The 121,896-nt window shown below is 45.7% G+C and overlaps 11 protein-coding genes across 24 annotated transcripts; 2 read left to right on the top strand and 9 right to left on the bottom strand.

Moving 5' to 3' along the window:
* Positions 1 to 276: 276 nt before the first annotated feature.
* Positions 277 to 2,694, bottom strand: RPP25L (ribonuclease P/MRP subunit p25 like). 4 transcript variants are annotated; one of them, XM_016130515.2, is made up of 2 exons: positions 2,555 to 2,694; positions 277 to 1,087 (listed from the first exon to the last, which is right to left on the bottom strand). In XM_016130515.2, the coding sequence occupies exon 2, from the start codon at positions 1,058 to 1,060 to the stop codon at positions 569 to 571; it is 492 nt and encodes a 163-aa protein (XP_015986001.1). In that variant the 5' UTR covers positions 1,061 to 1,087; positions 2,555 to 2,694; the 3' UTR covers positions 277 to 568. The 4 variants fall into 4 exon arrangements, with proteins under 4 accessions (XP_015986001.1, XP_036073629.1, XP_015985999.1 ...); XM_036217736.1 differs by lacking the exon at positions 2,555 to 2,694 and adding an exon at positions 2,419 to 2,540; XM_016130513.2 differs by lacking the exon at positions 2,555 to 2,694 and adding an exon at positions 2,431 to 2,539.
* Positions 2,695 to 4,108: 1,414 nt separating this feature from the next.
* Positions 4,109 to 9,978, bottom strand: DCTN3 (dynactin subunit 3). Its single transcript, XM_016130512.2, has 7 exons — positions 9,836 to 9,978; positions 8,605 to 8,689; positions 7,817 to 7,903; positions 6,200 to 6,283; positions 5,228 to 5,286; positions 4,626 to 4,685; positions 4,109 to 4,437 (listed from the first exon to the last, which is right to left on the bottom strand). The coding sequence occupies exons 1-7, from the start codon at positions 9,929 to 9,931 to the stop codon at positions 4,348 to 4,350; spliced, it is 561 nt and encodes a 186-aa protein (XP_015985998.2). The 5' UTR covers positions 9,932 to 9,978; the 3' UTR covers positions 4,109 to 4,347.
* A 77-nt stretch (positions 9,979 to 10,055) lies between these two features.
* On the bottom strand, positions 10,056 to 16,986 carry ARID3C (AT-rich interaction domain 3C). Of its 2 annotated transcripts, XM_016130204.2 has the most exons (7): positions 16,678 to 16,986; positions 14,804 to 14,876; positions 12,856 to 13,039; positions 12,417 to 12,706; positions 11,869 to 12,051; positions 11,552 to 11,641; positions 10,056 to 11,094 (listed from the first exon to the last, which is right to left on the bottom strand). In XM_016130204.2, exons 1-7 carry the CDS (start codon positions 16,984 to 16,986, stop codon positions 10,994 to 10,996), a joined length of 1,230 nt encoding a protein of 409 aa, XP_015985690.2. In that variant the 3' UTR covers positions 10,056 to 10,993. The 2 variants fall into 2 exon arrangements, with proteins under 2 accessions (XP_015985690.2, XP_036073628.1); XM_036217735.1 differs by lacking the exon at positions 11,869 to 12,051.
* A 5,679-nt stretch (positions 16,987 to 22,665) lies between these two features.
* Positions 22,666 to 26,036, bottom strand: SIGMAR1 (sigma non-opioid intracellular receptor 1). Of its 3 annotated transcripts, none has more exons than XM_036239213.1 (4): positions 25,752 to 26,036; positions 25,418 to 25,618; positions 25,206 to 25,298; positions 22,666 to 22,769 (listed from the first exon to the last, which is right to left on the bottom strand). In XM_036239213.1, the coding sequence occupies exons 1-4, from the start codon at positions 25,900 to 25,902 to the stop codon at positions 22,690 to 22,692; spliced, it is 525 nt and encodes a 174-aa protein (XP_036095106.1). In that variant the 5' UTR covers positions 25,903 to 26,036; the 3' UTR covers positions 22,666 to 22,689. The 3 variants fall into 3 exon arrangements, with proteins under 3 accessions (XP_036095106.1, XP_015986027.1, XP_015986028.1); XM_016130541.2 differs by lacking the exon at positions 22,666 to 22,769 and adding an exon at positions 23,289 to 24,383 and having other exon boundaries at positions 25,752 to 26,028; XM_016130542.2 differs by lacking the exon at positions 22,666 to 22,769 and adding an exon at positions 24,390 to 24,712 and having other exon boundaries at positions 25,752 to 26,033.
* Positions 26,037 to 30,269: 4,233 nt separating this feature from the next.
* GALT (galactose-1-phosphate uridylyltransferase) lies at positions 30,270 to 33,543 on the top strand. Of its 2 annotated transcripts, XM_016130460.2 has the most exons (11): positions 30,270 to 30,405; positions 30,705 to 30,874; positions 31,094 to 31,169; positions 31,260 to 31,308; positions 31,436 to 31,565; positions 31,713 to 31,769; positions 31,935 to 32,057; positions 32,338 to 32,470; positions 32,573 to 32,656; positions 32,969 to 33,123; positions 33,365 to 33,543. In XM_016130460.2, exons 1-11 carry the CDS (start codon positions 30,324 to 30,326, stop codon positions 33,443 to 33,445), a joined length of 1,140 nt encoding a protein of 379 aa, XP_015985946.1. In that variant the 5' UTR covers positions 30,270 to 30,323; the 3' UTR covers positions 33,446 to 33,543. The 2 variants fall into 2 exon arrangements, with proteins under 2 accessions (XP_015985946.1, XP_015985947.1); XM_016130461.2 differs by lacking the exon at positions 32,573 to 32,656.
* Positions 33,544 to 35,127: 1,584 nt separating this feature from the next.
* Positions 35,128 to 51,092, top strand: IL11RA (interleukin 11 receptor subunit alpha). 5 transcript variants are annotated; one of them, XM_016130456.2, is made up of 15 exons: positions 35,128 to 35,207; positions 38,154 to 38,253; positions 38,535 to 38,595; positions 39,340 to 39,509; positions 39,642 to 39,756; positions 39,905 to 39,937; positions 40,023 to 40,189; positions 40,816 to 40,979; positions 41,810 to 41,951; positions 42,261 to 42,380; positions 42,494 to 42,590; positions 42,831 to 42,913; positions 43,397 to 44,049; positions 44,482 to 44,562; positions 50,747 to 51,092. In XM_016130456.2, exons 2-13 carry the CDS (start codon positions 38,154 to 38,156, stop codon positions 43,411 to 43,413), a joined length of 1,269 nt encoding a protein of 422 aa, XP_015985942.2. In that variant the 5' UTR covers positions 35,128 to 35,207; the 3' UTR covers positions 43,414 to 44,049; positions 44,482 to 44,562; positions 50,747 to 51,092. The 5 variants fall into 5 exon arrangements, with proteins under 5 accessions (XP_015985942.2, XP_015985945.2, XP_036095103.1 ...); XM_016130459.2 differs by lacking the exons at positions 35,128 to 35,207; positions 44,482 to 44,562; positions 50,747 to 51,092 and adding an exon at positions 36,865 to 36,945 and having other exon boundaries at positions 43,397 to 43,809; XM_036239209.1 differs by lacking the exons at positions 35,128 to 35,207; positions 44,482 to 44,562; positions 50,747 to 51,092 and adding an exon at positions 37,600 to 37,617 and having other exon boundaries at positions 43,397 to 43,809.
* On the bottom strand, positions 43,882 to 46,769 carry CCL27 (C-C motif chemokine ligand 27). The gene is made up of 2 exons (XM_016130463.2): positions 44,254 to 46,769; positions 43,882 to 44,056 (listed from the first exon to the last, which is right to left on the bottom strand). The coding sequence occupies exons 1-2, from the start codon at positions 44,580 to 44,582 to the stop codon at positions 43,942 to 43,944; spliced, it is 444 nt and encodes a 147-aa protein (XP_015985949.2). The 5' UTR covers positions 44,583 to 46,769; the 3' UTR covers positions 43,882 to 43,941.
* Positions 46,885 to 48,459, bottom strand: LOC107502845. 2 transcript variants are annotated; one of them, XM_036239211.1, is made up of 4 exons: positions 48,405 to 48,459; positions 48,041 to 48,108; positions 47,756 to 47,815; positions 46,885 to 47,632 (listed from the first exon to the last, which is right to left on the bottom strand). In XM_036239211.1, exons 2-4 carry the CDS (start codon positions 48,085 to 48,087, stop codon positions 47,476 to 47,478), a joined length of 264 nt encoding a protein of 87 aa, XP_036095104.1. In that variant the 5' UTR covers positions 48,088 to 48,108; positions 48,405 to 48,459; the 3' UTR covers positions 46,885 to 47,475. The 2 variants fall into 2 exon arrangements, with proteins under 2 accessions (XP_036095104.1, XP_036095105.1); XM_036239212.1 differs by lacking the exon at positions 48,405 to 48,459 and adding an exon at positions 48,238 to 48,391.
* Positions 51,093 to 60,723: 9,631 nt separating the features above from the next.
* On the bottom strand, positions 60,724 to 62,501 carry CCL19 (C-C motif chemokine ligand 19). The gene is made up of 4 exons (XM_016130199.2): positions 62,267 to 62,501; positions 61,413 to 61,539; positions 61,114 to 61,207; positions 60,724 to 61,014 (listed from the first exon to the last, which is right to left on the bottom strand). Exons 1-4 carry the CDS (start codon positions 62,325 to 62,327, stop codon positions 60,994 to 60,996), a joined length of 303 nt encoding a protein of 100 aa, XP_015985685.2. The 5' UTR covers positions 62,328 to 62,501; the 3' UTR covers positions 60,724 to 60,993.
* A 14,662-nt stretch (positions 62,502 to 77,163) lies between these two features.
* Positions 77,164 to 78,326, bottom strand: CCL21 (C-C motif chemokine ligand 21). Of its 2 annotated transcripts, none has more exons than XM_036218110.1 (4): positions 78,169 to 78,326; positions 77,947 to 78,067; positions 77,671 to 77,835; positions 77,164 to 77,619 (listed from the first exon to the last, which is right to left on the bottom strand). In XM_036218110.1, exons 1-4 carry the CDS (start codon positions 78,233 to 78,235, stop codon positions 77,358 to 77,360), a joined length of 615 nt encoding a protein of 204 aa, XP_036074003.1. In that variant the 5' UTR covers positions 78,236 to 78,326; the 3' UTR covers positions 77,164 to 77,357. The 2 variants fall into 2 exon arrangements, with proteins under 2 accessions (XP_036074003.1, XP_015986032.2); XM_016130546.2 differs by having other exon boundaries at positions 77,440 to 77,590; positions 78,169 to 78,325.
* Positions 78,327 to 86,974: 8,648 nt separating this feature from the next.
* LOC107502873 (protein FAM205A-like) lies at positions 86,975 to 93,142 on the bottom strand. Its single transcript, XM_016130545.2, has 4 exons — positions 92,951 to 93,142; positions 92,303 to 92,348; positions 91,735 to 91,795; positions 86,975 to 90,737 (listed from the first exon to the last, which is right to left on the bottom strand). The coding sequence occupies exons 1-4, from the start codon at positions 93,092 to 93,094 to the stop codon at positions 87,032 to 87,034; spliced, it is 3,957 nt and encodes a 1,318-aa protein (XP_015986031.2). The 5' UTR covers positions 93,095 to 93,142; the 3' UTR covers positions 86,975 to 87,031.
* Between the last annotated feature and the right edge of the window lie 28,754 nt (positions 93,143 to 121,896).

The following is a 121,896-nucleotide window of genomic DNA, read 5'->3' as shown; positions in this document are numbered from 1 at the left end:
GAACCAGGATTCAAACCCAGGCAGTCTAATGCTTGAGACCATGATCTTAATCACTACAATATATACCGCAGATGGAAAAAAAATGTCTGACCTGGTACCTGGCAGAGTCCCTAAACCAGCCCTAAGCATGTGGTAGACTTCTTAGCAACTCTAGATCGTCTTCGCGCTAGCCTGAGCCTACTTTTCCTGTCTCCAGCCTGTGAGCACCTGGGGGACAAGGGCAGAGGCTCCCACTCCCTTGATCCCACTTCCACACAATAGGCAGAGCAGAGGGAGGCTCATCAGACAAACCTTTATTTCCAAACCTACTCCCTGCACCTCTGTCATAAAGCAGATCAGAGGCATGGTAGATGGAAGGCAAAGTAAGCCCTTCTTAAGCAATCCAGAGCCTGACAGAGACCACACACCTGTCACTCTTCATAGCAGAAAGAAGGGGAAGCAAAACAAAAAGGCCCACTTCTGTGGATTCAAGTCTTGTTGAGGACGTTGAACAGTTATCGAGGCTTCTCAGAGAAGGCACAGCCATCCTAGACATTCGAGCTTGGAGAATAGCTTGCTCAGCAGGTCTTCAGGAACGGGTGTCTCGAGCTCTTCTTCGGGGTCGGGGGCCACAGCTGGAGCTAGGTGTGGGGCCCAGGCCAGGGGGTGCCCCTGGAGGCTGGTAGCCACATTCATTGGGGTCCAATGGATCGCGGCTGAGCAGTACCCACACTGCAGGCACGTGTCGGCGCACTGTGAGGGGATCAAGGCCTGTATCGGGTGAGGTTGGTACCCAGCTGTCCTCAGTCTGCAGGAAGCGCAGCTTGGTAAGCTGGTGTAGGCCTGGTACCCGCCGCTTGACAATCTCAGCACAGCTGACAGCCTTCCCCGCAGCCCGGCCAGAACCTGAGAATACCACATGCCTTGCGCTGCCGCCCTCCAACCTACCCAGTGCCAGCCCCAGCAAGTTTCGGATTTTGCTGCCATCTCGGACGCGCATCTCCAGAGTATCAGGAGGTAGCTGGGGCATCGGGGAAGGTGCTGGGAGTTCCACAGAGCCAGCTTTCCGGTAGTGCTCCATCTGCTTGCTGTCGGATCTTGCTGCCCTCTGCAGAGAAGTGTCAGATAAATGCTAGGCAATGTGCGCCAGGCTATCCCTTCAGCTTGGCTCTCCAGGACATGGCCCTGCTCCTCATTCTAGACTTTCCAGGGAAAAAAATGATATCCCCTCACTCCCAGCTTCTCAGGATGGTGGCAAGGGTTGTACCTCATAAACCTCTTTCCCTGGACAAGGCCATAAACCTCCCTCCACCCTGTAGTTCCTGAGAGAGAACCAAATTCCCCAAATGTTGGGTTCACTGGGATAGGGCCAAGACCCCTCAGAGGGGCCATCCTAACGGCTGGGAGCATCTTGGGCGCCTTGGGACAGAGTCCAGGCCCTCACCCCAGACTCTCTGAGAACAAAACTGAGAGCTCCTCACCCCAGGCTCTCCCAGGACAGGGACAAGGTCCCCTCACCTAATGCTTCTAATATAGGGCGGAGGCAAGGGAACTAAAGTGTTAAACCAAGCTACATTTCAGAGACTGCAATATGTTGATCAGCTTTGCAGCCAGGCTGCAGAACAAAGGAAGATTTCTGCTTGGATTGCTAACAACCCATTTCCCACATCTATGAAGGGAAAACAGGAAAAAAAAAAACCTGACTCTTTACGTGGCTGCCCTACACAAATAAAATCGTTCATTCTCTATGGCTAAAACCATAGAGACCTATGGATCAAAGGCTGAGAAATGACAGCAGGCCTTTCAAGCTACATACTCTTCTCCTTCCTCACTGTATATCCATATCAAAGTCTTTAAACTGTAAGTCACTGGAACTAAAGTATGATATATAAACTGAATTCCCCAAACACACAGTGTCCCTTACTGTCCTTACTCTGTCCCTCAGTGTCTGTCAATCCCTCTTTCTCTCTGTGCTCTTTACTCTATCTCTCTCACTGTCCTCGGCTTTCTCAGGCTCTCTCACTCTCTGCCTCTTACAGGCGACCACGCTGTCTGTGGAGTGTTCGCCCTTTTCTAATAAACTTTTCTTTTGACTCTTACTTCGGCGTGTTTTGCGTTCTCTCTACACTCTCCCCCAAAGGACCCTCTACGTCTCTCAGTGCAGGGCTTGGTCTCCCCCAACTCGAGAGAACCCGCCCTGTCCTGCATCACTTCCAGAGGACAGGGCCAAGCCCCTACACTCCAAGCTCCCCAAGCAGAGACAAGTGTCCCCACCAAAATGCTCATCAAAGACATAACTGACTCCCTCCCCCGCTCCAAAACTCCTAAGGCAGAGCGGAGGACCCCTCACCTAGAGAGTCCCAGGGTCATCCCCTCAACACAGGTCACTCAGAAACTCGGGCGCAGAGGCTTGACGCGGAGGGTTGCTCTGGCTACTACCCGCCCCCAGACCTGCGCCGCCTCCATCTCCACGGGCCACCCTCAGCGTCCCGCCAGCCGCAGCAACCAAAAAGCCAGCCTCTCCTGTCCCCCGCCTCCAGGACCGCTACGCCACCCCGCTGGGTTCAGGTCTCACCGCCACAGTAACGCTCGCCTCAAGCTCGAGCCAGAGCCAAGATGGCGCGTGGGCCGGGAGCGCGCCGGGGCCGCGGGGCCGCGCACGCCGGGCGCGGCAGGACCCGACTCCGCCGCAAAACAGTGTGACTAGGAAGTCTAGGCGACGGCTCAGTCGCGAAGTCGGGGGAACTGGAACACAAGCGTAGACCACCCTATGCCGCTCCGCGGAAGGGGCACTCCTACTGGGGAGAGGAGACCCCTGCGGAGGAGAGGAGCTGCCGTCAGAGGAGTCCCGCCTCCGAAGAATGAGGAGGCTTTGGCCCTTGGACGGTGGCACGGCTGGTGTTACTGGTTGAGCACGCCACAGCAAAGGCGAGGCTGCGAGTTTTACTTAGCACAGGAGCAAGGGGTTCCGTTTGGAATGGCCGTTGCTGCTCGGGCGACAGCCTGGGTCACCGAGTTCTGAGCTTCGATCGTATTCTGTGGGCACTGGCAAGCCATGGGGAGATATTCATCGGGGACCAAACCAGTTCGTATGCACAGCTCACTCTGGCTGCTGCACAGGATAGGGATGGGGATGGGGAAATCGGGCCCCAACCGCTGGTGACTCCAGGCCGCAAGGTCCCAGGGGCGTGTCCACGGAGACTTGTCCAGTGTGTAATAGGTACTCAAATACTTGTTAAAGAATTTGTTGAAAGAATGAAGTAGAGAAATGGCAGTGGAAATGGAAAAAAGTAGATTAAATTGGGAAATATTAGGAGGTAGGTATGGTGAGGAGCTGGAGACCGTTTGGACAGAGAAGAGTCTGGGATGTCTCCCAGTTTCAGACTTAGGTTCGGACATGCTCAATTTGAAATGCTAGTTGAGAGGGAGCCCAGGTAGGGTGTCTCGCCGGCTTTTGGAAAGAGGCCTGGAACCACAGCACTCTCGGAGACCACAAGGGGGCAGCAAACACTTGGTGGAGTGAGGTGTCAATCTGTTTCAGCATTTTATCATGCTCTGTCGCTTTCCCTAGTGGCTCCTTCCCTCATCCCCATCTCCCCACCAGCCCAAACTCCTGCATCAGAACATCTTATGGGCTCCCCTTTCTCGGCTAATAGCATCAAGAAGGCTACCAAGAGAGCACCTTCAAGGCTCCTCTCTGCCTTTGCACATGCTGCTCCTCTGGCTCACAAAGAGCCTGCTTATCACCCTCCAGAGTTCCTCCCTCCATCCCTTTTCCTTTTGTGCCCCTAAAGACCTTGTTCCTACCTGATAGGACTGCCCTTTTCCTTGATTCAAGAAGCTAGCCTGTGTAGGGCGGGGATCAGGTGGACCCTACCTATGTCTTCCCCACCTGGCATGGAATCTGACATTTAAAGGGGTTCTCTGTAAATGTGGGGTAAATGGATACATAAACGAATGTTCCATTGACATCAAGTGGATTTGTCCTGAGGGCCACACACTCCCAGAAAGCAAGACCAGGATGAGTATAGGTCCTGGTTTAACCACAGGAACATTGACAACTCTGTCCTCCACCACCCCCTTCCTCCCTCTCTCAATCCCATCCTGAACCAAGAAGCCAACACACTCCTCCAATGGTCTCTACAGTTTATTGTCACTGGAATAGGGCACTGATGAGGGGAGGGTGTGCAGCAAACAAATCTCAAGTAGCCAGACATCTGATCTCCACCTGAGTGCAGGCAGGTAGGCTGTGAATCCAATAAATACAGAGCTGCCTTGCTCAGCTACAAGGGCAGGTTGGTACAGGGAGGGCCCTGGAGCTTGGCTGCCCTGGCCTGCTCTGGCCCATCTTGGGATCGGGAGCAGCCATCACTCCTCTGCTGGCTTCACTTGCTTGGCGGCTTCTAGCTGGCAAAGCAGCTCATCCCACTGCACAAACTGCTTGGAAAGAAGCATTGTCTAGTAGTCCCAGGTCAAGGTGAGAACAAGAGTCTGAGTGAGGTAGTACAGAGATTTTGCATCTGCCAAGAAGGTAGGGGGGGTGGGAATAGGCTGGTTGGGACAGGATGAGACAGAGCTAGAGATGGAACAAAAGGACATGGCTTTGGACATCACTCTTCAGGGGCCTGGCTGAGCAGAAAGGATACGGTCTTATTGTATTCCTCCAAGAGAGCCTTGGACTCCTCAGTGATCTCCACACACTGGTCCTGTGGGGCCAAGGTGTGCAGAGAAAGGAGTTGGACGAAGCCTCCACTTCCTACTAACCTTCCTGTCTTATCAGGGACCCCACTCCCCATAGAGCCTAGAAAAACTGATCTTTAACCCCAGAGCCAAAAGAAGCAAATTTCTAAAGGAGTACTTTGAGGTTCTAAGATGGATGCCCTAATTGCAGTCCTAAGGCTGATGGAAGGGGGAGTGGACTGCACATTTAAGGAAACATTTCTGTTAGTATATGTCTCCTTCTCCCATCCCCTATTTCTGAACCCTTTTCGAACTTTACACTGGAGCCTGGAAATAGTGAAAAAATAGTTCCTCCACCTATATTCAAGGAAACACCATCCCCAGGAATTCTCAGGTACCTCCCAACATCAACCTTCTGATGTCTCTGAATAGTCCTACTCTGGGAGGCAGGAGACCTGGCAGTTCCTTCCTCTCTCTAAGGCAGATGGAAGGTAAAGGATAAAACCCCAAGTTTTCCCAGGAGCTGGGGAGCCTGAGGCTATTTCCCCAGTCTTCTCCCTTTCCATACCTGCTGCTGGATGTGGATCTGGGCCAAGTGCTGCAGGCGGGCTGCATGCTCAGGAACGGCTATAAAACACAATGCACACTGCCCGATGATGCTTGTGCCTTCCCTTGGGAATGCTCAATAGTCTATTAGGTCTTCGGCAGGATTAGAGTATTGAGTGGAGAAGCTAAACAAACGCCAGGCTTCATCGACCACTGCAGCTGGAGGTAGTGGTGGGGCTCCCTTCCCACCCTGGTCTTACTCAAGGACTCAAAAAGGAGGGGAAGATACAGGTCCCTAGGAGAAGACAAACCTTGAGGTCCCCAGAGTTGCCTCATACCCCCACCCCAGTGCCGTAAGCAGGGCCAGGTAAAGAGCTTTGCCTATCGTGAAACCTGTCCCTTTGCTGTCAGCCCAGTGAAATCAGGTCTGCCCGGCCTAGGGAACAGGGAGCCTGCAGGTGAGCTAAAGATGAATGCCAGGCCCCAACACCCAAAGCCTTGGCCACCATGCTGGCCTCAAGCTTAAGGCTGTCAGATGCTCAGCAGGAAGCTATCAGGTGTAAGGAGGGAAGCTGGGAAAAATACCTTCAGAGACAGACAAGATGGATATCTGGATTCAATTAAAGTCGCTGTCTGCTTGTCAAAACCCAAGCCCAGGGACTGCTCTCAGCAGGAAGAATTTACACACATGCACATACTCGGCAGGGACTCTTGTAGTAAAATCTGGACTCTGTAGCACCCTGAAGGACAGATGCTGAGGGGTGGGGTAAAAGGCAGAAGGAATCAAGTTGGGAGCTGCTGGGCTTATACTAGTGTCCTCAGGCCCAAATTGCCTGGTGTTCTCAAACTTAGCTCTCTTCCCTGGCAATTTTAATCCCATAGCAGGAGGCAGGTACCCCCAGGGTAAAGGTAAAGACAAGGAGCAGACCTGGTCTGAGCCCAAAGAAGTCCTGCCCATCCACACACCTCCCCAAGCAGAGAAGTGGAGAGGTACCTTTGATGTGAGCGCTGTCCAGCATGGGTGCCAAAGTCTCCACCTGCTCCAGGAGTGCAACCTGGGAGAGGGTAAACTGCTCCTCTGAGGCATGAACAGATAAAATAAGTCAGTGAGGCAAGCCTGGGCACTGCTACTCTGATGCAGAGGGCTGAGGACCTGGCAAGGAAGATAGTTGGGTCCTGGAATTTGGGGCAACTACTCTGCCCCCTGCCCCCTTTTCTAGGTGCACATTCCCCCATTCTGCCCCCACCTCTCCTGTATGCCTCTGCTCCGACCCATCTTGAGCCCAAGAAGCCTTTAAGTTTTTCCAAATCCCACATTTCTCCAAGTTTTAACTCTAAGGCCTCTTCTTCTAGCCTCCTATTAACAAATTCAGTGAGCCCCTCCTAAGCCACCGGAGACAAAGTACTTCAGACTTGGATCCCCTGGGAAGGTCTGAAAGAGGAGACATGTGGCAGACTGCCAGGCAGATTCTGCTCAGTGGTTCTGAGATACACAGACAAATTATAAGCTCCTGGAGAGCTGGGACAGTAAGAGAAGAGTCCAGTGAGGAAAGCATGGCTCTGCACAGGGGATTTCAATGGTTGCAGAGTGGGAAGGGCATTCAAAAAGGGAGGACTGTTATGTCAAACATTTAGAGGCAAGAATTAGTAGAGGAAAGACAATTTGCTGAACTAGAGCAAGGAGAACACAGGAAAATGAATTGTGGGTGGGGGTAAGTCTGGCAGACTATAGAAGGTTTTGAATGGCATGCTAAGGTTTTAGAACTTTATCTTAGCAAGGAGAGAGACACTGAAGTGCCAAAGTAGCCAAAGTAGCATGCTGGAAATGTGTTTTGGGAAGATGATACTGGACCACATGTAAGATGGGATAGAGTAGGGTCAAAAGAAGACATAGGAGACTGCAACTGTTCATGTGCAAAGGGTTGAACACTGAGGCAGTAGTCACAGGAAATGATGAAGAGGCTGTACTCAAAAGTCAGTGCAAGAAAAGATCTCCTTAACTCAATGTCTGAACCATGGAGATGACTCAGGGACATTCTGGTTCAGCATTGTATACCTCACACCTAAGATAGCCTCAATCACAGCAGATGGTCATTAAACATCTTTTGAATGAATGACAAACCCAGGTGCTCGGCAAACCCTACCTCATGAAGTGGCTGACTAACTTATTAGCAGACATTGTTAAGACAATATTTCCTGTCTAGACCTCTGAAATCCCAGAGCTTTCTCACATGAAAGATGTTGAAACTCATACCAATATTCTTCTCTCCCAAGTGCAATGCTCTCTGCCCTCACCCTTACCTAGAAGCAATTCTGTCTAGTGAGCAAAAGCAAGGAAAGTTCTAAAGAACAATCCTAGAGGCAGACCACTGATAGAACACTGGAGTAGCTCCCACTGTGGCCTGCACCTGGCTCAGAAATATACCAGACCCAATGTCTACTAGAAGACCACAGGACCACCTCGGGCCTCAGCCTAGAGCTAGGCCAGAATTCCAAAGAGCAGTTTCCAGAGCTGTATTCATGAGAGGGCAGGTAGGGAGGCCATCTCTCTGACCAACTTCCCCCACAATTCACATCCCCAGATGCATGTATACACATTGTCCAGGACTACCTGCTAAGATGAACTGCAGCTTAGCGGCATCAGGTATGGCAATGCGGTCAATGTACTCCGGATCCAGGTATTTGATCAGGTCTTCAACTAGAAAAGCAGCAAGATGGAAAATGGAATAGGGTTGGGGAGTGGGAATCTGTTTTAGGACTGATATTAGGGGAGTGGTCTACATTGTGGAGAGCTTTGAATGATGAGCTGATACCCACAGTGTCCAAAAGCAGGCCTCCACCAAATCCTTTATCCCCACTTTCCTGTCTCTACCCTCTGATCACCTGCTGGCTGACCTCAAACTTTAGAGCTGGGAACACAGCTGCACCCCCACCCTGGAGCCCTCAATATTCCCACTATCTATGTTCACCAGGGGTGGAAGGCCCCTAGCCTCTCAGTGCCACCAAGATGAGCCAGAGTTTTATCTGATTTCTAGTTACTGAGCAGGTTGCTAGAGCTGATACTATCAAGAAGGCATGGCTGAACCAAGGCTGGGGCTCTCGGTGACTAAATTCCCACCTCTGAACCTTGCCTGTGGAAATCTCATACTCTTTCACCCTCTTTCACCAAGAGGACCTTTCAAGCAGAGCTCTTATTCTAACTTAGGACACTGTCATGGGCGTGGAGTTTAACCACAAAATAGAAAGCACACTCCAATTCACCATTTCAGCAGGGAAATGATTCACAGTCTATCCCTAAAGGGTGACTCCAGAGAACTACTGTGTTGAAGGACCAGGGCCAGATCCTAAGAAGCATAGGCATGGAAAGGAGGGTAAGCAGACACCCATGGCAACACTTACTCTTTTTGTACAGAATCTTCACCCTCTCCCTCTTGCTGGCGATGTTCCCCAAAGCTACCTGCACCTTAACCAGGCCATCAGCCACCTATAAGGGGAGTGGAAGTTAATTCCAAGATTCACCACCTGTATCAAGGCTTTGTCCTAGAAATCTAGGTTGCTCCCCTTCTCTTGTATTAAAGGAGATGCAACTCTACCTTCCAAGAATCCTCAGTGTGAAGGGGGAAATAATCGTGTACTCCTTGGGGCATCTCAAGTCTGATTGAGAAGGTAATGAACTATTTTAGAGTTTATGGGGCAGTAGAATATACTATTTAAATTCCCCGGTTCCTACCTCTCTGACTGAACCTACCTAAGTTTTCAGGTTAGAGGGTGAGGAATGCCAATATTCAAGGGTCAAATACACGGGAAGGCAAATAAGACTGAGCAGCTGCAGCTGCTCCAAGATTCCAAGAGGTAGGAAGAAAACCAGGACAGTTAGCATCATTGATGTCAAAGGGAGAGAATGTCTTGAGAAGTCAGTTCTCAAATGGGGAACAATCGGTTGTGACAATTAGTTCCACAAGAGGTGTACAGACATCATTACCACTGATGCACTTAACTTCAGAATATTCCTGACACTCCACCTTCAATAGGTCTTTCCATAGTAAAAAGGGGACGAGAGAGCAACTGAGCTTCACAGTTGTCAAAATTCAGTCACTGGTGTGAAGGAGTGCCGGTCCACATAGGAACACCCAGTATTCAACTCCTTTTCCTACTAATCCTGGTCCTCTCAGACCTAACTTCTGAGCCCCCTCCCCCAGCCTTCCTTATGCACCTGCGCTCTGCCTCCTCTGGAGTTCTATGGACCGCTCTCTGCACAATTCATTTAGCAATTAATTACACAGGGCTCCATGACGGCCCTTCCATTGTGGACTTGAGCTCTTATTGAAACTCTCATTAGTCAGCTTCTCGAGTGTGTCAAGTCTCTCCAACTGGCCTGTGAGGGCAGGGGCGGAGTCTTAGTCACAGTTCATACTGAGCCCATTTCAAGTGAGCCTAATAACCTGCAGTGCCCTGCATAGGAATGAACCCCGAGGGTTCAATATGCTCCGGTGGTATTGGACCTTTGTTATTTCAAAGGCTGGGCAGCAAGGCGACAGTACTGGAGCGGTGGCATCCACCCCGAGGACTGGGTCAGTATACCGCTCTTGCTCTGCCTTAGAAAAGGACCACTGAACCCCAGGTCGCTCACCTTCCGGGAATCGCGCGACCCGTCTGGTCCGTATACCCAGCACTCCAGCTCCTCCACACGCGCCTGCAGCCGCTGAACATCGGTTACAGCCGCCATAGCTATCACTGCCCCGCCTCGGCTGCAGAACAGTCAAAGGGCGGGACATCCGACCAAATAGAGAAGGCTGACCAATCCAAGTGCGCAGTCACCTCCCCACCCCGAGACAGGAAGTGACGCCACAACTCAATTCTTAAGTGCCGGAAGTAACTGGCTGAGCCAGCCAAAGGTAGCAAAAGTTGTCTGGTTACCCAGGCAACGGCCACCTGTTAGGCCCTACTCTAGATTCCTGTTCCTGTTTGTCAAGACAACCTTTGACTTTCTTCTTGTAATTTCAGAGTACCAAAGAGGTTTTCCCACCAAACTCCCCAAATTTGCACATATAAATATACCCTTTATTCCAGGATTGGTCCATTCCCATAGGTCAGGTGGCCCCGTGAGCTACCATAATCTTTTTGGAGTTTTCTAAGGTTCAAGCCATTAAGTGCCTTGCTCAGGGCGACTCATCACTATACTGGCAGAACTGAGATTTGAACCCGAGCACTATGATTCATTCGACCCTGCTCTTCAATCCTCATGGACCTTTGCTATTCAGTCTTCCCTTCTGAGAACCCCTGGCCAAATGCAGCCTGTGTATACCACATAATTCCTCCCCAAACCCCAAACCCAAATAAGAAGAAGAAGCATGGAGAAGGAAGGACTGCAGCTTTATTGTCCAGATGTGACCTGAGGGACATCTCCTTCACAAAACTCCAACCCCAACCCTTCACCTGGCTCCTGTGGAAGCAGGTCTGACTCGAAGAGGTAGGGTCCTAGAGATGTCATTGACACTGAAGCACATGAGGGGATGAGGGAGGTTACTAGGAGCAGAACTCTTTGGTAGATGCTGCTGAAGCTGGCCAGGGAGGAAGTGCCCTCCCTTTATCATGAGGTAGATGTAACATCAAAAACAAACAAAGAAACAAACAAACAAACAATTTGGCTTCAAGTTCACATGGCATAGTGGGGGAGTGGTCACCTCCCAGGGCTGGGTCCTAGAGTCAGCACTCTGGAATAATCAAGATGAGGGTGTGTCTCCCCCCCAGCAATGGGGCTGGGACTCTTAATTCCAAGTGGAAGCTCTCAGGGTAAGGTGCTGGAAGAGGGCCCTGTAGGAGGTGGGGGTGCATGGTTCGTTGGGCCCTGGGAAGCTGGCATAGGCTGGCGGCGGGCAAAGAGGATGCCTGACAAAGGGATGAGGAGATGGTAGAGGGCAAGCAGGAGGGGGTAGGGTACAGAAACAGAAGAAGGAAACAAAAGTCAGTGTCCTGATTACTAGAACACTACACACATACCCCTGCCACAAATCCATGAGGAAAATTCTCCCTTGGGTCAGTTAGATACTCCAATGCCAATACAGATACCCTCAAAAAGGTAAACAATAAATATTTACACTGATACCTAGGCCCATGACAAGGCATACATCCCATGGTACCCATGCCAGAGAGGTCACACCTTGGACCCCATGCCATATAGATACCCCCTTTAACCCATGCCAGTGTAGCAATCCTCTGAACCTCATGTTACCCATGCAAGTTTGGATATCCCTGAACTCATGCCAGTAGAAAAAGACTAAAATACCCATGCCAGTGTAAATACCCCTAACCTCATGCCAGTATAGACAGCCTGCAGTACCCATACCAGTGTAGACCACCCCGTTGATCTCTAGGGCCATGTTGATACTGCTGATACCACTGGCTGCCAGATTGAGAGGCCCATCCAGACGCTCGTCTGTCCAGGAGGTAGGAGAGTCACATATAGGAAAATCAGACTTCAGACTTACAAGTTCCCCCTCCATCCCTATAGACAGTCCCCATTCCACTTTGGCTTACACCTGTAATAACACTGTTATCTATTGTGCAGTATATCTGCCCCACCTCTAGCACCTATCAGGTGATGGGTCTGTCCTCCCACAGTGCACAGGCCCAAAGCCCTATCAGCAACAAGTCTCTCCTCACCCCTTAGGGGAACCTTGTCAGGGGGCAGGAAACCAGGGGGTGCCACAGGTCGAGGTGGGTCCATGGGCCCCATCAGCACAGCCCTCTTCTCAGGAGGCTCCTCTGGTGCCAGCTTCTCCCGTGCAGATGCCAAGGCCAGGCCCACAGGCAGTGACAGTTGAGGGGTTGGAATTCCACTCTCCTCTGAAAGAATAGGTCATTCAGCTCCCCTGGCCCAACAAACTCACTTTCTGCATTTGGTTCTCCCCCCAGGCCTGGAACCAAGGGAGGTCACCAAAGCTCAAGCACCAAGTTCAATCTCCACTCCTATCCAGAGCCCTAGCCTAAAGGCTCTGAAGCTTGAGAGCCCAAAGGGCCAATATATATGTCTAGGGTGGTCCAAGACAATTCGAGGTATTTTTTTGCTCTCTTGTTAAATAATTCAGGTCACAAGAGGCACAAACCACATGCCTCCAACACTTCGGAATCCCTGAATTTTAATGTTCTCTTTAATTCAGCGACCCTCTAGGTCTCAGAGACCCCAAAATTCAGCCTCTCACCCTTCATACCTTTCTTAATGGGGCTCGGGCTCAGCTGAGCGCAGGCGTGCGCCGGCAGGCCGGAGGCGGAGCCCTGGGCGGGACGAGCACCCGGAGAGGGCGCGGGCGGGGCGGGGCCAGGACCCGAGACCCGACCTGGAGTGCCCGGAGGGGGCGGCCCCGCCATGCTAAAGAGCGGGGCGGTTGTGTAAGCTTGTCGACGGCCCTCGCGCCGGTTGCTGTCGATGGCGGCCTGGAGCTCCCCCGGGGAGCTGAGCGCCCGCGTCTCGCACTCGTACGGGTATAGGTACTTCATGTATCTAGCGGGGGAATAGGGTGTGTGTTTGTGGGAAACTGGATCCCGCTGATCCGGCGCCACACCCGCACGCCCGCTTTGGGACCAGCCACGCGCCAAGGCCCCGCCCCCTGCGCACTCCTCCAGCCCTCCCGCTCACACGCCTGGCCTCACTGGGTGCGTAGAGTGAAAGCGGCCGACGTGATGGTGGTGGGCAGGCTGAGGCCGCGTGTGACCTCCCGCCACACCTTCCGGTTGATGACTTCCACCAGGCCGCCCTTGGCCGTCACCAGGCGAAACAGCGCGTACAGGTCCAGCACCTGCTTCGCCATGATGGGCACGCGGTTCACTGGTGTTCCTGGTTAGGGGGTGGGGAGAGAGGACACTAAGACTAAGGCGCGATCTGCGGGATCTTGGGCTGCCTGGACAAGGCCCTGCCTGGACGAGGCCCAGGTACATGGCAGGGCCTCGAAAAAGGAGGGGAAAAGGGAGAGGTGGGAGGTGGTATTTCAGGCAGAGCCCACAGAGCCCCCAAGGCCTCCATTATAGCAGGAAGGACTGGAGGCTAGAGCACCGGTAGACAAATGTCTGTAAAGGGCCACACGGTAAATGTTTTAGGCCTTGTGGGCCAAACGGTCTCTTCAGAACTACTCCACTCTGCCACTTAGCTTGAAAGCAGCTCTAGGGAATATTTAAGGGGTGCAGCTGTGTTCCAGTAAAATTTTATTTACACTCTGAAATTCGAATTTCACACGTTTGGATGTTATTCGTCTTACAGTTTTTTACATTATTTAAAAATATAATAACCATTCTTATCTCGCAGGTAACTAGATTTGGTTCACACGCTTTAGTTTGCTGGCCCCTGGGATAGACCGTAGGAAGGACTTCCTGACAGTGCTGAGGAGCCGGACGCCCCTAAGCAGGGGCCCTGGGTGGCTGCCTGAGGCTGAGGGATGGTGGATGGGAGAAGCAGCAGCTCCTGCCTCGGCTCGCCAGCTCCGCAGCCGCGCCGCCCCCACTGGCGAGTCCTGACAAAGGGGCCTGTCTGCACTGAGCGATGGGCCCCAGTTAATTCCTTACCGATTCCGTCCCCTTCCGCTGGCGCCTTTGGACCCGAACAATTAGCTGCGGCCTGATTAATGGGGGGAAATTATCGGCCCCGCGGGACTCCTCCCCCTTCAGTGGGAGCAAAGGGAGGCAGAGCTGAGGGGTGCAGGGGGAGTTCTGAGGCCTGCTCAGACCACCCTACCCCAACCCCCAGTAGAGGGGAGACCTGGAGGAAGGAGCAGAGCGGGTACACTGGAACCAGAATGACTAGGTCCCCCTGGGAGCAAAAGGATCTGGGCCCCACTAAAGGTCCCTGATTAGGAATGGACCTGAAAGGGGTGCTGGGCCTGAGGTGGATGCTTGAGGGACTTTGGCCAGCAGCCGCACTAAGGAAGGGGGGGTGGGGTGCAGCCAGTTAATTAGCAGCTTATCAGGCCAAGCTCCGAGTGAGTTAATTAGCTTTGTAGAGAGAGATAATGAGTCAGTCTTCGGACCTATGAATCTGGGGAGAAGCCTAAGTGATGAACTGCCGCCCATCCCGATCCCCTCCTGGACCCTTCTTGTATTCTCTTTCAGCTCTGAGGTTCTTGGAAAGGAATTCCTCCTCATGCAAAGCCTCGACTCACATGGTCCCCAGCCTACCCCTTGAAAAGTCCTTCCTTCAGTCTAATCCCTGTCCTTCCTGCTGTAGAGCACATTGGGTGTTTGCTGCCTGAAACAAGGGGAAACTGAGGAGAAACAAAGCTGGAGGAAGGGTCAGCAAAAGAGCAAGGCATTCCCAGCCCCCTAGTCCTGGGAACCACCCCCACTCCAGGCCAGCCCCCCACCAGTTCCCCTTCCCACCCTCCCAATTGATCCCACACTCATTAACCTGCCAGTGGGCTGGCCACTAATTAATTGCTGGGTGGAGGAAGAGGGCCAGGTCAGAGGTTAAAGACGCTATTGAGGGCCCAAAAGATAGGTGCTGCCAAGCTTAGGCCTCTGTGGAGAGGACCCGACCTGGGGACTAAACCCTGAGGTCTCCCATCCTCAAACCTGGTAAGTGGGAGTCTTTCCCTTACATCACCCCACTCACCCCTCTTCTGCATGAAGCTAAACAGGTCATCCAGAAATTCCTTCCTCTTGGGGTCTGCATCGAGCTCGTACAGCTAAGGAAGGACTAAGGTCATTTTCCAGCTCTGCTAACCTCCCCCCCCACCACCACCACCGGAACCCCAACTCAAGTTGTCCCCTGAATAAGGGTCCCTAGCTGAAGGGGTAAGTGGGGTCTAAAATGTGGACTCAGACATTAGGCTCTCTCCCCCTGGAGGCAGGTAAGGACAATTTTTCTAATACATACAGAGAACCCTTACTAGTTAGTTGTGCCCTGGGCAGGTCAAACCACCTACCTGAGGAGTAGGGGAAAAGAGAAAGCGGCAGAGGCTCAGCCTGTCCTCCAGGGCATGCACAGAGCCCCAGAGAGGAAGTCAGGCTGGGACTATGTTCCACACCGGGGAAACTGACAAATATATCTGAGCACTTTTGTTCATTCCTGCAAGGGCATCTTGCTGTTCACATCTCTTGTGTGCCAGGGCTGAGGATGAGGGGCAGAGATGCCTCTAACTCATTCCTTGGGCAAGATGAATGCTGAGAAGCTCCTGCATGGAAACCTGGGCCTCCTCAGCTCACCTTCTGCTCTGATCTCCTTCCAGGGACAATGACTTGCCCACTACAGAAGCTATCACAGAGGCAATGGCCCTGTACCACCCAGGACATGTGGAGTCAGAACTTGAAGGGCCCAGGGCGTCATCCCACACATTCCTAGTCACCTGGAACCCCAACTCCAATATCACTTCTGAAATATCACCCAGGAAGAACAGTCCCTAGAGTAACATTCATTTGCGCAGAATACCAGTCTCTAAGTAAACACCCATAGGTAATACTCCATTCCCCAATAAGAACTCTCAGTGAACAACATCCATAAATAACAAATCCCAGAGATTCACCTTTAGAGCTATGCTCCTACAAGAACTGAGCCCTAGGTCTTAGATGGATGCCCATAAGTAACACACATTCTGCAAGTGATTTCTAGAATTATACCTAGGAGAAAAGGCCACATCTCCAGAGTAACAGAGCCCTGAGTAACACTCCTTTTTACGCCAATGCCATAGAGTACTAGCCATATATAAACATTTCTACCCAAGACCAATACCCTACAGAATAGCATACCTACAGTCACAGCCCTGCAGAACACCTTCATAGTGACAGCCTGGAATTGTAACTTAAAATATCCTCTGCAGGGAGGAAGAACCTCAGATAAGGCCCTATGAGTAAGATCTTGTCATTCCCAGGTGCACAGGGGCCTATTAGTTACACTACAGCTGTAGTGGCCATCATGGGCTGGGAACTGTCACCCACAGAACTCAAGCCAAGGGAGAGGATTTGATTGGGGGAATGTGACAGGGAAGAGATAAAGGCGATATCATTTTGCCAAAGGAGTGGTAACTTCCATCCTGCTTCCAAAGCCAGAAGCAGGCAGCCCAGGATACTCACACTGGTCACTGGAATATAACCTTGTGACTTGATATGTGAAAGTTAGGGTAGGATGGTACTGGCACTGGAAACCCCAGTCCCCAGATCCCACCTCAAAAGAATTCTTGAAGGCTCCTATAACCCTCCCATTTTCCCTTCCAGCCTCACCAAGAACCTCCAATCTGTCAGCCCCCGTGTTTCTGGGTGTCTCCTGCACCTCTTAGTGTGTGCCTATGCATTTCTTTCCATGTCTCTGGGTGCTTGTCTTTCCCTTCCTGTCGCTATCCTTCAGTCTTTCCACTGTTTCTCTCCAGGTCTCTTTGTATCTGTCTTCCAAACCTGCAGAAGGCAGTGGGGATGGGTGGGCTACTAATCACCTGGCTCTGCTTTTGCCCAGAGAAAAGGAAGGGGGAAGGAGCTGACTTGAGGGACTCCTACCTGCTTGAACTGTTCCTCGTAGGTCCACTCATGGGGGTGAGGTCCAGGGGGCTGGCTGGAAGGTGAGCTGGGGCCCCGGGTCCCTGGATGGCTCTGCTCGGCTGTCTCCTCCTCTGCCCGGGCTTCCTCCTCCTCCTCATCCTGGGCATCCTCCTCTTCCTCAGCCCCAACCTCCCTCAAGGCCCCCTCAGGGGCATGCAGAATTCGGGTGCCAGGCAAGGGAGGCCGTGGTAGCGGTGGGTGTGGAGGGGCCAATGGCCCCACTCCCTGGGCCAGTCGGGCAGCCTGCTGCCTCTGCAGGGCCTCCATTACAGCTTCCAGGCGCAGTCCCCCCGCTTGTGGAGGGCCTGGCATTAGGCGGGGCCCCGAGGAAAGGGCCGCCTGTAGGGGAGGGAATTATAGGTTCTGGGCCTTGCTGCCCCACAACCCCCAATACAAGGGGAGGTGGTCATGGATTCAGGGAAGTGCAGGGGGGCCATAAGGAAAAAGGCAGAAAGATTGCTTTCCTGGGGATTGACAGAGATGTAGCAAGAGCAGGAGAGACAGCCAAAGAGACAGAAATGGGCATTGACTGAGGACAGGTAGAGACTGAACAAATCAAAGAGGGTAACAAGGACCAAAAAACAGAGAGAGATGGAGGAGAGTGAGAGAGAGGGATCCGACAGACAATGACAAGGAGGTATGAAGATAGAAATGGAGACAGGATGGGATGGAGGGACAGAAGAGAGAGAGGTGGGGAGAGACAGATATCAGGCAGATACAAGAATGGAGAGACAGAGGTGGGCAGAGATGAGATTGATGGAGATACTGGGCAGAGAGACAGGGACGGTGAAAGAGAAGAGCGAGAGATAAATATCAAAGAATTGAGTGACAGACAATCCAAAGAGAGAGACAGAGACAGAGACAATTAGACAGGGGTTGAGAAAGAACGGGAAAGACCGATGCAGCAGGGGACAGAGACAGAAGAGAGAGCGATTAGAAAGAGACAGGGCTAGACAGTAATAGAGGGGGACAGACGGAGAGAGAGGGGAAAACAGACCGAGAGAAGCGGCGGAAACAGAGGACTAGAACCCAGGAGGCGCGGGAACAGAAGACGGTGCAGGCAGAGCCCGGGACAAGGGTGAGACCGAGAGGGCAGGGGACAGTGGGGTCTCGACGCCCGCTCTATGGCTCCCAGCGCCCCTCTGCCTCACTCACCAGCCTGGAGCGGCCCGCTGCCCCCTGAGTCTCCACGGCTCTCCCTCTGCTCCGCCCGCCTCTCTGGTGACCTCTGCCTTGGCTCGGTTCCCTGCGCGGGGTCCCCAGCTGTGCGCTCCTGCAGCGGTGCGCACCTCTGGTTGCGGTGCGCTCACGCTGCTCTGCTGGCCGTGGCCACGGGGGCGGGACCCAAGCGGGACAGGGCGGGCGGGGACGGAGTAGGAGAGGCCCCGGTAGGCACTGCCGCTCCCAGCCCTCCCAACAGGTGTCTCCCGCCCTCCAGAAAGCTAGATTCGGGGAGGGGCCCTGGAGCGGCGCCTGGAATCATGCAAAGGAGAATGAGGAGTCCACTGCCTTGGGGCTCGTCACCAAGACCCTGCCTAGCCTCACAAGTTGCATCCCTCCACATCTACACTCAGTGTCCAGCATTCACACACACATAGCTGTGTTCACACACCCTGTCACAAGTTCAGGCACACAGCTGCCCTGTGTCACATACTTGGTTACACGGACACTATATCACCAATGGCCTGTGGTCATGAGGGGAATCACTCTGCAGAATGCTGGGGTAAGTGAAGAGGTGATGGACAGAACTGAAGCTTCTTCCCCTACCCTGATCAGGTGCTGTCCCCAAATGCAATGCGTGCTGCAGTTTGCATATTACTACTACGTGCACATGGTGGTGGACTCACATCTCTGCACATATACTTGGAGGTCTCTGAGCTGATTCCACACCTGCAGCAGGGTACACATCCCATGTGGAGATACACAGCCACTGTTTACAGCTCTTTTCAAGTTCTATTATGGTCATCTTCAAACATATACACAAGAAGAGTGAATGGTACAATGAATCTCTGGTACTCATCACACATTTCGGCAGTGAGCAGCATTTTGCCCATCTTCACACACATCCTCCACCCATGTGTGCATGACTTCCCAGTCTGTATCTCCAGACCCCTTCAGCCAACTGATTCAGGCCTACCCTACCCAGTTATCCCCCAGAACAGCTGAGATCCTGTTCTTTATTTGGGGGTCCTGATGACAGGTCACAATTTCTCCTCTTAGGCACCCTCATACATCCCCCAGTTTCTTCCTGTAACCAAGGGAGTCAACCCACCAAAAGTAGGAGGTTTTACCTAGAGGTGACACTAAGTGTGTGAAAGAACCTGTGTGTGTAGGGTAATACCTGGCATGTGTGTGAAACTGCTATGTCAAACTCAAACTTAGCACCGGGGACAATCCTGACCTCATACTCAGTGAGGCAAGATTCCTCCCAGTGCCAAGATTCCTCCAGGAGGCAGAATCAAGTGTGACTTTTGCTTCCTCTCTCCTCTCTCCCAATCAGTCCCCTCCTCTCAGACCGAGCTTGCCCTGGCCTAGGCACCAGCCCATCTCACTGTCAGTACTGATGCCCCTTCCAACAGGACTTTGTGTGTTAATTCTCCTGGGGCAGAGGCAAGCCCCTTCCTCTGCTCACCCCTCTCTGAAGGCAGGCCCGCAGAGTGGAGAATCAGTGTATGTACAGAAGCAGACAAACAAGCCCTGGGGGCATCCTGGAGGACTAGAGGAGAGAGGGTAGAGATTTGTGGAACTCCTGTGCCCAGCTTGCTCTTCCCCCAAAGCTTTCCCTGGCTACTCAAAGAGAAAGAATCTGGAGACAGAGAGATGGTAAGATTGCTCTTTGAAAAAGAGGAACTAGCCTGGGTAAATTCCAGTCTTAGGGTTTGGAGATTGCTTTTCAGGGGTTGGAGGGGAGCAGAAGGGCCAGGGACTAGGTAGATACTCCCAAAAGAAAAAGAACCAATCAAGCATAGTAAACCCTCCTTTGAGGTCTGAGCTGGGAGGTATAGAACTGGAAAGGGCTGAGGGGAAGGAATAGATTGATTGGAACCTAGTTTATCTCTCTTCATCTGTGAAAGGGAAGGGCTGTCTCTCATAGCCACATATAGCCCTCATCTGAACCCACACTTCACACAGACAGACAGACAGGCTTAGACTTCCATTCATCCACATATTTACTGAGCACCTACTTTATGCTAGGGATTGTTTATGCTAGGGATACAGCAGTAAGTAAAGTCACTATCATAATGGTATAATTCCAGTAGGGGAAATAGATAGTATGCCAAATGACCATAAGTAAAATGAAGAAAAATAAATATAGGTTGGGGGAATAGAAAGAGAAGGGCGTATTAATTACCTATTAATATGTAACAAATTACACTCACACTTATCAGGTTAAAACAACAAACATTTATTTTCTCACAATTCTGTGGATCAGGAATTTGAGTGGCTTAGCCAGGTAGTTCTGGCTCACTGTCTCTCATGAGGCTGTAGTAAAAATGTTGGCTAGGGCTGCAGTCCTTTGAAGGCTTGACTGGGTTGGGAGGATCCACTTCCAGGATGCTTCACTCACATGGCTGTTGGCAAGAGGCTGTTCTCCCCAGGTGGACCTCTTCATGGGAGGACCTCATATCTGAGTGTCCTCCCAACACGGCAGTGACCCAAGAGACTAAAGGGGCCCCAATATTTTTATGACCTAGTCTTGAATGTCACATATTGTCCCTTCTGCCATATATTATTTGTTAGAAGTACATAACTTAAAAAAAAAAAAAAAGCACATAAGTCCAGCCTACATTCAAGGGTAAGGGAATTAGGGTTCACCTCTTAAAAGAGGAATATCAGAAATTTTATGGAGGTTTTAAAAACCACCACAGAAAGGCTGTTATTACACAAATGTTAAGGAAAGGATTCACTGAGCAAGAATAGGAGGGAAGAGAGCCAAAGGGCTACCTAGGGAAGAGAACTGCAGGCAGAATAGCTGGTACAAATATCCTAAGGTGGAAGTTTGCTCGATGTGTCAGAAGAAAAACAAGGAAGCCACTGGGCTAGAACAGGGTGGCTGAGGTGAATGCTCAGATATTTGGTCAGAGGTAACATGGGCCTTGAGGTAACAGGGACTGAATAAGATGGGAAGCAATGGAAATGTCTGAGCAGAAAGTGAAAGACTGAGTCTAGCTGCTGTGTGGCAAACACTCCACACAGGATGCAAGCACGAGGATCAATTAGGAGACCATTGCAGTAATACAGGCAAAAGATGATGATGGTTTGGACCAGAGTAGTAGCAGTAGAAGTAAAAAGAAGTGGTTGTATTCTGGCTATGTTTCAAAGATAAATGTGACAGGATCTGTTGATGCCTTGAATATGGAATGTGAGAATAAGAGGTATCCAAGATGAAGCCAAGGTTTTTGGCCTGGGCAGGTGGGTAAATGGAAGTATCCTTGACTGAGATAGTAAAGACTTCAGGAGGTGCAGGATTGGGAGAAATAAGTTTGTGTTGGACATTTCAAGTTTGAGATGCTAATTGGACAACTAGGTGGAGATGTCAAGTAGAGATGGAGGTAGTCAGGTATTAGAAGCTGATATCTGGAGCTCAGAGGTTTAGGCTGAGACAAAAATTAGGAGCCACCATATATAGATGGTCCTTAAGGTCCATCCATGTTGTTGCAAATGGCAGTATTTCCTACTTTTTATGGCTGAATAATATCCCATTTTACACACACACACTTTCTTTATCCATTCATCCCTGAGGGCATTATGCTAAATGAAATAAGTCAGAGAAAGACAAAAATTCTATGTTCTCACTATATGTGGAATCTAAAAAGATATACAGAAACAAAGAACAGATTGGTGGATGCCAGAGGCCTGGGGTGGGGGATTTGGGTGAAGGTAGTCAAAAGGTACAAGCTTCCAGTTATAAGAGAAATTAAGTCCTGGGGATGAAATGTACAGCATAATGACTATATTTAACAATTTTATATCATATTCTCTATTTGAAAATTGCTATGAGTGTAGATCTTGAAAGTTCTTGTCACAAGAAAAAAAGAATTTGTAACTATGTGAGGTGATGTTAACTAAACTTACTGTGGTAATCATTTTACAATATATACATATATCATTATGTTGTATACTGTAAACAAATTATGTCAACTTTATCTCAATAAAACTGGGGAGAAAAGAACATATAAATGGTATTTAGAGTCTTGGAACCATTGAGATCATGTGGGAGGGGTGTAGACAGAAGTTTGGGGATTAAGTTCTGGGAAGTCGGTGGTTGAACAGGTAAGAAAGATCTAGCAAAGGAGACAAGGCAGTAGTGTATGGAAAGCAAGTGTTTTAAGAGTGATTGTTCAGTGAGAATTGAGAAGAAATAACTACTGGTTTAGCGATGGAGATGGGGAAGAGCCTTGGAGCCTAGTCCTAAGTGAAAGGAAGAGATGACAGGGCAGCAGGGCATCCTTGATAGATGTGGGCTGAGCCTAGAGAGAGAGCTAGGTAGAAGAAATCCTTGGAGGCTTGATTTTGCAACTTATGATCTATGGAGAGGCCTCAGCCAGGACCTGTCACGGGCAACATGGTAGTGATGGTAGGGTGTGAGGAAGGCCATCTTACCTGGGCCTCACATTCATTCAGAGGCACACATTTACTTTTGTTTCTAAATGGTTATATGTGTAGTCTTCTCTATTTTTGTTCATTAGAATGTTAAGTTTTTAGAATACACAATTTTTATAAACATGTTCCTTCCATTTTTAGCATACTAAAAATCCTAAGAAGTGAGAGTGGCCTGAGTCTTGCTCATCCTCAGAGCAGGGCCAAGAAGAGGGTGAGGCAAATGAGGCATCCAGGGCACAAAATTTAAGAGGGCGTGTGCAGCATCCCTGGGAGTGCACCTGAGGCACCTCTCTTGCCTCATGCTAGTTCCAGCCCCATCTACCTCAGATACCACTGGATAGTGCTCGCCCCCACCCCCAGGATGCTTCACAGAAGAGACAGGTCCTGGAGAAGGCAAACTGGAGAGGAGAAACTCCTGGGTGGGTGGGGAGAATGGAGATGGTACCCTGGAAACCCAGAAAAAAAAGCAGCTGTAGAATGACTAGAACTTTCAACTCAAAAGTGGATGTACACTGCCACCTTGTGGCTATCCAGGACAAGATTCCCAGGACTGTTCCAGACTGGAACTAGTGTAGGGAAGACCAAAATAACACACTTCATCCAACCCTGAATTTTTATTGTTCGTTAATTGTGTTCTTTAGATTCCACATGAAAGTGAGGTCATACGGTATGTCTTTCTCTGTCCATCTGCGTTGTCACAAATGGTACAGCCCCGAATTTCTTAAACTGTTGCATTCAAAACTTGTGGAGAGGATCTTATTAAACATATTGATCTTAAGGTCTCAACCCAGAATTGACCTCTAGGGAATGGGTACAGTAATCTGTAGTCAATGAGCACCCTATGTGATTCTCGGGCACACTAAAGTATACAGCTACTGTCTTACAAACTCTCACACAGAAAGGGAGAGGCCCTCCTGAGGCCCCCTAGGAGTTAGGTTTTCCTGCTGCTCAGACACACAAAGAAATGGAACTGTTCAATAGGTCTTTATTAACAGAGAGACAGATGGACAGAGAATGCAGCAAGGGCAGTGTCTGGAAGCTGTGATGGGTATGTGTGCAGAAAAGGCCTTCACTAGGCCAGAGATGGCCCCTTGGGCATAGGCCCACCTCTCCAGGTCCTCTCCCCAGGCTTGGGGCCTGTGCTGAGGCCAGCCACCTCCCCATCATACCCCTGAGGGGGTCTTTCAGGATAGGAGGGATCTTGACCTCAGCATTCTCCGCATTCTGGTTCCCTAGCTGACTTGGTTGTTGAGAGGGTTGGGGACAGGCCATGAGGGTGCTTGCATAGCAGGGAACAAAACAAGGGTAAGGCATATGGTGAGGACAGGGAGATCAAAGGTAGGCATCATAGCTGCAGGTGAATGGAGCCTCCAAAGGCAGCTCCTCTTCTCCCTCACCTCCCTCCTCCATTGCTGCTGGGTTGAGGGGTAAGACACAGGCAGAGAGCTAATAACCACTCCCACTCCTAACTCCAGAGCCCTGACCAGGTGCAGGGAAGTTCTGGAAAGGCCTGAGTTAGTGAGTCAAGCTTGTGTTCTGTGTGTTTGAATATGTCTGGAACAGTTGGTATACATGAGAACCCCTCTCTGGATGGGTGTGAATGTATGATGCTGCCAAACACATGGAATTCGGTATCTGAATGTGTGTCCCATATGTTCCCACAGGTCTCTATGTTTGGTTGTATAAGCATGTATGGCTGTGGTCATATACCAGGAATTCAGTATTTGCATGTTTTGAGTATGTCCCTGTCTATTTGCATGGGCTCCAGCAAGTGGATGTAGGTGAGCCTGTCCACTCCTGCTCATCCACAGGTCCTCCTTCAGACCTGGATGGTCAGGGGTCCTGGCCGAAGAGGTAGGTAGTGAGCTCAAGTCGAAGGCCCCGGGCATAGGCGCGAAGAGTGTAGAAGAGGGTGAGGAAGTCCTGGGTGCTGAAGATTGTGTCAGCCAGCGCGAAGGTCAGGGTAGATGGGATAACACCCCGGCCATACTCCACCATCCATGTGTTTGGCCCCCACTCCACAGCCGTTGCCTCACCAGGCCCATGCATCACTGTCTCCCCTGGGGGATGAGGAGCACCCACATGAGGAGCCTAGCCCTGTCCTTTAATTGCTGCCACCTCCCTGGCCCATGGTAGGGAATGGAAAGGGAGCTTAAGGAAAGAAAAAAGCCTGACCTCGCTGGTCAGGTCACCCATATGGAGGGATAAGAGGCCAAGATGGCCACTCCTAAATTTTCTTCTGTGGCATCACCTGGCTCATGTCCTCTCTTGAGGGAAGTCAAAGATGGGCACCTCACCTGGCCATGGGCTACTGTACAGGAGTCACAGAATTCTGCAATCCCAAACCTCACTCATGCCAAGTAGAAATTTAGCTAAACTTGGGCTGAACCTGTTAGATACAGAAGGGTGGTTATAAGACTTGTGAGGCTTTTTGCGAAATGTAACTTCAATTACAATGCTTGCTATGTTTGTAACATTCAACCTCAAAGTTACTTGAAAGTCCAAACCTCTACTTTTTATGTAAAATATTTCACTATATAAAAAAAGAAGGCAACTGTTTGTTTTGCCTTTGGGGGCATGAGAGCATTTCTGATTACTCAACGGTTTGCCCAACAACTCCTGGAATACTGGATGAGTAAAATAGTGTCTTGGCAGATAAAAATCAGACATGGTTAACAGGAAGCTGTTATGTTTTGTCTCCTTTTGACAGAGGAAAGTCTTCGGCCCTGCCTCAACCAACAACCTGTGGCTTATCTAGGGAGTAAGGGAACCAGGGGAAGGGCCCCTCAAAGCACTCCTTTTCCATACTGTGGCTCTCTCCCCCAACTATGGGCATCCCAGAATGAAAGAACCCATTTATCTGACCGAACCTCTCTACCCACCTGGGTAGAAGACCTCACTTTTGGTAGTGCCTTCTCTCCACTGGTAGAAGGTGCCAGAGATGATGGTGTCCGAGATCTCAGCCCAATAGCGCCCTGCGGGACAATCAAATGGACACGGACTATCACGGTATCCACGCCCTCACAGGGCCTGGCCAAACGGAAGGGAGGGGATGCGCCCCAGACTCCCAGTCCCGCCTGCCGCCCAAACTGACCAGAGTGGCCGCCAGAGCTCAGGGCGGTGCCGAAGAGCAGAACGTACTCGGACAGCGAGGCATGCAGAAGGCACATGGCGCCCATCCAGCCACCCGCGTTCACGAACACCCACTGCAGCTCCTCGTCCGGCAGCACGTGGCCTGGGTGCAGCCGCCGCAGCTCCACGATCAGCCGAGAGAAGGCCAGCTCGTGGTCCAGCCCTAGCAGGGGCAGAGGAGCACTACAATCAGGGCCAGCACCGGTCCCGAACTCGGGAACGACGTCCCCAGAACTCCCGGCTCGGCCCGGGCCTCCCCATCCCCCTGCCCTCCACCCATTCATTAACCCGCTTACCAGCATACTGCCGCGCCAGCTGCGCGATCTCTTCGTGCTGGAAGACGAAGCTCTTCGTACCCAGCCAGAGACAGATCACCTGGGCCAGCACAGCCGCTGCAGCCAGGAGCAGCGCAGCCCACGCCCACCGCCGGCCCACGACCCACTGCATCCCTTCGGGAGGCCTGACACAACGTAGCGCAGGAAGGAGCTGGGGTCTTAAGATACGCTGCCCTCCGCTTCCTAGCTCACCGCGCGCGGTCCACAGCCCGTTCCCCCGCTACCGCCGCGGTACGGCTCTCCTTGACCAATCAGAACTGCTCGAGCATTCAGGGATCCGCCCCCTCGGGTTGTACCATTTCTTCTCAGGGAGCAGGGAGCGCGGAGGGTTGTAGCGTTACAGCGCGCAGGAGGTAAAGGGGCGGGGCCAAGCCCTCCTTGCTGCCTTACCTTTGAACCTCCAGGCGGGATGTCTCGCGCGCCATCTTACGTGGGGCTGGAGGTTGGTTACCGTGAGACCCAGAAAGGACTTTCCCCCTAGGCTGACTGATTGGTAAAAACATGCCAGCACGGAAGCAGAGCCCGGGCTCGTTTATTGTTAAGGCCTGCTTTTGCTAGCGCAGCAGCGCGGGGCGGGGCGGAGGGCGGAGCACTTCAACTTGGGAAAGTTGAGGTTTTCTGGAGGTGGTAACACCTGAAGAGTTTCTTTAAGAGAAATGGGATGGGCATTCCAGACAATGAGACTTACTTGAAGAGCAGAGGCACTGAGAGACAGCTTAGGGTCTTCAGGGGCCTGCGATTCATCGTTCCGAAGCACAAAAAATGAGAAGAGGCTTTTGTAAACCAACTGAGGGTTAGTTATGGCAAGGGAGTGATAAAGAGAAGCAAAAGAGAAAAAAGGCAGTATAGTGCAATGGTTCAAAAGAAACTCAAGCTGGACTGACTGAATTAAAAATTGGCTCCTGCCACCTACTGGTTGTGTGATCTTGGGCAAGTTACTCCTGTGACTCAGTTTTCTTATCTGTAAAATGGGGCAAATAAAAGTACCTGCCTCATAACACACATTCATTGTGATAAAGATTAAATGAGTTAATAATTATAAAGTAATTAGTAACTGTTATGTGTTGTAATATTTGTTAGTTACATAAATAAACAAAAGAGATGAGAACTGAAACAGCAAAGCCTCACGCATAAGGGTGATGAAATGGTTAACACAATCAAAGATAATTGGGAGGTCCAATAAAATGATGGGAAATGGTTATTAGGTTTCTCAGTAGGGACATGTAGCAGAGATGATGCTATACATTCACAAATCCATTTCCTTTTGCTCTTGGGCAGCCAGATTACATTCCACAGTCTATTCTGTAGTTAGATGAGGCTATATGATTGTGTTCTAGCTAATGAGGTATAGGCAGACATAATGATGTACACCGTTTCCAGGTCTAGTTCCTAAAACCTGTGAAGTTCTTTACATCCTCTTTCTTCTCTCATCTATTATCATTGTCACGTAGAATTAAGTAGTTACTGGAGAATTTAGAATGCTGCATTGGACAGAGCTCCCCTTCTCCATAATGGACTGTTGTGCTAAGCCATTGCGTTTGGGGGGGTTTATTTGTTACAGCAACTAAGATTACACACCCTGACTAATAAGGACAAAATATATGTTGCAAGGTACTGTGCAAGTAATTGTAGAGGCTGGGAAGATGGACCATTTTTTTTGAGAAACTATGCCAAGAAGGGAAAGATAAAGAAGGGACTATCTAGAGGAGAATGCAGAATTGAGGGAACTTTTTTTTATTGGCCCTGGCTTCTGAAAGCAATTGAGACCCTGTAGACTCATGAGAAACTTCTGCCTCTCTTTTAAAGAATTTAAATTTGGGACCTTGCCCATAATAAGAGTTATTACCAGAAATAACTTTTCATCACCTATCTATCTATAAGGCAGGGTAAACTTCTAATTACTGAACATGTGCTCTTATCATCCTGCAATGACCTTTCTCCCATCTGAAGCTCCAAGGTGCCTTACCTTATCCTTAGCTCAGAATGTCATATATTCTTCATTTTAACTTTCTGTCTTGAGCCTCTTATGTATGTGAGGTCTCTGACTCTTTCATGTATGTGGGGTTCCATATGTATATATTTAATTAAATTAGTTTTTCTCTCGTTAATCTGTCTCACGCCAATTTATTAGACAAGCCCCGAAGAACCTAGAAGAGTAGAAGAAAGTTTTTTCCTCCTCCACAGCCTTGAGAGGGTTTAAAGAAGGGGAATAAAGGACTAGGGGTCACAGCTACCTTCCCTAGACATAGAAGAAATCACATCTTTGCGATCTTGGAGGGAAAGAGCTAGGTAAGTCCTATGTCAGCCATTCTCCTTTTCTCCCTAAAAGTGACCTTGTAGAGACATAGAGAAAGGAGAGGTTTGGCAATAGTTCTGAAGAGATGTTTCTGAAAAGGGTCAGGAGTTAGTTGGCATGATCCAGGAAGTGACACTGAAACACTGGTGTTCTTGGGGGAAATGAGGCTGTCACTTAAACAACAAGGACAGCTGAGAGAGTAGAAAAGCAGATCTATTCACCACCACCCCCATACCATAGGCAGCCAGTGGATAGGTACCCCGCCCCTTAGCTTCCTGCTCCCTGTCCCATACCTAATGACCCTTACAGATTTCGGTCAAAGGACCCTGGGGCAGAGATTAGGTAAATGACCAATGACCCAGTTTTTGCATTTGAGCTGCAAAACACCTTGCTTGGCCTGGCCTGGCTTGGAGGAAGGAGCCTCCCTGCTACTGCCCAGCTTCTAGTTCACTAGACTTCTGTACTAAGTCTCACTGAAGTCTCAGAAGCATGTTAGAGAATTTGGAAGAGACTGAAAATTTGGGTTCAAATTGTAACATGGCCACTTATCCTCTGGATGACCTCGAGGCCTCTGTTCCCCACTGTGAAGTGGGGAGGAAGTTCAGATGATGTTTAGATGTCTTTTTAAAAGTGCCAGGAGAGAAATTAATTTGATTTTTATTCTAATGTTAGCCAATTGGTTCGATCTAAGGAAAAGTTGGAAAAGGAAAGGAGGTATTTAAACACCTCTGACCCCTCCCAGATGGTGGCTAGAGCTACTGATAGTCCTGTCCTCACACTTTCAGATTTCTTATAACCCTTTTACCCTGTCCACTTCTTGTGCTTTTGGTGTGTGCGGGTGTATAAGAGATAATGTGTATGTGAGAGAGAAACAGAGAAAGAGAGAGGAAGAGTGAGAAAATGGTTATGTTGACAAAAAAAAAACCCAAATTAAACCTTTAGAAAAGTTTGAGTTTATTTGAGCCAAATTTTGAGGACATGTCTGGAAACAAAATCTCAATGGATTGAGAAAATTCTCCAGAGAATGACAGTTTTGCAGTTTCTTTTACACAGTTAGAGTCAAAGGAGAAAACATATGGAAGGTAAATGAAATTCATTGGTTGTAGATTAAGGAGGCAGGAGATAGCAAAGTAGGGAAATCTCTAGGGTTGGATTAAAAACAAAATGGATAAACATACTTCTTTTACATTGGTGGGTACAGGATAGTTAATAATTAACATTCACAGTACATTAAGATGGTATGTAGGGAAAAAGATAAACATGAAGGGTTCTGTGGTCTTGTGCACTGGTGCCTGTGGTTGTGCCTTTGAGAGGCCTGGAAAAGAAAATTATTCTGGTATTTCAAAAGTATGTTATCTTAGATGCATAAGAACAATGGACAGAGCTCACTTATGGTAAAGACTGACCTTTGCTAAGGAAGCTATAGGCTTGGGTTGTGACTACCCGTTATGACCTATCCAGTTATGAATTTGTGATCAGACCATCCTGTGTAGTTACTTTTGGTCACTGAGCTTGTTGGACCTAACATGTGGCCCCCACCCCTGGTGCTTGCTAGGTTTATTACATAGACCCTTTTTTGTTCACAGTTCCTTAGCCCTTTCTTACCAAACCTGTTTCTGCTGCCTGGTGAGAATGGGTTATGGTTATGGTGAAGTATCCAAACTTCTAGGTAATACTTGAGGCCAGAGTTCATCTGAAGTAGATCAATGCCCCCCACCCCCCATCCCCAGTTTGCCTCTTCTCCACTGTAGCCACTGAACAGGTAATTGAGGTCATTGTGGATCCAGGGTTATACCCTTGCTTGGCCCTAGATTGTAAGCTTCAGGAAGGCAGAGGCCTTGCCTGACTTGTGCACACAGGAGCATCCCTTTGCTTTAAGTGGAGCCTAGGTGTCTGGCACAGAGTAAATACTCAGTAAATATTTGCTGAATGAATGACCAAATGAATGACGGAATACAGTAAAGAAATCTTGTAAGCGTCTTGGGGTTCAAAGATTAGCAGTAAGCAGCTTTCACATAAGTTTTTCCGGATACTGGCTTTGGCTCTGGGGTGGAGCGCCAAAGCCACCCTCAACATAGCTAGGCTGCCCTGAGCCCCGCCCCCAGACAGCCGGTTGGCTTCTCCAACAGTCATGTGCTAGAGGTCGACCAATCATGGGAGTGGGCGGAGCTGGCAGACTTAAAGATGGGTAAGAGGAGGCTGGGCAGACGTTCCAGACGGTCTCCCACGGGGTCCTCATGTCGTGCAGTGGAGCAAGTCCTGAGCCGCGCCAGCAGGTGTCAGAGGCGGACGCCACAGCCACAACCTTCCTGGCGAGCGGTAACTGCGGGGCGCTTGGGACTTACTGGGACGCAGAACCGAGCCTTTCCTTTCCTTAGGAAGTTGTCGTCCCTACCCCGAGGTCGGCGCGCCCACCCCAACAGGCCTTCTTGGCGAAGACACTACCGTGTTGGGGTGCGGGCTAATTGGCGTTGTAAAGCCCAAGTCCAGCCCTTTAGCTCCTGAGCAGGATGGGGTGGAAAGGGTGCCTCCGAGCTTGGGCCTGCTGCTGTTGAGTGAGACTGAGAGGAGAGGGGACCAAAGAGCTTTGCTGAGTGATCTTTACTCTTTGCCTCCAGAGCATCAACATATCCGCTACAACCCGCTACAGGATGAGTGGGTGCTGGTGTCGGCTCACCGTATGAAGCGGCCCTGGCAGGGTCAAGTAGAGCCCTCCCCTCTGACAACAGTGCCCCGCCATGATCCTCACAACCCTCTGTGTCCCGGGGCCACACGGGCCAATGGAGAGGTAAGCCGTTAGAGCTTACGTTTGCAGGCTGAGCCTGGGGGAGTAGTTCCCCCTTAGAGCTGCTCCTCACCCACAGGATAGTGGACATCCTTCTGGGTCATATCTTATCAAGTCGTTTAGGGTCCAGAGTGGGCCTCTTGCAGATGTCTAGTCCTTGAAGCCCACCATGTGACTGGTGGTATGGGGCAGCGAATGCTTTTAGTCCATTCTTGGCTGTAGGTGAATCCCTACTACGATGGCACCTTCTTGTTTGACAACGACTTCCCAGCTCTGCAGCCTGATGCTCCCAATCCAGGTAACCTGGCTCTGGCTGCTATTGCAGGGAAGAGAGGCTGGACCTCTTGAGAAGATTTCTGTTACAGAGAGTGCTACCCCTTTATTTCAGGACCTAGTGATCACCCCCTTTTCCAAGCAGAGGCTGCTCGAGGAGTTTGGTAATGATGAATTTTCTCTCTTAAAATCTCCAGCCCAGGGCCTGGACTAAGCAGTAGGGTTGGGCCCTGCCCCTACCATAGCCTAACCCTACATTTCTGTCATCCCTTTCTCTCTCCCTCTATTTAGTAAGGTCATATGCTTCCACCCCTGGTCGGATGTGACACTGCCGCTCATGTCAGTCCCTGAGATCCGTGCTGTTGTGGATGTGTGGGCCTCAGTCACAGAGGAGCTGGGTGCCCAGTACCCTTGGGTGCAGGTTTGTGAGGTTGCCCCCTCCCCTGGATGGCAGGGGTGGGGGTGGTACAGATTTAGTTCTGGGAAGTGGCACCCCTGTTTCCACAGGGTGTGGTTTGGAGGGGTCAATGTCTTTTTGGCTACTAAACTCCCTGCCCCTACCTGATAGATCTTTGAAAACAAAGGAGCCATGATGGGCTGTTCCAACCCCCACCCCCACTGCCAGGTAAGTGTGTCAGGGACTCCAGTGGATTTCTAGGCTGAGTCCAAGCTAGCACTGTGGGGACAGTTATTGAAGTCAGAGACGGGACAGAGGGAGTATGCTAGTCATATGGAGGTTTGGGGGTAAAGGACTTGCCATTTTTTTTTCTCTGCTTTTACTCATCGACAGGTGTGGGCCAGCAGTTTCCTGCCAGATATTGCCCAGCGTGAGGAGCGATCTCAGCGGGCCTATCAGAGTCAGCATAGAGAGCCCCTGCTGATGGAGTATGGCCGCCAGGAACTGATCAGGAAGGTGGGGGAAAGTCAGGGCCTGCCCTCAAGGAGCCTTTTTAACCTTACCCCAAAAGAGAGAAAAAAATGCGTGAAGGAGAAGGTAGAAGTAAAGTAGCAGAGAGACTTGCTGGGAGGCCATACCAGTAAAGGAAAGGTGATAGTGCTTTAGGCTGGGGTGGTAGTGCTAGAGGTGGTAAGAAGCCATCGAATTCTGGGTACATTTTTCTTTTGCTTCCCTTGTCTATTTTCTGATCCCCAATATCTGCCTTGATGACTTCACCTCCATTTGGTTTGCCTAGGAACGTCTGGTTCTAACCAGTGAGCACTGGTTAGTGCTGGTCCCTTTCTGGGCAGTGTGGCCCTTCCAGACACTGCTCTTGCCCCGTCGGCATGTGCGGCGGCTACCTGAGCTGACCCCGGCTGAGCGCGATGGTGAGTCTCCCCACTGAGACCTTGGGGCCAAGCTCTGGATGAGGGTAACTTTGACAGGGCCAGCATCTAGGCCTCAGGCTGAGAGTCAGGCTCTGATTCCAGATCTGGCCTCCATCATGAAGAAGCTCTTGACCAAGTATGACAACCTATTTGAGACATCCTTTCCCTACACCATGGGCTGGCACGGTGAGGCTTTTTGAGTACCCATATTTAGCCCCAGCATCTTTTCTAGGCTCCTGTGGCCCAGCTCAGTGGACTGCAACCCCCAGCAGGCCTTGAAACTCATGCTGAGGGAAGTGTCCAGAGCAGGGCTGCTGGTACTGAGGGTGGAGCAGCAAACTTGGTGAAAATATGTCTCCCAGTGTGCTTTCCAATGCCTGGTCTCCTCTCTGGCACAGAATGCTGGGAAATGTAGTTCTGAGATACCTAGCTTGGTTTTGGGGTAGGGGCAAACTAAGGAAGGGCTCTTGCCAGCCATCTCTGCCTTCTTTCTGTCAGGGGCTCCCACAGGATCAGAGGCTGGAGCCAACTGGGACCACTGGCAGCTGCATGCTCATTACTACCCTCCGCTCCTGCGCTCTGCCACTGTCCGGAAATTCATGGTTGGCTACGAAATGCTTGCCCAGGCTCAGAGGGACCTTACTCCTGAGCAGGTCAGGACTTGGAGCACCCTGGGTCCCCTTTTCTCTCCTATTTCCTCAAGGGATCCCCACAATCATGACCCCGAGAACCCCCATCACCTGAGCATTCCTAGAGACTTAGGAGCTGCTCACTTCCTTCATCCTTTGGTTATTCCTGCAGTCTTTATCACCAGCCTTCTGGTCCCACAAGCCCTCACTCAGAACTCCATACTACCATTCTGGACCACTTTTACCCTCCCTCTTCCCCTGCTAGGCTGCGGAGAAACTAAGGGCACTTCCTGAGGTTCATTACTACCTGAGGCAGAAGGACAGGGAGACAGCAGCCATCGCCTGACCATGCTGACCCCAGGGCCTTCTGCCTGAGAGAACCAGGGCGTAGGGTTTGGGCAGATGTGGGATCAATAAAATTGTACTTCTCAAACTTTAATCATATATTCTAACGTCAGAGAAATGTGAACTCTAACTCTTTCTTGGGGGTCTGGGGTTAAAAGCTAACGGCATAGCTCCAGCCACAATTTTTCTTTGCCTATAGATATGCAAAAACTTAAGGATACAAAAATTTCTCCCTAAATCTCAGAACAAAACTAATAGTCAGTGTTATGTTTGGCCTATAGATTCTCTTACTCTTGGAGTAACAAATGAATCCCAGTTTAAGAAACTGATTAAAAATCCTGTGACTAAGGCTTTGGGAAGACCAGAACCCCCTTTGCCCTAGGATGTCAGCTCACCAAGCTTGGGCCTGAAGGTTTGGTGGGGAGCTGGTAAGCAGAATCCTGGCCCTAGTGGTCAGTGGCCAGACCCTGGGCTGCTGGCCAGAACCCTGGCTTTGTGAATGACTGCAGCTTGGCTCTGCTCCAGCCCACAGGGGCTGAAGGGGCGGGTAGGGAACATGTGCCTGGCTTTATGTCCTTGCCTTCTCCAGACTTTCATGAGCAGCATGTATGTGCAGGCTCTGCACACATCTTTTGCCCTTGTGCCCCAATCATTGTACAGGGCCAAAAAAAGCTCTGGCAGGGAAGGGGCTACCAGAGTTAGGAGTCCCAGGGTCTTGAAGAAGGGGATGGTTCTTGGAGTGACCCTGGGTTTGCCCCCTCCCCTCTGGACCTATTTCCCTGGGAAGACTGTGTAACTATGTGGGAACAACAGGCTATGCAACCCAGGGGACCTGATGCCACATAGCGTCTTCCAAATTTTTAGGTGAGGACAGGGCTTGTGAACAATGCAAGGATGGCCAGAATGCTTTTTGTCTCCATTCTTCTCTCAAGGGAACTGAGTCTCTGGGAGGGGAAATCACACCAAGGCCAGACAATGATGACAGGAGAACCTCAGTTGTCTGCCTTCTAGTCCAGGGTTCTTTTTACTCTGAGACCCTGGAGAGGAAGGGTCTGAAACTTGGAGTGTTGCCATGGTCTGGAAGGAGCTCAGATGAACATGGTACACATCTCCTTTAAGCCCCCAGTGACTGGGGAGTGGATGAAAACCTTGGATGGGTAGCTGGTTTCTTAAGGCACACACATGCTGACCCTATACTTTTGGGATGCATTTTGGAATCATCTAGGGAGTTTTAAAGAATACTGATGCCTAGGTCAAGCCTCCACAGATCCTGATTTAATTGGTTTGAAGTGTGGCTTGGCGGTTTTAAAACCACAATGTCCAGCAAAGTTTGAGAACCATTGCCCCACACCAGCCCTTCTTCTGTATCTTATCTGGAAACAGGCACCTTCAGCTTTTCCAGTCACCTGCTCAGTGACTCCTGAGCCACTGAACTTGAGGCTTTGTTTGTGGACAGTCGGTACTGAAAGGGGCCTGAAAGATCCTGTCCTTCACGCAAAGACTCGGGAATCCAGCCCTAGCGCCTATCCCCCCCGCCGCCTCCTCAGTCTCAGACGGGACAGGAAGTGTCCGGCAGAGGTGGGGGTGGAGGTGATTGGCAGTTGGAGGCTCCAATGGGCCCAGACCCTCCCAATTTCACCCCTCTCCTTCCATTGGTGCCTGGGTGGAGCCGCCCCCACTGCAGGGCCCCAGGGCGGGAGGGAGTAGAGGCCGGGGCAGAGGGCGCCGGCGGCGGAGGCCGCTGGCGGCGGAGGCCGCGGAAGGTGAGGCCTGGTGGGGCCCTTGGGTGTGCACAAGGAAACAGCGCCAGGAGAGGGTGTGGCAGGATGGTTTACAATCTGAAGGCCTCAGAGTGACTGACGGATTGTCAATGTGTGTGTAGCAGTGAGGCCGTGTGTGGTGATGTGTGTGTCTTTGCAACTGAGTGTAACTTCGTGCAACTGTCAGTTAATGTGACTGAGTGTGTCAGTGTATATGTGGCTGTGCAGTGTGGAATTATGTGTGTATCTCTCAATGTGCATTTTTTGGTGAGAGACTAGGTCGTTTGGCCGTGAGAAGGCCTGTGACCACATCGAGGAATGTGTTTTGGGAAGGTCGCAGACTGTTTCTGGCCAGTGTGAGAGTGGGTAGCTGGGTTTGTATGTGCTAATGTGTGATATCAGGAGTAGTAGAGCAAGAGTGAGACTTGTACTATCTGTGTGTCCTATATCCTAACTGTTAGACTTATAGGTGTGGAGCTGTATTCATATCTGAGGGATCCACTTCAATAGCCAATGGTACTGTACCCAAGAATCTCTGTCACTGGTCTACTGCTCCTTATTTTCTATTTCCCTGTATGACTCAGTTTCCTTATATTTCTTTTCTCTCCCTACTACTGTCTTCCTAGAATTATGACTTTCTATGTCTCTTCATGGTTTAGTCTCCCCAAGGTGTCTCTTCATATCTGCTTTTTCATTTCTGCCTCTCAGGTTCTCTGCATCTCTGTCTCTCTCTGTACCCCTGTCCCTGACTTCACTGTTCACCTTTGTCTGTGGCTACAAAGGCCTGTAACAGTGATGAGATCTGAGACCTGCCATGCTAAGAGCTCCCTGGAAAAGGAGGCCTAAACTAAAATGAGGAGTTGCTTTTAGGGAATGCTACAACCCCATCCCAGGGACGGAATGCTGAGTATGTAGGTGTGAGTGTGAGAGGAAGAATGTGATGTGTGTGTCTGTGTAAGTATGGGTATGTGTACAAGTGTCTGAGTCTGAGGATATCTGAGTGTATCTGTGTGACAGTGAGTGGCTATATCTGAGAGTGTGTATCTAAGGATGAGTGTGGGTCTTGTGTATCTGGCACCAAGGGACCAAAGGCATTTCCTGGTGCTGGGGCCCAAAGAGTGGAAGGGGAGGTAAGAAATGGCTGGAACATTCAGGGGAGGGGAAACTGTACTTTTCAGCTTTACTTAATCTCCCCGATCTGGGGCCTCCCTTCCCCCCAAAACACAGCCAGCTGTACCCTAAGGAAATATTTGCTGGGGAGTGAAAAGTGAAAAGAGTAGGTGCACGAGTATGTGTCTGATTTTCATTTGATTGTATCCACGTTTGTTCAAGGGGAGTGTCTTTTCATTGACTGTGCCTAGTGAGTCCATGCCTGAATGTGGCTATGTTTGGTTGTGTGAAAACACAGGGAATCTGTCACTGTTAGGGACATAAGCAGCCCTCCTTTCCCTCTTGCTGGCCCTGGCTGTGCCTGTGGCTTCCTTTCCAGACTAGGGGGAGGCCTCTTTCCTTCCCAGGGCCTCTGCATGAGGAGGGTGGGAGGGAAGGAGGGAGGAGGAAGGAGCGGGGAGGGGGCCTGGCTAGGGGCAGCTAAGCTTCAGGGCCCAGAGGGGCGGGGGCAGGGAAGGGAAAAGAGGGGATGATTCTGAGATCCCAGAACTGAGTGGAGCTGAGAGGCGTGCTGTAGCTGGTGGGAGGAAGTCCTGGAAGCCATGGACACTCGGCCACTGGGATCACCGAGGTAGGGCGGGGCTGAACAGGGTAAATGTGGCTGGGGGCCCAGGGGTGAGCCAGTAGACACTCAGACAGACACACAGACACATGGAGGCCCCTGCTTTGCTCTATTTAGAAGGAGTCTGTGTTCTTCTGAAGTCCTTCCCTAGGGCCCTCTCCCCATCTGCCCCTTCTGTCCACAGGGCCACTTCCCCACTGCTGTCCATCTCCTGCTTGCCCCCATCCAGAATCCCTCTCTTCTAATACCCTCCAACCCCTATATACACAGACACACACACACACACACACACACACACACACACACACACACTTAGTTACTTCCTTGGCCTTTCTGAGTTCTTGCTGCCCCACACCAGCCCTCACCTCACTAGTCTCCCCCTGCCTCCAAGTTCTGGTCTCTGAGCATCTCCTGGCCCTGTGGCCCCCACTCCAGGCCCCTGTCCCTGCAGGCTCCCAGCTCCTCTCAGCCTCCTTTCCCTTCCCCGCCACCCTGTCTCCATCTACTGGCTCCTTGCCCACCCCTAGCCTCTGGCAGCAGCCAGGGCATCTGGATCTGTTTAACTGTGCAGCTTTAGCCTGCACCCTAGCCCTATCCAGCCTCATAGGCTCAAGACCAAGAAGACTCCAGAATCGGCCCAGATGAGTGTCCCAAGGAGCCAGAGGAAGGAGCCAGGCCCAGGCAAGAAGAGGTTTGGCAGCCAGAGCAGGGCTAGGCCCCATGGCAGGAGTATAGGATAGGCTCAGACCCACCATGATAGCCTTAGGGTGATGAGGGCTGCCTCAGGTTAGTCAGAGGCAATGACTAGCCCTGGGCCAGGTGGACACTGGGATTCCCAACAGTTGGATTAGAGGAGTTAATGGGAGTAACCAAGCCGATGCCAGCACTTGGTGCCAGGGGTGGGCACCAAGGGTTGTGTGTGGGGAGGGCAGTGCTGGCACAGTCTGTTGCCTACAGCTTTTGTTCTGGGCCCTAAGCCCAGGACTAAGATGGAGGGTGTGAGGGTGTTTGTGTAAATGTGTGTGTGTGTGCACAGCACTGTGTGTGTAATGGAAAGGGGGACATTAAATCAGATCCCCCACTGATTTCTGACATACTTACCCCACTTGGTACCTCAGTTTTCCTCCTACAAAGCCCTAACTTGGAAGAGGAGGAGGCAGACTTTAGCCTCTCATCTTGGGCATGGGGGATCACTGACACTACCTCTCTCCCCATAGATGAGCAGCAGCTGCTCAGGGCTGAGCAGGGTCCTGGTGGCCGTGGCTACAGCCCTGGCATCTGCCTCCTCCTCCTGCCCCGAGACCTGGGGCTCCCCAGGTGAGAAGAACCCTATTCTATGACCCCAGCTCTGACTTGTGACTTGCCACTCTCACTGTGAACCCTTCCCATATCTAACATGTGACTCTCAACCACTCTCCAACCTGGCAACATCCCCTCTCAATGCTGTTCTCTGATTTCTATCTACATTATAACATGATGCTCTGACCCAGTGACCCCACCCAGGGCTTAAAAGTCTGCCCCTTACCTTGTTACTCTCACAAAGTAGGGGGTTGGGGAGTGGGAAAGGAAGATCCTCTCCTCAGAAGTGCCCTCCACAGGGGTTCAGTATGGGCAGCCTGGAAGGTCCATGAAGTTGTGTTGCCCTGGAGTGACTGCTGGGTAAGTGCTAAGTGCCCCACCTGCCCGTTGGGCTGACTCTCATGACCCTTGCTTGACCCTGCCCAGTCCTCATGCCCCTTCCCTTCTTGCCCCCTGTGTCTGTAATCTTCACTCCTTGGTCAAAACCCTCAAACCATCCATTCATCAGAAAATTTCAACTAACATGTATTTAGCACCTGCTAAGTGCTTGGTCTATTCTAGGTCCTGGGATATAGCAGTGCACAAACCAGGCAAGATGTCAGCCCTCACAGAGCTTAGTGGGGCAGACAAACAATAAACAAATAAGAATCTTGCCAGGTAGTTATACCTGCAGGGCAGAAAATCAAAAGAGAATGCTGTGGAATAGGATAACTGAGGTAATCAAGGAAGGCCTCTCTGAGGAGGAGACATTGAAGCTGATTGTGAAGGTCAGGAAGGAGGCAGCCAAGCAGGTCGGGATAAAGCATTCTTGACAGAAGGAACAGCTAGTGCAGATGCCCTGAGGTGGAAATGAGCTCAACATACTTGAACAGAAAGAAGACCAACGGTATAGGACAGGACCAGAGTGCAGTAGGTGAGGGGTAGAGAGGGAGGAGCTAAAGAAGGAAAGGAAGGCAAAGGCTAGATCACCACGGGCTTTGTGAGTCAGCAACAGGAGTTTGAGTTTTATTGCAAGAGAGTGAGAAGCCAATGGAGAGCTGTGGCATGGTCTGACACACACTTTAAATCTTCTCTCTGTCTGTCATCACCTCATCTCACCCTCAGGGCCCCAGTGTCCTGGTTTCGGGACCACGAGACAAGCCTGCTCCAGGGACCTGACTCTGGGCTAGGGCAAGAACTGGTCCTAGCCCAGGCAGACAGCACTGATGAGGGTACCTACATCTGCCGGACCTTGGATGGTGCACTTGGGGGCATGGTGACCCTGCAGCTGGGCTGTGAGTTGAGGAGGGAGTATTGGGTGGCAGTGATGAGACGTGGGGCTCCTGAGGGAATCAAGGTCCTAAATAAGTCTCTGGAATGGTAGGACTAAGGACTTCTCAGTCTCCAGCTGTACTCTCTTTCTCTAGACCCCCCAGCCCGCCCTATTGTCTCTTGCCGAGCAGCTGACTATGAGAACTTCTCCTGCACTTGGAGTCCCAGCCAGGTCAGCGGTTTACCCACCCGCTACCTCACCTCCTACAGGTATGTACATGATCAGGTGTGTATGTCTGTACACTTGGGTGTGCTGGCACAATGTGAGCATGGGAGGCAGGGAGGAAGGTCCTGAGTAAGGCCTTAGAGGGAGAACCCTCTTTTCCTTCCTGACCTGAGATGTTCCTCCTTCTGCTAGAAAGAAGACAGTGTCAAGAACGGATGGCCAGAGGTAGGACATGAGGGAAAGGCTGGGGGTTCCTGCTGAATCCCACAATGAACATTTCCAAAGCCCAAGACTACATCCTCCCTCCTAGAATGAGTCCATCCACGGGGCCCTGGCCATGCCCACAGGACCCCCCAGGGGCTGCCCGCTGTGTGGTCCATGGGGCAGAGTTCTGGAGCCAGTACCGGATCAATGTGACTGAGGTGAATCCCCTGGGGGTCAGCACACGCCTGCTGGATGTGAGCTTGCAGAGCATCTGTGAGTACCACCCCTAGAGTTCCTCCAGATCCTCTCCATAGAGACCCTAAACAGACTCTAGGGTATAGATATCTCAACACAGAACTCACCCACCCCAGAACTCCCAGACAGTTCCCTCCCAATATAAACTTCAGTTCAGCACACAGGTGGCTCCTGTGGAGACTAAGACAGAGATCAGAGCCCAGGAGGCAGGGTTATCTCAGTCTCTAGAGATTGTCTCTGCCTCTAGGCCCTGTGCTGAAGGCAGCCATATTTCAAGTCCTCCCTGTCCAATGGAAGCTTTTATTCGTCCCTCCTTCCTTTTGATCTGTGTGTGGGAGAGGGCTCTAAAGCGCTGGCTGGAATTTGGGTCAACTCATCTTCTTCCTTGGGTGGGAAATAGAATCACTCTTTAATTCACTCAACATAGACCGTTCAAAAACCTGTCTCCAGATCTCAGTTCATTTTATAATAGGGATGATAGACAGGTCCTGAGCCTAATGGATGATCAAGCTTAAGACTTCCCCAGCCCCCTTGGAAGTGCCTCCCTCATACCTTTAGGCACACACCCACCCTCCCTTGGGAGGTGATGGGGAAGAGATAGGTACCTGTCATCTGCCCTTACTTTGTGTCTACACCATCCTCAGTGCGTCCTGACCCACCCCAGGGGCTTCAGGTAGAGTCAGTACCTGGCTATCCCCGTCGCCTTCGTGCCAGCTGGATGTACCCCGCCTCCTGGCCCCGCCAACCGCACTTCCTGCTCAAGTTCCGGCTGCAGTACCGTCCAGTACAGCATCCTGCCTGGTCCACGGTGAGGCCTGGAATGTGTCCCAGTTTGGGGCCGTGGGTCCTGTCTCTGGTTTCATGTTCCGGGGTGTTCTGTATGGATTTCTGGCACTGGCAGGAACTGGTCCTAGCCTAGGCAGACAGCACTGACGAGGGGGCTCCTGAGGGAATCAAGGTCCTAAATAAGCCCTATCGCTTCCCCCTATAGAATGCTCTTCCAGGGTCAAGCTTTGTGTTGGGTGCTGGGTTGCAGCAGGGACTGACAGGTGAAGCCTCTGCCCTGTGGGGCTATTACTCTAATGTAAGCCTGTCTATGGGAAGACAGCAGTGGCTTTTAAAAAATAACTTTTCTAGGAAAAGAAGTGCTTTTCACCCAGAGGTATATCCTCTATAAACACTCATATACCCAGGTGAGGATAGTAGTGAATTCTCACCTCTGGAGATGTCAAAGATTGGCTAGCATCGGGTCTGGAGAGTGGCTGCCTCAGATAATAACCAATATTTATTAAGCGCTGTGTGCCTGCCAGGCGTTGAGATACACATTGTACATGCTCTATCTTAGATGTATTCACTTGAAGAAACTGAGGCACAAAGAAGTCCAAGGTCACCCAGTAAGAGTCGAACTAGGCATTCTGATGGTACAAACTATCTATATAACCACTATGAACTTTTGTCTTCTAAACACTAGATCTAGGCCTGACACCACCAGCCACCCCGCATGAAGCCCAGATGGCTCCACCGTACTGACAAGGACAATGGGGAGGAAGGGTGCTCTTTGCAGATTGGGGCTTGGGAGCAGGTAGGCTTGGTGCTTACAACCTGGATAATGTAGTGATGAACTCTCTTCACTGCCAGGTGGAGCCTACTGGATTGGAGGAGGTGATCACAGACGCGGTGGCTGGGTTGCCTCATGCTGTGCGGGTCAGTGCCCGGGACTTTCTGGATGCTGGCATTTGGAGTGCCTGGAGCCCTGAGGCCTGGGGTACTCCGAGCACTGGTGAGAGAGCCAAAGGAAAGGGTAGAGGTCCCGCCCCTCAGCATCTGTCAGCTGGACTGGTTGGCTTGAACTTGGCTACTTGGCACATGCTCCCACCCACACAGCCATGCCAATTGCCTGTAGTCCTGTCCTAGTTTAAGCTCTGCCCCTCACCCTCTACCCCTGCTACTTCCCAAGAAGGTGGCTCTGCCCTTTCAGGCATCGCCTTTAGGTGCCCCTGTGTCCAAGCAAGGCCCTGGCTTCCACAGGCCGGCCTTGGCCTCTGCCCCTACCCTGTGTAGACACTTCTCAGATCTTACTTCTCTTCAGGGCCCCTACCAAAGGAGATACCAGCTGGGAGTCAGCCACACACGCAGCCAGACGAGGACACTCAGGTGGACAGCCCTGCTCCCCCAAGGCCCTCCCTCCTTCCAGACCTGCTGCCACTTGGTGAGCTGGGACAGATGGGCAAAGGTGGTAGGTGATGGGAAAGCCCCAGAGACAAGGGGGCGCTGGGTTTGGTCGAGCTCGCTCTTACAATAGCATGTGACCCTCCTCTTCAGACAATAGGGACCCTCTGGAGCAGGTGGCTGTGCTGGCATCTTTGGGAATCTTCTCTTTCCTGGGACTGGCAGCTGGGGCCCTGGCACTGGGGCTCTGGTAAGTGACTGCCATTGGTGCCTTGGCTTCTAATCCCACACAGACCCTCTGATATCCATAGACCATACCCTTTCCCACCCCTCATTACTTTCCAGTGAACCTATCTGATTCTAATTCCCTCCGTCTTCCAACTTTGTGATTCTCACTGACTCCTCTACTGACTTTCTACTAATAAACCCTTTTTAAGTAGTCTGAGATGCTTTATGTTGTTGGGGAGATAGCTACTTTTTTATGCTTCAGGCTGAGGCTGAGACCGGATGAGAAGGATGGACCCCAAAAACCTGGGTTCTTGGCCCCAATGATTCCAGTGGACAAGCTTCCAGGTGAGTAGGAACTCCAGGAGGTTTGGACTTGAGATGTATGCCCTCATTTTGAATGTCTAGAATAAGAGTCAGATGCCCCCTAGTCTTTGTGACGGTGTTGGGAGTGAGTTAGGTCTCCTCATTCTTATGTCTTGGCTCAAAGATGGGCCTGTCATTCTTGAGTCCCTGGGCTCAGAGTTGGGTCTCTTCCTTCTCTTGCAGGGTATTGGGGTTTCTAGATGGGCTCCCTTCTCATTTGCAGTGTGTTAGGCTCAGAACTGTTTATCTCTCCTTATTCTTGAGGTGTCTTAGATCAGAGCTGGGTCCCCTCCCTTATTCTTGATGTCCCTCATCTCCAGGGTGTCAGGGCTCACTCAGAGCTGGGATCCCCTATTCATTCCCAGAGTGTTAAGTTCAGAGCTAGGTCTCTTTCCTCATTCTTAGGGTGTCAGGGCCAAGATCCAGTCCTACTGTCTCCCTTGATTTGCCTCCTGATTTTTCTAGGAGCTCCAAACCTGTAGAGGACCCAGAAGGGCTTCAGCTGATTCCACCTATAACTATCTTGCTGGTGTGGATGGACAGATAGAACCCAGGCAGGACAGTGGATCCCCAGGAGGTGTGGGATCTCTGAAAGTTCTGTTTGGAGCCCATTTCTATGAGACTCTGTGTTCCAGACTTGCCAGATGAAAGGTGCCTGGACCTCTGATTTCATCCTAGAGCTGGAGGTCTACCAGTGGAATGTATGTAGATGTATATGTCTGTGTTTATATGTGCCCATGTGTATGTGAGGCAAGAAACATATGTTCCCTGCATGTATGTATGTGGGTGCCTGGGGAGTATGTGTGGGTCCCTGGCTCTCGCCTCTGGTGGGGGTCATAAAGGTGTGAATAAAGAGAATGAGGATGTTCTTCTGTTTATTGGTGTCTCCCAGCTCCAGATTCAGGGCTTTCAGGAGAATGCATAGATTTGGAGACCACCATCAGAGACTATTGTTCAATAATGCTTTATTGTTTTGGCTTTTGGGGGTCCCTGCCCATTTTCCCTGTCAGTCAAAATTTCAGGTTGGGCAGAGTCTCCTGATGCCTCCTCCCTTGGTGCTGAAACCACCGAGCCAGGCTGCGGTTCTGGGGGTGGATGCAGACGCTACGTTGAGACAGGTGAAGCCTGGGAAAGGAAAGGTCCAAAGCCATAATCATAGTTTGGGGATGAGGTTAGTTAGGGTCCAGTGGTTAGGGGCAAAGGCCAGATGACAACCTGAGTTGGCATCAGAATTAGCAATTCGGGCTGGGTTTGGGATCAGCATCAGGGGTTGGGACTGAGGTTGGAGTCGGGTCAGTCTTAGGGGCAGGTTCAGAGCTCACACAAAAGCCTGTAGGTGACAGTCCCCATCAGCCTCTTGCAGTTCCACTCGGATGACTTCCTTTAGTAGCTTGTTTGAGAGTGGCTGTCGATAGAGCTGAGTACAGCAGGTGGTGCCGAGTGACAGTAGCATCGCTAGGAAACAGTGGGGCCATGTATTCAGAGGGCTTCTGACCCCAAACTCCTCCTGTACTTCCCGCTCCCCTTTTTCTTCTATCTCATTCATCCAGATTCCCGGCCTTCTAGACCCCAAGTACTCACCTGCTCCAGGGTCTAGGCTCAGAAGCAACAGTAGCAGCAGGAGGCTAATGGTGGGTAAGGGCCCCTTCATGCTGATCAGCCTGGATACTTCTTTCTCTCTCCTCCTTCTCCCCTACCTTTTATTTGGGTGACTTTTGCTTGGGGCACCAGGTGAGTCAGAGGCAGATGAAGATGTATTACTCATCCTGTGACACTCCTGGGTCCTAGTTGCCACAGACCCCTGTGCCATAGACCCTTCCCTCTGCTAAGACTGTCATTTCCCATGGACTCCTAAGCCCTGGGAAGAGAAGCTGCGGATGTACATGATGTGAGGACTGATGGTACAATAACTGAGTAAGGGTAGCTAACCATCCTCAGTGGCATCCAATGATGGACATTCACACTCACATACCCATAGTTACACATTCACAGACACACCTCCATCAATCAACCACACATGGTCAGATAACCATAGACAGAATCATGTAGCCCCAATTTTATTCAAAAGCCCTACTCCCATACAGTTGTGTTTTTATAATCATCCAGTCACACAATCATACTAGCACACATACATTCTGATGGGGGAGTTGTCAGTGGGATGGGAACACAGGGCCAGCACCAAATTGCCTTCATTTCCCCCTTCCCCACTTCCTGCCCTAGCCTTCTCTTATTGTGAGGAATTGATGGGAATGGGTCCCTAAAGTAGGCCCTTCTTTCTGGCCGAGGAGGTGTTGTGGCAGGGACCAGTTACGTTCAGAGAAGCTGGAAAAGGCCTTTTTTGGTAGTATTGGGAATTCTTTTGAGATGCTAAGGTGGGAACTGCTTTACCTAGGAAGATGAAACTGATGGGTGGGGTGGATAAGGAGGGTAGATGAGGGAAGATAAAATTTTTTCCGTGCTAGGTTGCTGCTATTAACAGGTAACAAAAACCCCCAAGAAATCTTATCTTCCTGCGTTTGCCTAGTCTTGTCCCAGAAATGTTAGCCTGTTGCCAAAAGGGGCCTGAGGTTTCCAGAGTCAGTCACTGACTTATTGAGACATCAGACTCAAGAATTCAATTATCTCTTCTTTTGTTCTGTTCAAATTCCAACCTCTCTTCACAGTGGGCCTGGAGAAACCTACCCCTTTCCCACTCAGGTCCAGTGATACCCGTCAACAACCTCTACACCCTCTGTATCCCATCCTCTTGCTAAAGCCCCAACCTCCCATCTCCTTCCTGTCCCTTCTCTTATAATCCCATGTTCAGCCTTCACTCCTCTTCCCCACATCCCCCAATGTAAAACAACAACTCCGTCTGTTGTTTCCTGAAAGCTGGGAACTGTCTAGGGTGGGAGCAAGCTGCTAAATTTAATGCCCCTTGCACCTTGAAGAATTTCCCGTTCCTGGTCTGGGGACTTCAACCTTCAAGTCCTGCTCTGTATTTGAATCATAAACTGAGTTATAACTCTTATCTGGTTGTTGCAGGGGTGCCTTATGAAGCCTTTTGCTCTGTGCTAGCTACTTCTATGGGATAGGCCTTCTCTTGGGATAGGGACCTTCCCTGGGTCTCTCATTCTGCTACAGGGCTGCTCTAATAATCAGGTGGGGGACCGTCAGCTCTGATAGTAGGGACTAGTCCCTTTCCCAGGCTGAACACCTGGAGCTTCTCCCTCCTTTCCGGGGTGAGGCTCTAAGGCACTTTCCTGGAGTTTGATTTGTAGATGTTCAGGAATTCTGATGGTTTTCTGGGGAGCCATAGGCCCAAGGCTGGACAGAGTACTCCACTTTTGACAGGGTTCTTGATGAGACGTTGTGATGAAAGGCTCAAGATACCGGGTCCATTTTTGAACGTGGCCACAACCCAGAGACATTTCGAACTTCTAGTACCAGAGGCATTAGAGTCTCTCTCCCACCCTCCAGTCTAGATTTGAGCCCCAGAGCTTGGATGCAATGATTGAGAGGTGCCATCATCTTGTCATAGATATCCATCAACCAGCTGTCTGCCACACACATTGTGGCCTCTCCCGGACCAGTCAGTCCAGAGACCTGAGAAGGCAAGAAACAAATTCTTCCGGGTATGCATCCATTTCTCCTCTATGCCTTCTCCACAGATAGGGCTAAGCCTTCTCCCCAGCCACAACCTGCTGTGGCAGGGGTAGCCCCAGGCCGAAAGTTTTGTCCCCCACTCACAAACTGGCTGTCTCTTTAACTTAATCCCCTGGTGCCCTTTCTGGTATTGGGGACAATCCCTAACTGAAAGCAGGCTCACTGGAGTACCTGACTCTCAGCACTGTAGGAGTTAGTGAGTCTCAGGCTGACTGGGTGACAAGACAGGAAGGGGTGGTAGGGAACAGTGTGACCCTCATGTTCTCCTAGGGAGGTAGCAACAACTGCTAGGTAGGCTTTAAGTCAAGTATCTTTAAACTTGGGATCGCACTGGAGGTTGGGGTATTAACTATAGGAAAGGTCTCCCACAGTCCCAAGTCAATCCCCTGTGGCGGGCTGAGGGTGGTAGCTTCTAGGAATCTTGCCCTCCTCGCACAGCCCACTTCCACAACTCTGGGCTTAGAATATTTTAGATCCCCTCCCAGGAAAAGAAGATTCTTAGGACACCTGGAAAAGCCCTGTTTAGGAGGAAGGTGGTAGCAGAGAGCTGGGGTGAAAACACATCAATATGGGAATATGGTTGGGAGGAAGACCAAACCAGGACTATTTATTTCCTCCATATAGGCTATCACAGTGTGTGTGTGTGTGTGTGTGTGTGTGTGTGTGTGTGTGTGTGTAAGGGAGGGGCACGGAGTGAAGAGCAGTCACAGATAGTAACAGGAGGCCTGACACTGATCAGGGGCCCTTAGGAATAACAGGGACCTGGACATGGAAGGCACCCTATTTGGGAGGGTAGCCCTGCCAGTTAAGATCACAGCCAGCATGGAGAGGGGCACCCAGCCCGAAGAGCAGCAGCGGCGGCGGCGGCAGAGTCAGGAGGGAAGCACGGTGGCTTCGGTTTAAATCTTTAATGCACTGGCTGGCTGGGCAGTGGCGGCGGGGGTGCGGCGGGGGAGGCCGCGACCCCAGCGCTGGGGAACAGGGGCCAGGCCACTTGACAGACAACTCATCAGGCCCCGCAGAGGCTCCAGCTTCTGCTCCCGGGGGTGCGCCGAGCTGTAGGGCAACCCGACACTGGCATGAGGCGAGGCAGGGACTCCCCTATTCCCCCCGGTCCATCTTCCGAGACTGAGCCTTGTTCATGCCCCTGGAGGGTCCGCGATATCGCAGTCCCCTCACCTCCGCTCCCTCCGCCACATGCGCAGCCACGGGAAAAAGTAGAAGCAGCCCCAGTAGATCCTGCAGAGAGAAGGCAAAGCCGGGCGGCGGGGCCGGGCTGACCCCGCAGACTCCTCGGATGTCTTTCCAAGGCCCCACCCCGCCCCTTAGAGGCGGTCCCCTTCACAGCCCACGCCCCCTTAGGGGCCCCACCCCTCCTGCTCCTCCCGCCCCTGGACTACTTGAGCCCTCCCCCAACCCTGGACCCGCTAGGTTCCTCCTACGCAGAACCCCGCCTCCACTCACTCCTCCTCAGCCTCCAGCGCCACCTCGTATCTCCTCAATCCCGACATGTCCCGGGCTCCGAACGTCTCCTGGGGAGCGGCACAATCAGATCAAGGGTTCCCCAACCCCGGACCCTTCCTCTGTCATGCTCAGGACCAGTCTGATTTGTTCTCAGGTAATCCGAGGCAGGTGCCCCCGGGAAGCCTCAATTGCCATACCGGGGAAGGGTGGGATGGAAGATTTTGGAGGCACTAGACGTTAAAGAATTAGGAGGTTGGTCACCTCGGGAGCCTGGGGGCTTTTAGGGGGTCAGGGCGAAAGGGATTGCGGCCATGAGGCTGGGATATTTGGGGCCCGGGTTAGGAATTTCGGAGGCTGGGGTCACCTGGAGGGGGGCTGAGGGGTTGGCGCAGCCTAAACTCCCGCCCTCCGTGGCTCCACCCCGGAAACAGACCGTTACCGTTACGCCACGGGGACTCCGTCACGCACCTGGGGTGGGGCTTGCCTATTAACCCGGAAGGGGCGGAGTTAGGACATTTTTTTAGAGGAGGCGGAGTCACTCTAAGGTGGAGCTAGGGTCTGTCACTAATGGGGTGAAATTGGGGTTTATTTCTAAGATTCAGGGCACTAGACATCTTTTGTAGGGATAGAGTCAGATTTTGGAGCTCTACCCTCAATGATGGAGACCTCAGTAACAGCAAGAAAAGATCTTTGGGATGCTGTCCAGTAGTGCTTTCCCAGTTCCCTTTCCTACTCTCAATCCTCTTGGCTTCTGCTCTGATGATTGCCTTTTTTGCCTGCTCCATTTCACTTGAATGACCCTGGGCTGAGGAGGAACAGGCCACAAGGGAGTGCCTGGTCTAGACAGGCCAGGCTGTGGAAATAGTTTTTGGCCTAGTGGCCTTGGCCAAGTTGCTTAATAGCCAGAGGGTCACAGCCCTTCCTCTCTGAGCGGAGACTGACCTTCCTGTGATTTTTGTTCCTATAGTCATCCATTCAATATTTATTGAGTGTCTGCAATGTGCTGGGCATGGGGATACAGCAGTAAAGAAGACAGGCATAGTCTTTCCCCTTGGAGGGCTTGTCATCTGGGTTGGAGATGGGATTGAAAGAGACTATCAGTGCATTACTTAGCAGGCTAGATAGGGACAGTAGAGGGTACTGTGGTAGAGTCCAGAAAGAGAATTAGCTCAGTATGGGAGGTTGGAACTAACTGGCCCAGTTGGTCTTTGGAGGGAGGAAGGGAGCCTTGTGGCTGGACTACAGGAGAGAGAGCAATCAGAAATGAGTGAAGTGAAAGTTCTCTTAGACTGAAGTGTGGAGAAAGGATACACCTACCCTGTCCCCCCATCCCATCTTTTTTCTCCCTTTCATACCTGTCTTCCTCTGCCTAGGCCACAAACAGACAGCTGACTGACAGATCCATGGATACCATTTGGGCTTTACTGGAAGCATTGCAGTCTGGCTGTGGAGGAGAAGCTGTGCTCCTGCCAGACTCACCCTCTCGCTCACACTCACACTCATTCACACTCACATCAGCACTCCAGGTCCTGCCCGGACTGGGTCGGGTCTTGTGCAGAGGTGCTAGAGGCCTGGTTTTCGCTTCTGGTCATTGATTCCCCAGAGCCACAGTCATTTACATCCCTTTAGTCAGATACAGGGCTCCTTCTGGGGCTGTCATGGGCTAACTGCTGTGATGCCTGTTCTGGAAGAGGAAGGAGAGGCAAGGTCATGGTCTTGGGTCTTGGGCAGAGGCTCAGAGGGAGGAAGCAGGGCTGGGGAGGGCCAGGCTTGTCTTGTCAGAGTTCTTCTGCAGTCTCCAGATGATGCAGTCCACCTAGGAGTAGTCTGGGGATATGCAGAGCTGATGACCATTCAGTGTGGTGAACCTAGAGTTAGAGGTCAGAGGGAATACAACAGCCCTGGAACTTAGCTTCTTGGAAGGCCCTGGTGTGTTGGGCAGAAACTAAGGATCACATCCGAGAACCTGTTTCAAGGGCTTCCTTGTGGAAAGGGGTTTGGCAAAGAGAAGAGAAGTAACATGGTAAGCTTAGGCCTCAGGGGAGGTGATTGGGAAGGAGGAGACCAGTTACTCTCTACCCCCCACTCACAGGACACCAGTACTGTGCAGCCATCCTTGAGGAGGAGGTAGGAACAAAAAGGTACCAAAAATATTCCCAAGAACTAGGTGAAAGACAGAGTCCTCAGAGTTGTTGGCATCACTCAGAGCTGGCTTGAGGGACTGTAAGGTGAGAAGCCCACAGCCCTGACTGAATTCAGGATAACTGTGTCCAGTGCCATAATTTTAGTGTTCTCCTCTTCTCCACCCATGTGTACTGTCCTCTTCCTCTGGAAACCCAGGCTAGAGGAGACAGAGCCTCTGAAGAGGGCAGCTGAAGGCCCAGGACCTATCCAGGCACAGACACATATAGGAACACCTGGGGCACAGGCACATCTACATCACACAGGTGCACACACAGGACACAGGCACACCCACACCACACAAGCCCATGTATAGATTGTATAGGAATATGCACAATGCACAAGTAGTCCCATAGTACACAGATAAACACAATCACAGGGGCACGCTCATTTGGTAAATATACACTGTAAGGTTCACAGACACACTCGTACTTGGGTGTTGACCTGAACTCAGAGTCTCCTTCACAGACTCCCAGATCCCCGTTCTACCCCACACCTTACTATTTTATCCCCTCTCTTTTCCAGGGGAGACCAAAAAAATCAAGAGACGAAGAAATGAGGAGAGGAGTGGTGCTGTGCAGGAGGCCATGGAGGATGGATGGAGATGGACAAATGGTTAGAATCTTTGGAAGCAGCAAGTGTATGAGTTCCAGGAGTCCTGCTTTTGTGGAGCCTGTGTGAGACTGTGAATCTGGGTAGGGGAGAGAGTGAGTAGAAGAGTGATGGTGAGCATGAGGAAGTTTATGATGGTCCTGTGAGTGAACCTCTATGAGGGTGTGTAGCTGTCTCCTATTAATGGCCCCCTGAAGCTTTCACTTTATGTGTGCAGTAATTTCTTTCCTTCTGTTGTATAATAAAGAATTTGACTGGCCTTTGTCCCTGGTTTCTGAGGAGACTCTAAATCTTTGGAATTTCCTAAGAGGAATGTCTTTGTTATTTCTGAATCCCTTGAATCACACCTGAGTTTATGCTAAGAAATGAGGTGACTGAGGATGGGGGTGGTCACCAGAAAGACCAACCATCTCATTGGAGAGTTGGCCTAACCTCTGGGGGGGAAGGGGCTGGGGATTGAGTTCAGTCATGTGGCCAACAATTCAATAATGCCTATGTAATGAAATCTCAATAAAAGTTCTGGACACCAAAGCTCATGGAACTTCCTGGTTGGTGAACACATTGACGTGCTGGGAGGGCGATGTGTCCTGTGTGTCTCCATGGGGAGAAAGCATGGAAGCTCTGCATTTGAGACCTTCCCAGGTTTTTCTCCGTGTGTCTCTTCATTTGGCCGTTCCTGATTTTATCCTTTATAAAAAAGGAATTGTAAGTATAGCACTCCTGAGCCTTGCGATTCATTCTAGTGAATAATTGCATCTGAGGAGGGTTGTGGGAACCTCTTCTTCCATCTATTTATATCTTCATCTCTATTTATTCATCCATATATCCAATTATTACCCATCTATGAATGCATCCATTCAACTTTAAGTTATGATAATAATTAACTGTCAACCACAGTGTTGTTGACATATCACAGTACCCCATTCACTGGCCACCGTAATGTATTGAAGAACTGAGTATTTGTTACAAGCACAGTTAATCACAGCTTTTCATGAGAGTTGATATTTGGAGAAAGAGGAACTCAGTTTTAGATTATTCATTATGAAAATTTAGACTTGAGTCTTCCACTGGCCATATTTTCTGCTACTAGAAGAATAGCTATAATCAGAATGAGATTGCTACAGAAAAAGAATTAGAAGTTGACTTAAGATATGGAGATAACATCATTTGAACCCCTAGAGCCAATGAGGGCTGAAGTAGACTAAATCTTAGTGGATCTACTTATGTGATATGAGAAATTTAACTTTTTGCTTGAGTTAATTTAAGTTGGATTTTTGTAATTTGCAGTGGAATGAGCCCTAAATAATAATTACTGTATTATTATCCCCATTTTACAGATGAGAAACCTAAAACCCAGAAAGGTTAATTTTCCGAAGGTTTCCCAGTTTATAAATGGCATAACATTGGAATTTGGAGCAAAACTCTTATACTATCTATACAGTTCTCAAGAAGGAAAGAGAAGAAATCAAATGCTGAGGTTGCTGATATCTCTGGTAAAAACATCTATTGTGGAATTGTGCAGAAAGGAAAAAAAACAGACTACATTCACATAACTTTCAACAGAATATGTTGTTATAATTGCTCTATTTTATTATCAGTTATTGTTAATCTCTTACCGTGCCTAATTTTTAAGTTCAACTTTATCATAGGTATGCATAGGAAAAACATAGTATATATAGAGTTTAGTACTATCTGTGTTTTCAGGCATCCACTGGGGGTCTTGGAATATGTCCTCAGCAGATAAAGGGGGAATACTATATGTCTGTCCTCCTGCCTGTCCGTCCATCCATCCATCATCCATCCATCCATCCATCCATCCATCCATCCATCCATCCATCCATCCATCCCATTCATTTATATATCTAACCATTCTTCAATGCTAAGACACCAATGGCAATAAGCCTCGTCTCACTTGACAGCTCTAATTCTGAGGCTGGGTTTGGATCATGGGGTGGGAGACATAATCTGTAAAGGTCCAGATAGTAAATATTTAAGGTTTTGTTGTCTGGTTTCTGTAGCAACTACTTAGCCCCAAAGCAGCTATGGACAATTTGTAAATGAACAGGCGTGGCTGTATTTCAGTAAAAATATTTACAAAACAGATGATGGGCTGGATTTGGCCCAAGGGCCAAAGTTTGCCAATTCCTGGACTGGATTGATATTGTTGGGAACATGAATAGGGAGTGAGAACATGTATGCCTTGCATTTGTTATTACTAATGTAGTGGAAACAACAGAATTTTTATACTCAAACACTTGTGTTAGAGTCTGGCTTTGTGACCTTGGACAGATGAGGGAACAGGTGACAGATTTCTTGTCTGTAAAATGGGAATAATATACATGTTCTGAGATAGTACATGTGCCTGACTCACAAATGGGCACTCAGTGAAGGTTAAGTCCATTCCCATTTCTCATTCATCACCTAGCATATATTACCAGTATTAGGAGGCCTCTCTCTTTTCAGGGTATACTGGAATGCAGTGAGAACAGTTCAGTCTGGCTTGCTGAGTTCAGAAGTCTAGCTTCTTGTTTCCTGCATCTCTCTCAAGCAAGTTCATCCCAAGATCAGAAGCCATGTTTATTCTAGCTGCTTGTTCAATTTGTGGCTCTCAACCTTATGGGGCCTGCAGAGGGCATCTAGTGTATTGAGAAAACAGAATGTGCGGCTTCTGGCCTGTAGAACGAGTGCTCTGGCTTGAGTCTGGGCTCAAAATGAACAAGAAACCAGATGACTCAGCTCCTGAAAGTCCCTGATCCTGGGAAGGGGTCTGCTTCATACCCTATTCTCCAAACCCTCTGTTCATATCCAGGGGGTCCTGGCTTAGTCAGAGGGGCATAACTTGACCCTTTGTCCCAGAGCGTGGGTAGAACATTGCACAGGACTTCCAGAAGTGACGAGACATCAGAACGGGGAAGTCTTGAGCAATAGTACACCCCGCTTCCCTGCCTCCTGCCCCTTGGAGCTTGAAATAAAGCCACTACCAGGGTTTCCTGAACACTCCCTTCCTTTAGTGCAATTTGGGCCACTCTGTGTCCCAGGGTTCCTGGGCCTGGGACGAACTTACTTGGGAGAAGTGCAGGAGACAAGGGCCCCTGAACCCAAAGCAGAAGGTGATCTATGTGGCTGGAGATGAGGAGCCCTGATGAAGAAGGAATGCTACATGGGAAAGCTCAGAGGGAAGGCAGGGTAGGCAACATGGAGGAGGAAGGTCTCCAGAGCCTTGAAGATGGTTGAAGCAGGGGAGGGGACATTCCAGGTAGAATGAACAGCAAGCAAAGGTTCAGAGGAGGGACAGGAGTTTGTGATTAATCCCATTGTGGGCGAGGCAGGCGAAAGATAAGTGGTGAAAGAGGCTGCGTGTATGGGGGTAATCCCTGGGGTAGTTGGGGCACTTCCTGGTCATGCCATCCCCAGTAGTCAAAGTTAATGGAAGACTCCTGTAACCTTAATCAGGTAGGATGACCAGGGCCTAGTATTCCTTGGTATGAAGGTTTAGGTCCCTTAGCAGGTGTAGGATGTCGATCAGCTGAAGTGCCAGTTGGAGGTAAAAAGAATGAGTCACAGAGAAAGTGTGGCAAAGAGAGCTCCAAGATTCTTGCCCTCTGGTGTGTAAGCCCTGTATAATCTCACTTTGAGGGAATTTTTTGAATTTATGACTTGTGAATATGATGGGGTATCACATGATTAGATTGTTCTATATGGCAAAAATGAAGCTGTTTTGCAGATGTAATTAAGGTCCCTTCTGGTTGTGAAATGTCCCTATTTATTTAGTTGAATCCTTTTCTCTTTCATCCTATTCCATTTTTGAATATAGGTTATTGTGGTGATATCACTACGACTCAACGTGATTGTGATTTACTTCTGGCAGTTGCCTCCTTTAAGTTAGACATGGCTATGTGAACTTTGGCCAATTAGAAGCATTTGGATAGAAGCATTTAAGCTTAAGGGTTCTCCTTGCTGTTTTCCTTGGCTGGAGTGATCATGGAAACATGTGTTGAGATGAAAGAGGCTGCCAGAAGATCAGGGCAGCTTGGGATGTTGAAGTACCACATGGAGTACAGCTGTGCTAAAGACTTGCCTAGACCTGCAGCAGGTTTGGTATGCATGGAGAATAGAATTTTGTTGTGTTAAGCCACTCAGACTTGGAGGTCATTTATTACTGCAGCATAACCAATGAAGTTCATTGGTGATGGTTATCATCAGGTGTAGAATAGAGAGATGAGATTACAACAAAACTGAAGGAGGAATGGGTGCCACCCTGAGATTTTGGATATAGGATTGGATTTTGCTACGGGTGGAATTGTGTCCCCCCAGAATTCATAACCCTCAGTGTGACTGTATCTGGAACTGGATTACTTTAGGAAGTGATTTAGGTTAAATGCGTTCAGCGTTCATAAGGGTAGAGTCCTAATCTGATAGGACTGTGGCCTTATGAGACAAGGAAAAGAGAGAGAGATCTCTTTCTCTGCTGTATGAGGACACAGGAAAAAGACAGCTATCCGCATGCCGGGAAGAGAGCACTTGCCAGAAACCAATGATGCTGGCACCTTGACCTTGAACTTCTCTAGAACTGTGAGAAAATAAATTTCTGTTGTTTAAGCCTCAGAGTCTATGGTATTTTATTATGGCAGCCCGAGCTGACTAAGACTAAAAGCTCTGAATAGTCTCTTTTTGGGGAGGGGTGAGTTTTTTTGGTTGTATTAGCAAAAGTGATATTTGTTAGGTGATAACCTTAAATTTTTAAGAAGTCTAGAGTTTGGGAAGAAGGACATACATTGATGTAGGATAGCCATAGGGTGGACTATAGAGATATTTATTTATTATTTTTTTCACTGCCCCAAACCTGAATCCCTTTCTATGGTTTGTGGAATTTTCTATTATATGAGACTTAGTTACCAATAGAGCTTGCCTTCCAGGATTGAACCCCCAAGGGTCACATACTTTTCCCTAGCTCCCTTTGCAGCTAGGACCTGGGCACATGACTTGGGCTTAGCTAATCAGAGGTACCTTTCAAGGACTATGAATAAGAGGCTAGTAGTGAAACAAAGGAGCAAGAATAGCAGAAAATTCATTTTGGTGGTGGTAGGAGTGGGGGCCGTTTTCCAGGGGCAGCTGCAGCTGTGATTCCAGAGGTAGCGTCCTTTTGGAGGAGGATCCTTGCATTGATGATCTGACAGGTATAGGGTCAGCAAGGTGATTGGAGGTTTAATGGTTGAGTTCAGATCTCCATGGACTATGATTCTGAGATCCAGAGCCCTGGGGAATCTGGTTGTACTGGTAAGGCAGTGCTGAAGCTGCTGGGGTTAAAACCATCCTACTTCAGTGGGTTGGAGCCAGGGCAGCTCATATCTTCTGCCTCCCCACAGGAGCCACAGTGAAGACTTAAAGCTCCTAGGAAGAGAAGTGGGGCCAGAGGTTTGACTCCTCCATCTACTCTGATCCTCAGAGTTTCTGCCCTAACTCTTGTCCTCTTCCTCTGTCCTGCCTGTCTCTGGTCCCTCGGGAGACAGAAGTGGCCCTCAGAAGTGGGTCCTTTAAGAGTCTGATTCTGCCCCTGCAGTCCCCAGATGCTCTGCCCTGCAGAAGACCCACCAGGCTGTCTCAGAGACCCCCTGAGAGGACTGTTCCTTCCAGAAGCCCTGCCCACAGGACCCTTAGTCCTGCCCCTACCTCTATCCTCCAGATCTCAGCCCCTCCATTTCTCCTTTCCTTGTAACATCACCAGGTCCTGGCTTCTGTTACTCCCTGGGAATGGAGGTAAGAAGGTAGGCATAGTTGTAGCCTGATCCCCTTCTTCACTGCTCCACTTGGGAAAACTGAGGCCTGGGCAGACTGTGAGAACCTCTGCTAACTTATTCCTGGAGGCTCTGGGAAGCCAGCACTCCTGCTAGAAAGGTCCAGAAAGTTGGAGGTCCTTCAGGGGGCATCTTTGTGTCTGGGCTCAAGCACCGGGGTCTTGCTCGAGGCCTTCGACTTCTCCTCTTGCTTTTATCCAGCTTTTCCTTGCAAGCCACGCCTTTTCTCCTCAAGTGGACATCTCAGCTCTCAGTTTTTGGCACTCATCAGTTGAGTGGGCTTGAGAAGTCACTCTACCTCTCTATGCCTCAATTTCTTCATGCACAGAATGAGGCTAGTGATCCCCACCTCATAGCATTGTTGAAGGATGCAATGGTATACTGCACATAAAGGACTCAGCTTGGATGCTGGCACATGGTTAGTACCCTAAAATAATGACTTCCCCTATTTTCTGAGTGCTGCTTCCTCAGACTTGTCCCTTCTTTATTGTTTCCCATTTTTACTTAGGAGATGGGTCAACTCAGAGAGGTAGTCTATGTAGTAGCTAAGAGTACAGATTCTGGAGCCAAACTGCCCAGCTAGGAGCCCCTGCTCTGCCATTTTACCAGCTGTCCAGCCTGAACAAGTTACTTAACATCTGTACCTCAGTTTCCTCAGCTGCAACATAAGAATGACAATAGCACTGAAAGAAGTGCCCAATACCTGGTAAGCATGAGTGGTGAGTTAGCTGGTATGTAGATCCATGTCCTGCCATGTGGACAAAGTCTTAGGGGCCATCGAGGAAGTCCTCTGACCAGAGAGGTGCCCACTTATTCCTACAGGAAACTCCCCAGATGGGAGTCCTGCCCCTGTGTGAGACTTTTATTTCCAAGGTTTTCTGGCTGCTGCTGAATTTCCCGGAGGCCAGAGAAGGGGGGTGCGAGGGTGGGGCTTACCAAGAAATTGAACATGAGATGATGAAAATGTGTTCAAAACCGCATGGGGCTGGCTCTGACCAAACACGCATGTAACAGAGACAGCCCCACTTTCTTGAGAACTGGTTATGCTCCAGATGTGAGTGGTAGAGGGGCATCGTGGGAAAGGCAGGTTCAATTCCATGTTTAATCAAATGTATACCGAGACTTGTTCTGTGTCAGCCCTTGCACAGAGCAGTGTTGGCAATGGAGACAGGCCCCATCTCTTCCCCTGGGAACTCTATCAAAGGACAGGACAGAGAAGTTTTTTTTTTGGTTGTTGTTATTTGTTCATTTGTTTGCTTTGTCAACTTGTGGACCTGAGAGTTCCCTGAGCAGGGCTGTCAGGTTTCTTTAGGGAGATGTTGGCTGCTGGATATCACCCAGCTGTTGGCCTTGAACCTGTAGCAAGCGCTATATGCCGTAGAAAGGAAGGTTTCTACTTATAGGCAGCAAGGCTCCCTGGTTGGGGAGCTAAGAGTTCACAGCATTCCTCAGAGAGCTGGCAGCTTCATCATTATCAGGGAGGCAGGTAGCCTCCTGGACCACCAGGACTCTGGATAAAGAAGTTACCCTTGTCAGTGAATCAGTGAAACAAGAGCAGCAGGTGTTGATTAGATAAAGTCACAGTGCTAAGAATGTTTGAGTTAAGTCCCAAATTGCTAGGCTTAAGCCCTCATGTATCTGACAGGGAGAGGAGATAAACCCTGGTGCCCAGGAGAGTTTCAAGGCTGAGGATAGGGAAAAGAGCGAGGGAGAAAGCCAGGAGGGAAGGCACTGGCTGGAGAAAGGGTAGGGAGGGCTGCATGCCTGCTCCTTAGGGGCTCTGGTGTCTGCCACTCACACTTTTTCAAAATTCTTCATTTGCTTCCCTGGCTTCTGGATTATTTTCTCTCTTCCTGAACCTTAGCTTCCCCTTTGTTCCCGGAGGGTAGTCCCCTGGGGCCCCAGAAAGTGGTAACATTTCTGAGCATGTGTGACTTTGGGGCAGCCTGTGTGAATGCCAGAGGTTTAGTCTGAGACCCAAAGTCAGTCTTTGTTTGGAAAGACTCTTAAAAATTAAGCCACACTCCTCTCCGCCTGACAGATGGGAGAACTAAGACCTTGGAAGGAGGAGTGAGGAAGAAACTTGTCTGGAGTTACACAGCGAAGGACAGAAATAGGATTATGGGATTGGCATCTGGGCATTGAACAGGACCTGTTCTTGTACCCCTCAGTGGGAGTGTCATGGAGGTAGTGTCCAGGGGCTTCTGTCCTGGTAGCACCTTCCTAAGGGATCCCACCCTCACCTCCACTACCCTATCTGGGTGTTCTCCTGATGGTCCAGAGGGAGGGTTTGTGTCTGCCTTTGTGGCATACTGACCTCTGCTTGGCTTCACTGGGAACTGAGAAGGATTTGAGGCAGTGTGTCCCCTTCACACTTATATTTGTCCTCTGCCTGCTGGGGCACAGGACATAGAGTCCAAAGGGTATCCGCAGGTGGAACCTTTGGAACTCCACAGCTGGCTGACTTGACAGATGGCTTAATGGGTGGATGGGTAGATGGTTGGGTGAGTGGGAGGATGGATGAAGGTTTAATGGATTCAGGGACAACTAGATGGCTGGATACATGGGTGTATGATGGGTAGGTAATTTCCCCCAGGCAGCAAAGCCAAACTTCCCAGCCATAGCAGTTGTTCTTACAAACTATCTACATCCCTCCCTCTTCCTGTGACTCCAAAACCTGGGATAGCTGAGGTTTTAACCGCTTGCTTCTGGGAGCAGAAGGCAGGAAGAAGCTGCTCTGCTCTCAGCTCAGTGAGGAGGGGCTGGCACAGCCCTCTCACTACTTCTCCCCTTTCCAGGCCTGCCCAGGCCTGGTTTTGTTACCAGATGAGGTATATCTGGTATATGATCACTCCACTTGCTGGGCGAGGATGCTCAGTTTGGCATCCTAGCTGTCATTCAACCCCATGGACTTGCTCCCAGCTGGACAGGCTCTCAGAGGCCATATTTGGGAGGCCAGCCAGCCTCTCCCGGGCTCTTCCCAGGTACGAGAAGTTCACTCTTCCCAGAGCACCCTTGTGAGCTGCTCTAAGGATGACAGAGCTTTTGTCTCTCAGAGTTGAGAGCCCTGTGACATGCCCTGGTGTCAGTGTTGTCTTGGCCCTGGAACCCTTGTGGGCTGCAGGAACATGGTGGGATTCCTCCATGCCGAATCTCCCTAGCTTCCCTGGCCACTCCTCTTCCATCCTTTTGGCTCTCTTCCATCTCGCATTTCTGGCGCCCAGGTCTGTCTGTCAGGATCCCTGAGAAGTGTGGCCCCAGGATTACCCATTTGGGGCTGTATCTGGCCCAAACCGATGGAGTGAGAAAGGAGGGCTGGCCTGGAGGTCAGAGTCTGTACGGACAGATGGACCATTGCCCCTGGCTGCTGAACCCTTCATCACATATTTATTCTGTAGACAAATATTTATCGAGAGACTACCTTATGCCAGGCAGGGTGCTGGACACCAGAGTGACAGTGTACACCAGAATATACAAAATCCCTGTTCAGGATTGCTGACAAACTACCCACTATAACTCAGTGTGATGAGAGCTATGAGGGGAGAGGGGCAGGAGTCCCTGGGAGCTTGAAAGGGAGGGAGGCTACCTAACACGGCCTGGGGTCAGAAAAGGCTTCTTGAAGGAAGGGTCATCCAGACCCCAATGGGAAGCTAGGTGGGTAGGAGAGAGAGAGAAGAGTGTTCCAGGCAGAGGGAATGGCACGGGTAGATAAGTACCTTCCCCCAAGGCAATTGAGCTGGGCCCCCTGTCCCTCCCCCGGCCATGAGAGCTGATCCCTGACAGCTCCCTTTCCCACCCTGACACCTGATCCCTGAGACACCTGGATGCTGGAACACCTGCCTTGGAGAGCAGAGACTGGGAGGCATGAGAGAATTTGGGTCATTTGGGCAACTGACAGGTTTAGTGTCGCTGAACCATGGAGTGTGACAGGGCTTTGAGGAGACACGAAGTGGGGCCCTGATTGTGGGAGCTGATCTTGAGAATACAGGGTGTTAGGTGGAGGTTGATGAGGAGGTTGATGCAGAATGGAAAACAAGATCCTGCCATTCCATCCCCCTCTTCCTATCCCCATCCTCCTGCACGGACAGCAAACAGACAGTTCAGTGGTTACCACCAGTGGGCTTTATTGGAAGCATTGCAGTCTGGCTGTGGAGGAGAAGCTGTGCTCCCACCACACTCACCCTCTCGCTCACACTCACACTCATTCACACTCACATTAGCACTTCAGGTCCTGCCCAGACTGGGTCAGGTCTGGTACAGAGGTGCTGGATGCCTGGTTCTCTCTTCTGGTCCTTGGTTCCCCAGGGTCACAGTGATTTTCATCCCTTCAGTCAGACACAGAGCTCCCTCTGAGGCTGTCATGGGCTAACTGCTGTGGCGCCTGTTCTGGAGGAGGAAAGAGAGGCAAGGTCACAGTCTGGGGTCTTAGGCAGAGGGTTGGAGGGAGCAGGCAGAGCTGTGGCGGGGAGGAGGTGGCAGGCTTGCCTTGTCAGAGTTCTTCTGCAGTCTCTGGATGATGCGGTCCACCCAGGGCTGGTCTGGGGGTGCGCAGAGCTGGCGACCCCTCGCTGTGGTAAACCTGGAGTCCGAGGTCAGAGAGAAAGAAGTCCTGGAACCTAACTTCCTGGCAGGACCATGTATGATGGGCAAAGGCTGGGGACCACATCTAAGAACCCTTTTCAGGGACTTCCTTGAAAGGGCTGGGATTGGGAAAGAGAGAGGAGATAAGAAAGTGAGGGCAGACAGGGAAGATGAGGCTATATGCACTCCTTTCCACAACTCACACAACGGCAGGCACTCTGCAGCCATCTCTCATGAGAAGGTAGCGAAAGGATCGCACGATGTTCCCAGGGATTGGGCGTGAGGTCACAGACAGGCAGCAGTCTTCTGCATCGTTGTTACCACTCAGAGCTGGTGTAGTGATAGAGGAAAGAAAGTAGCTTCAGAACAAAGGGACCTTTGTTCCACGGCCCTAACTGGGATTCAGAACACCTGTGTACGTGTGGCGGCAGCCAGACCTGATATTCAGTATGCACCAATATGGCCTTCTTGGTTGCTAAATATCTTGAAGTGCTTCTAAGCTGTTTGGTAAACAAACAACCACTGTCCCGAGCCTCACAAATGCCTTTCTGCTGTCCTGATCACCCCAACCTCTCTCCCAGGACCTCTCGACTTTCCCACAAATGAAGAGCTAATACTAGTCACAGCATTAACTTGATAGGGAAGGGGTGAGAGTGGGGCGCTGGGGTGGGGTAGCAGGAGGTTAGGTTAGAAGGCTTGGAAATTGCTAAATATTTTGACAATTGGCTCTGCCTCAGTGTCTTCAATTCTCCCCATCTTAAGCAAATATATACTGTTCTCTTCTTCTGACTGGGAAACTGAAGCAGCAGGAAATAAAGCCTGCAGAGAGAGGGGCAATCAGAGGCCCTGGGATACACTAAGAGACAGACAAACATTGAAATTCAGGGGCCCAGCCAGATATATCCACACTCACAAGCACACACAGGGCAAAAGGCACCTCCAGGTTCACTAAACCATGCAGACCTAACCTCAGTGTCCCTCATGTCCAATGCCAAGCAGTCCGAGATCTAGATGACCCCTCCCCTGCTCCCACCCGCAAGCCTCCCTTTAGCCTTACCGGGGGAGGTCCAGAGAATCAGCAGGCTGAGGACCAGTAGCGTGGCTGCATGGGGTGCCATGGAAGGTGAAGGGAAGCAGACTGACAGCGAGGGTGTGCGTTTGAGCGATTCTCTGGCCGTGTGCAGGAGCTGAGATTTGGCTAGGAGCGGAAAGAGCACAGCCGTTCTTATTGCATGTGAAGGAGTCTAGGAATGTGAGTGTGGAAGCCCATGTGCTGTAATTGCCGACTGCTTCCTATTTATTGTCCCAGAACTTCCAGAACTTTCACAATTCCTGCCTGCTCAGAAATCCCCCTCCATAATTGTTTCATGGATTCCCCTTTGCCCCGCTTTTCTGACCCTGCCCTCCCTCTTTCCCCCTCAGTAGTTTCCCCCTTCTGCTTTCTTGGCTTCAGCTCTGAGAATCCAAACAGTCTGCTGTTCTGTCAATTCCTATGAGATGCACGATCACCTCATTGGTGGCATTTGTATCATCAACCATAGAGCTGGCCTTCAGGGGTGATGGTCAGAATTAGGGGGCCAGAGCAAGGAGTTCTGCCCCTTCCCTAGGTTTATCCCTATCCTCACTCTGTTCTCTGTGGTTCTTCTCTCCGGTGCTGGTGGAAAAGAAGGCTCCCTGGTGCCCTCAGAATAAGTATGGAGCCTGTGATAGCCCCCCCAAGTCCTGCCTGTCCATCATGTAGGAACCAGTCCCTCCCTTGGGACAAGCAGAGCTGAAAGGAAATGTTCTTTGAAAGGAGGTCCAACACCCCCACCCACATATCAGGCCTCTGAGATTCAACATTCAGGCTTAGTGAGCTCTGTCCTTTTCTCTATCATTTTCATATGTCCAGGGCTTGGGTCAATAGAACATCTGGAGGGAGCCTGGCCTGAAATAGTCCCCTTCATCTTTCCCCTCTTCTCAATCCTGGGAACCAAGAGGGGATTTCTAAGGAACTAGGCTGGCCAGCTTGTATTCAAATTCCCAAATTTCAAGGAATTGATAGATGGGTGAGGGGACAAGTGATTTCCCATCCTTATAAGACCAGAGATAGACCAGAAGAAATTAATGTGTGGGATACTCATTCATTCATCCCACCTAAGCTCTGGATCCTCTTTTGGATGGGGTGGTGTTTCCCTCATGAGCTTTTAACTTATTTCTCTTTCCATCCATCAACAACAACGAAGATGACGACGACGATGATGATGATGGTGACGATGATGATGATGATGATAACAGCATTTCTGATTGTTTACTGTATTCTGAGCCAGCAGTCCCCGACTTTTCTGGCACCAGGGACAGGTACTCCCGTGAGAATCTAATGCCTGATGATCTGAGGTGGAGCTGAGATGGTGATGCTAGCACTGGGGAGGAGCTGCCAATACAGATGAAGCTTCACTAGCTCAACCACTGCTCACCTCCTGCTATGTGGCCTGGTTCTTAACAGGCCACCAACAGGTACCAGTCTGTGGTCTGGGCATTGGAGATCCCTATTCTAGGCTCTGTATCAAAGACTTTATCACTATTATCTTGCTTAACTTGCCTACTACAACTATAAAGTAGTTTTTATTATTATCATATTATTATCTGTGTTTTACACATAAGAAAAATGAGGCTCAGAGCACAAGGTCACATAGCAAACAAGTTCCTTGAACCCAGGTGTCTTGTTGTGAGGTTTACACTCTTTACTGCTGTCCCATACTGCTTGTCTGCCACCTGTCCATTGATTATAGATCAGTACAGAGGAGTAAGACGCCACAGATAGCATACCTAGGCTGGGATTCAAATTCCACCACTTGCTAGCTGTGTGACCATGTGCAAATAATCCAGTTTCTGTGTCTTAGTGTCCTTATCTGTAAATTAAAAATAATAATAGACCTACCTATTTATTTATTTTTAAAAATTATTTATTTATTTATTTTTTAATTGAAGAAATTATTTTAATTTTTTTCCTCCATCTACCTTCCCCTCCCACCTCCCCCCTCCCCTCTGGTAACCGCTAGTATATTGTTCATGTCCATGAATCTCTGTCTTGTTCATCTGTTGCTTTTAGGTTTATATCCCACAAATAAGTGATAACATGTGCTTTTCAACTTTTTCTGTCTGGCTTATTTTGCTTAGCATGATTATCTTGAGGTCTATCCATGTTGTTGCAAATGGCAGTATTTCATCTTATGGCTGAGTAATATTCCATTGTATATATGCACCACAGCTTCTTCATCCAATCATCTATTGTAGGATACTTCGGTTCCTTTCATGTCCTGGCCATTGTGAATAATGCTGCTATGAACATCAGTGTGCAAATATCTTTTCGGATAATTTTCAAGTCTTTTGGGTTAATACCCAGTAGAGAGTTTGCTGGATCATATGGTAGATCAATTCTTAATTTTTTGAGGGAAGTCCATACTATTTTCCATAGTGGCTGTACCAATTTGCAGTCCCACCAGCAGTATATGAAGGTTCCTTTTTCTCTGCATCCTCTCCAACATTTGTTATTACTTGTCCTGTTGATTATAGCTCTTCTAACAGGTGTGAGATGGTATCTCCTTGTGGTTTTGATTTGCATTTTCCTAATAGCTAGCGATGTCGAGCATCTTTTCATGTATTTCTTGGCCATTTGTATGTCCCTTTAGGAGAAGTGTCTGTTCATGTCCTCTGCCCATTTTTTTGATTGGATCGTTTGGGGTTTTTTGTTGTTGTTGTTATTGAGTCATATGAGTTCTTTGTATATTTTGGATATCAGGTCCTTATCAGAGGTGTTGCTTGCACAAATATTTTCCCATTTGGATGGTTGTCTCTTTACCTTGTTGACAGTTTCTTTTGCTGTGCAGAAGCTTATTAGTTTGATTAGTCCCATTCATTTATTTTTGCTTTTACTTCCCTTGCCTTTGAGGTCAAATTCATAAAATCCTCTTTAAGTCCAAGATCCTTGAGTTTAGTTCCTATGTTTTCTTCTATGCATTTTATTGTTTCAGGTCTTATAATTAGATCCTTAATCCAATTTGGGTTAATTTTGGTGTGTGATGATAGACAACAGTCGAGTTTCATTCTTTTGCAGGCGGCTTTCCAGTTTTCCCAGCACCAATTATTGAAAGAATTTTCCTTTCTCCACTGTATGTTTTTGGCTTTTTGTTGAAAATTATTTGTCCATATAAATACACATTTACTTCTGGACTATTGATTCTGTTTCACTGGTCTGTGTGTCTGTTTTGCTGACAATACCATACTGTTTTGATTACTGTTGTTGCTTTGTGGTATAATTTTACGTTGGGAGAGTGACACCTCCAGCCTTGTTCTTTTTTCCCAGGATGACTTTGGAAATTCAGGGTCTTTTGTGCTTCCATACAAATCTGATGATTTTTTTGTTCTATTTCTTTAAAAAATGCCAATGGGATTTTGATGAGGATTGCATTAAATCTGTATAATGCTTTAGGTAATAAGTTCATTTTAACTATGTTGATTCTTCCAGTCCAAGAACTCGGAATATCTTTCCATTTCTTTATATCTTCTTTGATTTCTTTTAATAGGGTCATATAGTTTTCATTATATTGGTCCTCCATATGTTTCATTAGACTTATTCCTAGGTATTTTATTCTTTTTGTTACAATTGCAAAAGGAATTATATTTTCACTTTTTTTTCTGACACTTCATTATTAGAGTTAGGAACACTATGGATTTTTGAACATTGATTTTTGTATACAGAAACTTTACTGTATTTGCTTATTGTTTCTCATAGTGTTCTTGTGGAGTCTTTAGGGTTTTCTGTATAGAGAGTCATGTCATCTGCAAATTGTGACAGTTTGACTTCTTTGTTTCCTATTTCAATGCCTTTTACAGCTTTCTCTTGCCTGATTGCACTTGCTGAGACCTCCAATGTAATATTGAATAACAGTGACAATAGTGAACAGCCTTGCCTTGCTCCTAATCTTAGAGGGAAGATTTTTAGTTTTTCACCATTAGGTATAATGTTGGCTGAGGGCTTGTCATATATGGCCTTTATTATGTTAAGGTACTTTCCTTCTATACCAATTTTGTTAAGTATTTTGATCATAAATGAGTGCTGTATCTTGTTGAGGGTTTTTCCTGCATCTATTGATATGATCATATGATTCTTTTTTTTTTTAATTTGCTTATATAGCGTATCACATTAATTAATTTGTATATGTTGAACCTGTGCTCCTGGGATGAAGCCCACTTGATCGTGGTGTATAATGTTTTTAATATGTTGCTGTATTCGGTTGGCTAGTATCCTATTTAGGATTTTTGCATCTGTATACATGAGAGATATTGGTCTGTAGTTTTCTTTTTTTGAGTTATCTTTACTAGGTTTTGGTATCAGGGTAATACTGGCCTCATGAAATGAGTTAGGAAGTAATGCCTCCTCTTTGATTTTTTGGAAGTGTTTGAGGAGAATGGGTATTAAATCTTTTTGGAATGTTTGGTAGAATTCACTGGTGAAGCCATCTGGTATTGGACGTTTACTTTTTGGTAGGTTTTTGATAATTGTTTCAATTTCCATACTGCTGATTGGTCTATTTAGATTTTCCAGTTCTTCTTGATTCAGTCTAGGAAGGTTGTATTTTTCCAAGTACTGGTCCATTTCTTCTAGGTTTTTAAATTTGATGTTATTTACTTTTTCATAGTATTCTTGTATGACCCTTTGTATTTCTGCAGTGTCTGTCGTAATTTCCCCTCTTTCATTCCTGATTTTGTTTATTTGTGTCCTTTCTCTTTTTTCTTTAGTTAGTCTAGCCAGGGGTTTGTCAATTTTATTAACCTTCTCAAAGAATCAGCTCTTTGCTGAATTTGTTTTTTCTATTTTTGTAAATTTCATTTATTTTTGCTCTAATTTTGGTATTTCTTTTTTTATGCCGACTTTATGCTTCATTTGTCCTTCCTTTTCTAGTTTTTTTTTTTTTTAAAGATAAAGTGTTAAGTTGTTTATTTGGGCTCATTCTCGTTTTTGAAGATTGGCCTGTAAGGATATGAACTTTCCTCTTATGCCCGCTTTTGGGGTGTCCCAAAAGTTTTGATATGTTGTCATTATCGTTCATTTCTATGTATCTCTTGATTTCTCTATTTCTTCTCTGACCTAGTTATTCTTCAGTAGTATGTTGTTTAATCTCCATGAATTTGTGGTTCTTCTCCCTTTCTTTTTGCAGTTGATCTCTAGTTTCAAAGCATTATGATCAGAGAATATGGTTGGTATGATTTCAACCCTCTTATATTTTTCGAGGCTATCTCTGTGTCTCAGTGTGTTGTCAATCCTTGAGAATGATCTATGTGCACTACAGAAGAATGTATAAGCAGCTGTTTTGGGATGAAAGGCTCTGTAAATGTCCATTATGCCCAGTTGGTCTAATGTGTCATTTAAGGATGTTATTTCCTTATCGATTTTCTGTTTGGATGATATATCCATATCCGACAGTGGGGTATTTAGGTCCCCTATTATGATAGTGTTTTGATCTGTTTCTTCCTTTAGTTCTGTTCGTAACTGCTTTATATATTTCAGGGCTCCCTGATTGGGAGCATAGATATTATAAGTGTTATGTCTTTTTGGTGCATGATTCCTTTTATAATTATGAAATGTCCTTCAATATCTTTCTTTACCTTTTTTATTTTGAAGTCCATTTCATCCGATATTAGTACTGCTACTCCCTCTTTTCTCTGAATGTTATTTGCTTGAAATATCATTTTCCACTCTTTCACTTTGAGGCTATATTTGTCTTTGGAGCTGAGATGTGTCTCCTGGAGGCAGTATATGGTTGGGTTTTGTTTTTTGATCCATTCTGCAACTCTGCGCCTTTTTACTGGTGAGTTCGGTCCATTTACATTTAGGGTGATTATTGAAATATGAGGTCTTCTTATAGCCATTTTTATCTTTTGCTTTCTGGTAGTTCGGTGTTTCCATTGCTTCCTTGTCTTTGTGTTTTTGTTTTCTTTATTTTGGTTGGCTTTTGTGTGTTTTCCCTCTGGTCCTTCTTGTTTTATGTTATATACTTCAGTTCTGAATCTTTGGCATGTGGTTATCATTATGAACATATATAGGATAGTTATATATATACAGTCATCCGTTTTCTTCTGTGCATGCCTTATATCCATTCTCCTTGGTGAATTTGGATCTTTGAATCTTCCCCTTTTCAGTCATTGTTATCTCAGTTTGTCCCTAGGTAGTTCATTGCTATTTTACTATAGCAAATCTCTTGTTATTGTTTAATCTTATAATGCCCTGTTCTTAGGAAGGGTTGCACTCCTCTGCTTCTATCAGCCTGCTAGTCACCTTACTCCTAATTATGAATGTTTTTTGTTTTTGTCATTTTGTTTTAGGTGAGCTGACCCCTTTCAGTATTTCCGATAATGCAGGCCTCATAGTGAATTCCCTGAATTTTTGTATGCCTGGAAATGTCTTTATTTCTCCTTCATATCTAAAGGAGAGCTTAGCTGGATACATTATTCTTTGCTAGTAGTTCCTTTCATTTAATAGTTTGACTATTTGATTCCACTTCTTTCTGGCTTGTAAGGTTTGTGCTGAGAAGTCCGATGATAATATAATGTGTTTTCTTTTATAGGTTACCATCTTCTTTTCCTTGGCTGCCTGAGAATTCTGTTTTTGTCATTGATTTTTGATAATTTTAATATAGTATGTCTCGGTGAAGGCCTTTTTGGGTTGAGGTAATTGGGTGTTTTACTGACTTCTTGAATTCCAAGCTCTAGCTCATTCCTTAGATTTGGGAAATTCTCGTCAACTATTTGTGTAAAAATGCTTTCTAATCTCTACTCCTTTTCTTCCTCTTTGAGAATGCCCATTACTCTTACATTTCCTCTCCTGATAGAATCAGCTAGTTCTCGAATTTCTCTTTCATTATTTTCATTCTTTGGTTTCTCTCTTCTTCCTTCTTTTGAGTGGTAGAGGCCAGATGTTGGCACCTAACCGTGAACAATAAGGTGAATGAAATTACTATATAAGCTGCAGGGACAAGTAGTAATCAACATGCTTTGCCTGCAGGGATTGCTTGTGGTAGCTAATTGATTACAGTGTCCCTAGAAATGAAATAGGTGGACAGCTTACTGATGAGCTACTAGACCCATTGAAGTGGAAAATTTTTAGGTCTAGTGGTGAGAAACTTGATCTAAATTATATTGGAGAGTTACAGGCTTTTACCCAGTTCTTCAATTTAAGTCAGTTCCCCAGACCAGAAGCCCCTTGATAGGGTGGGTGGGGGTGGGAAGTCTTGAGTTTCTTTCTATAAATCTTTCTTCTGCTCAGAGGTTCTCAAAGTGTGGCCCTTGGACCAGTAACATTAACTGGGAACTTGTCGGAAATGCAAATTCTTGGGCTCTGCCTCAACTCCACTGAATCAGAAACTCTGGGAAAGCCTGGCAATCTGTGTTTTAATAAGCCTTTCCAGTGATTCTGATATATGCTAAACTGAGAACAACTGTTCCACGCCTTCCCCAGAAAGTCCGTAGCCATTTGCTAGGGTAACTGAATGGAAAGAGGAAATAGTCAGACCTCTGGGGGAGTTATTAGATACTGTATTTTGATAATACTAGTCTTAAGGACCCAACACTCCACTGTGGTCCACCAGTCAGAATGAGGATTTATGGACATATGGTGAAGAAGGATCTTGGTTCAGATCCATCTCGCAGTGAGTCTCAAAGACCTGTCTGGTGGTTATTTTTCTAGTTTCAGAATGCACAGTAGAAATAGGTGTATCTAATAATTAACAAAATCTCCAAAATTGTTCCTTGACCATGGAATGAGGAAATTATGGTAGGAAGAGCTAAGTGGAAGTCCTTTGAATCGTGCCTGCCCCACTACATTTTCCCCAACAATAGTACACTTAAAGGAATGCTGCATTGGTAGAGAAGTTGCATAGATTAGAGCACCTTCAAAGATTTAGAACATGCCATAACCCTTGGTATAGCATATTACAGCTAATAATCTAGCACGTGCCTTCTTTCTATACCATCAATTAAAAACCACCAAAATCAGTTCCTTTTCAACTGGAATGACAGCAATATACTTTCACTGTTTTACCTAGGATATAGCAACTTTCCTGCTCTGATTATATAAGATAATCTTGATATCCCACGAAATATCAAACTGGTTCCTTAAACTGATGACATTGTATTTACTGGTACACAAGAAATAGCAATCACCCTAAATGCCTTAGACAGACTCATGTATGTCAGAGGGAAGAAGAGAAAGAAAGAAATCCTACAAAAAAACAGCATCCTCTTGGATTGGTGTAATTTCTAGACTATTGAGGATAGGGTGGACTGAAAAACAGTGGTTTGGGGGCATATTGCACCTTTACCTTGAAGAAGGAGGCACAATGCTTAAAGAGTAGTTTGGATTTTGGAGGCAACATATACCATATTTAGGTGTACTGCTGCCAAATATTTACTGGGTAAGGCATAAAGCTGACAGTTTTGAATGAGGCCCAGAACAAGGAAGGAGTCTGCAGCAGGTCTAGGTGCCAGGATAAGTTGTCCTGCTGCTTGAGCTTTATGACTTATAAATCCAGTGAACTTCAGATTGTCTGTGGTATAGAAAGGGTGCTGTAGAAGCCCCAATAGGAGAATTACAGCAAAGACCCTTATTTCTTATATGAAAAGCAGCTCTTGATTTGCCATTGGGCCCTGTTCTAAAACTCAGACTATGTATTACCCAGTGACAGTGTGCCCTAATGGAGTTATTTATCTATAGCAAATCATATACTTAGGTGTGCACAGCAGCATTTTATTGTTGAATGGACATTGTACGTATGAGACCAGGCCTTAGAAGTTTCGGAAGTATGAGTAAAAGCATGGGAAATGGCTCAGGTTCTTATTTGTATTGTTTTCTTCTTCTTCTTATCACACTTAGGCCTTCATGGAGAAGTTTTCTACAAACAGTCAACAGAGGGAGACAATGCATAGTTTTGATTTTAAGATAGGTCTCTAAGGTATGTTGGCATCACTTAGAAGTCAACGGTTGCTTACATTCAGGGGTGGCCCTGAAAGACAGTGGTGAAAGGAAGTCCTTTCAGTGAGCAGAACTTCAGGCAGTATATTCAGTGTCTACTTTGTCAGGAAGGAGAGATGGCCCGAGTTTGGGAACTATACCAATCACGTGCAGTGGCTGCTTACCACAACCTTCCCTTCACCTCTGTTAATGGTCCCTTCACTAAATTTTTTTTTCTTAAACCTTTTTGAGCATGCCTTTTTGTTTTCCTCCTAAATCCCGAATGATACAAGAAAGCTGACATAAAAGTTTCAATTAAATTTTAATATCTGCCTGGAATGCCAGTTGTGAAAGGTCCTGAGAATTGGCAGGAAAAAGTGAAATAATGAAGTAATAAAAACGATTTGTACCACATTTATTCAAGAAATATTTATCAAGGGCCTCTTATGTTCCAAACACTGTTCTTGGCACTAGGACATAGCAGTGAAAAAGAAAACAGATATTCCTGCTCTTGTAGAGTTTTTATTTTAATAAAGGAGAAAGGCAATAAGCAAACAAAAACATATGTCAGATGGCAATAAGAGCTATAAGAAAAATTAAGGTGGCCAGAGCAATAGGGAGTATTGGGAGGGTAGTCAGGGAAGACTTTTCTGATAACATTTGAGCAGAGAAGTGATCTGAAAAAGGTGAGGGAGAGAGCCATGCAGACACTGGGGGAAGATGTTCTAGGTAAAGAAAATAGCAAGTGTGAAGGTCTTGAGGCAAAGGCGTGTTTGATGAATAGAAAGGAGGTCGATGTTATGGGAAAGAAATGAGTAAAGAGTAGAGCAATAGGAGATACAGTCAGGTAAAACAGGGCCCAGACAGTGTAGGGCTTTGTAGGACCTTGTAGGGTTTATGTTTTACTCTGAGTAAGATGGGGAAACTTTGGAGAATTTTGAACAGAGGTATGATGTGATCTGATGTTTTAAAAGCTAAAGCTGACTGTCAGATGGAGAACAGAAAAAAGTGGTGTAGGAATGGAAGACTGGAGACCAGGTTGGAAGCAATTGCAATAATCCAGGAAGGACATGTGATTCCTGGGAGTTGGTAAGAAGTGGTCAAATTCCGGAAATATTCTGAAGGTAGAGCCAACGGGCTTTGCTGGAGGGTTCAGTATAGTATGTGACAGAAAGAAGACGCAGAAATACAACAGTGTTTTTGGCTTGAGCAATGCTATGGATGGAGTTATATTTACCAAGATATAGATGACTGTGGAAGAGTGGGTTTGTGGAAAGGGGAGGAGCTTTGTTTTGACTTTTTAAGATGAAGCTGCATTTCGGACATACAAATGGAGATGTTAAACGGGTAGTTGATAATATGAGTGTAGATTTCAGGGGAGAGATTCTAGCTGAAGATACAAATTTAGGAGCATATAGATGGTATTTAAAACCATAAGACAGTGAGATCAAGGGAGTGAGTACAGATAGAAAAGTTTCTAGTTCTAAGTCCTGGAGCTCTCTGACATTGACAGAGCAGGGAGATGAAGAGAAATCAGAGAAGGAAGGGGCCATCAGAGAGTTATGATGGTACCCACTACCATGGTGAAAAGAGAGAGGACACAGACCCCATGGATGGATAGTTTAAGGCATCCACTGTCTAGCTACTAGGGTTTAGACAATCCAATGGAATATGAGGGTCGGAGTCTAGGGAGGTAGGTTTGAAACAGCTTTTGACCACAGAGACCTCAGTGTGCTACATGCTTCACCTAGTAGTTCCCCCTCTTCCTAGCGAAGTTGCCTTTCTGGGGTTCCTGGTTCAGTGTGAGCCCTGGACAGATATCTTCCTACCCTCCTCGGAGGAGCCAGCCCAACTTCATGCTTCCTGGTTTGACCAAATCCATGTTCCAGGAGTCAGAGATTGTGGATGGAGGGCACTTTAGCCATTGGGGAAGGAGAGGGCCTGAGAAGTCAACCAAGTCTGCGATGGGGGTACAGAGGAGTGAATGATTGTGGGGAGAGAACCTAGACTAGATGTTCAGTAAATGTTTGCTGAATGGATGAACGTGCATATCCTGAACTGTGTCTATGGGGCTGTGCCTGACTGCTGTGCCTGCCGGTCACGTGTGTGTGTGTGTGTGTGTGTATGTAACCCACGCAGACATGGGGAGAATGTGCGAACTCTACACGGACAGTGGCCCCCGCCAGAACCGATACCCCCAACCCCTGCCATCATCAACCTTGTAAAGAAAAGACGTGGAAGAAAATGACATTATTGAGGACCTGCTATATTTGGTTGTGTCCAGTTTGTGCCTGATGTGTCTCCTTCCCCTCCTAGGCCTGCAGAGGGCGCCCCAGCCTGGGAAGGGAGGCTCTGGAGGTGGGTGGAGCTTTAGCCTAGCTCGGGTGGAACGCTCTGGCTAAGAAGGGGGGCTGGGGGGATGCCCGCTAGCAGGAGTCGGGTGTGCTCCAACCCGTCCCGCTCCTCAGCGAGCCGGGGAAGGGCTTTGGGCCCAAAGTCCCTAGGCCTGGGACGACCCCTGCTCTCTCTGCTCCAGAACCCCGCCAGCTCCGAGGCCGAAGGTTCCAGCCCCAGGTGGCGGAGTGGAGACTTGGGCTGTGGGTGAGACCGCACCCCTGAGGACCTGGGGCCAGCGTGGGCCCTGGAAGTCCCCGGACGGCTGTTATCCCAGGCTTAGCACAGCGGCGCTGCTGCCCAATCTCTGCCACTCTGGCTCTTGAACCCGGCAGGCCGGGATGCGTGTGCTGGCGAAGGATGGTGTTTGTCCTCGGATATTTATCTGCCCAACCCCAGTATTTCCAACTTACCCTGGAGTCTAAGTCGCCCAAGGGTGAAGACATGAAATAATGTTTGCTTTAAAGGCTAAAGGAAGTTTGCATTACCTCCGGCGCTTTCTTTGCAGCATAAATAACCTGCACCCGATTGATTCCTAAACCACTTAATTTCGGTGCCAACTCTAAGAAAAGGTTTTTTTATTCAACGGAGATTTATTGAGAGCCTGATTGTGCATCTGGAGGTATGGTCAGCACCAGAGGATGAAGGGCTTTACCCCAGACACGAGCTCAAAACGAGTTTGTCTTGCTCATCAATGAACACAGGAAAATGTAGACCTCTGGCCTAGCATGAGACACATTTTGAGAACAAATAAAAATAAAAATAAATAGATCCCAGAAAGATGAATAAAACGATACAAGAAAACCCAGAAGCCTGCTGTTTACCAGAAAGACCGCAGCGATGATGCTGCCCCCTGGGGGCGGAGCGGGACAATCAGGCTCTCACAGCCTAGTGGAGTGTCACACCATGCGCGGGGGCGGGGTGCATTCTGAATCGAAATTGGTTACGGCTGCTCGGGTGATCAGGAGTTCAGTTATTCTCTTAACATAGGATTAAAACTTATTATTAGAGCAATCCATGGCTCTAAAGCAAAAGTCTTCAAGAACATGGCAGCAGAGTTTCCCTCAGGTATGTTGGTTTGCCACCGAGAAACAAGTGTCTTGAAGAAAACGAACATTTAGTCTTTAATCCTAATATGATGTAGTATTTGAAAAATATGGAGGCTATGATAATGGTGAGATAGAGGTACTTTTAAAAAGGGAAGAACAAGAAGAACTTTTAAGAAAAACAAAAAGCTGAGTGACAAAGGAAAAGTAAGCATAGTACACTACTTTGCTCTGCAGTGAACAATTTATATGGTCATAATAATGTAAATTCTGATCACGATTTAAATATAGTGGTATGACTACATTTAGGGGATAGGGTGGCAGGAGAGGAAGGTTGGTAAGAGAGCTAAATCTCCACTTTCTATGATACACAGTTTAACATAAATAAATCAAGAAACAGAAGTATGAACAAAGTATTTAGATATGGCATTAACTCCTAGAAGAAGTAGCTTAAGAGTTAAAAGTTGCAAGAAATGGTTATTCAGAATAAGCCTTTATGTACTTAAAAAATTTTTAACCATGAATATGTATTATTTGATTTTTTTAAAAATTATGCATTTTGCAGAAAGAAGAAAGAACAGGACGACATTGTCAAAGATGAAGGCAGACAAGGAGAGCAGCTACGCATTCTCTTGTGGAAAAAAGAACATAGTGCATGCCTACTCAGGGCAGGACTTGAGGCAATACCAGGCATGCAGGTATGGCAGGATAGTTTAGTGAAATATGTTTTATTTGTTCTTTCTATGTTTTTCTTTTCTCTTTAGAGCAAGCGAGGGTTTTAACAGGACTAAGAGCAGAGGCATCCTGATGTCAAAGGCCCTTCTACCTTTGTAAAAGTCTAAAGTGAACCTGGGAAGAGGTTATGCCCCGGAGGAGCTGGGGATGGGGAAAGTTTTGGAGAGAGTTCTTTAAGACTGTCGAGGAGATTGGTGTGTAGGTCCAGCCAGCATGGGCAGTGGGTTCTAATCCTTGGCTGTGATGAAGTAAGTGGCAAGACCTGAGTAGATGGCTCTGTGGGGAGTCTGGGGAAATCAGGTCCAAACTCAGAGATAATCATAGCTGAATTTCTGTGTCTCGAACGTGGCTCAGAGCTAACAGTTTGGGGGTCTAGGACCTGGAGAGTCATACTCACTGGAACCACAGGAGCCACAGCACTCACAGGTTTGATGTCCAATGATAGGGTGGTGTAGACGGCAAGTAAGAAGCATCCCTTGTGCTATGGTGTTTCTATGACTTTTGCATAGCCCTTGGCAGATGAGATCTCAAGAGTGTCTGATTTTGAATTTCTCACCAGCAACCCGATAGAGGGGTTTGGAGTAGGAGTCAAGATCTTTGAAAGAACATTTTAAAATGTAGTAATTCTTGCACATCTGCATTTGTAGACTAAGCTCACATGGGCTGTATGAGGATATTTAGGGAGGAACCCCTATCTTCACCTGCCTCAGAAGGGGCAGATAGCAAATACTTTAAAAACTTTATGATAAGTGGTGAGTGCTGTGGCATGCTCAGGCTCCTGTAGAAGGAAAAGGTGGTGGGCAGCCACCTCTAGCTTCTTGCCCCTCTTCCAAGATCTGTTACCTTCTTTCCCACATGGCCTGGCCCCATCTGACAGTCCTCCCTCTTCCTACCTAGGGATGGAAGGGGAATAGGAGGATCTATACTCTGGGAAGGAAGAGGTAGGAGAGAGCCAGGCAGGCATTTTTTTTTTTTTTTTTGATAAGAGCTTGATTTACATCTGAATTTTGGGGTTCCTGCCACTGGAGACTTAGTCCTTGGTATCAAGAAATTAAAGGGGCTAAAGTATCCTGGGCCCCAGCCAGGGTAGAAAGGAGAAAATAAGAGAAGAGGAGGAGGCTTTCCCAGTTGGAAGGAAGTTGAGGGAGCCAAGAAGCTCCAATGGGAATACAAAGCACACAGTCCCATTAAAGAGGAGAGGCCCAGGGACCCTGCTTTATTGATCAGGACAGAAGGGAGTCCTCTTGAATTTTGGGGTTTTTAAGAGAGGATGTAAGCTCTGAAGGGCTCCCAGAACTAGAACCCTTCTTAGGGTAGGTTTCAGTAGAATCGTGTTTGCCTGTGTAACAGGTGGGCCCAGGTCCAGCCTCCCTCCTGGGGACCCTCTCAATGAGGTACTTGGAAGTTTGCATTCAGTAGGCTCCAAGGGAAGGGGAGACAGCTTCTGGTAGAGCTGGGGTGAGTGGATGCTGGACATAATCAGGGAAGGGCTCTCTTCAGGGTTTCAGAAGCCTACAGAGCCATTGTGGATGTGTGCTCTGAGCTCACCATCTCTCTGTTGACAGGAATTTCTCAGAGACAAGGAGCAGCCTAGGTCCATACCCCCCCATCCCCCGTACCCCCTACCCATCAGCTTCCCTTCTCTTGCCCTGGGCACCTGGGAGGGAAGGAAACTCTTGGAGTAGGTGAGAACATAGAATTCACCAGTCTGAGCTCTTGGTGGGGACTTCAGAGTGTATGACCTTCCCTATAGTGACGCCGGTTTCCCCATGGACACAAACACACAGAAAATTACTTGGGTAGGAAGCCAGAATGGCTTTTTATTCAGTTATGTATAAATCACATTTACAAGGAAGAGGTGGGGCGCAGTGGGGGCCAGGGTCAGATCCAGGGTCCTGGGTGACTTTTCCTCAGAGGGGACAGTCCTGCTGCCTCCTCTCACACTCTCTCCTCTGCCTCTCTAGGCCTGGCCTGGTGTGGGCAGCTCAGCCATGTGTGTAGCGCTGGGAATACAGAAGGGATGGTTGAAGTGGAGGAAGGGGTGAAGCAAAGCCAGCAAGGAGTGGCTGTTCTGGGGCCCTTGAGTCCTCCCTCTCTCCTAGCCCACTTCTTCCCCCTTGGATTGGGGCTCCAAACCCTGGTGAGGCTGATGGGGGCCTCCTGGGCTCCAGAGTGGTCACTGGGCTATGGCTTTTTGGGGGTCCGTGGCTTTTCATTCCTGGGAGGGGAGAAGAGGGGTTTGAGGGACTGAGCGAGACTCCCCTTCACCCCCCTATCCTGTCCCTTCAGCTTCCTCACCTCTTACAGCCTTTGGATCCCTTTCCCTTCTTGCCAGACTTGTCCTTCTTACAGCGCTGGCCTGATTTCTGTTTCGGCATGTCCAGATGCTGCATCAACTGCTGCACCCAGGTTTCTTTAGGGTCTGCACACAGCTCTGGCTGAGAGCGCTTCCGAGGTGAGAACCTAGAGGTCTGGTGTTAGAAAGCCTGTCCTAGTGTTGCCCACCATGCAACCCTCCCCCGCCCCAACTCAGCTCGATTCCCCCCCCCCACCCCCGTCCTTACACCTACTCACAGGATAGCTGGGATGGGGCAGCCCAAGCTTGGCTCCTGCTTCCGGTAGCTGCGGACAACCGAGGTGGGAATCTTCCTTTCGCTGTACTTGAGGCAACAATCTTGTGCCCCTCCATCACTGCCTGCAGGGTGGAGTTCACAGGGAGCCATGGGCTACTTATAGGCTCCCACCTAGGCCTCTCCAGCTCCTTGCCCCCAGCCTAGGAAGCTCCCTCCTTGATACCTTGGGTCCGGGGAATGCAGAGGGCCATGACCAGGACAAGAAGGCTCAGAGCCAGTGACTGAGCCATAGCTGTGGTAGAAGGTGATTATGAGGCTAGAGCTGTGGGCAAGGTGGATAGCCAGCCTTAGGGGGTCCTGGAGTATGTGGGCTGGAACTGGTCTGCTGCCTATTTATGCAGGCACTTTCACCTCCCCCACCCCGCCTCTGAGCAGGCAGGAATAAGGATTATTATCTGTTTGCTTCCTTCCTACAAGGCAGATCACTGTCTTGGCATGCAGCCAAGTAAAAATGAAGACAGCCCCTTTCCTCAAAAGGGAAACATGAAAAAAATGCTCAAAATCACTAGTCGTTAGAGAAATGCAAAATAAAACCACAATGAGATATCACTTTACACCTGTCAGAATGGCTATCATCAAAATCGAACAATAACTTGGCGAGGATGTGGAGAAAAGGGAACTCTTATGCACTGTTGGTGGGATTGCAAATTGGTTCAGCCACTATGGAAGGCAGTTTGGAGGTTCCTCAAAACGTTAAGTATAGAACTACCTTATGACCTAGCAATTGCACTTCTGGGTATTTATCCAAAGAAAATCAAAACACTAATTTGTTACGATCTATGCACCCCTATGTTCATTGTAGTGCTAATCTCAATAGCCAAGATAGGTAAGCAACCTAAGTGCCCATTGATAGACGATTGAATAAAGAAGTTATGATACATATATACAGTGGAATATTACTCAGCCATAAAAAAATGAAATCTCACCATTTGCAACAATATGGATAGACCCAAGACAGTATTATGCTGAGTGAAATAAGTCAGACAGAGAAAGATAAATACCATATGATTTCGCTTATATGCAGAATCAAAGGAATAGAAAGAACAAACTAAACAAAAACAGACTCATGGATAGAAAGAATAAACTGGTGATTGCCGGAGGGGAGGAAAGTTGGGAGTCTGGGTGAAAAAAGTGAAGGGATGAAGAAGTACAAATTAGTAGTTACAAAACCATCATAAGAATGGAGTGTACAGCAGAAGAAATACAGTCAATAGTGTTATAATGGCGATATGTAGAGCCAGATGAGAGCTAGAGTAATCGGGGGGATCACTTCGTAAATTACATAAATGTCTCACCATTTCAGTACCATATACCCAAAACTAATATAAAATTTAAAAAAAGAAAGAAAGAAAGAAAGAAAGAAAGAAAGAAAGAAAGAAAGAAAGAAAGAAAGAAAGAAAACAGCCCCCAGGTCATTTGAGTCAGGTACCTCAGTCAGACCCTCTTCATTCCCAGGCACCTTTTCAGTGCGGGCCTCGCCACCCGTCCCCTGGACACACTGTGATTCCCTTCTCTCTGCACTTTGGGCTCTACTATCTCTCCCTCCTTCCAGCAGGCTGAGGACTGTTCTTAACATGTAAATCTGATTGAATTGTAAGAGTTCTTTGTGCATTCTTGATCATAGACCCTTATCAGATGCATGAATTGCAAACGTCTTCTCATGTTCTGTGGATTGTCTTTTCACTCTCTCGGTACTGTTTTTTAATGCACGAAATTTTAAATTTTGATAAAGTCTGGTTTATCTATATTTTTCCTTATGCTTTTGTTGTCATATTTAAAAAACCATTCCAAATCCAAGGCCATGAAGATTTCCCCTTTGTTTTCCCCCCAGCTTTACTGAAGTATAATTGATGAATAAAATTGTATGTATTTAAAGTATACAACATGATGATTTTATATGTGTATTGTTGCAAGAAAAGTGGCTACCAAAATAACAGCCTCAAAGGCATTTGTGTCTTTCCATAATGACATATTTATTGAGTGGAACCTTCTCAGATAAACCAATCAGGTGCCCACGTAGGTAAACACACAACACAAAGTATAGAGTCTTACGTGACAGAAGAGGTGAAGTCCTTACCGTCTCCAAAGTGAGCTCTTTACTGGCAGTGCAGAGAGCTGTGCGTTGGTCCCAACCCAGTGGCTATGAAGAGTCAGAAGGTTAGAGTTTTCTGCTCTTAGTGACCCCCATCAGTGATGCTTTTGGGTTAGGCTTGAGCATTGTCTGTCTAAGTTCAGCTAGCTGTATGGTAGCTTAGGTGAGATCCTTATGCATAATTATGGCTCCTGCAGATAGGGCTAATCCAGCATAGTCCTGGCTGATATTTCTGTGGTTTTAGGCTTTCTGGTTGGTTACACCCAAAGGGCGTTCCCATTATGAGCGCCTTGGTGCTCCTGGGTTCCCAGCTCAGCATTGAACCCTCCAGGGACAAGCCGCCCTGATGACTGTGCAGCTGTTACTAAAGGAACTACTGAGTTCCTAGAGTGCAGATGACTCACATCTTTCCAAGTGTGTGGTTGTATGCCTAGGTAGTTGCAGACATTACTCCATGTATAGCTACCTGGGGTTAGAGTTAGAGTTAGAGTTAGGACTATGCTTAGATTAGCATTGATGTAGTAGTTACAGTTGGATCCTGGTAAACACAGGGCCATGTAAAGATTTTAGGATAACACCCACGAGCGTTACCTTGACAGAGTGTGTCTGTCTGGTTTTCTCTTCCCTTAGATTCTGTGTCTGCTATGTCAGAGAAGCCTGGGGCCAGGACTCTGCAGTGTGGACACTCATGGGGATGGGGATGGGGATGGACGTGTAGGTGAAGGATGGGGCTGCTGAAGAGGACAGTGGACCTACTTGCTAACCATGACATTTCTTTAAAAGCATGCAGCCAAGTTGTTGAGACCAAGGGCATTCCTGTGAATCCAAGACTATTCTTATTAAAGGATAAGCAATGAGATGTAAACGACGAACCAGAGTTTAGAGTAAGGATCACCAGGCCTGGTCTGAGATGGTCTAGTGGGCTTTACAGAAGAGAGTGGCTTTCAAAATGGATTTGGATTGTATATTTGTTTGCGGGACTGCAAGATGGACTGTGTCTGTTTGCATGTGTGCAAGCCTATCTTTGTGTCTGCTCGAGTGTGTCTGACTCGGGGTGTTCATGAGTCTATGTAGGTACTGGACATGTCTCTTGGTACTTTGAATTAGTTTTTGAGTGGCGCTGTTGTGTCTTTCTGTTTACGTATTTGTGTGGTTGTTGTCTGTGTTCATGTGTCTTTGACTGTGTGTGAGATTCTGCCTGATCTCTCACTTTACCCTGCCTTTCTCATTGATGCATTCCAGCTGCCAGCACTTTTTACCGCAAAGAATGGCTTCCCTTCCCTTCCCGCTGCCTGGATTCCCACAGGTCTGGCTGTCTTCCCAGGAACCTGCCCTTGTGGCCTCTGTAGAGGGCTTGACCTTGGGAGTAATACACTCTGGAAAGCCCCCAATATGATCCCTGCCTGGCCATGGACCCAGAGTAGTTACAGTGAGGACAAGGCGGGAAAGGGGGCCAGTTGGCAGCACCCACCCATCCTTCTGGAAACAGAAATCTGCCTCTGTCCTCTTCCCAGGCCCCCTGTTTTATCCCCATGCTCTCATCCAGACCAAGTATTCAGGGTCCTGGCCTCACTGTCTCTGGGGATAAGAATGGATAGTCAGTTCTCTATAAGCACAGCCAGACCTGCTAAAGATCTGGTTCTCTGTGTCCCCCCATATCTTACATGTCTGCATTGTGCTCATTCCTCATATCCCTACCTGAACTCAGATTGTCCTCCCTTCTTTCCCATCCCTGGAGTAGACACAAGAACTATTTTTGGCCTTTATTCTATGACAGCCTTGGGCTATGCAATAGGCTTCTATGCTTTGGATGGCTGACAAAGAGCAGAGGCCCAACCCCCTCACACCTGGTTTAGGAATCAGTGTCTCCATGGGGTTGATTCTTGTGCTCATCCTGTGTTCTTTGCCCTCCCTACATGGGCTGCAGTGAGCAGGTACAAAAATGAAACAGCCATGGTCCCTCTCCTCTGGGATTCAGTTTTAACTGGAGAAGTGATTTAGCAGAGAAGCTACTCTCCATGGAATTCTGTAGTGCCCTCTGCAGGGATCAAGGGAAGGGCTCCAGAAAGTCAGAGTCATTCACCATAACATGATGATACTTCAGAGGGCCAGAGGTGAACTCCAATGTTTCCAAGCAAGCATTGATATATTCTTAGCACCTACCAGCAATTCTGGAGTAGTAAATTCTTGAGTTTGTGTTCTCTATGAGGCTTTTAATTCTAATTTCATCTTTCTTGAACCAAGGGGTCCAAGGTTATGGGATGGAATGAGCAAGGCTTCATCACTCAACATCCTGCATGAAGTCACAGGCTCTGACTCTGTTTTCTCTCAGCCCTTGACTTTGCCGTGAATTGAGAAACCTGAAGGTCTTGATTCCAGCTTATCTCTCTGTCCCCAACCCTTTGTTACTGGACTTTTGTCAGTGTTATGAACTCATGCTGCTTTGGGGCAGGTAGGAGCCTATGGGGAACCATGGGAAAGGCCTACTCCATATAAGCTAGGATGTGTGCACATTAACCTTGGCATTCCACCATACGCTGCAGTGACCTTTCTGGGTTGTTCCCTTCATTCTGGGCCTCCCCGTCATCTCCTTTACTCTGTAACTCTCTGCCCAACTCCCATCAGGCAGGGAGGATGTGCCTGTCACAAGACCTCCTATGATCTTTGGAGATGCTTTATGGAAACACTTGGAGGGTTTTTGGCTCAGCAGGCTTGGGCCTTGTGCCTCCTCACTATAGAGGCCACACTAGGGGCTGGGCTCCCATACCTCAGGCACAGTCTCCATTAAGAGGAGGGACGCATTCTTGCTTCTTCCCATCCTGGCTTTTCTGGATCCTGTTAGCAGTGGATACGTCATGGTAAGAGCCGGAATCCTATAGAGGAAGAGAGTTCTGCCACTACCATCTCTTGGTTTGATGGGATGTTGAGTCATCCTGGATTTCCTTAGGAATCAGTGAGGCAGGGGCAACCCAGAGACCCCCATACCACATCACAGGGAAGTGTCAGCACTTCCTGTGCTTCCTCCAGCTCTTGGCTCCTTTGTGGTAGGTCAGAAGGTGAGAATGCAGAGGTGTCACCTTCTGAGAGAAGTGAGGGGTCCAAAACAATGGTCTATTTCTTCCTCTCAGGGCAGCCTCCTATCTTTTGGTTTTCCAGTTCTCTCCTACCACTCCCCAAATACCCGTGGTCCCTGGCTGGACACTAATATGCCACACCTGCTCTCTTCCTCTCTTGCAAGCCCCATCTTCTTCCTCATGTTCCATGCATCTAGAGCTTTCTCTGCCATCTTTCTCATGGTGTTCCAAAAACACCGACTTGACACATGATCACCAACTTCAACCACTCCCCCTAAGCTCACAACTCCTACCAACTTCTTGGGCCCTAAAACCAAACCAAACCAAACCAAACCAGACCAAATCAAACCAAACCAAACCACTCAACCCAACCCAACCCAACCAAACCAAACCTTGCCATAGTAACTTCCAGAAGTCCTCTCCACCCCTGGCCTTGAACTGCCCCACCTGCCCTTGAATGAACCTTTCCCAACACCTCATTCATCTCTCTAGGCCTTTCCCCCTTTTCTTGTGAGGAAACTTTTCTTGATACACAAAGTCCTCCTTCATTAATGTCATTTTCTAATTCCTCCAGCCAAATGTCTGTGCTTTTAGCTAAGGCCAACCACGCGCCTTGGGGACTCCCCTTCTGGTATTTCTGCACCATGATATTGATGCAGCATTTCCCCCTTTGCTCTGCTGCATCACCGATTTATTCCTCTTGACTATGTTTTTCATCGACATCCAACATGCTATATATCCTACGTTTATTTTTAATGATTTTTATTTAATATTAACTATGATATCAAATGTGTATTAGTATATCAATCTAATGACAAAAATTGTATTATTATTCATTTACACTATGTTGCACATATATAGTTTTATAATTTTATTAAATTAAGGCTTTATTTAAATTTATTTAACACCTATTTATTTTTCCCTTTTAATTTTTTTTTTTAGTTCCAGTTAACATACAATACTACATGTTTCAGGTGTACAACATAGTTTTCAGACATTTATATAACTTATGAAGTGTTCACTCTGATAAATCTAGTACTCATCTGACATCATACATGGTTTATAGCTCCTACATATAAAAAATTCTTGGTGCTGTTTTTTCATTTTTCTGCAGTTGTGTGGAGCAAAACTCCTTGAAGCAGTTACCATTCTCTCTCGAATCTACTCCAGTCATGCCTTACCTCCACCACTCATCTGAGTCTTTTCTTTTCAAAGTCATAAAGGGTTTCTAAGCTTCTAGATCTAATAATCGACTCCAAGTCCTCATCTTTCTTGGCTGATTGGAAACTTTTCACGCAGTTGCTCACTTTCTTCTTGCAATGCTTTCCTCTCTTGGCTTCCAGTGTACCACACTCTCCTGTCTTTCCTCCTACCTCACTGGCTGCTACTATTCAGTCTCTGCTTCTTGTTCCTACTTTTTTCCTCCAATTTCTTAATGTTAGAGTGTCCCAAAGCCTGGTCTTTAGATTTAGCCTTTATTTATATTTATTCCTTTGTGATCTTATCCAGTCTCATGGTTTTACATCTATTTATCTATCATCTATCTATCTATCTATCTATCTATCTATCTATCTATCTATCTACCTATCTATCATCTGTATCTATCATCTATCTAATCTATCATCTATCAATTTATTCTATCTATCATCTATCACATGTCTGTCTATCTATCATCTATCATCTATCTATCAATTTATTCTATCATCTATCACATGTCTATCTATCATCTATCTATCTATCTATCTATCATCTATCATCTACTTACCTACCTACATACTTATCTACCATCTAGCTGTTAATTAATCATCTATAGCTAGGACCCTCCCTGTGGACCATCAGGCTTCTGTGTTGAGAATGCTGTTGGAGGTGGTGTCTCAGGAAGAACTTGGGAGATTAGTTATGATGCTACTGCAGTAATTATTGCAACAGAGAGAGTGAAAAGTGGTCATGTTTTTAATTTATTTTGAAGGCAGTGACAACAGGTTTTACTGATGGATTGTATGTGGACTGTTGGGGGGAAAAAAGTAAAGGATAACACCAATGTTTTGTCCGGAAGAAATGGAAAGATGGAGTTGCTGTTAACTGATATGGTGAATACTGTGATTGGAGCATATTTTGCATGTGTGATTAAATGATGATGGTGGGTGGGAAATTAGTTGTTCAGTTTTCTATTTTGAGATGAATACTGGACATCCAAGTATACATGTTGATTAGACTGTTTGGATATATGAAACTGTGTGTCCCATGAGATCATGGGTTCTACCATGCAAATCCTGGGTCATGTTCATTGTTGTTTTGCTATAGTACTTTGCATACAGTAAGTACTCAAATATTTTAATTATTGTTAAGATGCTCCTCAAGATCATTTTTATTGTAATCCTTCTGGGATCCTCATCAATGGAGTACTTCCTCCTGTGGCAAGATCCCCCATTTCATGGTGCTAATCATACTAATGTAATGATTTGTCTACCTCCCCATCCTAGACTTTCAATTCAAGTACTATTAAGGTATGATCATGTGCCAGCCATTATCCTAGGCCTTGGTGATATGAGACAGTATTGTAATTATTCAGGCAAGAATGAATGAGAAACAAAATACAAGCAGAGGTAGTAAAAATAGAGGGAGGGCAAAGTTGAGAGATAATGGATTAGAACCTAGTGACTGACTTTATGTTTAGGCTGAAGAAAAACATGGATGTATAGTTATACCATTCCCCGACATTGGGAAGCAGTTCAGTGGGGTGAAGTTTGAGTGTTCAGATTTGAAATTAATTTAATTACCTTTGGAAAACAAGGCTCAACTCATTGCATTTCATAACACTATAAGTAAGAACCTAAACTCAGAGTTTATTCACCAACCTGTCCCAATAGCACTTGGACATGGGATTGGCTTCCTGGTGGTGGTGGTGGTGATATATGAAAATCAAAGGCTTTGCTCCCTTACCTGCCCTGGTCAGACACATGACATTTCTGTTTCAAATACTCAGAATTCTGTCTATATGCTCCCATCCCTGCTACTTCCCTCCCTGCACTTGGGGGTGCAGGTCGAACCCCTGTCCAAGCCAAGTCCTACTGTGATCGTCGTCATTCCTGAACTCACTCGTTTCCTGTAGCTAATAGGCCTGGAGGTGGGGCACAGGCAAGAGCTACAGCACCCTTCCAGATGAGTTCTCCAAAAAGATCTAACACAACCAACAGGGAACAGAGAGGGGGAGATTCTGTCATTTGCTTTTGACATTCTATCACACTATTTATGTGCTTTTGATAAATACAATGTACCTCCTCAAGGCTGGAGCTCTATGGCACTCCTCTAAAAGGCTCCTCTCTGGATGTGGCTGTGTACAGAAGTCATCAAGGAATTTTGCCTGTGGGATACCTGGCCATTCTTCCTTGTCAATGCTATCCTCATGTCCCCATTGCTCCTCTGGTCCCAAGGACACCTTGGGAAGCCATGATAGAATTCAAGTCTGACTTTTACCTTCAACTGACCTTAGACAAAGTCCATCCTTCTCTGCTTAAGTCCCTTTATCCACTGTTCAGGGGAGGACTTGGAGGAGCTGTGTGGAATGCTGACCAGCCTTAAGGGTGGGTTAAAGTTCCTTCCCTAGATAGGAATGACATTTTAACTTCCCTCTTGCCTTCCCTTAACACACCACGGTGCAGAGAAGGAGCAGACAGACAACTCTGCTTAGAGATATAGATTGTATTTTGGGTTGCGTTCCTACACCCCTGCACATTAATGAAAATAACAGTAGCAGCCCTCTTCAAGGGATGCAGAGGCTAGGGGGCCTACAAAGTCTTTTGATTGTGCTGAATCTTCTTGAACACACCAACGTTTCCCTCTGAGGTGAGCGTTGAAATTTAGGGTGGATTTCCTGGATGAGTGGCACAAGCCACTCGAGGACAGTGCCGAGGGCAGTGGCGGTGGTGGCCCAACACTGAGGCAAAGTGGAATTGATGGGAGAGAGAGCGGTGCCGGAGCTTACTGCCTGGGGAATGGGGCCCATCTGAGAAGGCCAGGCCCATCTGCTTCTCAGTGGGGGAAGACTGGGCCTTGGGGTCATCTCTTGTCTTCTCTGCCTTAGTTCGCCCCATGGGACTTTTGGCTGTAGCTAGCCTCTTTTCTACATTTTCTTTTCTGGTATTGACCACTTTCTCGGCTGTCAAGAACATGGATTCCTTGTGTGCTTTGCCTTTTGTCTTGACATTAATACATTGCAGAAAGATTTTCATTTTATTTTTCAAGCTCGAATCTGGAAGGCTGGGCCTCTTATGAGTACGAGCTGGCATCGGCTGCCTCTGTAAAACCTGCCCTTGCAAAGTTTGGCCCTGCAATGGCTTATGATAGATGAGATGAGCCAGGAAAGGCTGACTCTGTGATGCTTGTGGCTCCACAGGCTGGGCATTCTCAGGAACCTTGACTGGTCTGAGGATGCCACTGAGACTAGTTTGACTATCTTGTAAGTCATTCTCCTCAGATTCCTTTCCTCCTGGAGGTAGCTCTGGGAGCTGAAGCTGAGAACAATACTGGAGACTATGTTGACAGGGAGCACCAAGATGAAAGATGTGTTTTCGTCGCCTGGGGTTATGAGGTTTCCTGCTCAGAAGCAGCCCTTCTGGCCTCTGAACTTCAGTAGGGTAGCTTTCTTCTTTTGTTGAGGAAAGCACAAACCCTGCATCTCCTTCTCCAAGGTTCCCTACTGACTTAAGTTTTCCTGGGTCCTCTTCCTTTTCTGTCAGTGTGGGGACTTGGGCTGAGCCCTCGCTCTTGCCAGGGCTGTGGGACTCAGTGCTCCTGGCCTCCTCCAGCTGAATGCAATACACTTGGGCCTCTGTCGTGTCCCCACTGGGTTGTGAGATATTGGAGGACCAGTGAGCAGCACCATTGGATGCTGCTCTGGAACTAGGTTGCTTCTGGTTTTGTTGCACTGCCTTTAACTCAATGGTCAGCTGTTGTTTAAGATGGAGCCATTCTGGATCTGGGGCGAGAGAGGTGTCTGGTGGGATGGGGAGCTCCTGGAGCAATGTTTTCTCTTGGTTGTTCGGACTCTCATGAGACTCCTGTGTGGATGTGTTCTCTGGGATTGCTACGGTTTGTTCCCTGGACTCCCTTGCCTTTACAGGAATTCCCCATTGTATCTCCAGGATCTTCTTTCTCAGGTGGAAATTTAATTTGGCCAAGATAGCTTTCTTAAGTGAGTAGGGGCTAGCAGGCTCTGTCTGGCTTTTCGAAGGCTCCATCTTGGTCATTTCCTCTACCTGCACTTCAGCCTGGGACTCATCTGCAGTGTCAGCACAAGCCTCGTCGGCATCTTGCAAGCACGGCTCAGGACTTAGGCACTGCTCTTCAGATGAGATCATCTGAGTCAGAGGTTCTGTTAGGATCTTGACAGGCTCAGGCACTACCTCTGTGATTATAGGTTGGGTAGTGGTTGCCAGGGCCATGGCCTTGGAGAGAGCCACATAATAAAGAGCAGGGAGCCCTGACAAGAAGGCCAGATACTTGTGCCGTAAAGTTGTCTCCAGTTTCTCGATAGCTTCCTTGGACAGGGCTTGGGGCAGCTTAGGATGTTCAATGACAGCATCTGGTGAGGCCTGTTGCTGGGGACCGAGGTCTGGTGGCATCAATGGCATAACTTTCTGTTGTTGGTCAGGGTCGGTTGCCGCCTGTAGCTCCAGGGTTTTGCTTTCTGGGATGCAGGTCGGGGGAGCCTCTTCTAGACCCCCAGGAATTATGCATGCCCAAGACCTATAAACATGGGCAGGGACCTTGCCCTTGTGGATCTGTCCACACTTGGAGGTGATGTGGTTCTGTAGTTTTGCCTTGGCCTGGGCAAACGAGCACGGCATGGTGACTGACACTGTGTCCTCAAAGGCCGAGAAAGGGTCACCAGCACCAGGGGCTTCTAGGGCTGAGGATTGGGCAGCACTCACATTGGCTAGGGCTGTACCGCTCCAGGGCAGAGTCTGCTGGTGAGCACGGGACAGGAGCAACTGGAAGGACTGCTGGCTTTTGTGGGGCAGGCCCCAGCGATGGTGAATCAACTGCCTCTGGAGGTGGAATTCCAGCAGCCTCCGGGCATGCTCCGGGAAGAAGAGTAGTTCCCTTGTGAGGACAGAGATGGGCCTTCCTGGCCAGGAAGTTTTCGCAGTCTCAAGAGACTGGGATTCGTCACAAGGCTCATACTGCACGGGGCTATGGGTGTGCTGAGATCTCTGAAAAACAGCTGGCAAACCCCACTGAAGCTGGAGCTGCCTCTGTAGCAGGTGCCATTCCAAGGCTTCACACTCGGCCAGAGTCAGAAATGGGACCTTGATCTGAGCTCCTTGCTCATCAGACGGAGTGACCCAATTTGGGGAGGATTGGGAAGAGGGGGAGGCTGACTGAGGTGGAGTTTTAGGCAGCAGAGGGAGGAAAGAGAGCTCCTTGAAGAGAAAAGGGTCCTTCAAGGGGAGCTTGGACATGCTCCCATTGCTGGAGAGGCCTTGAGGGCCCAAGGGAGTGTCAACGAGGGACTCACTGTGCAGAGAAGGGAGTCCACAGAACAGCTGGCTGTATTTCTGCTGCAAATGGCGCACTGAGTCATTAGCCTGTTGCCCAGAATGTGGATAGAGGCCACTTAAGTCTTTAAGGGCTGGAGAGGGCAAGGCTAGAGCCACATGGTTTGGGGTTTGCTGGTAGTAGTGTGTTTGTATTTGGTCCATAGTGGACCATTCAGAGACCCAGAATGCCTGGGTAGCCTGGCCAGCCATACATGATCCCCAAGTCTGGTAGGAAATGGTCCCAAGTTTGTTTACAGGTAACTCAGAAGTATTATTCTGGATGAAAGAAACTGACTGGTTATTTACAGGTTGATACAACAATGGCGAGTTTGGCATAAGCTGCCTCAGGGACTCTTCCACACGTCTGGGCAGCCCCCACCTCTGGAAATGCATCCATTTTTTTACATGTAACTCAAGAAGCCTCAGAACTTCAGGACTGAGGAATGACACGTGGGCAGGGATGACAGCAACCACAGGCAGGGCCATAGGTTGTGTCGAGGTAGTGGTTTCTTGGTTCTGGGTCAGCAGAGAGACCTGGGAATTTAAGGGCTGCTGACCTTGGTTCCCATAGAGAAGGTTGAGGTTGTGCTGCAACAGCTCCTGCTGGTTCACTGGAATCCTAGTTCCCTCCAACCCTGAAGAAGACGTAGTCTCTGGGCCCCTGGGCATCTCTGGCTCTTGTAATGCCTGTCCTAGTTGGAGGTGTTCAGCCCTATAATCTTGGTTCCTGAATGAACCAGCTGAATGAGCAGCTGTCTTGGTTAACGATTTTTGAGCATTGCATTGTGTCACTGTGGGGGTTGCATTTGGACGTGAAATCCCTTGGGAGTACATGGAATGATGCTCTGAACTCTGCTCAAAAGACAAAGTACCCTGTGATTGCCCAAGTGACGTGGGAGAGATCAGGGTATTCACACCCAGCAGCAAATGCTTGATTTCCAGAGTCATGGCATTGCAGATTTGGCAGCAGGTGTCTGCACAAAGGAGATTCCGCACACTTCCCTCCTGAGGAAGCCAGTCCTGGCTGGGAGAGGAAACATGGCAACAGTTAATGATGGAATGACAAATGCCCTTTGGAAGTGTGTTTCCTGGAGATGGCCCTGCTCTCCCCTAGACCTGTAAGCCCTGGCATCTGCATCTCCTAGGTGTTTACTTCTCTGCTTTTTTTCTAGAAAAATGCCATTTGGCAATTTGTGGTGGGCTGGGCTGAAGGTAGGGCCTTGTTGGGCAAGGTTTCAGACAATCCATGGGAGCACAGGGCCATTGGAGACTGCAAGGTAGTGTGAGTCCTGTGTTGTCCTATGTCGAGAACCTAAACCAGGAGATGAGAACAAGGATAGCGAGCCAATGGCTGGCCGATGGGGCATCACCGGGGTCATCACCAGGTTGAACCTGGAGTCTAGCTCATTTGGGGCTAAGAAGGCTGTAGTCTGGTAGGTAGTGTTTCCAAACTGGAAAGTGAGGTCCGTGTGGGAACTCTGCTTTCTTGGGTCTATGAAGAGTATATAGCATATCTTGGGAGACAATCCCATTCTCTAGAGTTTTTAAGAAGAGGATATGCTCCTGGCTGAGGGCTGTCCCAGAAACTGGCCTCTCTGAAGACAGAACAAGCGGAGGTAATGTCAACAGGGTTCAGGGCCTGTCTTTGAAAGGGTGTGGCTATAGAGAGACTATGACAATGGTGACTTTTTAATGCACGTATTTATCCATTCTCCTGCCTGCATAACTTGTCTTGTGGCTGAGTGCAAACCCATAGAGAGTGTTTAATGAATTATGCAGTAGTCAAATCCTGAACTGCAGGAGCACTGTGAGCCTAGCTTAGAGCAGAACTGGGAGACTCCTCCCTCCTGAGACATCTGAACTCCCCTCTGTCCTGGCACCCTCTCAACCAGTGCTCCAGCCTCTGCTGTGTCTGGCTCCCTCCCAGCTATATTCCCTCTCCTCATCCCTGCCCCAGGTCAAGCACAGAAATCATCACAGGCCAGGTTGGAGTCGGGAGACTAGGAAGAGCAAGAGATCACCTTTTCATGATAGAGAGCAGCTCCCATGGCTTCTCAGCTTCTTTCCAGGAAAGTCTCCTAGCTGAGAAACCAGGAGACAGTGTTATGTGGAACAGGAGAGGCTTCACAGATATCCTATAGGCAGCTGAAGGGCTTTCGATGAGAGGAGACTGAAAACCCCAATACTCGATGCTCTAAGGCATGTCTGGGTATGACTTAACCAGTTACCATGTATTGTCCCTGAGCTAATTCTTTTAGACCATACTGTGACTGAGGCAGGATCTTCAGATGCCCATTTCATGGATAAAAGACATAGATGAAGTAATATCCACAGGGTCATAAAACTAGTAGATGACATCTGCCCTTCTTTCTCATTCTATTCCCTGGGGTAAAGTGGAGAATTTTGGAACATTCCCAGGCTTAGATTTCCCACTCAAAGAAATCTTCTGGGAGAATTTGTTAACTTGTGGAATGGGAGCGTTTGGTGATTAGAGCACCTGGCTCCTGACACTGGGCGTCAAAGAGGGGCTGGATCTATGGTAATCTCACTCGTGATGGATGGAAGTCGGAGAAAGGACTGCGATTTTACCTTTTGTTTTTGCATTTCTAGCCCATTGTTTGACTCTCCGGTGGCGCTAAAGAGAAAAAAGTTGAGTGTGAATCTGGGTCACCATTTCTTGTTCATGTCCAAAATGAAAGAAAACTAATACACATTCTTATTTTTTTCTATATATGTCTCTCTTTTATGCACTTACCTATATTTGCTTCCCCTATTCCACCTTTTTCATCCCATCATTTAATTTTTCTACTTATTTCTCACTTCTAGGCTCTCCATATTCTGTCCCCTTTCCCGGGACAAGTATTTGAGAGCGCTTATCATGACACAGGAGGGATAGCGGGATAGATTAAATGGTGATTAATCCTAAGAGCCCAACGCCTTTTGCCTACTAAGTCCACCAACCAGAAGAATCCCCCATATTGGGAGATATCTTCTGAGATCCAGTGAGGTAGATTCCATTTCATCTAAGTCTCAGCCCAAGGTAGATAGAGACACCCTTAATTTTTCAATTAGAATACATGACAGGGATGGGCTGGTAAGAAATCATTTCTAGGCTCTGACTGGATGTACAGTCAATGTACTAAAAATTGGCAGGGAGGGTAAAAAGAGAGGCTCTTAGGTCTTACAAAATTTGTATGAGGCTTAATTAGTTCAATCATGGTGTTAATGTTTCCCTACCCGGCAGCAGCTCGTTTTAGGTTCCAACCTAAATCCATCGTAACTCCTTTTTGCTTGCCAGATAATTAGGATAATAATGAAGATGGTGCCATAGTTATATAAGAAGTATCCAACATTCCATAGAATAAAAATAGGGCTCAACATGGTCTAAATCTCATTAGCATGAGGAGACCAGCCATTCCCATATTTAGCCGTTCAGGATCCTGGTGCTTAATTGCTGCCAACCACTGTGCCTTGCCAGGTCCACCTCACAGACCATGGAACCAGGCCATTAGATTGCATCACAAAGCCCTTCTGTTTCACAAGGTGCGTGCAGTGTCAGAGACTTTGATCTGTCTTAGGGAAGCTTATGTGGCGATTCCGTCTGTAGGTGAGGATGTCTGGTTGTCTGTGAGGGTTACAGAGCCAAAGACTAAAGGTGCCCACTCACAGGCAGTGTCTATGCTCTCGCTTTGTCTTCACTCTCCATACCCTACACCAGCCTGATGGCTTGGCTGTCTCTTTCATGACAACTGTCTGGTCACTCATCCCCAGAAAATAGAGTGTTTCGGAACACAGGGTGCCTTTTGAGGAAGAGGATTGAAGGACTCTCTACCAACTCTTCCACCTGTACTGGAAATGTATCTGAAAGGCACACACAAGCAGAGTCTTGTTGTAGCTGGGAAATGGAGAGCTTTGACGTTATGGGCAATGGTGATTGGAAATCAGAAGAGTGTGAAGGGGATCATGGTTGATGTGGTGGGGAGATGCCAAAGTGGTAGTATCTTTACATTTAAATATGTGGAGGAAGGGGTTAGAACGTCTGCTTTGCATGCAGAAGGTCCTGGGTCTGTGCCCCAGGTGGAACCACGGACCATGCCCCTCACGTGCCAGGCCCAGTGTGTGGGTGGAGACGCCTTCAGAGATCCAGTTCTTAAGAGGAAATGGCAACATCCGTTGGTCAGGTGTGGAAGTGGTGGGCGGGGAATCAAAGAGGGGGAAAACATGTGGGAGAAGGAAAGCCTCCATTGTATGTGGTGGGAAGAGATTTTAAACATTGCTTTTCATGGAGTCACATGAATTTGGCTCACTTCTGGAGCACTATCCAAAGTTTTCGTGTTGTAGAGCTGCCTCTACCCATCTAACAGCATTCTGCTTGCTCAGGGAAATGACTTCCTATAGAGATTTGTCAACTTCTAATTCAGGGTCACCTACATATCTTCTCTGGATATATGCTCTTTATGGAGTTTTTATTTTTAAAACCTGATTTTGGTAACTTTTAGGCAGGACGTTTTTTTTTCAATCATCCCCAGGATCTATCGTGCCTATACCTTGACTGTTGATTTAGACATTTTGTTATTTGCTTAGCCTCTGTGGATATTGTGATATGACTTCAATATCCTAGGATCTCTGAATTTCCTTGAGAGAGTTTTACTCTGGTGATAGTGGTCTAACAGCCTAAATCCTTAGGCTCAAAATCTCTTAAGATGTTATTTGGGTCTGTCCTCGAGTATCTAGGCCTACACTCAGCTGGCATGGTGAGCCCTCAATCTGTGCTCATCCCGAAGCTGGGCAGTGTCAAGGGTACAAAAATATTCGAGTCATGTTGCCATCCTGCTCTTAAAGCACTTAACTATCGGTTTCCAAGGTAAGACTAATTCACATGAAGCAAGAGCCAACAATCTAGAATGAATAGTATAATATACTCATTTATGAAGCCCAGGTCACAAACATCCCATTTTAGAGAAGAGAAAGCATAGGGAGGATGAAAATGGCCAGAGCGAGCTCCTGGGTAGAGTGACATTGGAATTGGGTCTAAAAATATAGGCTGTGGAGTGAAGGAGCATGTTCCAGGTGGTAGAGAAACCAACATGCAGAACACAGAGGAATGGGCCAATGAGCGCATTTGGCGGTAAGGAACACAGTCTACTTTTAGCAAATGTTAAGGTGGGTCGATTGGGAGGACTAGTGGGGAAAGAGTAAAGGTGCAGAGGTAAGGCCTTTTGATGAGGGGCCTAATTGATTTTAATCACTGAAATTGTCTTTGTAAAAATTAGGCATACATATGCCTGGTAAAAAATTTCAAAATGCAAAAGAAGGTATGTACTATGTGTCTTTTCTACTCTTGTCTCCCCCATTCCCCTCCATGTATCTTTTAGAATTAATTTAGCATAGGAAGCATAAATAAACTGATTTTTCTTTGCAAATGGGAAGATATGATAGATACTGTTTTCCCTCTTTTTTATTTTATTTAATTACATGAATATATCTTGCATTTATAATTTCCTTTGATGGCTATACATTCTTATTTGATAGAACTCCAATGTAATTTATCTTCAATCTCATATTCATGGATAGTTAGTTATGTACAGTTATTTTCCCTGAATAATAATGCTGACACAAACCTCACATATGTAAGTTCTAGAATAGAGGTATGAGTGTATATGAGTTAATTGATGGATGAACAGAGGTATGGGTGTATATGAGTTGAATGGATGGATAGAAGGGTGTGAATATCTTAATTGTTGACATTGCCAAATTGCCCCACCTATTGTATGAATTTGTACTCTCACCAAAGCTATGTAAGTGTCCCTCTCTTCCTATACTTGTTGATTCAATATCATCAAATTTTTTATCTTTATCAACCTGATAAGTGATATATTGTATCTTGTATATTTATAAATTTGTTTCAAGGTAAACTAATCACCTTTCTGTGTATTAATTTCCTTTGTTATTAAATATCTGTTCCTATTCTTTGCTCATATATTATTGATCTTTTACTTATTGATTTGTAAGTGCTTTTTAATATTAAGGAAAATAACCTTTTGTATATATATTACAAGTATTTGTTTTACCAATTTATTTGGTGTTTATGGTGATTTTTTGCCATATAGAAAATTTTGCATTTTATGTAGTTGAATTTTTCAGTCTTATTATTAGTCTTTTATTTTATGGCTTCTGTGATTTAAGAAAAGTTAGAAAGGTTTTTACTTCTCTGAAGTTATTAATAAGTTCTCAATTCTTCGGGTGCCCTTGGTTTCATATTTTATGATTATACCTTTGCTCCATTTAGAATTTATTTCTGAGTAAAGAGTGAAGTTGGTGCCTATAATTAGTTAAGAATTGCATTTAAATACATGTAACAGATTTAACTACAAAATAAGGTCTCTTAGGGGCTCTTGGATTCTGGTTAGGACAAAGAAAAGCTGGAAATAGCATTGTTTTCATTATTACAACAGAAGAAATGACAAGATGATCTGCAAATTCACAACTTTTTTGAATTTATCAGAGACCTGATGTTCCTAGGCAACCTAATTAATCTAAGGCAAGACAGGCACCTCCAAGAAGATAATGCACAGGTGCACTTGCTTGCTTGGGCTGACTTCCCTCCTGGACACCATCAAGCTGGTAAGAATTGAGCTGTAAGTTTTATGGAACTGCTAAAGGCAAAGGTAGGCCAGCATGAGAATACAGAAACTTGGAGCCACAAACAAGTACAAGGGCAATTCACACTCACTTGCAGGCTCTTCTCCATCAATCCTACTGTGTGTTCACAAGAAAGACTGGGGGCAGCTTGTGAATCCTGAGAGTTTCCTTTGCGGTACAGTCTAGGGGAAGAAATATCAGCCACTGTGGGGTGCAGGGAGGCATCAAGCCCTATTCAGATCTTTCTCCCCTATCTTCCCTATGGAACAGAAGCCTTAAGCTGCTAGCAAAGGGCCATAAATCCTGTCATTAGGCAGTGAATTCTGTCATTGGGCAGTAAATCACGTATTGGTGAAGACCCACTGCAGCTGGAGTAAGGGAAAAGAAAACCCTCTACCCCTGTGGGGCCCAAGCTGTTAGGAATTTTCCAGCAGAGGGTCTGGTAGGGTCATGGAGAAGGCCTTACCCCTAAAACCCAGGGGTAAAATGCCTATCTAAAACTGATGCTGAACCCCACCCCTCACAATCACCAAGCAGGCTAATGTGTACTGGGTAACAAGTAGCAGTGGTCTACTGATGAAATAGCATCAAGAGCATGGAGGGAGACGCTTTCTGAGGAGCAGGCACAAGGGGAAGATGTAAAGCTGAGGGTGGAGCAAATATTGATAAAACCCTCTAAAACCAGCCTCAACCATAAACACATGTTTGAGAAACTTGAAGCCTATTGTGCACTGACAGTATTCATAGCATAACAACACCTAAAAGCAGGTCACCCCCCTGAGTAGATAGACTCAATCTCTTCACTTTAGAGTCCTAGCAGAGGGAAATGATTGCGCATTTCCAGGTGTAAAAACTATTTACCTCAGTATTTACTAACAATAAATGTCCAGTTTTCAACAAAATATTATTACAAGGCATGCAAAGAAGGAAGAAAAAAATGACACACTATTAAGAGGCAAAGCAATTAACAGATATGATACAGATATTGGAATTATCAGATGGGGAAATTAAAGAAAGTATGATTAATATGTTAAAGGATCTAGTACAAAAGGTAGATAGCCTCCATGATCAGATGAGTAATTTCAGCAGAGACATGGAAACTCTAAGAAAGAATGAAATGGAAATGCTAAAATTGGAAAACATGGTAACATAGGTAAAGATTTCTTTTGTCTGACTCATCAGTAATCTTGACAAAAAGGAGGAAAGTATCAGTAAATCTAAAGATAACTCAATAGAAATTATCCAAATGAAAACACAAAGTAAAAAGTGGGAACCACCCCCCAACAACAGAACAGAGCATCCAAGAGCTGTAGGTCAATATGAGTCTCACATATGTGCAACCAGCATCCCAGAAGGAGAAGAGAGAGAGAATGAGACAGAAGAAATATTTGAAGAAGTAATGGTAAAGAAATTTTCAAAATTAATGACAGATACCAACCACAAATCTAAGATCAGAGAATACTAAGCAAGATAAACATTTAAAAACACATCTAGACATATTGTATTTGAACTGCTGAGACATTTCAGAGACAAAGAGAAGATCTCAAAGGCAGCTTGAGGAAAAATAAACATCACATAAAGAAGAACAAGGGTAATAATATGGCAGACCAAAAACTATGTAAGTTAGAAGACAGTGAAGTGACATCTTCAAAGTACTAGAAAAAAATGTCAACCTAGAATTCTAGGCCACGGAAATTTTTTTTTTCAGAAATGGGAGAGAAATAAAGACTTTTCCAGACCAATAAGGTTTCTCTTCCTTATGAAACAAACAATTGGCTGTCAAGTGGTGAGTTCTCTCACTTCTTTCTAGCCAATCTTAATTTTAAAAAAATCGACGTAAAATTTACATAACAAATTTATCATTTAACCACTTAAAAATGTATAATTCAGTGGCTTTTAGTATATTCAAAATGTTTTGCCACTATCACCACAAATTCCAGAACATTTTCATCACCTCTAAGATAAACCCTGTACTCATTAAGCAATCAATTCCCATTCCATCCTGTTCTCAGTCCTTGGCATTAACTAATATGCTTTCTATGTCTATGGAATTTCCTATTCTGAACAATTAATATGAATGGAGTCATACAATATGTGGCTTTTTTTGTGTTTGGCCTCTTTCACTTAGCATGTTTTCAAGATTCATTCCTGTTGTAGAATGATCAGTATTTCACTTATTTTTCTGGCTGAATAATATTCCACTGTATAGGTAGACCACACTTATTATGAATGGATATATCCATTCATCAGTTGCTGGTCATTTGGGTTGTTTCCATTCGGGGACTATTATGAGTAATGCTACTATGAACATTCCTGTGCAAGGTTTTGTTTGAACACATGTTTTCAATTCTCTTGAGTATCTACACAGGATTGGAATTGCTAGGTCATATGGTAATTCTATGTTTAACTTTTCGAGGAACCACTAAACTCTTTTCAACCGTAGCTATAACAGTTTACATTCCCACCAGCAATGTATGATGAACCCTAATTTTTATTCAGGGCTGAAAAATTCCCAATTCCTCAGGATGAATCATGATTGGTAAAAGCCAATTGATGGATATTATATTTTCTAAAAATGGACACAGCAATATTTTCAGCTTGTCATGCTTTTCCTGAAATTTTTTACTCCATCAACAGATGGAGTCTGTTTCTTTTCCTCAAGAAACTGGTCAGGCTTTTGTGATTAAGTTGACGAACAGAAGATGGAGTAAGTACTGTGTGACTTCTGAGGTTATGTCATAAAAAACAATATGATTTCTACCTCCTTTTCTCATGTGCCTTTGAATCCCTGAGTAGCCAAGTAGAAAATCCAGAAGACCATGAGGAGAAACTACACAGAAATAGGGAGAGATGTCTAAGGAGCCCAGTTGCCTCAGGCTCGGCTGATTATCTTCTCAACCCAGGCACCAGGTATGTGGATGAGTAAGTCTCCTGATGTTTCCAGCACCAGCATTGTCTAACTGCAACTATGGACAGATACCAAACAAGACTGTCTAGCTGACCACAGTCAATCACACAAACAATGAGAGAGAATAATAAAATATTGTAATTGTCTTTTAAGCCACTCGCTTTGGGGGTAGTTTATTAATCAACAATATACATCAAAATGATTGATCCCCTAGGCCAGACTCCCAGTTTCTAGACTATTTTGCCTCTAAGGATGGACATGTGGACTCAGTTCAGTCTAATAAGATATATGTAGAAATTTACTGGATGGTTTCTGGGAAATTTCTGTTGAAAGAGACAAGGATATGAAAACTTGCTTATAGCTACTTGGCTTTTGACCCCTTGCTTTCTGTCTTTGAATAAGAAATATGGACATAATGCTTACATTTAGAGCAGTTATCTTATGATCCTGAGATGATATGTCAGAGGATAAAACATCAACATAAGAGGATGATGGAGAAGAACGGACAGTGCTCACACATTTTATGGCACCAGTAAATCCTTAAAGGAAAACTCAAACTTCCTGAGTTTGACATTTTCTGAGCCAGAGCACTTACATTCCTTCTAACTACTTTTCATTTTTATGTACCGTAGTTACAGGTTATGACTGTTTTCTAGTTACATCTAAGATGCAGTTTTAATTCTTATTTTTCTTGTTTTAAGGTGATTTTTTAAGAAGAAGCCTATTTATTCATCATCTTGAAACTGATCAACTTTACTCATAATAAGAAAATGTAAATTAAAATAAGTTATTATTTTAATCTCTTGGATTGACAAAAAAAAAAAACCCTTCATTTTTAAATACATTAGGAAAGATGTGAGAAAGAGGCTTTCTTATATGCTGCTGCTTGGAACATAAATAAAAACAAACTTTTAGAGTGCAATGTAGAGGATGACCTTATCCTCTTCCCTGATTCATTCAATAAATGATATTCAAATGTTCATTTTATTCCAGTGCATAATTTCCAACATGTATGCAAAGCATCTCTGAATGGAAGTGAGTAAAAGTGGCATATTATAGAGATAAACTTAAATTGTTTTTATTTTTCATTGGGTAAAACATTCTGAGATTTTGACATGGTATTATTTAGTAACAAATCATCAAGGTTGAAAACCACTGCTTTGGAGAAAAGTAGTGATTCTTCTCCACATCAGAAAGCAGTTACTGAGCACCTATCTATGATACATAAAATCATCAAAAATAATCAAATAACCAGGAATAAATCTAACAAAAGTTGTGCAGGAGCTCCATGTATAACTCATAAAAACATTATTCAGAAAAATTAAAGAAGACTCAAATAAGTGAGAACTATACTGTGTTCATATTTTGGAAGGCTCAATATTATAAAGATGTTATTTTCTCTTAAACTGATATATAGTTTTAATAAAATCTCAATCTAAATATCAGCAGTTATATTGGATACCTGAAACTAACATAATATTGTATGTCAACTGTAAATGGAAAATAAAAGAAACAACAGAAAAAACTATCAGTGGTAATCTATATTTTTTTTGGTGAAAATTGACAATCTGATTCTAAAATGTATATAGAAATGTAAAGAACCAAGAATGACCAAGAAATTTGAAGAACAAAGAGGATAATTTACCAGTTGTCAAAACTTACAAAAACTAACACCTAAAACTAATGCAATATTATATGTCAATTATGTCTCAACTAAAAAACTTATTATCAAGATACAGTAATTCTGTAATGGGAGAATAGACAAACTGACACAATGGAACAAAATAGAGAATAAAGAAACACTATGCATATATAGACACTTCATTTATGACAAATATGGTGCTACAGAACAGTGGAGAAAGGAAGAATTTTTAAAGTAAATGCAGCTAGGTCATTTGGATAGCCACAAGTTAAAAAAAGATGAAGCAACTTCTACTTCAAATTATAAACAAAATTCAACTCCAGATGGACAATATATCTCAATGACAAAAGTAAAACCATTTAATAAAGAATCTGATTCATTTTTTTATGTTTGCTGATGGCTTTGTAAAGCTTCAATCCATTCTCTTCCCCCTTGTGCTCCACATCAAGGCAAACTGATAAGAAACCCTGGTTGCTCTTTCCTTTGGTACTGGTAGGAGATTCAAACCACACAAGGCCCTGCCCACACAGGGGAATCCTCATCCTGGCCCCAACACCAAATCCATAATAAAAATTCCAAGATAGTCTCCTTTCTTTGCTTGCTCAGGACCTGAGTTGGAGGACTGCTCTGCTCTCCCCAGAGACCTTAATTATGTAAGTAATAAACTTTCTCATAACCTCTTAATGTGTTTATGTGGCATTATGGGTCTCGGCATTTGAGCCAAATTTTGGGTGGGGGCTCATTCTGTTGCTTTAGGGTAGTCACAACAAATCAAAAAGCTTCTAGAATAAAACATAGGAGAAAATCTTTAGGACCTTGAGGGCAGGAAATCTCTCTTTAAAAGGACACAAAAAGCACTCAACATAAATGAAGACTGATACATTGGACTTCATTAAAATCAAGATCTTTTATTAATCAAAGGATACCATTAAGAGAGTGGAAAGGCAAGCCACAGAAGGGAAAAAGATTATATATAATCTTTTATATATAATTTTAATTTTAAATATTATATATACATATATAATATTTAGCCAGTAAATAGATTGCATTTAGAATATCTAAAGAAGTTCTGCAAATCAATAAGAAAAAGGAAGACAAACCAGTAGACAAATAGGCAAGAGATTTGAACAGGCATTTCACATAAAAAGGTCTTTAAGTGGCCATTAAACAAATAAAAAGTTTCTTAACCTCATTAGAAATCACAAAATTACAAATAATTAAAACCACAATGAGATACTACTATAGGCCTACCAGACAAGACAAATTTAAAAGTTGCCAAGGTTCTGGAGCAATTGAAATTCCTATGAACACATGGTGGGAGTGTAAATTGGTACAATTACTATGGAAAACTGTTTGGCAGGATCTATTAAACTTTATTGAACACATTTCCCTATGGCCCAGCAATTGCACTCCTAGATTTATACCTGAGAGAAATGCATACATATGTTCACCAAAAGACATGTATTTGAATGTTCAAAGCAGCATTGTTTAAAATGATCTCAAACTAGAAGCAATAAAAATTTTGTTAGATAAATTGTGGTATATTCATATAATAGAATACTATACAACAATGAAAAAATGAATAAATCACTCCTACATGAAATAATATGAATTAATCTCACAAATCTTGATTAAATGATACATATCGTATGATTCCATCTATATAAAGTTCAGAAATAGAGATGTTAGAAATCAGAATAGAAGTTGTCTTTAGGGTGAAAGGGAGGGTGGAGGGGATTAGGAGGGAATACAATAGGATTTTTGAGGTACTAGTAACATTCCATTTCTTGAATATCATGGACGTGGATATTTAGATATGTTCACTTTGTGCTAATTTATTGAGATGTATACTTAAGGTTTTTATATATACTTCAACTGAACTTTAAAGAGTTAACCTTGATAATCCAAAATTGAAATTAAGAAAATTCCATATGTACTAGCATACAAGAGAATAAAATGCTTAGTAGTAAAATTAACAAAGTACAAAATTTATACTCTAAAAACTATAGAATATTGTTGAAAGAAATTTAAAAAGATAAAATAAATGGAAATATATTCCATGTTCAGGGATTGGAAGACAATATTGTTGAAATGACAATACTTCCTAAATTGATTTACATGTTAAACATAATCCCTATAAGAATCCCAGCTGGCTCCTTCACAGAAATTCACAAGCTAATCTGAAACCCATGTAGAAATTCAAGGGATCCAAAATAATCAAAAGAATCTTGAAAAAAAGTATGTAGAGTAGTATAGAAGACTTCTTGCTTTTATTTATTTTTTATTTTTTAAATTTAGTTTCAAGTATACAGTACATTGGTTAGACACCTGTATAGTATATAAAACAATCCTCCCAATTGCATCCTCCCTCCTCTGACCCTCCACCTAGCCAACGTTTTAATACTAACCACATTCCCCATGTTGTGCTTCCCATCTCCATGACCATCCATCAGCTACTAATTTGTACTTCTTTAGCCCTTCACTTCATTCTCCCAGCCCCCTAAACTCCCCTCCTCTCCGTATGACACCAAATTGTCCACTATATTTGTGAGTCTGTTTTTGATTAGTTTGTTCTTTTTACTCCTTATATTCGATATATAAGTGAAATCATATATAAGTGTTTATCTTTCTCTGTCTGACTTAAACACCTTCTAAGTCCATTAAAGCAATATCTTTTTCCATCTCCTTCCTTTTCATATGCAGGGGTCTTGTTTTCTTACAGCCACTCTATTTTTTGGTTGACGCACTTAATTCTTTTCCATTTGAAGTACTTGTTGATAGGAATGTAGTTATTACCATTCTTTATTCCTGTTTTTGTTACATGTTTTTTTCTTCTTAAAGAAGTCCCTCCATTTCCTGTAATACTGACTTGGTGGTGATAAATTCCTTTACCTTATTTTTGTCTGGGAAGCTCCTTATCTGTCCTTCAACTCTAAATGATAGCTTTGCTGGATAAATTATTCTGGGTTGTGGATCCTGGGTCTTCATCCTGTCAAATATTTTTTGCCAAGCCCTTCTGTCCTGCTTGGTTTCTTCTGAGAAATCAGCTGCCAGTATTATGGGTGTTCCCTTATAGGTAATAATTTGTTTTTCTCTTGTTGCTTTTAATATTCTTTGTATTTAACCTTTGGTATTTTAATTGCGATGTGTCTTGGTGTGGGCCTCTTTGGATCCCTGATTTTTGGAATTCTCTGAACTTCCTGGGGTTTTATGTCCATTTCCTTCACCAGGTTAGGGAAGTTTTCCATCATTATTTCTTCAAACAGCTGTTCAACATCTTAATTTTTTCAGTTATACTGATCAGATGGATATTTGGAGCCTTAATAGTGTCCTATATCCTCCTTAAATTATTTTGATAGTTCTGGCATCTTTTTTCTTGCCTTTCTGATTGAACGTCCTTGGCTTTTCTGTTTTCTAGATAGGGCATTGAATCCTCTTCTTTATTTACTTTGCTTATTCCTTTTTATATTTCATTTAATATACTTCTCATCTCAGATAATGTGTTCTTCATTTCAGACTCGTTCTCTTTTATAATTTCCATTTCCATTTTTATGTTTTTTAATCTCTTTCTTGAAATTCTGAATTTATCTACACTGCCTAAAAGTTCATTGAGTATCTTTATAACCAGTGTTTTGAACTCTGCATCTGTTAGATTGCTTGACTCCATTATATCTGGATCTCTGTTCTCTTCTCTCATATGGTTTCTGCTTCTTTGTCTTCCCATTTTGGCTGCCTTTCCAGTGTCTGTTTCTATGTAATAAGCAAAGCTCCTAAGTCCGTGGTGGCCCCTGCGTGTAGTCGAATCGGCACTGGCGCTCAGAGCAAGCAGGTCTGTCACTGTGAAAATCTGCTCGTGGATGAGGCCCCTTTAAGAGGCTTTGGCCGCCGCCGCCGCTGCTGCTGCTGCTGCAGCCTCGATCTCACTCAGCTGCTTGGACTGGGCAGCCCCATGTCCTTGCCCCATCCTACCTTCTGCTGTTGCAGGGTATTTTCTTGAACTTCTCCCTAGTTGTATGGCTTGTTTCTCTGGGTCCCAGGTGATTTTTTCCTTGGTTGTTCTTCGTTTCTGTCACAACTTTGATTTGATCGCCAGGCGAATGAACAGAGCCTCTATCATCTACACCTTTCTTTCCTGCTCCCGCTTTTAAAACTTGCTACAAACCTACAGTAATCAACACAGTATGGTACTGGCATAAGGATAGACATATGTATCAATAGAATAGAATTGAAAATCTAGAAATGACCTTCAAATACAGTATATAATCATCTGATTTTTGAAAAAAGTGTCAAAACAGTTCAATGGGAAAAAGAATAGTTTTTTTTTTCAACAAATAGTGCTATGACAACAGCAAAATATCCACAAAAGATCGAATTTAGATCCCTACCTAGTAGCAGATAAAAAATTAACTCCAAATGGGTCAAAGAACTAAATTTAAGAGCTAAAACTATAAAACTCTTAGAAAAAAAACATAGGCAAAAATCTTTATTGCCTTGTTTTTAGATACCGAAACTGTAAACAAAAAAAAAGAAAAAAAAAGATTTGATTTTATCTAAAATAAAAATTTTGTGCATCAGAGGACACTATCAAGAGAATGAAAAGGCAATCCAAAGAATGGGGGAAATACTTGCAGATCATACCTGATAAAACTCTAGTATCCAGAATATATAAAGAACTACAATGCAGCAACAAAAATATAAACGACCCAACCCCAAAATGGGCACAGGACGTGAACAGACATTTCTTCAAAGAACATATACAAATAGTTAATAAACATATGAAAAGATGCTCCATATCATTTGTCATCGGAGAAATGCAAATTAAGACCATAGTGGGATACCACTTTGCACCCACTAGGACGGTTATAATAAAAAAGACATATAAAGCTTCTGGTCAAGATGACAAAGTAAGTAAATGCTATGCTTGCCACCTCCCATGACCACATAAAAATTACTACTAAATTATAGAACAACCACCCTTGAGGACCACCTGAAAAGTAGCTGAACAGAACTCCTATTACTAAAGACATAAAGAAGGAGCCAAGTAAAGACGGTAGATGGGGCAGAGATGTGAAACGGGCTGGCCCCACACGCATTTGTGGCAGTGAAGAATTGGGAGAGATATCTTGGCTGCAGAGGTGTCCCCTGAGGGGCAAGGGGCCTCAGCCCCACATCCGGCTTCCCAACTTGGAGCACTTGTGCTGGGAAGAGGAGACTCCACAATTCTGGCTGTGAACATCAGTGGGGAATCCCATTTCAGGTGAGAGACAGAGGGCTTCTGTAGACCCAGGTGTCCTCTTTAAGGGCCCAAGCACAGATTTGCTCATAAACACTCTAAGCTCCAGTGAAAGGAATGCAGCTCAAAAAGCACCAGGGAGATTTAGGGAGGAACTGAACTATTTGGCTTCAGGGTGAGGGCTAGAGGGGCAATTTTTTCTGGGATAGAAATGCTAGTAGGTGCCATTGTTCCTTTGTTAAGCCCTCCTCTTCCCCGGCCTGCAGGTGCAGGTGGGTGCCAAATATGAGTCTCTGTTAACCTAACATCTCTTGCCTAACCCCGGTGACTCTGAGACTCCACCCCACCCAAGTAGCACACCAGTCTGAATCTCTTTCAGTGGCAGTTCTACACAAATGGCCAGGCTTGGCCTACACTGCTGTCATTCCTCAAACCTCTCAAAGGTCCACAAACCCCAAACAAGTAGTGGCTGGCCTTGGCATACCCTGTATCACTTGCTAAGTGATCTCAAGCCCAGCACTAGTGGCAACGGACTTTGGTTCACAGCATAGTTTCTCCCAGGAACCTCCAAGCCCATCACAGGCAGCTACAAACCACAGATTACTTTGTAGCACCTACCAGGTGGCCCTGGGCCAGGCGCAGGCAGCACCTGACCATGGCCTGCACCAGAGCCTTTCCCAAGAGATCCTAGAAAAAAGTATACCTGGCGACCAGCTTCAAACCACAGAAAAGCACCATAAATTAGCTTCAAAAACAACACACCCAAAGAATGGACTCAGCAGAAACCAGAGCCCCACTAAAATGAATCCTTCTCTGTGGGGTGAACCCCTGCACAATAACTCATTTACCGTAGTCATAGCCAGCTCTCATAACCAGACATCCTGAGGGTCAGTTCCACACACTGACATGCCCACAGCAATCAGTACTCAACTACAACAGGAGGACACACAATCTACACAAGGGACACCCCTGCAGTACCCAGCTCAGGTGACCAGAAGACTGCACCACTGGGTTCCACAGGACACCTACTACATAAGACCACCTTGCTAAGACTGGGAGACGTAGCAGTTCTACCTACTATATAGAAACAAACACAGGGAGGAAGCCAAGATGAGGACACAAAGAAACATGTCCCAAATGAAAGAGCTGAACAAAATTCCAGAAAAAGCACTAAATGAAATGGAGGCAAGCAATCTACCAGATACAGAGTTCAAAACACTGGTTATAAGGATGCTCAATGAACTTAGGGGAAGAATAGATGAACTCGGTGAGAACTTAAAGAGATAGAAATGATTTACTAAACAGTCTGAAATGAAAAGTACAATGACTGAAATGAATATATTTGATGGAATCAGCGGCAGATTAGAGGATTGATTGAATCAGCAATTTGGAAGACAAGGTAGAGGAAAAGACCCAATCAAACAGTAAAAAGAAAAAAAGAATTTAAAAAAGGATAGTTTAAGGGGCTTCCAGGACAATGTTAAGTGTAACAATATTTGTGTCACAGGGGTACCAGGAGAAGAGAAAGAGAGCAAGGGATTGAAAACCTATTTGAATACATAATGATGGAAAACTTCCCTAACTTAGCAAAGGAAATAGACATACAAGCCCAGGAAGTATAGAGTGTTCCAAACAAGATAAACCCAAAGAGGCCCTCACCAAGACACATCATAATTAACAGACCAAGAAAGAATTCTAAAAGAAGCAAGAGAAGGGCAGTTAGTTAGCTACAAGGGAGCTCCAATAAGACTTTCAGCTGAGTTTTCAACAGAAACTTAAAAGGCCAGAAGGGATTAACATGAAATAGTCAAAGTGATGAAAAGCAAGGACCTATAACCAAGATTACTCTACCCAGCAAAGCTCTTGTCCAGAATCAAAGGACAGATAAAGACCTTCCCAGAGAAGAAAAAACTAAAGGAGTTCATCACCACGAAGTCAGTATTATGAGACATATTAAAGGGACTTTTTGAAGAAGAAGAAGGAGAAGGAGAAGGAAAGAGAGAAGAGATAAAAATATGAATAATGAAATGGCAATAACAACATACTTATCAATAATCAATTTAAATGTAAATGGATTTATGCTCCAACCAAAAGACAGAGTGGCTGAATGGATAAGAAAACAAGACCCTCACATATGCTGCCTGTGAGAGACCCATTTCAGATAAAAAGAGAAGCACAGACCAAAAGTAAATGGATGGAAAAGATATTAGATAAAAACAAGTGAAAAAAAAAAAAAAGCTGTGGTAGCAATACTTATACTGGGCAAAATAGACTTCAACATAAAAGCTACAATAAGAGACAAAGAAGAACATTAAATAATGATTAAGGGATCAATTCGATAAGAGGATATTAACCTCTTTAGGCACCCAATGTAGGAGCAGCTAAATATATAAAGCAAATATCAACAAACATAAAGGGAGAGATCAATAGTAATATGGTCATAGCAGGGGACTTTAAAGTCCCATTGTCATCGATGGATAGATCAGACAGAAAATCAACAAGGAAACAGCAGCCTTAAATGACACATTAGACCAGATGTATTTAACTGATATTTTTAGAACATTTCACCTCAAAGCAGCAGAATATACATTCTTCTCAATGCACACAGAGCATTTTCCAAGATACACCACATGTTAGGCCATAAAGCAAATCTCAGTAAAGTTAAGAAGATTGAAATCATATCAAGCATCTTCTCTAGTTTCATACAATGGTATGAAACTAGAAATCAATTACAAGAATAAAACTGAAAAATACACAAACACATGGAGGCTAAATAACATGCTACACCAAATAATGAATGGGTTAACAACAAGCTCAAGGAAGAAATAAAAAGATATCTTAAGACAAATGAAAATGAAAACACAAGAACTCCAAAGCTATGGGACACAGTGAAAGCAGTCTTAAAAGGGAAATTCATAGCAATACATGTCTACCTCAAAAAACAAAAAAAATCTCAAATAAACAATGTAACCTTACACCTAAAGAAACTAGAAAAACAAAAGCAAACAAAGCCTCAGGTGAGTAGGAGGAAGGAAATAATAAATATTAGAGTGGAAATAAATGAAAAGGGGTCTAAAAAATACAATGAAAGAACAATGCAACCAAGAGCTGAAAAGATAAAGTTGATAAACCTTTAACTAGACTCATCAAGAAAAAAGAGAGAGGACTCAAATAAATAAAATCAGAAATGAAAGAGAAGTGACAATGGAATCCACAGAAATACAAAGGATTATAAGAGAGTACTACAAACAATTACATACCAATAAATTGGACAATATGGAAGAAATGATACATTCCTAGAAACATACAATCTTCCAAGACTGAATCAAGAAGAAACAGAAAATCTGAACTGATCAATTATTATTAACAAAATCAAAATCAAATCAGTAATCAAAAAACTGCCAACAAACAAAAGTCCTGGACCAAATGGCTTCACAAGTGAATTTAACCAAACATTAAAGGAAGAATTAACACCTATTCTTCTCAAACTATTCCAAAAAAAATTCAAGTAGAGGGAAATCTCCCAATCTCATTTAATGAGGCCACCATTATCCTGATTCCAAAACCAGACAAAGATATTACAAAAAAAATTATAGACCAATATTTCTGATGAACACAGATGCAAAAGTCTTCAACAAAATATTAGCAAAACAAATTCAGCAATACTTTAAAAAGATCATACACCATAATCAAGTCAGATTTATTCCTGGGATGCAAAGTTGGCTCAATATCTGCAAATAAATTATTATGATACACTACATTAACAAATGAAAGATAATAATCATATCATAGATGCGGAAAAAATGTTTGATAAAATCCAGCATCCACTTATGATAAAAACTCTCAGCAAAGTGGGAATGGAGGGAACATACCTCAACATAATAAAGACCATATATGACAAACCCACAGCTAACATCATACTCAATGGTGAAAAGCTAAAAGTGTTTTCCTTAAGACCAGAAATAAGACAAGAATGTCTACTTTCACTACTTTCATTCGACATAGTAATGGAAGTCCTAGCCACAGCAATCAGACAAGAAAGAGAAATAAAAGACAACCAAATTGGAAAGGAAGAAGGAAAATTGTCATTATTTGCAGACAACATGATACTGTATACAGAGAACTCTAGGAATTCCACCAGAAAACTGTTAGAACTGATTAATGATTTCAATAAAGTAGCAGGATACAAAATTAAGAAAGCACTCCATATTATAGACTAGTGGTTACCAGAGCACTATAGATTAGTGGTTACTAGTCGGGTAGGGGAGAAGGAGTGAGGTAGATGGGGTAAAGAGGGTCAAATATACGGCAGCTGAAGGAAAATTGGACTTTGGGTGGTGAACACACAATAGAATATACAGATGTCAAATGATAACATATACCTGAAAATTATATGATTGTATTAACCAATGTTACCATGATATACTTAATTTAAAAAAATTAAAAAACAGAAAAAAGAGAAAGTGCTCTGTATACAATTTCATCAAAAACAATGAAATATCTGGGAATAAATTTAACCAAGGAGGTAAAAGACCTGTACTTGGAAAATTATAAGTCATAGAAAAATATTGAAGAAGATACAAGTAAATGGGGGTATATACTGTGCTTATGGATAGGAAGAATTAACATCATTGAAATGTTCATACTAGTCAAAGCAATCTACAGATTCAATGCAATCCTTATTAAAATACCAATGGCATTTTTCATAGAACTAGAAGAAATAATTCTAAAATTTATATGAAACCATAAAAGACCCTGAATAGCCAAGGCAATTTTGAGAAAGAAGAACAAATTTGGAGGTATCATGCTACCTGATATCAAACTACACTACGAGACTATAGTAATCAAAACAGCATGGTACTGACATAAACAGATACATAGATCAATGGAACAGAATAGACAGCTCAGAAATAAATCCACGCCTATGTGGTCATTTAATCTATGACAAAGAAGGCAAGATATACAATGGGATAAAGACAATTTTTTCAATAAATGGTGTTGGGAAAACTGGACAGAGAAATGCAAAAAATGAAAATGGACTGCCTTTTTACGCCATATACAAGAATAAACTCAATATAGATTAAAGACTTAAATGTAAGACCTGAAACCATACAACTCCTACAAGACCATACAGGTCCAATTTTCCTTCAGCTGCCATATATTTGACCCTCTTTACCCCATCTACCTCACTCCTTCTCCCCTACCCTTACATTTCAGGTCTTAAATGTAAGACCTGAAACCATACAACTCCTAGAAGAAAAAAGCAGTAAACTCTCTGACATGGCTGTTAGTAATTTTTTTTTTCTGATAAACTCCTCAGACAAGGAAAACAAAAGAAAAAATAAACAAATGGCACTACATTAAACTAAAAAGTTTTTGCACAGCAAAGGGAACAATAAAAAAAATGAAAAGACAACCTATTGAATGGGAGTAGATATTTGATATATCTGATAGTGGGTTAATATCCAAAATTTATAAAGAACTCATACACCTCAACACCAAAAAAAACAATCTAATTAAAAAATGGGCAAAAGACCTGAATAGGCATTTCTCCAAAGAGGACATACAGATGGCCAATAAAAATATGAAAAGATGCTTAATATCACTAATAATCAGAAAAATGCAAATTAAAACCACAATGAACTATCATCTCATACCTGTCAGAATAGCTTTCATCAATGAACCAAAAAGCAAGTATTGCGTGGGGAAAAAAATAGCATAGATGACAGAGGCTCTGTTCATCCCTCTGGTGACCAAATCAAAGTTGTGACAGAAACAAGGAGCAAACAGCAAGGAAAAATTGCCTGGGATATAGGTGAATAAGCCATATAACTAGAGAGAAATCTAAGAAATCACCCTGTAACAGCAGAAGTAAGGACAGAGCGAGGATGCGAGGCTGCTCGGTCCCAAGACACTGATGGGATGAAGGCTGCAGCAGTGGCAGCTGCAGACACCTCTTAAAGGGTCCGTGTCTGCGAGCAGACTTTCCTGGTGACAAACCTAGTCTCTCAGGGCTGCTTTGGCTGCACAGGGGGCACTAGGGACTTACAGGGAGACACTGAGTTGTTGGAGTGAGGGCTAAGGCAAGACTCACTCTGTACAGAAGTGCAAGTGGTATCCATTGTTCCCTGTTGAGCCCTCCACTCTCCCAGTAGGTGGGGGTAGTGCCACCAAAGCCCAGACATCATCAAACTGGATAACAGAGGTTGCTCTGCCCAGAGGATTCCCTGAAACCCCACCTCCACCAACTCGCAGCCCCACCCAAACTACATCCACATGTGTCCTTGCTTAGTCAGGTTCCCCTTGCTGAGTAGTACCTTGACTCACACAGGCGGCAGCTGGCCTCAGTTTCTGGTGTGGCCTTTTGATTGCTGGCTGAATCTTAACAAGCGGCCCCAGAAGGGCGCAGGCTGGAGCTAAATTTGGTCTGCTGCTGAATCCCTCTCAGGTCTGTGCCACTGAACATCTACCACACAAAACTATACTAATAAGACTGGGAGACTTATGAGCTTTGCTTAGTACATAGAAACAGACATAGAAAGGCAGCCAAAATGGGAAGACAAAGAAGCAGAAATATGAGAGAAAAGAACAGAGATCCATCCATATACAATGAAGTCAAGCGATCTAACAGATGCAAAGTTCAAAATATTGGTTATAAAGATGCTCAAAGGACTTACGGGAAGTGTAGATGAATTCAGTGAGAACTTCAACAAAGAGACCAAAAAAAAAAAAAACCCATAAAAATGGAAGTGGAAATTCTAAAAGGGAACCAGTCAGAAATGAAGAACACATTATTTGCTATGAGAAGTATATTAAAAGGAATGAACAAAGTGAATAAATGAGAGGATCAAATGACCTATATAGAGGATGAAAAAGCCAAGGACACTCAATCAGAATGGCAACAAAAAAGAGGCCAAGACTATAATAGTAATTTAAGGCACCTAGGAGACACTATTAAAGATAAAAATATCCATGTAATAGGGATACCTGAAGAAAAACAAGATGTTGAAAAGCTATTTGAAGAAATAATGATGGAAAACTTCCCTAACAAGGTGTAGAAAATAGACATACAACCCCAGGAAATTCAGAGAGTCCCAAAAACCAGGAACCCAAAGAGGCCCACACTAAGACACATCATAATTAAAATGCCAGGTTAAAGACAAAAAGAGAATTTTAAAAGCAGCAAGAGAAAAGCAGTTAGTTACGTACAAGGGAGCACCCATAAAACTGGCAACTGATTTCTCAGAAGAAACTGTACAGGACAGAATGGCTTGGCACACAATATTCGACATGATGAAAACCCATGATCTATAACCAAGAATACTTTATCCAGCAAAGCTATCATTTAGAGTTGAAGGACAGATAAAGAGCTTCCCAGACAAAAGTAAACTAAAGGAATTTATCAACAGCAAGCCAATATTACAGGAAATATTGGAGGGACTTCTTTAAGAAGAAAAACATATCAAAAACAGGAATAAAGAATGGTAATAACTACATTCCTATCAACAAATACCTCAAATGGAAAAGAATTAAGTGCTCCAACCAAAAGATAGAATGGTTGAATGGGTAAGAAAACAAAACTCCTATATATACTGTCTACAAGAGAGTCACTTCAGATTAAAAGACACACACAGACTAAAAGGGGATAGAAAAAGATATTGTCTTGATGGACCTAGCAGGTGTTACACTGAATGAAATGTGTTGGATAGAGAAAGACAAATATCACATGATTTTGTGTACATGTGAAATCTAAAGAATAAAATCAACAACAAAAGCAGAAATAAATTCATAGATACAGAGAATATTTAGAGGGATACTAGAAGGGAGACGGATTAGGGGGACCAAAAAGGGCAAAGGAATTAAGAGGTACAAATAGATAGTTGCAGAATTGACATGGAGAGGTAGAGTATAGCATAGGGAAGATGGTTAATAATGTTGTAATAAATATGTAAGAGGGAACAAGGGTACTAGATTTTGTGGGGTGATCACTTTGCGGGTTATGTGAATCTCTGATAACTATGCTATACAACTAAAACTGGTATATTATAGTATGCCAACTATAATTGAAAAAAACACAAGTGTTGGTGAGGATGTAGAAAAAAGAGGACCCTCGTGTACTGTTGGTAGGATTGCAAATTGGTACAGCCACTATAGAAAACAATTCAGTTTCCTCAAAAAAATTAAAAATAGAACTACCTTATGACCCAGCAATCCCACTTCTGTGTATTTATTTGAAGAAAACAAAAACACTAATTTGAAAAGATATATCCAGCACTATTTACAATAGCCAAGATATGCAAGCAACATAAGTGCCCATGAATAGACAACTGGATAAAGAAGATGTAGTACATATATACAATAGAATAATACTCAGCCATAAAAAAGGAAATCTTAGCATTTGCAATGACATTGATGTACCTAGAGGAAATTATGCTAAATGAAAAAAGTCAGACAGAGAAAGACAAATGCCATATGGTTTTATTTACATGTGGAATTTAAAGAATGAAATTAACAAACAAAAGGAAATAGATCATAGATACAGAGAACAAATAGTGATTGCCAGATGGGAAAGGGGTTGGGGAGGCTGGGTAAAAAAGCTGAAGAGATTAAGAAGTATAAATTGGCAGTTACAAAATAGTCATAGGTATGTAAAATACAACATAGGGAATATAGCCAATAATATTGTAATAACTATGTACAGTGCCAGGTGGATACTAGAGTAATCATGGGGACCACTTAGTAAATTATGTAAATGTCCAACTACTTTCTGTACACTTAAACTAATATAAAATAATATCGAATGTCAACTCTATTTGAAAAATAAAAATTTAAAGGAAATATAAATTGGAGTTTATCAAAATTTAAGACTTTTGTGTATCCAAGGACACTATCAAGAGAGTAAAAAGACAATCCACTAAAGGGGAGAAAATATTTGCAAATTATATATATATATGATTTTATGTATATATATATATATATATAAAATAATTCCTAGAACTCAGCAACAAAAAAACAAACAATACAATTGAAAAATGGGGAAAAGATATAAATAGACATTTCTTCAAAGAAGACTTCCAAATGGACAATGAACACGTGCAAAGATGCTCAACATCGTTAGTCATTAGGGAAACGCATATCAAAATCAGAATGAGTTATTTCTTCACACCCACAGATGGCCAGTCTCAAAAAATTGGAAAATAACATGTTTGTGAGGATGAGGAGAAATTGGAATCCTGGTGCACAGCTGGTGGAAATGTAAAATGGTACAGTGGCTGTGGAAAATGTTTCACGGTTCCTCAAAAAGTTAAAAAGAATTTCCTTATGACCTAGCATTCTACTCTTAGGTCTATAATTAAATCTGATGGGGTATGAGAACACGCTAAATTCCAAAATTTGGTAGCTCAGAATGGCCCTCCAGGAGGCTATGGCAGCATGAACATAATTATTAGGAATCAATTAGGTGTTCTCAGGGCCCTCCGGCCCACTTTGAATTAGAGAGAGGGTACTGATACTGTGATCTCAAATGAACTCTTTGCTTTCTCCAGTCATTTTTGCAGCATTTCTTCAAGAAAGACTTATTGATCACTTGCTCTATGTAAAGCATTGGGAACTCTCCTTGTTTTTTCTCCTTCCTGAACTCAAAGAAAATCTAGAGCACCTTTTTCTACTTGTGAAACCCACTGATTTGGGTTGCTTTCTTGCTTCCCTTTTCAGAGGTTTCCTTTGTTTTATTACTGCCATGTTCTATAAGATCACTTTAGTTACATTTTGGGGCCTTTTATAAATATCTGCCACTCCCATATCAAGAATCAAATAAAAGCACTTAAGGGTAATTTATATTTAATATGCAGGATGAGGTGGTCCTAGCCTGTTAGGAGGGCTGATTTAAAACAACACACAGTTTATTATCTCATAGACTCTGTGTGTCAGAAGTCCAGCTTGGTCCTCTGCTTATGGTTTCACAAGTATGAAATCAAGGTATTGGCTAGGTTGTATTCTCATCTGGAGGCTTGACTGGGGAAGAGTCTTCCAAGCTCACTCAGGTTACAGGCAGAACTAATTTCTTTGTAGGACCAAGGGCACTGGCTCCTTGGTGGATATCAGCTGGAGGCCACCCTTAGCATCTAAAACCCACCTGCCACATGTGCTTTCTCAACATAACCACTTCATCAAGCCAGAAAGGAGAGTCTGTAGAGTAAGTATGCTAGAAGACAATCTTAATGTAACATAAGTGACATTACACTTACATGTCACATGAGTGATAATACATTTGTCATGTTCTGTTGATTAGAATCAAATTACAAGTCTGCCTATACACAAGAGAATGGTATTACATGAAGCATAAATAACAGGAGGTGGAAATCCTGGGGGAAGCCAACTTAGAGATTGTCTCTGCAAAGAATACCAAGGAAAGGTCTAGGCTGTCATCTGTTTTCATTTCTTTCATTTCATTCAGCCAAATGAGCCTGTTCTTCTTTCTTGTCCCATTGTTATTCACCACCACCTGCCTGTTCTCCCTGATTTCCTCCAAGCCTTTCTCAAGTTACCACAAATTCTTCAACATTCACCTTGTTTCTATGATAATATCTTCTATTTCTCTTTTCTTCCTTGATAAGGAAACAGAAAATCCAATTCCACCTACCAGCTAAAGAAGTGATCATTAAGCATAATTCATTGGGTCTTTGTTAGTTGATTTCCTTTTTAACCTAAGTGTCTCTTCTAAGATATCTGCTGGCACAGAGAAAGCCAGTTTCTTTCTCACCAGCCATTTGTTTTTATCTATTGCTAATCACTGTTGGGAGAGGCAACCTGCCATGGGTTTTTAGCATTCCGGAATGTTCTTACTGAGCATGCCAAGATTGCAAAGCCATGACTGTTTTCCAGGCCGTTTCTCAGAATCGTATTTGCAAAAAAGAAACCTAGACAGATAAGGTAATATCTACCCTTGGACAAAGATCAGGCTTGTTTCTTCTTGCCATAAAAGCAGTGAATCCCCAAATATCAGTTTACCTCTCCTATAACACATCACACTACATATACAGGCATCTATCACAGATCCTGTACCACCCACATGGCACTTGGTAGACATGGAGAAGTGATGTAAGAAGCCATGGCAAAGCTCTTGGTACGGCTGTGCTATGAGTTACGAAGTCCTTTATATCTTACCCAGGAGTCTGCCGACATTTGTGGAACAGTAATAGGATAACTTGTTAACTTCTAAGTAAAGTCTGAGACCCTGCAGAGTTCTTGACAGTCACTACCACTTGTTTTTCTAGAAGTTAAAACTAGTTTTGTTATTTCTTAAGCACCTCACATGCATATCTTTAACCCATTCCCTGGTTAGAAAAAAAAAGTGCAGCTCGCTGACAGCATTAATTTTACATAAACATGCTCTTCTGCTCTGTAAGGCTGAAGCAAATCTTACTGGTTTTCAATGTTAAAAAGTATATAAAAACTGTTCTTAGAGTAATTTCTAAACAGAACTTGTCTATAATCATAATGTAACAGAAATTTATACATAAATTGGATTTATCAAATGCATCTTCAGCTAACGGCTGTTTGAGAATGATATTAACATCATACGTAGGAATGCTACGTTTTCTAGGATTCAACATTTTCAGTGATCAAAAATTACTATATTTTATAAATGGAAATACCACTACTAAAAACAGAATTCTATAAATAGAATGATGTCATTTGTTTCCCCAAACTATCAATATACTAGAGCAATGCCAAAATAGTAATAAAAGCAAACTTTTCATGGCAAACTTTGAGGGAAAGGTTAGGATTGTCATCCACGAATTATCTCTGGGTAAGCACTGCAGTCACAAGCGCCACCAGTGAGTGTTCTTGGGTCAAATGGGAAATGAGTTAAATTTGCAGCCCTGAACCAAGCCCCTCTCTTAGTCCTCGGGCCAGGCCAGGTGTAGATGCTGGGGAAGGGGACACAGAAACTCACATCTGAGATGTGAGTGTCCACCTAAGAGTCCTAGTCCTTTAAGTGAAGATTTGGCTTGGTGAACTCTGGAGAGAGCGTAGGTAGTTTCGAAAATCTCTGGGGTGGTTGAGGTGCAGAGGAGTTTTGCACTGTAGGTCCTGGTGCCTGCAGGTGAGAGGGGTGACGAGTGAGAGGGGTACACATGGCTAACTTCAGCTTTACCTCTGCTGATGAGTTCAGAACAAACACGTCCTATGACCAGATTGAGACCTTGGAGGTGGAGAGATGTACTAATTCATCTCTACTCAGAAAAACTGCTACCTCTTGAGGACAGGCACCTGGGCCAGGCTCTTGGGGAAAGGTCCTAGGTGTGGTATTGCAAGAGTCTGGAAACCCCCACACTGGGAAGAGGCCACATTCCCTTCGGCCCCAGGCTCCAGGCTCATTTGCTTCTGCTTGGTAAGGGGGATCCAGGGCAACAGATGGTCCCAGCTTGGCAGCAGGAGCTGGGGAGGGAAATGGCAGGAATTTCAGCTCAGAGGCTGAGCTAGTCCCGGAACAGGGCTTGGGGTATACTGACCCCTGCTAACCAGGGTCGAAGGGCCTGGGTGCCTTGGTGCTTCTGGGTTCCCAGATGAGCAATGAGCCCTCCAGGGACAAGCCACCCTGATGACTGCAGCTGTTACTGAAGGAGCTACTGAGTTTCTGGAGCACAGATGACCCACACCTTCCCAGGTGTGTGGTATTTGTATGCCTAGTGTAGTTACAGACATTACTCCATGTGTAGCTACCTGGGGTTAGAGTTAGAGTTAAGACTATGCTTAGATTAGCATTGATGTAGTGGTTACAGTGACTCATGATAAACACAGAACCATGTAAATAGTTTTGGGGTAACACCCACCAGCATTACCTTGACAGGGTGTGTCTGTCTGGTTGTCTCTTCCCTTAGAGTCTGTGCCTGCTATGTCAGAGAGGCCTGGGGTCAGAACTCTGCAGTGGGGACACTCATGGGGATGGGGATGGGGATGGGGATGGGGATGGGGATGGGGATGGGGATGGATGTGTAAGTGAAGGATGGGCTGCTGAAGAGGACAGTGGACCCACTTGCTGACCATGGTATTTCTTTAAAATGACCAAGTTGTTGAGACAAGGGGTATACCTGTGAATCCAAGACTATTCTTTTGTTTGTTTTGTTTTATGGTGACGTTGGTTAATGAAATCCAGTAAGTTTCAAGTGTACAATTCAACAGTAAGGCATATATATTTTGCATTGTATGTTCACTGCCCATAGTTAGATTTCTTTCTGACACCACATATTTGACCCCTTTTACCCCATTTACCTCCCTCCTCCTCCCTACCCTCCAGTAACCACTAGTCTATTGTCCATATCCATGAGTCTCTGTCTGTCATGTTTGTTGCTTTTAGGTTTATATTCCACATATAAGTAATATCATGTCTTTTTCAACTTTTTCTGTCTGGCTTATTTCGCTTAGCGTGATTATCTCCAGGTCCATCCGTGTTGTTGAGAATGGCTGTATTTCATCTCTTTATAGCTGAGTAATATTTCATCGTATATATGTACCACATCTTCTTTATCTAATCATTTATCGTAGGACATTTCAGTTGCTTCCATGTCCCGACAACCATGAAGAATGCTGCTATGGACATCAGTACGCAAATATCTTTTTGGATAGGTTTTCAAGTCTTTGGGGTAAATACCCAGTAGAGGAATTGCTGGATCATATGGTAGATCAATTCTTAGTTTTCTGAGGAACCTCCATACTGTTTTCTATAGTGACTATAGCAATTTGCAGTCTCACCAGCAGTGTATGAGGGTTCCTTTTTCTTCTCTTCCTCTTCAACATTTGTTATTACTTGTCCTGTTGATTATAGCTATTCTAACAGGTGTGAGATGGTATCTCATTGTGGTTTTGGTTTGCATTTTTCTAATAGCTAGTGATGTTGAATATCCTTTTATATATTTGCTGGCTATTTGTATTTCTTCTTGGGAGAGACATCTGTTCAGGTCTTCTGTCCATTTTTTAATTGGATTGTTGTTGTTGTTGTTAATGAGTTGTATGAGTTCTTTGTATATTTTGGATATTAAGCCCTTATTGGAGGCATTGCTTGACAATATATTTTCCCATTCAGATGGTTGTCTCTATACCTTGCTGATGGTTTCTTTTTCTGTGCAGAAACTTATTAGTTTGATATAGTCCCACTCATTTATTTTTACTTTTACTTCCCTTACCTTTGAGGTCAAATTCATAAAATCCTCTTTAAGTTCAAAGTCTATGAGTTTTGTTCCTATGTTTTTTTTTCTATGCAATTTATTGTTTCAGGTCTTATATTCAGGTCCTTAATCCATTTTGAGTTAATTTTGATGTGTGGTGATAGACAACAGTCTAGTTTCATTCTTTTGCAAGTGGCTTTCCAGTTTTCCCAGCACCATTTATTAAAGAGGCTTTCCTTTCTCCACTGTATGTTTTTGGCTCTTTTGTCAAAAATTATGTGTTCACATAAACATGGGTTTACTTCTGGGCTATCAATTCTGTTCCACTGGTCAGTGTGTCTGTTTTTCTGCCTATACCATGCTTTTTTGATTATTGTCACTTTGTAGCATAATTTTAAGTCAAGTAGAGTGATGCCTCTAGCATCATTCTTTTTTCCTCAGGATGGGTTTGGCGATTCACGGTCTTTTGTGCTTCCACACAAATCTGATGATTTTTTGTTCTATTTCTTTAAAACATGTTGATAGGATTTTGATGGGGATTGCATTAAATATGTAAAATGCTTTCAGTAATAAGGGCATTTAAATTATGTTGATTCTTCCAATCCAGAATACGGAATGTCTTTCCATTTCTTCCTATCTTCTTCAATTGCTTTTAATAAGGTCTTGTAGTTTTCATTATATAGGTTCCTCGCATGTTTCATTAGATGCATTCCTAGGTATTTTATTCCTTTTGTTGCAATTGCAAAAGAAATTATTTTTTTCACCTCTTTTTTTTAACAAGTCGTTATTAGAGTTTAGAAACAGTATGGATTTTTGAATATTGATTTTGTATCCAGCAACTTTACTGTGTTTGCTTACTGTTTCTAGTAGTGTTCTTGTGGAGTCTTTAGGGGTTTCTATATAGAGAATTATGTCATCTGCAAATAGTGACAGTTTGACTTTTTCATTTCCTATTTGGATGCCTTTTATATCTTTCTCTTGCCTGGATGCACTTTCTAGGACTTCCAATATTATATTGAATAACAGTGGTGATAGTGGACAGCCTTGTCTTGGTCCTGATCTTAGAGGAAAGGTTTTTAGTTTTTCACCATTAAGTATAATGTTGGCTGAGGGTTTGTTGTAACCAAGACTATTCTTATTAAAGGATAAGCAATCAGATGGGAATGACAAACCAGAGTTTAGAGTAAGGATCACCAGGCCTGGTCTGAGATGGTGTAGTGGGCTTTACAGAGGAGAGTGGCTTTCAAAATGGATTTGGACTGTATATTTGTTTGTGGGACTGCAAGATGGACTGTGTCTGTTTGCATGTGTGCAAGCCTATCTTTGTGTCTGCTCGAGCGTGTCTGACTCAGGGTGTTCATGAGTCTATGTAGGTACTGGACATGTCTCTCTCTTGGTACTTTGAATTAGTTTTTGAGTGGCGCTGTTGAACTCGTGTCTTTCTGTTTACGCATTTGTGTGGTTGTTGTCTGTGTCCGTGTGTCTTTGACTGTGTGTGAGATTCTGCCTGATCTCTCACTTTACCCTGCCTTTCTTGTTGATGCACCCCAGCTGCCAGCACTCTTTACTGCAAGGAATGGCTTCCCT

The sequence above is a fragment of the Rousettus aegyptiacus genome, unplaced genomic scaffold, assembly GCF_014176215.1.
Source record: "Rousettus aegyptiacus isolate mRouAeg1 unplaced genomic scaffold, mRouAeg1.p scaffold_m13_p_3, whole genome shotgun sequence".
Lineage (NCBI taxonomy): Eukaryota > Metazoa > Chordata > Mammalia > Chiroptera > Pteropodidae > Rousettus > Rousettus aegyptiacus.
Note: the sequence above shows the minus strand (reverse complement) of the source record. Positions and strands in the feature narration are given on the sequence as shown.

What these genes read in the sequence shown, in the direction of transcription:
- RPP25L (XM_036217736.1), bottom strand. Translation starts at nt 2,445, where the DNA reads ATGGAGGCGGCGCAGGTCTGGGGGCGG. An exon ending in CGGCGCAGGTCTGGGGGCGG is followed by an intron (nt 1,088 to 2,418) that starts GTAGTAGCCAGA and finishes ACTTCTCTGCAG; the next exon opens with AGGGCAGCAAGATCCGACAG.
- DCTN3 (XM_016130512.2), bottom strand. Translation starts at nt 9,931, where the DNA reads ATGGCGGCTGTAACCGATGTTCAGCGGCTGCAGGCGCGTGTGGAGGAG. An exon ending in GCTGCAGTTCATCTTAGCAG is followed by an intron (nt 6,284 to 7,816) that starts GTAGTCCTGGAC and finishes TTCATGCCTCAG; the next exon opens with AGGAGCAGTTTACCCTCTCC. An exon ending in GGACAGCGCTCACATCAAAG is followed by an intron (nt 5,287 to 6,199) that starts GTACCTCTCCAC and finishes TGTGTTTTATAG; the next exon opens with CCGTTCCTGAGCATGCAGCC.
- ARID3C (XM_016130204.2), bottom strand. Translation starts at nt 16,986, where the DNA reads ATGGAGGCCCTGCAGAGGCAGCAGGCTGCCCGACTGGCCCAGGGAGTG. An exon ending in GCTTTCACTCTACGCACCCA is followed by an intron (nt 12,707 to 12,855) that starts GTGAGGCCAGGC and finishes TTCCCCCGCTAG; the next exon opens with ATACATGAAGTACCTATACC. An exon ending in CAACGGGGTGGTCTACACTG is followed by an intron (nt 11,095 to 11,551) that starts GTATGGGTACTG and finishes TCCCTTTGTCAG; the next exon opens with GCATCCTCTTTGCCCGCCGC.
- SIGMAR1 (XM_016130541.2), bottom strand. Translation starts at nt 25,902, where the DNA reads ATGCAGTGGGTCGTGGGCCGGCGGTGGGCGTGGGCTGCGCTGCTCCTG. An exon ending in GCTGGCGCGGCAGTATGCTG is followed by an intron (nt 25,619 to 25,751) that starts GTAAGCGGGTTA and finishes TGCCCCTGCTAG; the next exon opens with GGCTGGACCACGAGCTGGCC. An exon ending in AAGTGAGGTCTTCTACCCAG is followed by an intron (nt 24,384 to 25,205) that starts GTGGGTAGAGAG and finishes CTCATCCCCCAG; the next exon opens with GGGAGACAGTGATGCATGGG.
- GALT (XM_016130460.2), top strand. Translation starts at nt 30,324, where the DNA reads ATGTCGTGCAGTGGAGCAAGTCCTGAGCCGCGCCAGCAGGTGTCAGAG. An exon ending in CCACACGGGCCAATGGAGAG is followed by an intron (nt 30,875 to 31,093) that starts GTAAGCCGTTAG and finishes TCTTGGCTGTAG; the next exon opens with GTGAATCCCTACTACGATGG. An exon ending in ACCCCCACCCCCACTGCCAG is followed by an intron (nt 31,770 to 31,934) that starts GTAAGTGTGTCA and finishes ACTCATCGACAG; the next exon opens with GTGTGGGCCAGCAGTTTCCT.
- IL11RA (XM_016130456.2), top strand. Translation starts at nt 38,154, where the DNA reads ATGAGCAGCAGCTGCTCAGGGCTGAGCAGGGTCCTGGTGGCCGTGGCT. An exon ending in TCCAGACCTGCTGCCACTTG is followed by an intron (nt 42,381 to 42,493) that starts GTGAGCTGGGAC and finishes CCTCCTCTTCAG; the next exon opens with ACAATAGGGACCCTCTGGAG. An exon ending in GCCCTGGCACTGGGGCTCTG is followed by an intron (nt 42,591 to 42,830) that starts GTAAGTGACTGC and finishes TTTATGCTTCAG; the next exon opens with GCTGAGGCTGAGACCGGATG.
- CCL27 (XM_016130463.2), bottom strand. Translation starts at nt 44,582, where the DNA reads ATGAAGGGGCCCTTACCCACCATTAGCCTCCTGCTGCTACTGTTGCTT. An exon ending in TGTCACCTACAGGCTTTTGT is followed by an intron (nt 44,057 to 44,253) that starts GTGAGCTCTGAA and finishes TTCCTTTCCCAG; the next exon opens with GCTTCACCTGTCTCAACGTA.
- LOC107502845 (XM_036239211.1), bottom strand. Translation starts at nt 48,087, where the DNA reads ATGTCGGGATTGAGGAGATACGAGGTGGCGCTGGAGGCTGAGGAGGA. An exon ending in GCGCTGGAGGCTGAGGAGGA is followed by an intron (nt 47,816 to 48,040) that starts GTGAGTGGAGGC and finishes TTCTCTCTGCAG; the next exon opens with GATCTACTGGGGCTGCTTCT. An exon ending in ATGTGGCGGAGGGAGCGGAG is followed by an intron (nt 47,633 to 47,755) that starts GTGAGGGGACTG and finishes GTTGCCCTACAG; the next exon opens with CTCGGCGCACCCCCGGGAGC.
- CCL19 (XM_016130199.2), bottom strand. Translation starts at nt 62,327, where the DNA reads ATGGCACCCCATGCAGCCACGCTACTGGTCCTCAGCCTGCTGATTCTC. An exon ending in GATTCTCTGGACCTCCCCCG is followed by an intron (nt 61,540 to 62,266) that starts GTAAGGCTAAAG and finishes TCACTACACCAG; the next exon opens with CTCTGAGTGGTAACAACGAT. An exon ending in TGCAGAAGAACTCTGACAAG is followed by an intron (nt 61,015 to 61,113) that starts GCAAGCCTGCCA and finishes TTCCTCCTCCAG; the next exon opens with AACAGGCGCCACAGCAGTTA.
- CCL21 (XM_036218110.1), bottom strand. Translation starts at nt 78,235, where the DNA reads ATGGCTCAGTCACTGGCTCTGAGCCTTCTTGTCCTGGTCATGGCCCTC. An exon ending in CTGCATTCCCCGGACCCAAG is followed by an intron (nt 78,068 to 78,168) that starts GTATCAAGGAGG and finishes TCCACCCTGCAG; the next exon opens with GCAGTGATGGAGGGGCACAA. An exon ending in TGCCCCATCCCAGCTATCCT is followed by an intron (nt 77,836 to 77,946) that starts GTGAGTAGGTGT and finishes CCAGACCTCTAG; the next exon opens with GTTCTCACCTCGGAAGCGCT.
- LOC107502873 (XM_016130545.2), bottom strand. Translation starts at nt 93,094, where the DNA reads ATGTTGAGCCCTATTTTTATTCTATGGAATGTTGGATACTTCTTATAT. An exon ending in TAGAAATGCAAAAACAAAAG is followed by an intron (nt 91,796 to 92,302) that starts GTAAAATCGCAG and finishes CTGGTTTCTCAG; the next exon opens with CTAGGAGACTTTCCTGGAAA. An exon ending in CTGCTCTCTATCATGAAAAG is followed by an intron (nt 90,738 to 91,734) that starts GTGATCTCTTGC and finishes TTCCTCTCCCAG; the next exon opens with CCAGGACTGGCTTCCTCAGG.